General features: G+C 31.7%; 5 protein-coding genes across 5 annotated transcripts; all 5 read right to left on the reverse strand.

Annotated features, from left to right (window-relative positions):
• Positions 1-4440: 4440 nt before the first annotated feature.
• On the reverse strand, positions 4441-11344 carry LOC148285168 (alpha-amylase 1-like). The gene is made up of 9 exons (XM_088229373.1): positions 11168-11344; positions 9345-9496; positions 9021-9192; positions 8317-8432; positions 7867-8056; positions 7536-7721; positions 6081-6215; positions 5303-5503; positions 4441-4714 (listed from the first exon to the last, which is right to left on the reverse strand). The coding sequence occupies exons 1-9, from the start codon at positions 11342-11344 to the stop codon at positions 4547-4549; spliced, it is 1497 nt and encodes a 498-aa protein (XP_088085499.1). The 3' UTR covers positions 4441-4546.
• A 4444-nt stretch (positions 11345-15788) lies between these two features.
• LOC148285169 (alpha-amylase 2-like) lies at positions 15789-22509 on the reverse strand. The gene is made up of 12 exons (XM_088229382.1): positions 22471-22509; positions 21371-21563; positions 19857-20008; positions 19605-19776; positions 18286-18294; positions 17822-17937; positions 17550-17739; positions 17284-17472; positions 17076-17210; positions 16798-16998; positions 16553-16708; positions 15789-15831 (listed from the first exon to the last, which is right to left on the reverse strand). Exons 2-12 carry the CDS (start codon positions 21548-21550, stop codon positions 15820-15822), a joined length of 1512 nt encoding a protein of 503 aa, XP_088085508.1. The 5' UTR covers positions 21551-21563; positions 22471-22509; the 3' UTR covers positions 15789-15819.
• Positions 22510-31384: 8875 nt separating this feature from the next.
• LOC148285170 (alpha-amylase 2-like) lies at positions 31385-36466 on the reverse strand. Its single transcript, XM_088229390.1, has 10 exons — positions 36269-36466; positions 34782-34933; positions 34430-34601; positions 34236-34351; positions 33959-34148; positions 33694-33882; positions 33464-33598; positions 33174-33374; positions 32678-32833; positions 31385-31701 (listed from the first exon to the last, which is right to left on the reverse strand). The coding sequence occupies exons 1-10, from the start codon at positions 36446-36448 to the stop codon at positions 31567-31569; spliced, it is 1626 nt and encodes a 541-aa protein (XP_088085516.1). The 5' UTR covers positions 36449-36466; the 3' UTR covers positions 31385-31566.
• Positions 36467-43527: 7061 nt separating this feature from the next.
• Positions 43528-47856, reverse strand: LOC148285171 (alpha-amylase A-like). Its single transcript, XM_088229401.1, has 10 exons — positions 47665-47856; positions 47126-47277; positions 46874-47045; positions 46676-46791; positions 46416-46605; positions 45863-46054; positions 45627-45758; positions 45339-45542; positions 45101-45256; positions 43528-43874 (listed from the first exon to the last, which is right to left on the reverse strand). Exons 1-10 carry the CDS (start codon positions 47854-47856, stop codon positions 43596-43598), a joined length of 1785 nt encoding a protein of 594 aa, XP_088085527.1. The 3' UTR covers positions 43528-43595.
• A 9617-nt stretch (positions 47857-57473) lies between these two features.
• Positions 57474-116776, reverse strand: gprs (speckle type BTB/POZ protein). Its single transcript, XM_088229412.1, is given in 8 exon segments — positions 57474-60315; positions 61011-61193; positions 62480-62611; positions 65321-65478; positions 79245-79362; positions 92948-92986; positions 94481-94616; positions 116583-116776. Coding segments are annotated over 8 exon segments (2256 nt in total). The 5' UTR covers positions 116774-116776; the 3' UTR covers positions 57474-59016.
• Positions 116777-121723: the final 4947 nt, after the last annotated feature.

Genomic DNA, 121723 nt, shown 5'->3' on the forward strand with positions numbered 1-121723 from the left:
TCACACGACTTCGAATTTTTTGGGATAGATTTTCCGGCTTTTCGTAGATCTCTTCGCGACTAAACAGTGTGGGGTGAAGTTGGATTGGCCTGGTTTAGCTCAAAGTTTTTGATCTTTCGTTTTTTTTAAATATATTGTATACTTTTATTGTTTTGCCCTTGTTTGTCTTTGCTAAATAGTTTTGTGTTCTTTTTGTTCAGTTTCTTGCATTAATGTTTCTTCCAGTAACTGTTGTAATTGGTTTAGGCCGTTTATATATAATAAATAAATAAATATTAATATTGATAACTCCCAAAAATGTTGAATCCAGCCAATGTCTACCAAAATTTGGAAAAGGAAATTAAGTTGGGGTAGAGTGTGGTTCGAATCGTAACCAAAGATTCAACCTAAAGTGTTCCATTTTTTTATTGTATGTTTAGTTTTTTTATGCAAATAAAGGTTTTTTGAAAAAAAAAAAAAATAAGCAGTGACAACGGCGACGGGTTGAAATTAAACTCAACGTGGTTCCTACGGGAAGGTGGAAACAATAAATGAGGTTATTAAAAGCAAACTAAGAAATCTTCACCAAAAACGGAAAATTAGTCATGGATGCTGAAATAATCTCTACATAAAAACCTACCTACCTAAATAATAGCGTAATTCAAAACCGTCTCTAAATTTTTGCAAAAACAGATTATAATTAAATAACTTGACACCGCAAACTTAGCATTCTCGATTGAGTTCGTGAAACATAATTAGAAAAGTTTTCCGCAAATATCTCAGTAACTCCACCAATGGAGATTTCCAAGTTTGCTTCTAATACCCTCATTTAAAAGAAAGCATTGTGTTTTTACGAAACAAATTGATTATTGAATTATAAAAAGTAAACTGGTACAGAAAAAACGAACATTTTTTTTTTTTTCAATATATTTTTTACAACAAAACACACAGTTTATCCTGAAGATGGTAGTCATAACCATTTAAAATAATTAGTTGCTTATAAATAAATTGAAAAATCCTGAAACATAAACATACCTAACCTTATTAACAGTCTAGCTGATTCGTCCCAGCTCCTAAATAAAATTCAAATTAACTGTCCATCACGTGCCCTACGAAATCACCCAATCTTTAGAATACCTAGTGTCAATACGAACTATTGCCAGAATTCGTTTTTACACAGATCGTGTTCCACTTTTAACAGCTTTTTTAACCATATAGATATCTATCATACAGGATTACAATTATTTAAAAATAGTGTATTGAAAACTTTTGAATAAAACTCCGGTTGGTCCCTTTTTCTCTTATATCACTCAAATTACATACATTAATATTATTATTATAAATCAAATTTCTCTTTAGAAATTTTGTATTACTACTAAAATCGCTTTAATGAAATTTTATCGACTTCTCTTGGTTTAAAATCTTCTCCTTATATTGCCTTTTCAAATTTTAAAGATTACTTGCTATACTTGTTATTCCTTCTTTATTTTTTCTTTTTTCTCTGCTGCCATTGGCATGTTTTATACCTTTAAACTACTTTTAATTACTTATATTATATATGTTAATAAAATCAATATATTGCTGCTCTTACTATAATGTGTCATTAATTTTGAAGATGTTTTTAAATTGACCTAAATTTAAATTTACTGTCTTATATTTCACTTAAAGATTCTTCTCATCGTTTTTTTGAATCCCTTAAAATAAATATGTGATTATGTTTTTCCTTTTTTAAAAAAATGTTATTACTATTTTATTTTATTTTTACATCTGAGCATGTTTTTCATTCTTTATTTCCATTCTTAATTTTTAATTACTCTTACAAATTTTCTTCATTTTTAATATTATTTCCATTTGTAAATACTCACTACAAACTACAAACCTTAAAATATATTTTTTTACTTAAATTTTAATTTTTAAACAACTTTCATTTATATTTTCTTTTTCCTTCTCTTTTTTATACTTTCATAATTAACCTTACATATGATTGCTTTTTAATATGGAAACTTCACTGGTCCATTAGAATTAAGTCTAATTGTGTAAAGTATTAAACTTTGTAACTGTACTGTATGTGTCCTGAATAAAAGAAAAAAAAAAAGAAAAAAAAAATACCTATGAGAAAAAAATTAAATTAAAGAGATAATTCAAGAATGAAACATAAAATATTTCTTCAGACGTGATTTAAACAATGTTGATGTAGAATAAGGTATTTTTTTATTTATTTTTCAAAATATTTTTTTTCATTGAAGAATGAGAAAAAGATGAAGAAAAATGTTGATATCTACGCATTTACAAGGCTTACGATCTGTCATTGGCTGGTTTGACTGATCTATTAGCACGCTAGATAACATTTTACTTCATACTAGATAACAATTCTGCCTTAAGTTAGCGTTTTTCACATCATCATAATTTTTAGAAGTTGTACAAGTACATAATTTCTTGTCAAAGCAGGTGTCATTTACATTTTTTGACATTCTCATAGGCGGCATCTGTTGTTCTTGCGTAGTTTTTTTATATAAATAAGATACACTTTACACGATGTATTGTCAGTAAGGAGAAAGTAGAGTTTTTGATGGAGTCACCAATATCATTTATAAATAGTTTAGCAAGTTGAATCTTTGAGGAATTCCAGAATTTATGTCGGATTTAAATATCGTGATCTACCTTATCAAAAGCCTTTTTAAAGTTAGTAAATACAATATTTAGACGTAAAAAAATCCAACAAATTCTGAGTATGATTTGAAATATTGAAGAGATTTGCTGCAGGAGATCTAGTTGGTCTAAATCCGTGTTGGTAATCCGATATGGTATTATTGACTAAATTATAGACAAAGAAGTGTATAATCATCTCGAAAAAGTTTGCTGGAACTAATAATAGACCTACGGGTCTTCAATTTTCAATAGCTGATTTGCTGCCTTTTTTGTGAATTGGAGTGACTTTTGTCCGTTTTTTTTTTTCTGTAAAAGGTTTAATGTGTTGTAAAGGTTTTGAAAAAAATCGAAATTTGTTTTTTAGTATGTAAGATACAATAAGATAATAAAAAAAATTGGCTTAAGTCTTCGAAAAGCCCAAAACAAATCATTTTCCATTATTTAAGAAATGAATACAGGCAAAAAAATGCTTGGTTCCAAAGACTTGATTGAGTGAAGGTATGTTGGTACTAAAAACGGATTGAAAAAAATCAGCAAAACCCGTAGAAATTTCTAAAAACCCATGGTTTACCGATTTTTTTTCCGAATCATGTAATTCAATTTGTCGCAATCACTTTGTTTATCGGACATAAATTTCCAAAAAACGTTTAGGATTATTCGTTATATTTATTTCAGCTTCATGGGTGAATCGTTTATTTGCTAATTTAGAGGATTAAATCTTTGTTTCTCTTCTCAAACAGCTCAACTTTTCATAAGCGGATTTTGAATTAGTTTTGTTCCAGTAACAGTTATATTTGTATTAAATACGAATACGATGGATGATTTCAGCAGGAAACCATTTCGGGATTTTTTTAGTGAGTAATGGTCGAATATTGTTTTTTAAAACAAGCATAAAAATCTCTATAATTGAAAATAAAAAGAATGTACGACAAGATTAACGTCAAGATCATCGAGATTCGATATTTTCAGACTTAAGGCAGACGCAAAGTTAGGTTTTGGATTTTCGTCAAAAATCCAACCCAAGTTGGTGTCAGCAGGCAAAACAGCTGGGGCATCCTGAATTTCAGAATAATACTCGGATGACAGTGAAAGAGTAGGATGATGTTGAAACCCTTCAAGTACGAGCATGACTACAATGGTCACAGTGGACACTTTGGTGAAATACTATCTTCTCTTCTCTCATTTTATGTAAATATGGTTGCGTTTTATATTTCAGCTCCAAAATGTACGTTTTTTAGTTTATGGGATGCCATCACGCTAACGGAATAAACAGTGTGTAGAATTCATTAACCAATGGGGATTTTTTTAGTAAAAAAATAGTTAATGAAATACAAATATCCTAGACCTTAAAGACAGGTATAAGAAGAGTATAAAAAAATAAATAAATTAAAGCGTTGCCTATTAGGTGAGAAAATTCAGCCGAATGAAACTTACCTACGACAATAAAGATTTCAGCCCTTTTAGTTTACAAACGTCAATAGATGGAAGAATTGAGGAAAAAATCACGTTCAAACATGGGTTAAATGGTAAGATGCTTCGTTGATAAAAAACAGTATTTAAATTTATTTCAACATAGAGTGAAAACATTTTTGAGAAGGAAATATGGAAGTCTAGGCATTTACAGGGCTTTAATTAAATTTAAATATGAACAACTGCCTAGGGAGGAAATCCAGCCAGTCTGCAAGCATTTGGACATAATCAATCATTGTTAAAACAGTATTAATCATCTATTTGTTTTTTTAGTAGCTACCTAGTTATATTGATTTACAAAACGTTTAATTATTTTAAATTAAAATAAAGAAAAACTAAATATGGTTGACGGAATTTTTCGTTTATTGAAATACCTCTTTTAAGATTGAAATATTTAAAAATCCTTGTTTGTTAACAATGTTTTTAGTCTAATTATTTATTAAGCTCTTCAAAGAGCAACTCCAGTGTGGATAGCCAGGATGCCTTGTTCTCCATCAGCCTTGATGTCAATTTTTCCAATTCCATTTTTGTCAACAGTAACTGATTTTCCTGTGCACGTTGTTCCACTTTTTACTCCGGAAATTACGTCACAGTACGTGCCAGCAGGAAGACAGGTCTAAAATATAAATAATTACTTCAATGCAGGTACAAAATGTAAATAAATGATTATTGCTCTAACATTTGAGTAAACACAAAAATACTTGTTTAAAATGTACATTAATACTTGTTTTTATTATTTTTTTCTATGAAAATTGCTTTATTATTTACCTTGATTTATTTACAAGGTTTATATTTCAAAAGTGGATTTTTCTGCAATTAAATTTCTTTAAATTTATCTAAACTGTTGGGATCAGGAGGGATATACTAATGTGGGCCAATCAGGAACTTCTCAGAATTTGCTTATGTGGAGAAGAAACCACTTAAAACTCTTCAGGAGAAGCCGGCCTGTTGGCAGCAGTCAACAGGCCTTCCGTTCCACTAGAGGAGTGTTCGGAAAATTAATATTTTAATGCTGATCTAAAACGTTAATACAAACGCATGCATGAGGAATACTTATGATAAAAGTATTAATGTACACAATTATTGGTTTAATTTTACTTTTTCGTTTATTGACGAGCAAGTGCTTTCGCCCGAGTAAGCATCTTTTAGTCTGGTTAATCGTGTAAGATATTTTTAATTCGAGTACTGTATTTCTTAAACGTACCTGGAGGCTTTTGTCGAGGTCCTCGGCGTCAAAGTTAAATGCAACGAATCCCTTGTTTCCTCTGCAGAAAGCAAACTGCCCTCGACCATTATCCCACCAGGCACCGGTATTTTCATTGCGAACATTGTTCCGGAACTTGATCATACCAGCAATAGCGAGCCATCTGTGCTCACAAACCCAGCCGTTTCCACAGGATCCATCCTATTTGTAAAAGAAAAGAATCGTTATAAGTTGTTATTACCTTTTAAAAGTTTATTAATTAGCTATGGGACAACACCTAATTGCAACAAACGGAATTTAAAAAAACGTAAACAAACCAATTACTCAATAAGTATTAATATGAAACCAGAGACATAATATGAGAATTAGACATTTATATCGAAGCCTCAAAGTGGATTTTAAAATATCAAATTAAAGAAAATAAAAATAAAATATCGGTTTTCTTCATTAAAACTTTAAAAAGGTGGTTTTAAACTGCAATATTTCACCGTCCCTGGCACCCAAAGTTCAAAACTGATCACTTTATTTTCTATGTATAAAAAAATATACATATACGTTGTAATTGTAGAACCCGTGCATTATTTTTTACACCACTGGGTACCATACACCACTGGGTACAGTTGCACCACCAGGTGCAAATGGAAAAACGATGATAATTGAAAAAAATATCAACAGTGATAATTTAATCCAGATTATTTGAATCAATGATCATTTTTAGGTTAATAAATATTCAACAATCGATGATGCTCAATTGTACGTATCATATAAAGTTTCTTACTTCGTTGATCGTGGGAGAGAGGATGTTGAAATCCTTATCAGCTGGTGGTCCGACATCAGAATCAGTGAAAGCATAAGAGCTCATAATTCTAGTAGTAAGTCCGTAAGCATTGGCGAGTAAGAATCCAACAGCGGCCTGAAATGATCGAATAAAACATGTAAAATATCAGAAAAGTAAGACATTTTTGCTAAAGGAGTGTGGAGTACCTAGGATTATTGGGACTTCTGACTTCGATTGGATTTTAAGGTTACTTTATACTCAGAGCCTTTGCCCATAATTGAACACCCATATCAAATGAAAATGTCACAAAAGCGACAAAACATGTCACTCGTTATTCCAAACATACAGATTTAAGTATAACTCGTCTTTTATTTCTCTTCATATAGAAAAACCAAAGTTCTTAAGTGACGTTTAGCAGCTTTACAGAAGAGCTAATTAAAGTTACATTGTTTAATAAAAAAAACTCGTATGTGTGCATTATTTTGGAATGCTTTCTACGTAATTGAAATGAAAATTGAAAGTTTGAGATTTTTTATTGATCAAAAAAATAAAAACTTGGCTAAATGTTATAAAAGAATTTCCACCCTTTTGCCTTAAATAACTAAAAAGAAAGTGTTTTTTTTTCATCAAAGAATTTTCAGTAGCAAACAAGAATTTTTCAAACGAATTTTTTTCAAAATATATTTCTCGTTCACAACAACTTCATTTAGGCATGAAAGACGCATTTAAATGTTTTGCTGACGTATAAGTTGATTTCGATATACTTTTTTAAAAAAATCGACTTCTTCATTTCGATAAATAATCACTTGAGAATTAAGTATGCAAAAATTTAAACTTTCAAAAGGTAATATTAAGCATTACTTTGTGGTCAAACTTTTTACTGTAAAACTACTTCCCGATTTTTCTATGTCTACTAATTTCATGACGTACCCGTCTCTTCGTTTTGAAAAATAATGTCAAATTATATATATTTCAACACTCTTGAAGTGATTACTCACGAAAACGGCAACGTTTTTCTCTGTGCAACTTCTTCTATGGTGAAGGTGAATAGTCGAATAAGCGTGTTAACGGAATTATTTGAGTCCTGACAAAGAGACGGATGCGTCTTAAAACCGGTAGACATAAACACTTTTGTTCAATTTTTAATCTTTCCATTTTTACGACTTTATTTTAGAAATAAACCCAAAATATACAGCTACATAGATAAAACAGCTACAATGGATAATATCTAAATGAAATTAATGTTTGAAGGAGGTGGTTTATGAATTAAACCAGAGGTTTAGGGTTTGTTTCTGAAATAAAGCCATAAAATGGAAACTATAAAAATTTGACAAAAGTGTCTTTTGATAATCATTGGTTAAATTATTTACTTACAGAATAAATACTGTTTTAACAAATAAAATATATTTCAATCACCTTAATCTAAAAAATTATTGTTACAGCATTTTTGCTTACCGTGTAAATTTTGGGTTCTTTGTATGTTATGATGTATTCCCCAGTAGCTCCGTGTCCCCTCTGGTTGTCGTGGTTTTCAACAAAAACCAGACTTGACTGTCCTTGAACAAGACCAGATGAAACTCCAAAGTTCTTCAAGGAAGTCAACATTTTAGAGCGGAAAGCTTTGCCGATTTGGACTCCAGCCTGAAAAATAAGACCAAAATTAAAATTCCTACCTAAACCATAATATTTAAAAAATGTATTAATCTATAGATGAATGTATGAACAATGTATTTTCTACAGAATGCGATATGATACAAATTCTGAATAACCAATTAAGCGATGTTACCCTAAATTCTGTAACGGCTCCAATTTTTATGTACTCCTCCCTTTTGACTGCATCGCCTCCGAGATCAATTACTTCCTGGAAAATATACGGTCTTCTTCCTGCAGCAAATCCATGATCCATGTTTAAATCGTGTAGTTCTTTGTAGATTTCACTAAGATCCTTGGGCCACATATTCTTGGCAGCGTCAATTCTAAATAAATGTTTGTTTATTAAAATCAAAATCAATCAATTTACTCTTTGATGGGATATTGCGCCAGACCTAATTATTTACCACAAAAACTTTTTGAAGAAAGAGAAGAATCTTATTTCTTTTTTTTTAAATTGTTACAAACAGAGCAAGAAAAGAGACAGGTTATTTTAAAACAATAATTTTTTGAAATAGAATCGACAAAACAAAATAATTATATAAGTTTCCGTTTAATTAAAAATGAGTTAAATGAGAAATTTTACCTAAAGCCTGCAACACCATAGTCGATGAGTTTGTTCATGAATGCGATAATTTTAGATCTGGTGTTTGAATTTGCCTGATTCAAGTCCTTTAGCCCAAACAGCTCACAGTTGCGAACCTGAAGAATTATGAATAATATTTAGTTCTAATAATTAATTTACCAGTTTTATGATAATTTTATAAATTTTCACAATTTTACTGGTTTTCATAGAAAACGAAATTGACAAAAATAAACGAAAACAAAACGAATGAGTTTATTTTATAATGAATGTTTGAGTTTACTGTTTACCATATTGATGTGCCATATATTTGTTTTTTTAAAGTATTTTTTGTGTTTTCGATCCTATATTTGAGGTGATATACTCATGTACATGTCAACTTATTGTTCGTCCCATCACAACACATGACTTTTAGCCCATGGAGTTGGGACTTATGTCTCAAATAATGTGAAATAAACTACATGTATTTTAATAAATAAATTGTGTCCCAACTAAACACAACGCTAGTCTCATAAAGTTGCAGATAAGTTACTTTTTTATACTGTCATTTAAATAAAAATTATTTTAAAATTCAACTTTAAGTTCACTATTTTTCACCTAATTTGTGAAATTAATTTTGTTGTTATGGTTCAATTTGGAGATATTAAAAAAAATGTATCTCTAAACTTAGTTTAACAGCATCGTTATTAAAATATTTCAATTCTTACCTCAACCGGATTGCTTTCATCAACCAGAAGACAGTTGGGGGTATTAAAATCAGATTTGGTATAAGGAACTCCCGGATAATCTCCATTAGCGTAGTCGGAATCAGACCCAGCAGAACCTAAATGTTCTTTCCTTGAACTAGTCATGTGGTTGATAACCATATCAGGGTAGATTATGTGGAAAGATTGTTCAATCAGTATCACCAATAAGCCGAACGACGAATTTGATATTCAGCTGCATAAAGTTTGATCTTTTCGACTGTAGATCAGGTTGGAAATATTGTAGAAGTTTAAATCATTCAAAATAAACAGTATTTTAATATTTACCCAACATTGACTTTGTTACATCGCTTAACCATATCAGCGAATTCCTTTTCTGTTCCCGATCTGGTCACCAATTTGTATGACACCGGTTGGTACCTTTCCCACCAGGGCCTATTTTTGCTAGATATAACCAGATTTTCATTTGGAGGAGATATCTACAATTAAAATAAAACCATTGGTAAATAATAATTAAGAACTTAATAAAAAGTTGAAATTCCATTCCATATCAAGCATTGTAAAATAACTTTCAGTTAGGTCCAAAGAAAAATGTGAAAAATATCAACACCATTTATTTGAAATAACTGTTTGTTACTTCTGTAAATTAAATTTTGGACTCCATTTTATTGAATTATTTGGTTTGTTTAAAAAAAACATCTAGTTTTTTAATGACATTGATTTTAAAAACGAATTATTGATGGATTTTACGTTTATTCCGTAGAACTTCGTATTTATAAATATAAAATTCAAGCTCTGATTTGAGTTAACTGAACACTTAATAATAATTTTTAAAATATAAAAACGAAAATATTGTAACAATTTTTTTGCCTTGTTAGGACATTTTCAAACGAATGTGAATATAAAATGAATAGAATGTCTTTATATAGTTATATAATTCAAAGCAAGTACCTTAAATAAGTTAAAATAATATTATTAAGTTTTCCATTTACAATAATTATAATTGTGGGAAAAACCAATAGTTAAGGGCAAGGCTTAGTGTTTAACAGGTAATGGGGGATTTAGGTACTTATATTTGTCAACAGGTAATTTATGAAGGTCCATGAAGAAGTATAGAAATTGAAAAAATAATATTTTCAGGCGTTGCCTAGTATGTAGGTGAAATAATTCAATTAGATGAATCTCACCCGCATAAATAAAGGTTTCAGCTCTTTTACTTCACAAACATCAACAGATGAAAGAATTGAAGGAATATGGATGTTCAAATATAGGCAGAATGGTGAATGTTACACAGTGTGTAAAGTGGCCACTTAAACCAGCCATTGACAGGTCATAAGCCCTGTAGATGCCTAGACTTCCATATTACCTTCTCTCAAATGTTCTTCATCTCTGTTGTAATATTTTAATTTTAACTTATATTTGTCTTTCTAAAAAATTAAAAATAAAGTATATACATATGTATTGAGAGATAACGAACCTCTATAGTTTTGTATTTTTAGATAATTGTGGCGGAAATTATGCTGATTATTATAATACGTTAGTGTTCTTTTTAATTTAAATACATGATTGAAATATTATGAAAAATTTATGTGAACCAAAATATATTTTTTAAACAATATTTTCATTTTTAAAAATATCTACGAAAAATAACTGCAGTTTAAAAACAATTTATCTATCAATAACACATCATGCAAATGTGTACACAAAGAAAAAATGTGAAAATTAAAACTATGTTTTAAAACGTTTAATAGCGGTGAAGATCGGTTGGTTTGTTCATTTATTATTTTAAAATTAGGGTTGTTTAGATATTTTTTACTTTCCAATTGTTCAAGTATATTCAGTTTACGCTCTTTGCTTTTAAAATGTAATAGAATTGGTTTATTTGATGCATGAATTTTATGATTGTTTTCATTTTTTTTTTGTTTTAGTTCCTACCTTAAATTATTTAATTATATACGGACATTCAATCTATTTAATCAATTATTCAAAAATGCCATAACAAGGCGAAACCATTGTCACAGTTTTTTTGTTTTTAAAAATATTATAAATTGTTCAGTAGATCAAATCCGAATTCGATTTTTATTTTTATAAAATAAATTAATTAAATTAGGAGATCTCAATTACAAAATCAACTGTTCAAACCAACTTACTTGAACTCCACCATATCCCATGGGTCCCAAAAATCTCTCACATTCTAAAGCAATGTCTGACCACTTCCATTCGAAAAGGTGGACAATGCTGCTTCTCGACTCTCTGAAGTTTGGATCCAAGTTTGATAGAGCCGAATTTGCCAATGCTAGCACAAGGAGTAATTGTAAAAACATCATTGAAAATTTCCTTAATTTTGATCTATAAAGAAATTACAAATTATTATAGTGATAAAATGTTGTATTTTTAACAAAACAAAACCCTCACTCATCTCTAAATTTTTTTAAATATTCAAACTTAATACTGCAAGAGCAATTTCACGTCATAATTATTAACGTCAGCATTACTTTTCAGGTTGACTAATATTACGTCATGATAGATAAAACGAAATATACCAGTTAAGGTGTTGCATGGCCCTTAAAATTATCACTGCTGGAGTTACGCAAAAAATTAGACTTAGGATCACTGTTATTTTAAACAAATTTAGTTAGTTAGAGATTTTAAAAATTTATTAACGATTCGTTTAGGTAGAGGATTGTTTATTTCTGAAGGAGTTTTTCAAATAAATTTACCCAAATCAACTTATACAATTTTTTCACTACTGAAAATAACAATATTTTTTGTGTCTGATATGTTTTTTACACGAAAAATCACAATACTCTTATTGTTTATGCCAACAGCATACATGTTATAAAATATTCCGGAACACTGTTTTGACATATGCATAACAAACACATCTTTTGACAAATTCTCAAAGTGACTGACTTGTACACTTGTAGCACTCCATAATTATTAACTTTAGCACTAACCCCCAGATTTAAAATAAATTATCATATAAAAATCAACTTACAGTTCTAAATTTTGTTTCTTTAACTAATTGTCCCTTATAAATTTCTTTTATATAAAAGATTTTTAAAGTTTATCTTAAAATCTAATCTGTATTTAAAAATAAAACTGTCAGGGACAATGATTAATGGCGTTACTAATGGATTTTTAAAGCAAATACCTCACGTCATATTATTATTGTCTTTTGATTGACTTATGGAATAAAATGAATATTAGTAACTTTGTTTTTAATTTATTCAAGTCTTAAACTATTATTAACTGGATTATCCATCTTAAGATTTAAGGGGAAAAAACCCTTTGGACGAACGAAAATAAGTATTTTTTTGAATATATCTTTTAAAGGTGATATAATAAACGCATCATTTACACAATATTTCATTACATCTCTGAAGCAATATTTTATTTTAACATCGGAGTGTAGACCCCTCAGAACATTAAAAGCATCCACCACATACCCGAATCCGTTTTAAAGACTAAATGTCTTTCTTCTCGGATTCACTCATACAAGCAAGCATTTTTTTTTCATTACGAATTGATTATGTTTCATCCTTTACTAACCAAATTCAGTAAGAAAAGTGCGAACAAATATTTAAATTTACAACTTTCAATGTCCTTTTTACTGTCGCTCTAAAACCACCCCTCATCAAGGTAGAAACAGGAAAGTATAAATAAAATAAATAAATAAATCATTCGCCCATTTCAAACCTCTTTATGTCAACAGTGATAGAAAACGTGTGTTACTACTCTCTGGAGCACCAGAACGTCCGCAGGTGACAGTCACAGCCAGTACCCATAGCACAGGCCATAATCCTTAAAATGCTAAGCAGACAGGTGCCGCACTGAGCGACAATCAACAGCTGGAACTTCTGGGATTCACATGCCACCGCCACCGGTGCGCGGCGACTCGAGCTTTCAGCAGAAATGAACACGTTCGGTACACAATAGAGACACCATTTACAAACACGTTTTAAATGACTGCAAAAGAGGTAAATTAAATTATTTTGTGGTGTATTTTAGTGTTAGGTACTTTCATGAAAATTTATACTGTAAGTCCAAGGAATAATCTATTAAAAGTTATTTGTTATAATATATTATAGTTAATATGTAAAATGAAGCATTTAGGTAGTATAGTATGAGGGGTTGCATAACTTATATTAAGCAGGCAGGTAGGACGGGAGGATGCATTTGACGAACTTCGATGAGGCTCACAATTCGTCAAGTCGCCCCTCCCGCGGGGGCGCACAGAGGACAAAAACGCAAGAATTCAGAATTGCGACATGGAATATCAGGGGACGCGAGAATACACTCCCCCTGATTGGAGTAAAGCTGTTGTTATGCCTTTATACAAAGGAAAAAGCTCTAAGGTGGATTGCAGAAACTATAGAGCTATCAGCCTTTTGAGCGCTGTTGGAAAGATATACAACAGAAAACTGATTGAGAGAGTAAGAAAAGAAACTAAATATTGAGTGTGGGATATAAAAAATGAATTTGTGAATAGAAGAGGATATATTGATCAAATATTTGCTGTGCGATATTTCGCATTGGACTGTTGGACTGAAAATTTTATGGCTAAACACCAAAAACTTTTCCGCGCATTTGTCGATCAAAGGCATGGGCGGCTTTACAGCTGTGGCACCTTATTACTCTGAGTGTATTCCTCATCCTCGAACCAGCTGGTCAACCAATATTTAAGATGCTTATTTTCACAGAAACGCCCTCCGTCACTATGCGCGTCGGCTGATTCATATGTTCTCTCTCTCCTTCTATAATAGTAAGACTCGCAATAGGTATTAAGTGTCATGAGTAGTTAATTTCAATGTATTTTAAACAGGAATTTAAAACAGACAGCCTATTTTTACGTTTATTAAGAGATCGATAAGTTAATTATTTGTGTTTGGTTTCCAATATCATTATTATACTTCATAAAAATGATCAGCTATTTTCAAGCCCAAAACAAGGCAAGAAGGCGTCCAAATTACTGACAACATATTACTGAAAAGGCACGAATATCAAATTTCTAAGGAAATAGTATATAACCTCAATTCCCTACTAGCAAGTATGGTGAATACTGGATAATTACTATTTATAAATCGTAGCATCCTTAATCACTTGAGGCAGTCAGTCAGTGAGATATAACGCCCAGCCTCCAAACAGGCTGGGTGTGAAGTTTAGTTCCTTTCTCCAACTTTGATTTAAAATTTAAAAAATGTGTTCAATTGTTATAAACATTGAGTACATTGCTTAAAAATGTGGACCCAGAAGTGTAGAATGAGAAAAAAGATAATTAATTTAAAGCATTGTTTTATGCACGTTATTATATTCGACGCTTTGTTCTAACAAAAATATATTTAAACGCCACCAACTCTTCTGATTTTATAACTGTGCTTCTGTTAAAAATGTTCAAAAATGTGTTTATTTGTGAAGATCAAGTGCTGAAATGTAACCATTTATTTTTAAATAGTCTCTGTTTAATATAGTGCTACCTATTTACGTTCATTTAAAAATACAAATAACATTTTTTTCTTGTGTCACGTAAAACTCATTCAATATTAAAAGTAATACACATGTTTATCTGACATCTTTATCAAAGTAAAAAAAAAAAAAGATATTATAAGCGGGAAACACACGTCTAATAATAATAAACAAAATTGACAAGAAGCGAATAGATTCTTTGGTACCTACACTACGCACACAGATGCGCATCTACTACCTCCCAGGGATCAACCAAATTTGAACCAAATGTTTTTACAGTTATGTACTAGGAAAAGGACAATAGACCATGTAAACTGTTTGCCCAAAACAGGGACCCTTCGAGTTTGAGTTCGAGTATCGTCTATAATCTTGTGAACCTTAATAATAAGTTAAAGAATGCTATCTTTTTTCGGTTTTTTGTCTTTTGTTTTTTGTTTTTTGTGCTGTTACATTTTCACTTCATTGCTATACTTACTCGTTCTTTGCTCGATGTAAAATTATCGTGTTTTTTAATTTTTTTATTGTAAACTTTTTAAAATCATTCTAATGTTGCTAAAATTCCACTCGTCGATGCGCTTTGTAGCTGCAAGACTTTTTGTGATGTAAGCTATCATATTATATAAATCATATAATTTAAATGTTATCAACTATCAAATTTCTAAATTTAGTAAATCGGGTCTAGAATTTCAACCGTCCATGCGCTCAGTAGTTGCAAGACTTGTAATCTAACTTCTTTTTTATGAAATTGTTTTTTATTTCGTTTTTTAAAATATCACTTAAACTCTTAACTTCATTGTCAAATAAAAAAATGTAAGCAGGGGCTAGATTTCTTACTGTCCATGCGCTCTGTAGCTGCAAGACGTGCTATAATCTAGCTCCTAGATATCATAATTGAAGACCAAGAACTAGAATCCCAACCAACCATGTGCTCTGTAGCTGCAAGACGTGCTGGGATATTTATTTATTATACAGCGCCGTTGAGGTGAATTTCACTAAAATGGCGCTATATAAATTATTCCAACATAATTTCATATTAAGTTAAACGTTTACTCATTAACTCCGTTTATACAACATATGATAAAGACACATCAAAAACAACATCGTGTTCTTCCTTCAATTTCTAACTAAAGAAAGAGCTCCTATGCTTTCCACCAGGATAATTATAAAAATACATTATTATAAATAATTATAACTACACTATATATTTTTTATTAAATGTTTATTCAAAAAAGTATGATAGCATAATTAAAAATTAAGCAACCCAAGATAAATAATTTAAGCGTAACATTTTAAAAATTAATCTGATGTTTTTGTTATCATCTTTCAGACAGCAACATTACAGTTTTTCCTGAAAAATAAAATGCAATAATAATTTTTTTTAATAATTAATAAATTACTTAATTAAAAAAACTAAGAGATTCAGAAGAAATGATAACCTATTCTAAAAAAAAGTTTTTTGTTTCATGAATTAAAAAGATACTCAAACCTTTGTACTTGTTTACAAGTATGTTGTGCTCATTATGTTTTCTAAATAAAATCTTAAAGATTCATTGATTTTTAAAAAAATTGTTGTTTGTTTCAAAATCTGTCATTGGATGATTTAAGTGACCACTTAACTAACTGTGTAATTTTTATTGATGCGATTATGAACAAAATTTTGAGTTTTGTGAATTCCAGTGCTTAAATACAAAAATTTGGACAAACTGACAACTGCCAAACTTTGATCCAACAAGAAGTGTACATTTTAAAAATATGTTTAAAGGCGTTGTCTAGCATGCAAATGAATAAATTCAGTCAGATAAATCTGAATAATGATTTCAGCTCTTAAATCAACAAAAAAAAAAACACATGGAAAAATTTAAAGAACACGGATATTCGAAAATAGGCAGAAATATTATACAATATGTAAAGTGGCCACTCAAACTAGCCAATAATATATCATAAGCCATATAAAAGCCTTAACTTCCATATTTATATCATTATGATTTCATTATCTTACTTGTTAAAAAACTAAATTGAGTTGGCTCTACGTTTTTAAATTTGGGTGATACATGTTTTTTACAACTTACTCCAATGTGAATGGCAACCACACCCTCGTCTCCTGTAGCAGAAATATTGATATAAGCCATTCCAGCATCATCAACCTTGACAGACACTCCAGTACAGGAAGAACCTTTTTTCACACCAGTGATGACGTCGCAATATGTGCCAGCTGACAAAGCAGTCTAAAAATAGAACGGAAAATTAAATATCTAGAAGCAAAAGTACCTAGCTAAATTGAACACAGTGGTTTTTAGAAGAGAGAAAGGCTAACCTTGAAACTCTTGGTAAGATCGGTGGAGTCAATATTGAAGGCAAGAAAGCCTTTGGATCCTCTATTGAATGAAATTTGGCTGCCTTCATTATCCCACCAATCAGTTACTGGTTCCCCAAGAACTTCATTACGGAATGCAACCATTCCAGTAATGGCAGTCCACCTGTGTTCACATACCCAGTTTTTATCGCAAGTACCATCCTAAAAGATTAGTTTATCATGAAATCAAATCAATCAGGTGGTATTTAGAAAATATAAAAAAAGATTTGATAACTTACGGAACCAATAATGGGAGAGATTGTGTTTTGATCAGCGTCCATTGGAGGTCCGACTTCAGGATCAGTAAATGCAAAGGAGCTCATGATTCTGGCTGCGTCAGCATAAGCATGACCAAGTAAGAAAGCAATAGCCGCCTAAAACAAAACCATTATGAAAAAATATTTTTACCAGTTATAAATTTATGAGAAAAAGATCATATTTTTTTACCTTGTAACCTTTGGGGTCTTTGTAAGTAAGAATATCAGCACCACCAGCTCCATGACCTCTCTGATTATCGTGATTGTCTACGAAAACAATACTTTCATTAGTTGGTAGAAGTCCCCAACCTTCACCCCAGTTCTTTAACCATTTAAGAGCATTTCTTCCACGGAAACATCTTCCAAGCTCAGCACACACCTTTAAAATATATAAATTGTTAGTTATCACGAATTAATTTTAAAGATAATTCATTTTTATTTTTGGTATTGGCTTACTCTAAATTCTGTGATGGCTCCAAGAGGACTATATTCTTCTCTCTTCACTGATTCTCCTCCAAGATCAATAACTTCCTGGAAAAGATATGGTCTAGATCCTGCTGGGAAGTCATGATCTTTGTTTAGATCATTGAGACTTTCATAGATTACCTTAAGATCTTTTGGCCACATGTGTTTGGCAGCATCGATTCTGGATAAGTCAAATAAATTTAATGTTTTTTTGTTTTATTTTTATACAAAAGAAAAAAAAAGATTTGTTTTTTGTTTCATACCTGAATCCCGCTACACCATAATCAATCATCTTGTTCATGTACTCGATAATTTTATTTTTGGTATTTTCAGCTCCTTGATTCAAGTCCTTCAGTTCAATCAGCTCACAGTTGCGAACCTAAAAAACATATTTTTAAAAATTTGGTTGTGGTCCCGAGGCTAGTGTTGCGGACTCATGAATCATAGGTCCGAGGTACGAACTTTAAAGTAATGTTAGTTGATTCATGTCAATGTCTGTTGGATTCTAGTCTACAATGTTTTGAACGTACTAAAAATATCCATGAAATTGTAACACCAAAAAGTATCTGGATAAAAAATGGGGTGGATTATGACTGTTTTGAGATAGAAATTACTGGTTTCTTTCGCATGTAATAAACTGAGTAAAAAACGTTGTTGAATTAGAAAACGACCCATAATTATTTATGTTTTGTTAATTCCTTTTAAATTAAAAAAAAAAGTTTACTACTTGAAAAATCTGATCATCAAAATAAACACCACAAGGCTCAAATAATAAATACTCTCCCACAGCGAGAATGTGTTGATTTTGAAATGTGTAATTTTTACTTAATTTAACGAACGATCAAAATCATGATTTATGTTTTCGTTTAGTTTTTTTTATATTTTAAAAAAAAAAGTTTAAGCAATGTATCTTTGGAATTTTTAAACATGATTAGTAGAATCCCTTAAGCCCACGGAGAAAGGGATTTTGCAGTTTGTTTTCAGAAAGCTTTCCAAAAATTAATTTGGAACGGCGCAGCGTCATAAAACTGTATCAGATTAGGCCAATACCTGAGACCTTTTCGGGGCATTTGTTTCTTTCAAAACATTGTAATAAATCTTCAGGCTGCTCCGATATAAACCGTATTAATGGGGGTCAGAGGGAAGAAAGAAAGGAAGGAAGGAAGTTAGAAAAGTTTCAGGATCGGGGTAGGTTTGAATGAGTTACGTCATATTTTTAGCATTTTTGTTTCTGGTACAGCCACAAGATTATTGATTTTATTGATTTTTTTGTCTGAAGTTAGAAAACACAAATTGAGAGTATTATTAGAAATAGGAGCCAATTTCAACATATATTATGGAATGTGCTGTAAGGGTAACATAGGAAATAGATTCTCGCTACGTGTGCTGTGTAAAGTATAACCGTTGCTAACAAATTATATTATACTTTGTTAACAAAACAAAAAAGTTTTCCCACAGTTATTTGTAAATTTTATGAACAAATTTAATGTTACTAATTTACTTAATATTTGTATTAAAATATCAAGTTTACGGTAAGTTTAATTGATTAATAGTGTTTCAAATATTATAGTATTAACAATATTTTGAGTTTGTCCAAATTTTTGTAGACAAGGACTGGATTCGACTCCCTGGGGAGCTGTTTATATTAACATATTACAACAGAGATGAAGAACATTTAAGAAGAATGGTGAATGTTACACAGTGTGTAAAGTAACCACTTAAACCAGCCATTGACAGGTCATAAGCCCTGTAGATGCCTAGAATTCTTTATTACCTTCCCTTAAATGTTCTTCATCTCTGTTGTTATATGTTATTATAGTATAATTATTTATAGGTGTAAGTCATATTATTTTAACCATTGACATATCAATACTCCACTCTACTCCAAGATAATTACCATTTTCTGATAATAAACTGCTAAATATGGCCAAAAATTTTTAATATTTGAGTAAATCATAAGAACGCAAATATTTGCTTAGGAAAAAATTATACTAATGTAAAGGATTTATAGTCCGAAAGATAAAATATAAATTAACGGCAACAAACCTGATTGGGATCATTATAATTATTAAGAGTACAGATGGGAAGATTAAAGTCGTTCTTGGTGAAAGGAACGGCTGGGTAATCCCATGTGGCAAAATCAACAGTGGATCCAGCTGTCCCAACATTCTCTGGCCATGTTCCAGTCATGTGGTTAACTACAACATCGGGATAGATCCTGGAAGAAAGGAGACAAAATAAAAATAATATCCCATGATACTGATGGTCAGAGACGAAATAGAGTTTCGTTTTATTTACCTAACTCCAACGGCATTGCAGCGTTTGACCATATCAGCAAACTCCGCTTCATTTCCAGACCTGGTGATTAGCTTGTATGAAATAGGTTGGTACCTTTCCCACCATGGCCTATTTCTGCTGGTAACCATTAAATTTTCGCTTGGAGGAGAGAGCTAAAAACGAAAAACTATATGAAAATACGATAAAATTATATTGCTGTATCGTAAGTTATTAAACATTTTAAATTAATATACTTATTGATATCTGTTTGAAAGAACTGAAAGGCTTAAGAATCGAACCGAAAATGGGTGATTGAACTGTTGCTAACAATCAAGAGTTCCTTTATCCTTCTTCTTTCCTTTCCATCCCCTCTCCTCTCTTCATAGTATAGTGTTAATATTTTTTTTTTAAATATTTTTTTTTTTAATCTTTGCTTTTAATTTTTGTATGAAATTGTAAAATTTCAATATGTCCATGTATTTATAATTTTCTCAAACTAAACGGTTTGGGTCGGTAGGAAGAAATTGCCTTAAGGCAATATGCCCGCCCTTATATGTATATTTATTGTTTATGTATATAAAATGTCAAAAAAAATAAAAAATAAGCGTAACTGCAATTCTTAGTAACAAAAGTCTACGGTGTATGCAAGGGCAGCGATTTGCTGATGAATGTAAATAAATCGAATGTGAGGTTTTTGAAAGAAATGAAAGTATTTCTAAATGTGAAATCACTGTAAATGGGGTTACACGAAACAAGTAGAGGAATTTGTGTATCTGGGAATAATGTTTATTATGGAAGGAATGACTGAGAAAGATATTGAAAGGAGGGTGAGTGCCGGGAACAGAGTGAACGATGCACTTAAAGCAACCCTGGCAAATAAATGTTTGTCGCAAGAGGAAAAATTGCTAGTTCACAATGGAGTCCTGGTCCAGACCCTGATGTATGAGAGCAAAGTATGAACTTGGAAAAACAGGGATGAAGGTAAGCTGAATGCTTTTGAAATACGATCTCTCAATGCAAATATTGATGAATGCAGAAATAGAGTAAGATCGAGAAAGACACAGCATGACCAAATCCAACAAATACTTGAAGATGGCTACGCTGAAAGTCGGAATAATCGGCGGGCGTGCATGAGAAGATTCAAATTCAAATTCAAATTTATTTATTCACAAAGTAACATAACAAATAACAAAGGATTTAAAACGTTAAATTGGAACTTTATATCAAATCAAGAACCTTTGAGCAATGGTTCGACATTATTAAGGTATTATAATCTCTAATGGCAAGAGTATTTGCCTCTTAAACATAGTTTCACTAATGTGAAAGATGTCCAAATATAGAGGAAGCAAGATATGTATGCAAAGATAAAGTGATGTGGCGTTCTATCTTCTCTACCTGCTCTTACAGGGAAACAGCGTGATGGTTTGTTTGTTTATAAAATTAACACAATATACAATAGAATGTAAAGTACTCTCAATCTGATGTCAAAAAGCAATGGGTATTTTTTTCGGGAACAGTTTGGTATTCTGAATTACCTGAACTCCACCATATCCTTTGGGTCCCAACCAGTTCTCGCATTCAGCAGCAATATCCTTCCACTTCCATTCAAAAAGATGGACCATGGTGGTCTTCTTTCCCTTGAAGTTGGGATTGTGGTAGCTCAAAGCTGAACCCACAATTGCCAAAAGTAGAAATAATTGCAAAAACTTGCCCATTGCAATGTTGTATCTGAAAATATTTAAAATAAATGTAATTAGTCTTTCTAAAAAGTTCTGAAGATTGTGACTAGAACTTATGGTGTCAATTTTTTTTATTTTCTATTTGTATGTTTTATTTAAAAGATATTTTTTTTTACAAATGCGTTGATTTGAATATTTTCAAGCACTACCTTCAACTTAATGAACTAAAATGTTTAAAGTAAGGCTTTATACCCCGTTTTTCAGGGCCAGACCGCGAAATTTCAAAAGAACATTCCTCATGGTAAGTTTTAAAAAAAAATCCTTTCCTTTTTTTTCTTCATTTAAAAAAGTCATTTAAAAAAAAACGTACCTTAAAAATTCAGTGTAAATCTCTAATTTTCGGACAAACAGTCCCTCCACAAACCCCTACCTCTCTCCTACCCAGCCGCTTCTCTAGTCCGCGTCTGGAGCGTATCGTTTCGTTGGTCAAATATGTTTTTATCGCAATGTTTTTTGAAAGAATAACTCCATTTCGAGATCATTATTTAAAAAAAAAAGTAAATGACTTTTTGGAAAAATTTTATAAGGTTTTTTTTTAAAGCCTACCGTTAGGAATGTTCTTCTGAAGGTTTGCGGTCTGGCCCTGAAAAACCATGTATGCACTTTTAGAAAAAAAATAATGATACGTCATTAAAAAAAATACCGTTTTCTTGTGATTTAGTCGAACCTAATATATTTATGAAATGCTTGTTCATGAAAATATTGTAAGTGCACATTTAAAATATACGATGCAAAAAAATTTTGAATGAAAAAGATGATTTTATTTTTTTCCTAAAAACAGAAAACTAATAACTATGTTTAGTGTAAGTTGATTTTCGATTTTAAAAATAATATTAAATAAATTGGTTAATACATATATTTAAACCATCGTCTTTGAAAACGATTTATTTACTTACATACTCCAATGCCTATACAACTTCCACTCTTTTCAGTACATATTAATTCACTGTTTCAGCCTTTTTATAGCATTTTAAAATTCATCACAAAAATTAAAGATTAAATTGAGCCTGCCTACTAAGCTTATCTAATCAAATCTGCTGAAATTAATAAAAATCATTTCTCGCTCGGAAACAAATAAATAATTAAAATGTTTTGTTTTTAACATTTCAAAAGATAAGAGTATTTGCCCTCAAATTAAAGTAAAATGATGGAACCATTTAAAAGAAATTAGATTTAATGATTTTGTCCTGATACTCACTTATCGGTAGTTTCTAGTGTGCGGCTCATTCCATTTCTGCTCCGTAGTTGAAGCATATATTGTCCACAAAGAGTCTCCGTGAATCTCTATTGGCTGCCAGCGTCCTTCCGAGTCGAATTTGTCCCGTCCCGTAGTTCTGACATAAAGTGCTGATGAACAGTCAGCAGTCGACGTCCAGTATATTGAGGACCTGATGCCTTGTAAAGTAGGTAAGCGTGGTTAAGACTATGGTATCTATGCAAGTCTACCAATAAACAAAATGACTCGCCTACAGTCTGTAGTAAATGCTGCAGCCAGACTTATTTTCGGAATATCTAAGTTCAGTCATATCACTCCACTACTTTGGAAATTAAACTGGCTATGTTTTCCACAGAGGGTGAAATACAAACTCTGTTGGTTTATGTATAAATCACTGCACAACTCTGCTCCGGAATATCTAAGGGAACCATGAATTCCAGACGAACTAGCTGACAGGCGTCTTACGCTTAGATCAGCTACGTCTAGGGCATGAGAAAAAGTTTTTATACCTCTACGCAAACAGCGTACTAAATTCAGTGAACGCGCATTTGCGGTCGCAGGCCCTATGGGATGGAATGCTCTTCCAGCAAAAGTGCGAGGCTGTGAGAGTGAAGTGATGTTTCGGAAAAAGCTATAAACCCACTTGTTCTCCAAATCATTTGAATAAATCCGTAGCATGTGACAACAAAATAAATAGTTTTATTACAATTACGAATTAAAAAGCTTTAATTCAATTTATTAAAGAGCCCTTGAGGTATTGTATTACGAATATGGCGCTATGTAAGTTATCCAAAATAATAATAATAATAATGAAGGCTCCCAGGTGGCATCCGCAGTATATGGCTCAAACAATCGTATCGCCTCCGCTTAGTGACAATTGTAACCGGAGTTTGCTGCGTCCACTTTCTTATTTTTGTGCGGCTTGGCCATTCAAATCACTTGCGTTTAATGAGATTTTGTGTTATATGCTTTAAATCTTTTACTTCTTCTTCCAAACTGCCCATTTTTACTACCATTTGAATTATCGATTCCATAATTTGAGAGCAGTTTGGAGTTAAACTACCCATATGGTATTTTTGAATTGATTTTTGTTTAATCATTGATAAACGATTTATAGTCTAACATTTGTTTTTTCAAGAAAATAAACATAGATTCTACAAAAATAACTCATGTTAGAAGTTTACATACCTCATACATATTTTTTGATCACGCACTTAAGTGCTTGTTTGATTAATTAAAAATTTTCTTTCAACGAAAGATACATTTTTACCTAACCCCTACGGCATTGCACCGTTCGACCATATCAGCAAATTCCTCTTCGTTTCCTGACCTGGTAATCAGTTTGTATGAGATAGGTTGGTACCTCTCCCACTATTTCTATTTCTGCTATTCACCATCAAGTTCTCACTTGGAGAAGAAAGCTGAAAATATAACGGAATTTTTTTCATTCGCACTGATGAGATACCAGAACTGACTGATTATTTCATCATCATATTTGAACTTATTGGGAATTTAACTCAAAACCCTGCGTGTGTGAGGCACCTTAACCATTACACGACAATAGCCGCCAGTATTCACGATTGTAAATTTGAAAAAAATTAAATACTCGGACAAAATTAAAAAACATAAATTTACCAATTTAATGCTTGTAAAGCCTTTGAATATCTTTGATAGATATACACAATCGGTAAAAACTAACGAGTTGTGATTTTGAAAATATTGGGCGATTGAATAAAGAGGCAGTGATTAATCAAACCAACCACTGACAGAGTTTACACTTACGCGTTTACACGCCAAGACATATTGTTTTTCTAAATTATACATTTTTTTGTCTAGATTTTTAACAAATTTGAATTTCTTGGTTGAATGATTTAGACATCTTATAATGATCGGTTACCTGAACTCCACCATATCCTTTGGGTCCCAACCAGTTTTCGCATTCGGCAGCAATATCTTTCCACTTCCATTCAAAAAGATGAACTATGGTTGTCCTTTTCCCTTTAAAGTTGGGATTGTGGTAGCTCAAAGCTGAACCCACAATTGCGAAAAGTAGAAGTGATTGCAATAACTTGCCCATCGCAAAATTGTATCTGAAAATATTGTGAATAAATCTAATTAGTATTTCTGAAATGTTCTGAAAATTTTTACCAGATCTCATGATGTCAATTAAATATTTTTTTCTATTGGTGTGATTTATTTTTTTAACAAATGTTGAGTTAAACGAAAATATTGTAAGCGAAGCAAAAATGTAATGAATGAAAAACGAGATTGAATTTTTTTCCTATAAAAAAAAAATAAAAGCGCAATTTGAAATTCTACTGATTTTTCTTTAAATTAATCAGCAATTTTTAAAATTAATCAGCAAACTGTTAGTGTTTTATCCACAATACTTAGATTTCTTAAATGTAATTAAAATTTACACTTAACAATTAACTACACCATAGACACAATGTAAATTGATTTTCGACTTTAAAAATAATATTAAATTCAATGATGATTATATTTAAACTATCGTCTTCTGAAATGATTTGTTTACTTACATGCTATACAATGATAACTGATCAAGCTTTTTTTACACATATTAAATCATAGTTTCAGCCTTTTTATAGCATTTTAAAACCCATAAAAAAAAAAAGATTAAATCGGCCCTGCCTACTAAGCCTATCTAATCAAATTTGCTGAAATTAATAAAAAATAATTTCGCGCACGGAAACAAACAACTAAACATAATGTTTCGTTTTTAATATTTCAAAAGATAAGAGTATTTGCCCACTAATTGTAGTAAAATTACGGAAATATTTATAAGAGATTAGATTTAATGATTTTGTCCTGATATTCACGTATCAGTAGTTTCTAGTGTGCGGCTCATCATCATCGTCATTCCATGTGCTCTCCCTAGTTGAAGCAAATGGTGTCCACAAAGAGCCTCCATGCATCTCTTTCAGCTGCCAGCCCCAGTGCGTCCTCTCAAGACAGGTTTGCGTCCCGTAGTTCTGACGTAAACTGCCGACAAACAGTCAACAGTGGACGTCCAGTACGTCGAGAACCTAATGCCTTGTAAAGTAGGCAAGCGTGGATAAGGCTATCAGGAGGCATCGGCAGTATATGGCCCAATATCACTTCCACTTGATGACAGTTGTCACCGAAGTTTGCTGCATCCGTTCTCTTATTAGTGTCCGGTTGAGCCATTTAAATCACGTATGTTTAGTGAGAGTTGTTAAGCTGTCCAAACCTACTCCATATAGCTACATTCCTTCAAAAAATCTCATAGAACCACCGTACTTCCCATTTTTCCTAGCGCAACTCCACGCAACAATAATCACGGGTGTGAGTGCCGGTCAAAAACATCGAATTGCCAGCACCCATGTTAATCACTCCCAACAAACTTCATTGACAACCAAGCCGTAACAAGGTCTATCTAGACCACCAGTTCAAAACGTTTTGTGTGGCATGTAGCTTCTTTTTGTGAAGTCAGCTCTTTGCCTCTTTCACATAGAACCCAGCAAAACAGATACGCAAAAAACTATCGTTGAAAATTGTGAAACCCTTGTTGCAAGAACGAGCTTCGCCCAAGGGCAATATAATGTTATTACACCAAGAACGCTTGTCAGTTGGACGGTTATTTGAAAACCACAAACAGCTTTATATCTTTAAAGACAATATAACCAAACGGATTGCTGCAGAGGACAAAAAAAATGTATATACTCCAGTTAATCCAACATAAAATATATTTAGTATTTCTCCTTGATGCTTTGTGTAATTTTTCTATTGTATCTCCAGACTGGAGAAGGGCTGTTGTTATGCCACTATACAAGAGAAAAGGTTCATATGTGGACTGTGAAAATTAAAGAGCAATCAGCCTTTTGAGCGCTGTTGGCAAAATGCATGGAAGAATACTGATTGAGAGAAAAAGAAAATTAACTAAAGATAAAGTGTGGGATATTCAGAGCGGTTTTATGAATGGAAAAGGATGTTTGGATCTAATATTTGCTTTACGAAACATGGCAGAGAAATTTCTTGCTAAAATCCAAAAGGTCTTCTGTGCATGTTGATCTGCAAAAAGCGTTTGATAGAGTTGACAGAGACAAATTATGGAAGGTGTTATCGAAGTATGGAGTAAGCAAAAATCTGACACGAGTTATGGTTTCTCTGTATAATGACAGCACAGCATGTGTTAGGATTAATGGATCACACACCATGTGGTTTGAAATTCACAAAGGAGTCAAAAAGGGATATGTGATGTCGCCATGGCTGTTCAACGTGCAACAATGCGATCTCTCAGGCAAATGTGTGATAAAACTATGTACGATAGATGCACAAATGTTGGGATTCGTACATTTTGTAAGGCTGAGATAAGCATTATCGACAAAATCAAGAAAGGAGCTCTGCGCGGGTTTGGACATATAAAGCAAATGGACAGCAAAAAAACGGCTAAGAATATTTACAATGCGAATGTTGATAAATGCAGAAATTGAAGAAGACCGAGAAAGACATGGCATAACCAAATCCAACAAATACTCGAAGATGGACATGTCAAAAATCGAAATAATCGGTGCGCGTGCATAAGAAGATGTATGAATGTAGAGATTCTCTCTGCCTACCCCTACGGAGGAACGACGTGATGGTTTTTTGTTGTTTTTATGCTCCATTGCAAAAAATTATGTATGTATCGTATTATCGGCGCAATGATTTTTTAAGGTTCAGTTATTTTAAAATTTCTCTTCCTATGACGTCCCAAGTTCTCTACGATGAGTTCTGCTGATTAGAGAATTGGCTTCCCGTAAACCAGAAATTTATCACGACACTCTATCATTAGTTGATTTTAAAGAACTCGTGACGTCATTCACGATATTTCATTTTTATAATGTTTTTAATTCATTTTCGAAAGACTTCGCAGTGCAAGTAAATGCTTATCATCAAAATTCTCGCAACACTGAACTTTCCTATGAACGTTCTTCAAATTACTCCATTTGGCTAGCGATGCACTTATTTCAAGCTTGATTCCACGAAAAGAAGCATTTCTGGAATTGCTTCTTTCGGAAGGGCCTTCAGCAGCTTCGTGTCAGGAATGGTGTATAAACGTTTTTCTGTTAGAACCATTTTTATTTTTGGGAAGAGTTGCATGGTAGTGAACCTGGAGAGTAAAACAGATGTGAACAAACAGGAACTATTTTTTGGGCCAAACCCTTTCGGATAATAAGCGAGGTTTCGCTACGAAATTTGCACTCGCGCGTCTAATTTGCAAATTATCGGTTAGAACGCTTTTCAAGGATCCATATGAGATATTCATTAATTTTTAAGTTCTTAAAAAGGTAGTCAGATTGCATAAATGATTTTTGTCGCTTAGTGGGTGATTTGCCCGTTTTAGAGGTAAAAGAACGTTCAGACTGTTATTGGTCTTTCACCGACATATTTCCGCATTTAAACCGCTTATACCACTTCTTCACAATCACCCCATTACTGCCATTTTGAAATGAACCATCACTAGTTTGAGCACTTTATGAGCTTCTTTGTCATTTTTTTGTAGCCCAAAATAAATTTTATGCTAACGCATTGTTATTCCCCTCTCTGGAAACTAACTGGCTGGTCACAAGTTGTTCAAACCTAATAATGACAGTTTCAACGGATTAGGCTATAAAGATAGGGTTTCCTAGGACAGCGGTGCCCGTATCCTAACGGCCGTAGTGAACGGTGATGCGGTGGAAAGCCGTCGTAGTGGTGACTAGAGAGTGGTTTTATTTTTAAACGGTGTTATCAACACCATTTTTATAGAATACCACTCTCTAGTCATCGTTACGACGGCTGTCAACCGCGTTAATGTTCACTACGGCCGTTAAAATACGGGCACCGCTGTCCTAGGAAACCCGAGCTTAAGACTTTCTACTTCAAATTAAAGTAGCGTCAGTAGTTGCTGCTATAAAAATCAATTTACTAATCAGGTCTCCTGTAATACTAAAACACTTTCCTTGGTGTGAAGTGTTGGCTACTTGATGAAGCTTTATACTGCGGATACTCATGTATTAATGTAATATCGCACAAAATATAAGACCTACCAACAAAGGTTGCTGTCAAAATTTTATAAAACAAAGAAAAAGTGATAGATCTCTTTTTTCCAAGCCAACAGCCTCCAGCGAATATATGCTGTTCAATTTTAATTCTACTCATAAACCCCCCTTTCTCCTCCCTCAGCCACACATTCTCAACCCCTCACTATGTACATGTTATATATCGGCGAACTAGTAAAACTCATAAACCTACTTTTGTTCAGGGGAGATTAAAATCAGATTTACTTCAGTAGCAAAAGGTGGCGAAGTTTTTCCGAAATACACGTTTTTTTAAATAATGTAGCACCGTACGAATATACAATTTTTACGGACATACAGATTATTTGAAGTTATAAGAAAAAAATCCAAAATATCCATTTCAATATGTATCGGGTTGAGATTCCGTGGCTAGCACACTAGTGTTGCGAACTCACGGATCAGAAGTCCGAGGTTTGAACCCCATCCTACTCCAACTTGATTTTCATTTTCTAGTAGTGAGTTATTTACAACTCGTTGAAAATGGCTCCAAAAGCCGAAATATTTGCGTAAATAATAAAAACGCAAATATTTCCTTTTTTTTAAAAATAAAATATTATTTTTATTTATATTCCTACAGAGATGAGGTAGAATTTTTTTAAATTCAAGATTCAGGATTATGGATATTCGAGCGTTTACAGGGCTTATGACCTGTCATTGGCTGGGTTAAGTGGCCACTTTATGTAGGAACTACAACATTTCCCATTACGCTTATTTAGCGAATATCCACACCAGGTAACATTTTTGGTTTTTGTATATATGCTACGAATCAAGAACCCACCCACAAGCGAGTTGGAAGCGCCATCTCATTTCTGTAGGGATATAAATAAAAATATATACCTACTTCCGTCTTGGGAGAAAATCCAGATTTGTGTACAGGTACAAAATAAAAGGTAATAAAAGGTAAAAGGTAAAAAATGTTAAAATATTATTGACCATTTGTTGACATACGAGTTTTACAAGTTAGGGTGACGATTTATTACGTTAGTTTGTAGTTAACCCGAAAAAAGAAACATGTTGCCAAACCTAGTTGGCTTATAAATTGAAAAAAACAAATTTCTTAAAAGACAAAGCAATTTTTTGAATTGATTAAAATCAATTCTATTAAAGTTTAAGAAAACTGATACTAAAAACAAACAATAAACAGAATGCTTTCAATTTCCGATACGTAATAAATGCATAGTAAGTCGTGAAATTGCATTGAAATGTTCTAACACCATCCCGTTTTGGCTCCTTAGAGAGAATATCTTTAATATTATTTTTTTCAGTCAGAGGTCACGCAGACCCATCTGTCGCACACAAATAATGCAAAAGGTCTAGTTTTTTTAATGATTTTTCCAAATACAAACTTAATCTGCTTATACGGGGCTAATTGCTATCTCAGTAATTTACTCCTCGTAAGTTTAAACTGTAAGAACGCATTGTCAAATAAACCTTAAAATCAAACGGTGTGTGACTTGAATTAAATATTTCAAATGTTTTGTTGACTTTTTTTACTTATTACCCTATCTCGCGCGTGAGCTATCTACCACTGACGCGGTGTTCAGTGAAAATATAATAATGTTTATTGAGGGCAACGTTTTTTAATTACTTAAAATTGATTTAAAGATGATTTTTCAAGATGAATTTTGATAATATTTTTTAATTTTTTTAAATGTTTCATTTCCTTCTATACCTTATTCTTAAAATATGGTATTTATTATTTGGCTAAAATTTTTTAATGACTTTGAGATATTTAAAGATTTGTGAAAATACATTTTTTTTTAATTTGCAATGGTGCATATGGCACTGCATCGGTACTTTAATCGAAACGCAGCTTTATAAATGTTATATTGCAATTAGGCCCGAAGTGATGAATTCCCTATCATGTAATAGTTATTTTGTAATAGTCTAGTAGTTGGCAAATTCATTAGTCAAAAGAGCTGAAGATCAGCATTACGATGACTAAGATTTCTTTTGAGGGTTAAATTTCTTTTCGTTTTAAACTGTTTCCTCTTTAAAGCCAACGAACCTTATTATGCAGTGAAGATCCTTGTATTAACTCTCTGTCCTTAAGTAAATTAGAGATGTAAAAAAGATTTAATATTATGCTTCTCCGCGCATTTAATAACAGTATTTGAAATATCTTTAATGATTAGAAAGGAAACAAAAATCGAAGTTCTTCTATAGAACCCGTAGACTAAATAAATTGATCAAAGAGTGTAACTTGCGCTGTGTGAGCCGCAGATTGCCGACCACTGTGATAGTAGAGACACTAGGTAGTCTCTTAGTTGCAATATTAAAAAAATCATGGATTGTTTTAGAAACATCAATCAACTGATAAAATTTCGATTTTTTCACATTGACATAATTCCATCAAATGAAGGTCTTACGAAAGTTCGAAATTACCTTTAAATGTAAGTGACTGATGCTATTTGCTCTATCCAGAACATGACTACCTGAGGTCAAACCAAAAAAGGAGTGACCCATCTCAGGACGAGGATAGTAAGTGAAATAAAAATGTTTTTAAAAGAGTTTTTTGTGCAAAAAATAGTTTAATTCAAACAAAAAATTACAGGTTTGCTCTTAGAGACAATACAGGTAACAAAATGATCATATTTTTAAAACGAAGGGTTGAGAATCAATTCAAAAAGAGTAGATCAGTCAGTATTTTTAACAGTTATTCAAATATAAAAAACTGCAAAAAAGGGTTCAGATTAAGATCTGTCAAGGCATCCACCCCACTTCTTGCCATCGTAGGTGACTTCCACCTGCATCTTGGCTCCGCAACCGCCAGAAGGTGGAGGAGTTGGTGGAGGGTCAGTAGTACCACCATCACTACCGATCTTGGCCTGCGAGAATAACAAATTTGTAAGTTTTCAAAAATTTTACGTGTTTTGGAAATGTTGTTCTGTTGGCGAATCTTTGTGTCTGAATACTGAATTCGATCCTGGTGAGTTTCCCTATTAAAACTATCTATATCTTGTTCTTCTGGATGAGTTATCAATCTTAAGATAATTATATTTCTGTGACCTCGTATTGGGTAATTGAACACGTCATTTGTAATAAAATTAATCCAAAGTGAAAAAAAAACTTACTTAAAGTCTCGGGAAACACAATTTTACTAAATGGATTGTATTTAAAAAATATATTGTATAAATATGTTTCTTATTTGGCTGTTACCGTGTGTCTTCGATTTATTCCGACGTTTCGGTTACCATTCTACAAACCGTCTTGAGGGTTTATGTACTAGTAATTTATACCGTGTCGCATTCGGCAGTAGGCACATTTCACAATGGTAGCTGAAGCCTTGGAACAAATTCAACACACACGGTATCACCAGAAAAAGAAACATATTGATAACGGTGACCGTGTAAACTTTCGCACCTATTTATTTTTAAATAAGTTAAAAAATGTGATGGCTATCGTAAGTATCGAACAAATATACATTTTAAGAAAATAACTGAATATCCAAAAATTTTAATTAGTTTACTGTGGATGTCATGATAAGCTATAATTTTTAGAGATCAGCGTTTCGGTTATTTCAAAGAAAGAGCAAGAACAATTACCGTTTCACAAATTTGACTGTTTTGTGAAGCGCTTTCTAAATAACAGGTTAAGAGCAGCTGGAGCCTTTAGAAACAGTTTTACATATCTTGACTTGTTTATCGTTTTTCTGTAGGGAGGTGAAGATGGCCACGGTTTTATCAACGTTGATATTTTTTTTGTGAGTCTATTTCAGCTAAGAATAACTATTTTAAAATAAGTATTTCATTTTATTTACCACCCCTTATATAAATACATAAGCAAATTATCAGATATACTTACTCCAGTGTGGATTGCAATAACGGCTTCATCATCAGTAGCTGGAAGATTGATGGCAGCCATTCCAGCAGCATCTACTTCAACGGACTTTCCGGTACATTTGCTACCACTCTTTACACCAGAAATCACATCACAGTATGTACCAGCTGAGAGACCAGTCTAAAAAAGAAGATTTTTTACACATTAAAAACTAGATTACAATTTTTTTTTGTATTTATCTATTACCTACTTTAATAAAGTATTTTTCATTTCTAATTTGCTTATTTATTTGACGTTTGTTTGTCTATAGATGGTTCCATGAAAATTAAGAATTAGAGTAACTGATTCCTGGATAAGGGTTAGAAGAACATAATTGTGTATCTTCATCTTTTAGTTGGCTATAATCATGGAAATATATATTTTGTTTGCAGCATCACCGAATGAGTATTTTGTTCTCTCGGGTTTTTGAGCTAGAATATTTTGCCGCAAATGAGTTTATAATTGTAGATTTCAGGCTTACCTGGAAGCTTTTGCTAAGGTCAGTTGGATCTAGATTGAAAGCCAAGAAAGCCTTGCTACCTCTATTGAAAGAGATTTGACTTGCACCATTGTCCCACCAGTCAGTCACTGGTTCTCCAAAAGCCTCATTACGTAATCCAACAATCCCAGTAATAGCAGTCCATCTGTGTTCACAAACCCAGTTCTTGTCGCAAGTACCATCCTGCAATTGTTAAAATATGTTGAAAAAATATTGCTTCGTCACAAGAAAATAAAATTGTAATTTTTTAAGAATATGGAAAAAATAATTACAGGCCCAATAATTGGAGAAATAATATTTTGGCTGGCATCCATTGGAGGTCCAACCTCAGGATCAGTAAAGGCAAAGGAACTCATAATTCGAGCTGCATCAGCATAAGCATGACCCAGCAAGAAAGCAATAGCTGCCTAAAATAAAATTAAAAAACACGATATAAATTACGAATACTATTTATTGATTTCACCAAGTTCTAATTAAAGTTGAGTTATACTATTTTTGTTACCTTGTAACCTTTAGGATCTTTATAAGTAAGGATATCAGCGCCACCAGCTCCGTGCCCTCTCTGATTGTCATGATTATCAACAAAGACAATACTCTCATTAGTTGGTAGAAGTCCCCAGCCTTCTCCCCAATTTTTCAAATATTTCAGAGCATTTCTACCGCGGAAACACCTTCCAAGCTCAGCACAAACCTTAATAAAATTAGAAATATCAGTAAACCGTAAAGTTATTTAGGTTGCAAAGATACAACAGTTTTCTTTTATTTACCCTAAATTCAGTGATGGCTCCAAGAGGAGAATATTCTTCTCTTTTTACGGACTCTCCTCCCAGATCGATAACTTCCTGGAAGAGGTAGGGCCTGGTACCAGGTTTGAAACCTTGATCTGTATCCAGGTCATGAAGGCTTTCGTAGATGACTTTCAAGTCTTTAGGCCACATATGTTTGGCAGCGTCGATTCTGAAAACACATTTTTATTAATTAAAGTCACAACATCAATCTATTTACATGTTGAAAACGAATATCAATAATTAATTATTTACGAACCTAAATCCAGCTACACCCATATCAACCATTTTGTTCATGTATTCGATTATTTTATTTTTGGTGTTTTCGCCGCTTTGATTCAAGTCCTTCAGTTCAATGAGTTCACAGTTACGAACCTAAAAACAGATTTGGTGGTAAAATAAACAATTTACAGCCTTAAAGATTTTCCTTTCAGTAAATAAACAGCAACAAACCTGATTAGGATCATTATAATTATTAAGAGTACAAATGGGAAGATTGAAGTCGTTCTTGGTGAACGGGACTGCTGGATAGTCCCAGGTCGCAAAATCTGCGGTAGAACTAGCTGTACCAACATTTTCAGGCCAGGTTCCAGTCATATGGTTAACGACAACATCGGGATAGATTCTACAAAAATAAATAACGTTATGAATTTACATATTACATTCTTATTCTTAGAGGTAGAGGTCAGTGCTATGCCAGCAAGGTCTCCGTGAATAGTTCTTGTGTGTTACGTATCTCAAACATGTTTTTTTATCACGCACTTATTGATTAAACATTGTTTTTCAACGTAAGATAAATTTTTACCTGACTCCGACGGCATTGCAACGCTTGACCATATCAGCAAATTCCTCTTCATTTCCTGACCTGGTAATCAGTTTGTATGAGATAGGTTGGTACCTCTCCCACCATGGTCTATTTCTGCTGGTCACCATCAAGTTCTCACTTGGAGGAGAAAGCTGAAAATATATTCGTATTTTATTCATTCGCAGTACTGTATCATGATACAACAGAAATTAATGAATGTTGAATAATCAGATTTGATTTTACCGGGAATCCAATTTGAAACCCTTATTTTTTTAGGCACATTAACCATTACACGATCATAACCATAAGTATTTACGATCATCTTCATTAAATACTCATACATTTAAAAAAATAAAAATATTTTGTCTACTAATTTGATTTTTTTATGATTATAGAAATAAAAGATGAGTGATACTTTAATCCACAAATTTGTAATATCCAGTGACCGGTTTCATCGCTTTCGCGACATCTTTGAGACTGGTATTTTTATTAAAGAGTTCAATGTTTTTATACAAAACAGAGGTAGGGAAATATAATTTAAAATTATATAAAAGTAAATAAAATAAAATAATTTTTATTTTAAGCGTCAATAACAATTTTTTTTCAGTTTAACTAATTATTTGATATAATGCAAATTTAATGAGTTTAAGTATTGTATACATATATATTTATTTTTAGTTTTCTATTCATCGTAAGCACTAAAATACTTAATCGTAAAAATAACGAGAACACTAAAAATAAAAATAATAAATAAACTCGCATTATATAAAAATAGCATTATATCAACTCATTCGTTAACCCGAAAAAAAAATGGTGTATGATCCTTGAGATAAAAACATATTTTTTAAATTTCCTTTTATACAATTTCGAATTCTCTATCTGTACCTCTGTTTTGTAAAAATACATTGAATTCTTTAATAAACATACCAGTCTCGAAAATGTCGTGGAAGTGATGAAACCGGTAACTGGATATTCCAAATTTGTGGACTAAAGTATCACCCGTCTTTTTTTTTTTTTGCACCACTACAGGCCAGGAGGCCCAATTACAGTGGTGAATTACAACACCCAGGCTTGAGAAAAATCACATTTTAATTTTTGTGTTCTCACCGGGAATCGAACCCGGAACCTTCCGTGCGTGAGTCAAGCGTCTTGACCACTACACCTCGGAGGCCGCAAAATTTTCTATAATAAATTACAATGAACTTAAATCAAGAATTTCCACTTACAGACTTAAATGCTTTACTAATTTGATGTTTGTGAGTCCTCGAATATTTTTAAAAGATAGAAGAATTGTGAGTTTGAAAATATTGGGTGATTGAATAAAGTGGCAGTGATCAATCAAACCGACCACTGACAGAGTTTACACTTACGCGTTTATACGCCATGACATATTGTCTTTCTAAATTATACATTTTTCTTTTTTTAGATTTCTGACCAAATTGTAGTTTTTAGTTGAATGATTTAGACTTCTTATAATGATCGATTACCTGAACTCCACCATATCCTTTGGGTCCCAACCAGTTTTCGCATTCGGCGGCAATATCTTTCCACTTCCATTCGAAAAGATGAACCATGGTGGTCCTCTTTCCCACAAAGTTAGGATTGTGGTAGCCCAAGGTTGAGCTCACCACCCCCAAAAGAAGGAAAGATAGTAAAAACGTACCCATAGTTCAAAAATACCTAAAATAATAACACAATTTACCAAGAGCACAAAAAATTGCGATGTCAATGATTTTTAAATACTTTTTGTCTTTTTCGCGGTTGTAGTTTTATTTATTTTTTATTTTCTTTTATTTAGGAAACATACAGTACAGTTACAAAGTTTAATATTTTATACAGTTAGGTTTAACTCTAATGGACCAGTGAAGTTTCCATATTATAAAGCAATTATATGTTAGGTTATTAATGAAAGTATAAAAAGAGAAGGAAAAAAAAACATAAATGGAAGATGTTTAGAAATTAAAATTAAAAATTTAATTTAATTTAAGTAAAAAAAAGATATTTTAAAGTTTGTAGTTTGTAGTGAGTATTTACAAATGGAAATATTATTAAAAATGAAGAAAATTTGTAAGAGTAATTAAAAGTTAAGAATTAAAAAAAAGAATGAAAAACAAGCTCAGATGTAAAAATAAAATAAAATAGTAATAACTTTTAAAAAAAAAGGAAAAACATAAATATACACATACATATTTTAAGGGATTCAAAGTTTCTTTAAGTGAAATATAAGACAATAAATTTAAGTCAATTTAAAAAACATCTTCAAAATTAATGACACGTTATAGTAAGAGCGGCAAACAATTGATTTAATAAACATATATAATATAAGTAATTAAAAGTAGTTTAAAAGTATAAAAACATGTCAATGCAGCAGAGAAAAAAGAAAGAATAAAGAAAGAATAACAGGTATAGCAAGTAATCTTCAAACTTTGGAAAAGCAATATAAGGAGAAGATTTTAAACCAAGAGAAGTCGATAAAATTTCATCTAAGTGATTTTAGCAGTAATACTAATTTCAGAAGAGAAATTTGATTAATAATTTTAATATTAATGTTTGTAATTTGAAGTGATGTAAGAGAAAAAAGGATCAACGAGAGTTTTATTCAAAAGTTTTCAACACACTATTTTTAAATAATTGTAATCCTGTTAGATAGATATCTATATGGTTAAAACAGCTGTTAAAAGTTGAACACGATCTGTGTAAAAACGAATTTTGACAATAGTTCGTATTGACGCTAGGTATTCGAAAGGTTGGGTGATTTCGTAGGGCACGTGATGGACAGTTAATTATAATTTTATTTAGGAGCTGGGACGAATCGGCTAGACTGTTAATAATTTTATAGAGGCAAGTGAGGTATATTGATGTTCTCCTGTTTTCAAGGTTAATCAGTTTGTGAAAACGTGCAGATGAGTCATGATTAGGAAATATAAGAGAGCTTCGGAAATTCCAATGTTTTAAAAATTTGTTTTGTACTTTCTCCACCCTGTCAATATAAGTAATGTATTGTGGATTCCAAATGATAGACGCAAATTCAAGATGGGTTCTCACATAACTATATTAAAGATTTATTATCGTTAGATCATTTTTAAAAGGCAAATTAGATACGCACATAATAAAACCTAACATTTTATATGCTTTTTCAATAATTTTATGTTATTTAGTAACGTTAAACCAATCGTCTAAGCTTATCTCATTCCGGGTGGTTTCACGTACTTTATAGTTTTATTAGAAATTTAAAATGAATTGCGACCACTTCTATACTAAATCTCAAACAATGACTTAAAAGCTTTGAATCCATAGAGTAATCGCTGTTTGCATTTTAGCCTTAAAGTAACTCCATTAAAGGTTCACATTATTTTAAAAGTTATATTTCATTATTTTTTTTAAAGTAATATTAGTTCAAAGGGTGGACACCGCAATGTCATTCGTAACGACGGCAAGTCAGAATGTGTTGTTGCCCCAATTTACTTTGACAGTTTATTTTATCTATGGAAAATTTAAGCTGCTAAAACACGCTGCCAATTCTAGGTAAAAATTGTTTAAAGAAATGAAACATTGTTTAAATGCAATATTAAAAAAAAAAAATAGTTGTAACCGAACAAAGGCATTCTTATACAAACATAAAACACTTAAAGTAATAATAAAAAACCTTATTAATTGAAGAAAAAAAACTTACAGAAACGGCCAATCCTAATGGTTCTTTTAATTGCACAAAAATATTGTGACGACCTTTTATAGCATCACAGATTTGGAAATAAAATAAAACGTTTTCCAAAATTATTCCAAATCTTATCACCTTATCAAAACATTTGACAAGGATAAGCATTGTGATTTTATATAATAACAACAAAAAAATACTTTGTCATTTAATTACGACAAAAGAAAAGATAAAAACAGATGTACGCAGAATATTACATGATTCTTTCAGTACAACCCGCGTTTCTATTATCGAATAATCAGATTAAGATAGTGAGCTTATAGGTGGGTTTAATTCTAAACTACGATGAACAAAAAACAATTCGAATATCTATGAATGATATAAGTTTAAATTCAAAATTTTATGTTTGTTATTATTGATAGAAGGTTTTTTTTTTCTTTTACAAAATTTTTAACTGAAAGATTCTACATCAAGATGAGAAGCATTTAAAAATGTTGTTAATTAAACTATTTTTCTATTAATTTCATCATATTGATCACTTACTAAATCAAAGAAAGCAGAAAACAATTAAAAAATATATTTAATTGTAAAAATGAATTCGTTCATGAAATAATTTCGTTGATTGAATTATTATAAATCGAATGGATGGCGTTTATGTCGATTTCATTTAAAGATAGGTACTATTACAAAACTGAGGGTGATAAAATTAATAAAATGGGTTACATTAATTGTACATGGCGAGCTTTTAAGAATTCAGAATATATTACGGCGGCCTCCGTGGTGTAGTGGTCAAGACGTTTGACTCATGCACGGAAGGTTCCGGGTTCGATTCCCGGTGAGAACACAAAAATTTACAAATGTGATTTTTCTCAAGCCTGGTTGTTCTGTAATGTAATTCACCACTGTAATTGGGCATCCTGACCTGTTGTGGTGCAAAAAAAAATTGAAATGAAATGAAATGACAGTTTTACGTAATCAAGCAACGTCTTGATTCCCATTTTTCTCAGTTACGATTTAGAAAATAAACGTTTAATTTAATAAGACGGAAAATTTAAAAATATAATTTTCATGATTTTGACATAATACATCTATTCATTTATTTATTTATTAACGGACATTGTCCATGTATACAATTTATAAGGTTTAAATATTACAATAAAATAATAGTTTAAAACATTTAAAAAAAAAAGAAGCATTGACAAACATAAGGGAGATCGAGACAAGATCTGGACTATTTATTTAGTTCTCGTTTAAATCGTTGTAAACTTAAACCAAAAAAGTCCAGATTTTATCTTGAGTTAACAATACGACAAAGACGGGTCATTGGAGAATTAAGGCCATAGTTTGTTCTATGCTGATCGATGAACAGTACTTCATTGTTTCTCAATCAACGAGTCGGAATATTGAATTTTACTTGTCCCAGTAATGACGGAACATCGATTATACCAGTTAGCATGCCGAACATATATACGGAGTCAATATTAGTTCTACGTTTTTGTAGACTAGAAATATTTAACATTGACTCTATTTCAGCATAATAATAATTATCTCTCTATAGTCCAAGCATCCACGCTATTTTTCGAAGCAAGCGATGTTGGACTGATTCAATGGGATTTATGCGATCGACATAGAATGTGTTAATACATGTATTATAGCCCATTGATCGATGACACACACACGCGCAACGATTTCAACTGAAATATAGATCAACGACCAATAAAGCAAGTCATTTTTATTATTAATTAAAATACATTATATTCTGCAGGACAAACAGTATTGCATATAAAACGTCCATCTACATAGAAAAAAAAACGTTCAGAAGTACATTCACGCCATGAAGACATGAAGAATAAAGTAACACGGCCTACAAAGCGACCACAGGGCGTGGTAACGCCCAGTAAGCCCAAGCAAGTCAGCCCAATGAGTACCCCATCGCTCTGCCACCGATGATCAACCTTTCCAGTTACAGGATGTTTATTGTTTATTAGTTAAGGTGTTTAAATTTTATTTTTACAACTATCTAAAATGAATACATTACATTACAGAGTTCAATTCATATTTATATTTTTTTTACAATTTTTTGGAATTAACCGTTCCTGAAGATTTTTGCTTAGGCGAATATGATCGTTGGTCAAACTCTCAAAACAACTCAGAACAGGTCAGGAGGCCCAATTGCAGTGGAAAATTACATCACAGATATAACTCAAAGGCTTGTAAAAATCGTATTTAATTTTTGTGTTGTCACCTGGAATCTTCTGTGTGTGAGTCAAGCGTCTTGAGCACTACACCACAGAGGCCGCTAAATTTTATTGATATTTATGTGAAAATCATTGAATGGAGTTTTATTAATAAATATGTACGAAAAACATCAACACCGAAGATTATTTTGGCAAATATTAACAACGAAAAGTAAAAAAAAAATCTTTGTATGTTGATTACGAAGATATAATAAAAATAATGTGGTAATAACAATATTTGGAAATAAAAACTGCTATTTTAAATACTTAATAGCAAAGTTGTTGCGCAAACTCATTACTCAAATGCATTATTTATTATTTAAGAGAAAGATAATAAATAATTGATTACATTTATATTAAAATCTTAAACATCTTGTTAACGTGTTATGGCATCAACGTTGATAAGACTTTAATTTAACTTATATAACTTATAACTAAGGTATCATGATGTACGTGAGAATCATATCTTTTGTTTGTTTGTTGCATTTTTGTACTTAAACATGATAACACTTGAAATTTTACAACTGTGGAAATATTTTGTGAGAATCACACCCTAAAACAATTGTTTTCACTTGCATTTTAAGCTTTTGATTATATTACTCAAAGAATTTATGAAAAAATACAAAAAGTAATGTATTTTAATTTTAACAATGTTTGATTATGTCCAAATGCTTGCAGACTGGCTGGATTTCCTCCCTAGGGAGTTGTTCGCATTTAAAGGAGGAAATCCAGCCAGTCTGCAAGCATTTAGACATAATCAAACATTGTTGAATTACTACCTGGTAAAAGAAGAAGTATAAAAATTGGAAAATTGTTTCCAGGCGTTGCCTAGTAGGTGATTTGGTTCAGCCGGATGAATCTCACCCACGTGATAAAGGTTTCAGCTCTTTTACTTCACAAAAGTCAATAGATGGAAGAGTTGAGGAAATGTGGATGTTCAAACATGGGCAGAATGGTGAATGTTACACAGTGTGTAAAGTGGCCACTTAAACCAGCCGATGACAGGTCATAAGCCCTGTAAATGCCTAGACTTCCATATTCCCTTCTCAAAAACTTTTGCCCTCTCTGTTGAAATAAATTTAAATATTTTAATTTTTTTTATATTTTTTTACTACTCATAAAACGTATAATACAAACAGTACATATGATACTTCCAGGAGTTATTAAAAAAAAACAACTTGGGACCGTACATAAAAAGTAAACATTTTTGTGACAATACATAATATCATACATATCAATTCTTCTTATCGTCTTTGTAACCTTTTTTAAGCTTATAATTTAAGAAGTCATGAGAGTAAATTTCCTGTCAAATGACAAAGGTATTGTAATTTTTATTTTTTTATAGTTTGTCTAGATTAAAAATATTAGTGCCTATACAATATTACTAATAAATACAATTTTTTTATTAATTTAATACATGTATTAACATTAACGTTTCCCATCACGTAGACAAAAAAAAATGTGTACATAATGGGGAGTGATGTCTTAAAATAATTTGTTTTATGTAATTTTAAATATTTTTAGTATGATATATAAATTATAAAAAAATAAATAATAAACGGTGTTTTCAATCAGTGCTACACAAAATATAATTATGAATATACTTTTTAACTTCTTTCTCAAATATGTTGAATTCTTTGCTGGACTTTTTGTAAATATATTTCTCTATAAATATAATGTATAATGATGTGCTGTACTTGTTTTAAATTTTGGAATTAAGATGTTACCAGTTGTTCTAGGTCGCGTTCTTATGTTTTGTGACGTAGAATACTACTATTAATATTAACAAATTACAACAGGGATGACGAATACCTTAAAGAAGGAAATATGAATGTCTAGGCGTTTAAAAATTCTAGTCATTTGCGAAAGCTTTCTTGTGAATAGATAAAAATACATTTTGACTTTTATACTTCTAGCCTGGGCCTCAATTATGATGGTAAGAAAAAGACGTCATAGACGCCTTAACGGTATAGTAAAAAAACAATTATCTCTAGCGATTGCAAAGATATACTACCGACCCACCACCTTTAAGTTTTGGGTAGGTACATCGATGTGAAACAAGGGGAAGCGTACGTCACGGTACACATATCTAGGCTCTAAAATGACATAGTTTTAGTATGGCGTCATAGTTGAAAATAAAGTAGGTAATCCAGAAGTAAGGGTAGTTAGTTCCCGTATCCCGTTCCGAAAGGTTACTGAGTACAACCAACCAATCATTTTATTTATTTACTAAATAAGATTTTTATAACCAGCGTCACGTATTCCAGTTGTGATCTGAATAGCTGATATTTTTCTCAATTGCTGTGTGCCAAATTACACCAATTTACTGCAATTAAAACGCTCTTATTCGAACCATAGTATTTTTTAATTAAATCTGATTAGAAGATTTAGTTGTCTTCAAACAAAAAGAAACGTAATAAAGCAATACGGTAGTTCAGTAGTTATTTGTCTTTGTTAATAGACCATTAAACTAAGCCAAACATAAAAAAAGCGTAAATTTGTATTAAACGGATGCTATGATTTTTTAAAGTTTTGTATTTTTAAAATTGCTTCGCGTTTTCAAGTTCCTTTCCCCTTTTTTCCGAAAAGTTCTGCTGATTCTTCAGTTGACAAACTGAAAACCGGAAATTAATCACATGTGTCTTATCGTTGGTTGATTTGGAAGAACTAGTGGCGTAATGTAAAGTAGTTTGTATTTATTAAAATCATTTTTATGATTTTTTCCAAACGTTTTCAAGAAACTTCGATGTATAATTTAATGCTCTTTTTTTAATATCTAATTCCTCGAAGGGCTGAACCTCCTTATTAGGCACAATGTTAAATAGTATTTTTTTATTTATGAAAACACAAAATGTAACACCACGCAAGTTTTATTTTATTAGTCAAAAAATCTAAATAAGAAAAAATGATTACTACACAATTTTACAATTCATTGAGACATCCATTCCAGTCTTCGCTATTCAAGTTTGCTTTCATCCTCATCCCACTGCAGGTCGCATCAGGTCCAAGGAGACACCCGGTCCAGACTTCTCCATTAAGGGAAGCTACAACTTTCATGCCAGTCTTGCAGTCTGTGTCAGGAGGCGGAGTGATTGTCATGGATGGTTCGGTGGTGGTTGGTGGCAATCCAGTAGGAGGGTTAGTTGCAGGAGAGCCCGTTGGAGTAGGTTGAGTAGGGCCTGCGTCAGCATTTAGATTCGACTATAAGTAAAAAATAACATAAGTTTCAAAAAATAAATTAATCAATGTTTATTTTGGAAGTACTGACTTTGTGGTTATTCATCGAACTTAACTAAAATTTAAATAAGACAACTTTTTATAAATAAATTATTTTATATTTTATTACTGACCGAACTTGAAGCTACACAAGCTTCCTTACCAATGTAAAACATAGTCATTAATATTATTCTGTTTTTTTATTGTAACAATGTCTACTTAATATTTAATCTAAAAGTATGGAATGGTAGGTCAAGTTGTGTTATGTAGCATTTTGTTTTTGTGAAAGTGTGCGGTAAGTGATGAGGTGGTTAAAAATTTGTTAATTTGTGTCATTATTTCTGAAACTAGACAGCGGTGAACTATAAAAAAATTTGTTTAATACATTACAACAGAGATGAAAAATGTTTTGGAGCAGGTAAAAAATAAATCTAGGCATCTACAGGGCTTATGAACTGTCATTAACTGGTTTAAGAGGCCACTTTACACACTCTGTAACATTCACCATTCTGCAAATATTTGAACATCTATATATCTTCAATTCTTTCACCTGTTGACGTTTTTAAAGTTAAATGTTCTTCATCTCTGTTGTAATATGTTAATATTAACAGCTTCCTAGGGAGTTGAATCCAGTATTTGTCTACAAAAATTTGGGCAAACTCAAAATAGTGTTTAATATTGTTTAATTTATTATTTATTCATTGCTTGTTATTATTTATGTTTTTTTTTATTATTTCAAAGCTAATGTTAAAATTTATCCTTTAATTCTTCTAATTTAATTGGTGTGTGTCAGATTTATTATATGTGGAGACTTAATGATTTTTTTAACAATGTGCCTTTATTATTAATTGCGTAGAATGAAGGTTTTATGTTTAATAATTTGATAATTTGGATAATTTTGTGTTTAGAAAAAATATTGTTTATATAAATAGTACGTTTTCATTGCTCACATGAATTAGCTGTATTTATTGGAAACGTTGAATATAAACATTAATTTACAAATATGAGTTTTTGTTTTTAATGAAATATTTTGTCAGTTAAGTTCTCTCTAGATCCATTTTTATAAGCATTTTGTATTATTTTTTTGATGAAGAAGCTTGTGTACTTTCGGAATCGTTTGATAATAAAATGTAAAATAAGTCGTTGAAAATAAAGTTGTTTAATTTCAATGATATTATATTAATTGACGAGGTTGCCTCGGTCAATCTTACCTCACCTCCTACGTGGATGGCAAAAGCGCCAACTGATGGACTGACTTCTATTGAAGCTTTTCCACTTCCATCTACAGTAACTTTTTGTCCGGTGCAATCATTTCCTTTCCGTTCACCGGTAAAAACATCGCAGTAATTACCAGCTGGTAAGCACGTCTGCAAAAAGTTATCAATCAGCGATGGTTTCAAATGATTTAAAATATTAAAAGAAGACCTAAAATATGATTATGCTTCGTACCATCAAGTCTTCTTTTAAAGCAAATGCTTCATTGTTGAAGGCTACGAAGCCCTTGTTTCCTCTGCAGAAAGATATTTGATTATTGTCGTTATCCCACCAGTTGGTGATAGCTGTACCGAGAACTACATTCCTGAATTTGACCATTTGTCTCATGACGGGCCACCTGTGTTCACACACCCACCCGTTTCCACATCCATTACCGTCCTAAAAATCAACCAGATAATAGATTTTTACTGTAAACTAAAATTAGAAAACGTGCACAATATTGTAGTTATCAGATATATTTACAAAATTGATTGAAGGAGAAACGGTGTTCTCACTGGCGTCCATTGGTGGTCCAGCTTCGGAATCGGTAAAGTTGAAAGAACTCATTATTTTAGGTTCTCCAAACGGGTGTGCCAATTTGAAAGCAGTTGCAGCCTAAAACGTAATAATTATATTTTTTAATAATGCATACAATAGATTTTTTATACCAGAAAGACATTCTTTTATGTCTCAAAATAAATCAAGAAGGAAATGTTGACCTTATACTGCCTGGGCATGTGATAGTTCACAATAGCACCACCCCCTGATCCGTGTCCTCTTTGGTTGTCATGATTATCAACAAAGACAATAGAGTCGTCAGAGTTCATGAAATTCCAATCTCCTGCTCCCCAATCTTTGGCACGTTTCAAAATAATATTCCCTCTGAATAAATCACCAATCAACATTGTAAACTGTAAGTAATGATCACATAATGAATAATTTCCAAAAGTTTAAAAAGTTAAATAAATTTCAATTTCGATTTATTTATTTTATAAACGTTTTTGTACATTACAAAAAATTTCAATGCATACATAACACGAAAAAAATATTACTAAAATTGAAATATACAAAGATGGTAAAATAAAAATACCCAGCAATTATAGAAAAAGATTGCTATCCTCTCTGAACTTTTTTACACTAATATGAAAGATTTCGATATCTGAAGAGATTCGGTTGAGTAAAGACATTGCTCTTCCTACTGGTATTACCACTATGTAAACAAACATTTTTGGTAAAAGTCTAAAAATTGCAAATTCTATCGATCTGTGTTACCTTCATTTCGGTGACCTTTCCTAACCCAATATATTCTTCCCTATGCACAGCCTCTCCCCCAAGATCGATTACTTCTTGGAAGATAAAGGGTCTTGTGCCACTTGGGAACCCTTGTGCAGTGTTTAAATTATCAAGATTATCATATATATATTTAAGATCTTCTGGCCAAATGTGTTTAGCTGCATCGATACTGAAAAAAATAAAATAAATTAAACTGTTTCGTTTTTTTAAAAAATAGAAAATATGTAATGAAATATTACCGGAAACCAGCTGTCCCTAAACTTATAAGATTATTCATAAATCTGATGATTTGAGCTCTGACATTTGGTTTTCCTTGGTTCAAGTCCTTGAGTCCACTCAACTGGCAGTTTCGAACCTGTAAAAAAAATCAATGACGGGTGTACTTTTAACATGATTTAACCAATAAGATGATAACTTAGCAAAATTATTCATATTACTTCAGTGGCATTGTGGTATGTTCCAAGGTTACAGATAGGCTGGTTGAAATCATCTAAAGTATATGGTACAGATGGATAACCCCATTCGTCGAAGATGGCTGTTGATCCTCCAGTACCTATATTTTCCGGCCAGGTACCCGTCATATGATTGATGACCGCATCTACATAAATTCTGTGAAAAGGCAATGAAACGTTTTGACTGAGGGAGACAAATTTGAGAAATTAATTGATCAAATGTGATAGGATGCATACCTTACTCCAGCGGCGTTGCAACGTTTGCACATATCTAAAAAGTCATTTTCGTTTCCAGATCTAGTCTCAATTTTGTAAGAAATTGGTTGATACCTTTCCCACCAGGGTCTCTTTTTGCTTGGAATCATCAAGTTCTCATTAGCCGGAGAAGTCTATAATATAAAAATTTAAACTATTTCATAAATGGTATTACCTTGAAGGAATATATCAGTCTTGATATCACAATACAAAATACCAAAGTATATTTTTATTTACTTTTCCTATATATTATGATAAATTACAATTTATGTGACGAAATTTTATTTGGCCTTTTGATTAAAAAAATAAGAAAACATTAGAATCGCAATAGTAAAAAGAATTAAAGGTATATAATAAAATAAAGTATGTAAAATGTGTGATTATTGAGTGCCAGCTGTATACCTCTATTATATGAATTATCCTAACCTCAACTTCTAGATACAATAATTAATAAAGTAATACTCGGCCATGATTCTATGCCAGGGATAAGTAAAATTTTTTTAGAAATTAAAATAAGGTACCTGAATGCCTCCATATCCATTTGGCCCAAGATACGTCTCACATTCATTTGCAATATCTTTCCATTTCCATTCGAACATGTGGACTATAACAGAGTGTCCTGGTTTAAAATGAGGATCATGATAGCTAGATCCACCGAAGGAAACACCAACCAGAGCTGCCAGCAATAATGCCAAAGAAATAAAATACCCCATCCTATAAACAAAAAAAACTTCTTATAAGGTTTTCCATTCCCCTTCCAAACGTATTACCTGATCTCGCTTCATACGCATTCCTCGATTCATCATCAAATTTTTGAAAAAGTTTTGATTTAAAAAAAAAAGAATTCTTCATAGAACAATATTTTGAGTATACTAGCAATATACTCACCTTTATCAACAAAGGCTTCAGCACTTTTTCTTTACAAAACTCAACAGATTGAAGAGATGACGAAATGTGGATTTTTAAACAAAGGCAGAATGGTGTATTTTGTATCGTAGGTGATCATCATCATTTCCTTTCCATAACTAAAGGTGCATTGAACATTGGTATACCACTTGCAGTGTACTTTGATATTTTTTGTTACATGTAGGTAAGATGATCAGTCTTAAGCTTCAGGTACCAGTCCAGAGACCGTGGAATTTTCTAGTGCAAAAACACCCCTTTCAATAAATATTGAATGTCAACCATGACGGTAATTGAACCCGAGACCTCTTGCATGGGAGGTAAACAAGGCTGAGTGGGTAAAGTTACCTGTCCAGCCTTAGGTCACCAAACTTGTACTCCCAATTTACCTTCACAAAAATGTTTTTCTAATCTGTTACAATATATTTCAATATTATTTATACTTATGCTTTAATAATTTAACCCCTTTTTATGTGTACAAGCACTATCTTCTCAAAAATACATCAGTTTTGAAACCTGGTAGAACAAATTTTGAACAATTTACACTCGTTTGTATGTATATTGATAGTTGATTTAAAAATAATATGCCCACTAATTTAACTCGCTTATATCATATTCCCATAATCATAATCTCAAATAATGTATTTCTACTGTTTTAAATTAACAATACTTTAAAAATTCACGTTGTAATATTTTATCAAACTTTTTGCCTATTCAAATGAATAATTTCAATGTTGCAATTTAATCGATGTCTTTTTGACATCCGACCAGACAGATTGTTTATTTATTTATTTTTTAACAATATACATAACAGGTAAAACAGTGTATTAAAAAAATAAAGGAAACTTACATGGCAATGAAATACATATTAATAGTAAAAATAGTAAACGAAAAAATCCCACAAAGGCATGGCCTGTTCGTGGGTATACAAGAAAATGTTAATGAATTTTCGCTCCTATAATAAATAGACCGTATAATATTTTTGTGTAACATAAGAAAGAGAATATAAAATAGTCTGTAAAATATTATATCGTATTTTTTTATAGTAATTAAAAAGGGAAATAAAAAATATAAAAACACATAAAATTTAACTTTTGACAATTGTTACCCTTGTTCTTTAAAATTAAAAAATAACTTTCTCTCACTCCCGTGACGAAGGAAACGGTTTTTTTAAGATGTTTTATATATACATTTAATATTACTTTTGACATTTATCCTATACAAACTTACAATTACAAATAAAGTTTTTGATGTTTGGCCTGATCCACTTTTCATAAAAAAATCTGCACATTTGAATAAAAAATGCAGCCATTTTTTAAAGATTTCTTCTTAATTTTGTCGTTTGTTTTTACTTAAAAGAGTATGTGAAATATATACAATTAAAAAAATAATAATTTACTTACCTTCTTAGGCTTAAACAGCTGATTTGCTTACAGATAACTAGCACAAGACACTATGTTATATTCTATATAACAAAACACTACCGTTTTATATTTTAGATTATAATATATTTTTAATCTTATCATATTTTTCTTTTATTTGATTATTTAAATTGGTTGGGGAAGGGGTAAGTTTGTAATAATTATTTATATAGTTGGATAATTTATAAAGCGTCGTTTTTGTGAAAATCACCTCAAGGGCGCTGTACAATTAATAAATATCCCAGTACGTCTTGCAGCTACAGAGCGCATGGACGGTTGGGATTCTAGTTCCTCGTTTTCAATTAAGATCAATCAAAAATTATAATAGATAGGAGCTAGATTACAGGACGTCTTGCAGCTACAGAGCGCATAGACAGTTAGAAATTTAGCCCCCATTTACACATTTTAAAAATTGACAAATAAATTTAGTGTATTACAAAATAATAATAATATGAATAGTAAAAAGGAGTAAGATACCAACACGCCTTGCTGCTACTAAGCGCATAGACGATTGGAATTCTAGACCCCGTTTACAAAATTAAGGTATTTTAAAGTTGATATACTGAACTGCATAAATGCAGTTTGTCAGCAGGTGCTTATAGTTAAGTTCTAATATGTATATATAATCGTATCCCTTAAATCCTATATACATATAAAATTTCTTATTTCTATTGAAAAATTGAAACATGTACATTAAAAATATAAAAAAAATTGAGAGTTTTCCAAATAAAAAAGAAAAACACAAAAAAAAATCACTATAAAAAAACACGTTCTAAAAGCCAGATTCTCAGCAGACGTCTTTCTCTTGAGCCAGATATTTTCTTTTGATTTTGTACATTTAATGAAAATATTTTAGTTGATGTATTTACTATTATTTAATTCATAATTAACATTAAAAAATGTTTTTTTTTTATCTAACAATGTTTTGAGAATGTCCAAATGTTTATTTAGTGGATTTTTTCCCTAGGAAGACTCAGATTTAACTGGTGTTGAGAAATAGTTAGCCGGATAAATCTCACCCACATAACGAAGGTTTTCAGCTCTTTTATTTTGTCAACAGAAAGAAGAATTTGGAAAAAAGGGGATTTTGAAGCATTAGCAGAATTGTGAATGTTTCACTAAATAGGTTTCTGTTATAAAAAGTGCTCACTTCAAAGCGATTATAAACTCCAATAAATCCCAATACAATCAAAAAATTCTCGCTTAAACATGAATTTTGTATGACTTTTGGAAATCACCTAGACGGTACGCTTAACGATCGTCTGTATGTATCTACCAATCGAATTCAAAGCCGGTTTTTTTCAACATCTCGATACATTCACTTAGAAAGAGTAAAACAGATGGAAAAAATATAATAACTAAATATTTTTTTTAGAGTGGTAGCTTTTAACGCCTAGATACTCATATTTGTTAATATGACAGAATCTTGTGACATTATTTTCACATATAGGCGTTCGTTTTGTGGCAGTTATGTCAGAATGTGACTTTTAACTAAAGACCTGCACATACATGCTTACAGAATTCAATCAATACAACATCTAAAGCCAACAGACCATGCTTAGTGAAGAAAATTCGTCAATTGGATATGGAGCATTGACAAGACGGTGTTGATTTTTCCAAAAAAATCATCTTTGGCGATGAAGTTCATTTTTAACTTGATGGGTACGTCAATAATCAGAACTGTCGAATTTAGGGGACCGAAAACCCTCAAGTGATCCAAAATCCATCCAAAATTTACACAAATACACACACGAGTGTGGTGTAGATATTGAACTGGGAGAACTATTGGCCCGTATTTTTTTGAGAATCCAACCTGCAATGCAGTAATCGTCAATGGTCTTCGTTATTGCATAATTTTAACTAACTTTTGATGCCTGCATTGGATGAAATTTATGTTACTAAAATTTTGTTTCAACAAGATAGTACAACCTGCCACACTGCGGCAAAAACAATGCAGTTATGACAGACTAAATTTCGGGACGAGTTATCTCGCAGCAGGAAGAATTAACTGGCCACAAATATTGTGTGATCTGACACATGTGGACTTTTCTTTTCAGGTTTCGGAAGGAATAAGCGTATGCAAATAATTTGCAGACAATCTCGAAACTCATAATGGAAATTTGACGAGTAATTAACGAAATTTATCCGCAACTATGTCAAAATGTGATTGAAAATTTCGTGAAAAGGATGAACGTTTGCCAGAGTAGCCAAGGCGGGAATTGGTCGGATGTTGTGTTCTACATATAATCTCCGTGTCTACATTTTACATTGAAAAAGAAACACCCTCAAAATTAAACGTTTTCAGGGTGTTGTATTTAAGCAAAATGTTAAATTCAAGTAGCTTTTGAGACAACCTTTATTTGGCGTCAAATATAAAATGATAGTGATTGCTATGATAGCGTTTACTACCCGTGTTTATTTGAAAACAGAAATATTACAGGTGCGTAGATTTTCATGGTTTCACATTTATAAGAAAGTAACCTAAGAACTATGGTCGAAAAGCATGATATGCCTGTAACATTTCATTCTAAGCTGATTGTCAGATGATGGCAAAATAGTAGAGGATACTGGATGCTGGACCACTCGCAATACGAGACGTGGAGGTGATTTCAGGCTTCCTAAGACTGACTAAGACTTAAAATAACCTTTACTACAATAGTTTAAACATGTTTAACGAGTTGCCAGAAAGTCTCAGGGAAGCGGGAAGCATCTCCACTTTTAAAGCGGAATGCTATTTGCATATTTAGGAATGCATATAATTAATTTGAGTATTTTATAGTTTTTTAGATATATTTAATGAAGGTAATTTATGTTTATTTTATGGTGATACTATGTGTGTTGGATTTGTTCAGATGTTTTGGTTACCATTGCAGGAGTCATCTTCAGGGTAAACTATGTGTTTTTATAGAAAAAAGTAAGTTTCTAAGTACGAGAAATTATTTAAGTACTTTAAGTACAACATGGTTCCCACTACCACATACTACAAAAACTAATAAAAATGTGCATATTGACGAATGCGACACGGTACAAATTACTAGTTTACACAACACAATTTACCCTGAAGATGCCTCCTGCAATGGTAGCCGAAACGTCGGAACAAATCCAACACACACGAAATCACCCGAAAAATAAACATATTGATAACCGTGACCGTGAAAACCTTCGCACCTATTTAGGTGTATTAAGTTTAATTGTTAATTTATCATATTGTTACACTAGTAAGTAAATTTTAATTAATCTGAAAATTTACCATCTAAACAAATAATTAAAAGAAATAGTTGCTCTTACTGATCATTGCTTTAGTTACTCTTCGAACCGTAAGTTATGTTAAAGAATGCTAATTTTGTTTAGTTTCTTTAACTTTTTACTTCTTGTGCCAATTTATATTTACAATTACAATTACACACTTACTGAAAATTGAAGTATAGGTATTTACACGGCTTATGACCTGTCACGGGCTGGTTTAAGTGGCCACTTTATACGCCGTGTTAATATTCACCATTTTGCCTTTGTTTTTTTTTAAATGAATAACCTGCTAAGCCTTTATTTTAGAGGCGCAGGTAGGAAAGAGAGGATACGAAAGAAAGCGATAAAAAATACTCTCCAATCCAAAGACCAATTGAGAAAAAATATGTCTTTGATTTCTTTCTTGCAACTGGAATGAATCGAACCCACGACGCTAGTTTCAAAGTTAGTCGTCTAACCAACTGCGCCGCGGCGCCTGCGTTAAAACATCTATATTCCGTCAATACTTCCATATGTTGATCTTTGTGAAATTAAAGAGCTGATACCCTCAATGATGCGGTTGACAATCGGAACGAATTATTTCGCCTACATACTAGGCAAAGTCTGAAAATATTTTTTACTTTTTGGTCGGTCAGAATGTCACCTGTATCAATCAGGGTTTCAGCTTTTAAAACGAATTCCAACAGATATAGGAATCAAAGGAATATAGATGTTCAAATATAGTGCGTTAAGTGGTCACTTAAACCAGTTCATAAGCCCTGTAAATGCCTAGACTCCAGTCCAAATGTTCTTAATCTCTGTTGTTATATATTATTGTGATATTGTTGTTAAATTGTTTCGGAAAATAGTACACTATTATGATCCGAAAACATTACTTCTTGTAAAATATATTCATATTTTTATTTAATAAGTAATAATAATCTACAGTATTCTTCTTTTTATTTCCTCTAACACTACCAAGATCAGTCACCTCACGCATTGAAAATATTCAAAAAAAAAATCGTATAGTTCATGTGTTTCCGGTTGAAACTTGAGTTTAAATCTGACCAGTATATTCATATATGTAAAAAACATCACCTACTGCCTCTGCAAAAACGTCGTGAAATAGCGGATATAATTTATTTACTTAAAATTGCCTCTGGTTCAATTGACTGTCCTGAACTACTTTGCAAACTTTCTATCAATGTTCCTTCAAAAGTTTTAAGAAATAACCCTCTTCTTCACATACCTCTTGTTTCATCTAATTATAGGCAAAGTTCATATTTATGGCGAACTTTTAATAATTTTAATGTAATAAATAAATCATTTAACATAGATTTATTTGAAAATAATCTTAATAACGTGCGGCGTTTGCTTTCGAAATAACTCGTAGTATTTTTTTCTTTTCTTTTAAATTTACATTTAATTACTATTCATTTTATGTTCGAGAATCTTTTTTAACTTACTGTGATGCTACTTGTGAAAACCTGTAATTGGCTTATTTGTTATTTGTTTTGTTATATAAATATGATACCATTATAGCTGTTGGTAATCCAAATAAATAAAAAAAAAACACAACCATGTCCTGCGTCAGCTTCATTCCATCCCAAGACATTGCAGCCTCTCGAAGTTACTTTGAATACAGTGTGTGGACAGTGATCGACGGTTTTCCCAGACGCCTGCGGTCCGAGGACTGGTCTAAACTACTTTAGAAAAATCCTCATAAAATGTATAAAAAAACACATGTTTTAAGTATAAGAAATATTTATTTTGACAATCAACACTTATAGAAGGTAGAAACTCTCCATTTTACCAAAAAAATATTTTCAGAATACAAATTTTACTTGCAAAGATATTTAATTAGACAAACATTACTTTATTTTCGAAATTAAAAAATACACAGCCGGGCAGCTCAAGTTAAAATAAATTAAAAAAATTATTTTATTACAGCATTTTTTTATTATTTAAAATATAGATTTATAAAATAAATTATTTAAATACTGACTTATATAAATTAAGCAACGAGACGTTTTAAAAAATTGCAAAAAAAATGTGGATGAAAAAATAAGTGACTAAATATGTTTTAATGTTTTTCATGAAAAATGTAATTGATACGAGTTAACAAGAGCTATTTGATGCAAATTATAAATTTATAAATATAATGCACTAATTATAAAAGTTTGAAAAACATAATTTTAAATGCGATATTTTCAAAATTAAGATTTTATTTTATAATTTTAAATGCCATTTAAATAGATAAAAAAAATTACTTAAGTTTGAAAATATATTTCTCAAAATTTAATTTCACTCAACCATGTTGGTTAAATGCGTTTAATTTGTTGAATTTCAGACTGCCATCTGAAGTGTAATAATGACCACCTTATCTCCAAGTAATAAGGTATAAAGTGGTAAAAGAACGAAAAAAATATATGAAATTATTTTTATGTTACTTATTAAATTGAAAGTAAAGTAAATTAAAAAATCCTACATCATTTTCAGTCAAAAAATATGCATTCTTCACTTTACAAAATTTTGGCATTCGACAATAAGTATTAATTGGATTAATTTGTTACATTTAACATCAATGTTTCAAACATTTAATCATTAAAATTTCAAGGTTGAAATCACAATTTAATTTGTAATTAATGATAAACGATTTTTTTTTGTTAAAACATCGAAAAATTTATGTGTTTGGAAAATATTGATACCGAATATAAAATATTTGATAAATTAGAACACAGAGATTTTTAATGTCATTGTACGTATAAACTTACAATTAAGGCTATACGAAAAAAATATTTAAGCAAAAATATTGAAGATTTAAGCGTTTAATTTATAAACGCATTACGTTAAAAGCGTAAAGATCTAAAAGAATATTATTTATGTTCTATTACTCTGTCACCGCTCCCAGGTTGAAGGAAAAACACGTGTTTTTGTATTAATTTTATTATTACTAGGGCTGTTCTCTTTTTTTGCGAATCTCGTCGAATAGGATTTCAGAATAAATTGTTAGCCGTTTCATTAAATTTTAATGTTTATTTGAAACAAAAATGAAGCTCTGGAAATAACTAGACTTCCATACGATATTCCAATAAAACATGAAATTTCCGTCAATTTTGATGTTTCGTTTGGTATGGGTTTCAAAATCAATTTTGTAATTTTGTTATCTTACCCTAATGATTAAATCATTTGATGTCATAATCTGATTCCTTAGTCGAAATCTTTGACGGCACTCATCATTTTATTTTTTTCGCTAAAGCTTGTGTTTCATTGTATCGGTTTTTTTATCCCAACATATTCAATAAATGTCACTCAAATTTGAATCTTTCATATTTAAAAACAATATAATTTCTACATAATAAGTATTGACGTCATATAAATATTCTTCTTATAACATTTATATATCACAACATGTATAAAACACGTAGTTAACAAACCAATATTCTGCTTGAACCTTCATGTATTAGATTGTCTTCAAAACCGAAAATCCATTAAAAATATAAATATTAAGAAACCTTTCCACGCAGAATATACATTTGGTTCATACGTTGTAGGAAAACGCGAACAAATTCAAGGGATTATACATTATAATACCACATCCAGTTAAAACGACATTCAATATTAATTTAACTAAGTAATAGAGTTTGCATAAGAGAAACGCATAAACATTTTTATCGAACACGTGAAATTAGAATAAATTTTATTAAAAAACCGAGGTCTGATAAAAAGTAAAAAAATTATACGATTTTGAAAAAAAATAAAAAAAAATTTTTTGGCGCTCCTCAAATCAGTTTTTTTTACCTAAATATTTTGTGTTTATACAGCGTGTCCGCCGGCAGATTTGACACTTCAAATTGAACTATCTTTGGTTAAAGTAGAGGCAGCGGAGGGATAGGAGATCATTCGACGAGGAAGTGTTTTATTAATCATTATTCCTTTCAGTCAGAATCTTTTTGAGGAGGGCGTTCGCGAAACAAGAATTCTGCCAATGTGGCAAGGCGACGTTTGTGTTCTCAGTTTGATATCCGAAGATTAAGTGATGGCCGTTGAACCAGTTGATATGGACGCGGATGCAGAAGTTTTAAAGGATAGGCTCAGGGAATGAACCTTGACCGAGATCTTCAACTTGTGAATTGAGTCTGGAAAACGTAAACCGTGTGAGAAATAAAATTTTGCGAATTCTTCACTGATTAGACCATAAAGTTACATCATTAACTGGTATTAAAAAGACTTCGGTATACAGAATTTTGAAAAAAATTTTTAAATTCCATCCCTACAAGCTACAAATCATCGAATTGAATTGAATGAAAATGAGCTCGCGCGATCTTCAAGAAATCCATTAAAAGTCACATAATAGCCCAAAGACCGCTGTTTGGTGCGCCGTGTTTGGTCGACGTGTAATTAAGCCATTTTTCGAATTTTTTTGTTTAAATCAGTGACTTTAGAACAATATTGCGCGATGGTGGATAACCTTTGCTTTGGTACAAACTGGCTCCCAAGATTATCAGGTCTCACCCCGTAATAAAACTATCTTAAATATCACGTGTACAGTAATTTGCCTTCAAGAATAAGTGCCCTGCAGAAAAATATCCGACGTGAGATTGCAGCTGTCTGTCCAGATCTCTGCAAGTGACTTTTTGCCAATATGACGTCTCGATTGCAAGAGTGTTTAAAACAAAACGGAGAACATCTGCTTACTGTTATTTTCAAAACGTAAATTTGACGCATTGTTTCTGATTAAGAATAAATTACATTTGATGTATAATTATTAGTACATGAGATTTTTGTTTTTTTTATTGAGTGTCAAATCTGCCAGCGGACCTTGTTTTATGTGTACTAATGTACCAAAGTTTTTTTCTAAATTTCAAAAGGCGTTATCTGCTTTTTGAAAAGTAATTATATATATTATATATACCAGTATATCAAACTTTTAACGATATTTTTTATCAAAAATACCTTAGAAAATTATTGTTTTTATCTACGTTTATTACCTTATTTCGTAGGGAAGTTTTTAAAGAACGGCGTTTTAAAATGAGAAAATTGTGTAATTTTCTTACTTTTTATCAAACTACAGCCATAAAAACTCGCATTCGTAGATTTCACATCTACGATACCACGAAAATTTTTTATTAAAAATATGAAAACATTAATATTTTAAAAATTCAAAGTTATTTCATAGGTATTAAACACCTTAATCACCGACGCTGGACAATAAATCGATCATCATCGACATTAAATTTTTACTATAAGGACCCGCCTTAAAAATTCAAAACACCTATTAATTTAACACTTATATTAAACATGAATAATTATTAAATCACACCAACATTACAACAATGGCATTGATTAAGGATTGTCAAGGGATTAAAAGCTTGAGTACAAAAGCACAATTAGAATTTGTTCCCAAGGAATATTTAATAAAAATATATTGTTTGATACCATACTGAAAAATAGAAAATGGAAATGCGGAGTTAGTAGTATCAGTAGAATTATTTAAAAAATGCATTACCAGGGATCAGCAGCCAGGCCTTTTAAAGATCTAAGTTTGGAGGGAGAGAACTGAGTTACGGGGACCCGTAACAACAGATCTAAACTCGCAGTGACGTCAGGAGCTTATAAAGCACCCACCATCACTGTTCACAATATGAATAAATTTCCAAGAACAATTTTGCAGTCTTATTTGCAAGAAAATAAATACGATTTGTAATTGGGTACAATATTAAAAAAGCTTTGCCCGAAAATTCAGAAGCCATTTTAGGCGTTTTAATTACGAACAATATTATTTAGTATGAATGTCCAAATATTTGTAGGTAAATTCTGGATTTTTGCTGAGCTTATGACCTGTCATCGGGTGGGTTGAGTGATAACAATACACAAAGTGTTACATTTACTGGTCTGCCTGAAGGAAGATGACTTTCATGTTCACGTGTGTCATTTTTTGGTTTTTGGTTTTTGGTTTATGGTTCGATTTAGTAGATGTAATATTCCTATGCGTTATGAGGGAATGGAAAAACTTAACCCAGCCTATGACGTAAGTTTTATAAATGTATTGGTTTTCGTATGCTCTGTTGAATAAATAAATTATTGATTTAGGTATTTGCTATTGGGAAAAACAGAGCTGAAAATAACCAGTAAAATGGTTCACGAATATTATTTTACGTAAACGGAAGATTGATTACTTAAAATTATCATAAGTTTAACTTGATATTAATCGTTCAACGATGGCCAAGAACGCTAGTGGTAATCCAATAAATGGATCTAGATATGATACTGATTATCACTTTTCTCTGAAAATTTTGAAATTAGATTCTACCTATTCGGTTTCTAGTCGAATAAAGTATCGAGTGAGGCATTAGGTGTACTTTCGACTTTCTTTAATACAATTTTAAATGTGAACGTGTGTTTAGGCGAAACAGACGCGGGCCGTTGAGAGTCAGAGCGTCTCGGTTTAATATACGGAAATGTCGTTTCAATCTCAGTCGAAGTTGCCGGAAAACTTGTCTCGATTTCGGAAGTAGACGGAAAACTCGTTTCAATATTCCTTCTAAAAAACGGAAAGCTGTTTTCAATTTCCGAAAGCGCTTTTTTGACAAACGGGAAACTTAAATCGAACGGGAATGTCGTTTCAACTTCGGATGTGGACTTTCGGACCGGAAAACTGGGTTCGGGTTTTTTCGGGTGGCATTTATCGAATATGGGACCCGTACCGGAGGAAACAGTTTCGGATATCTGTCGAGTGAATACGGCGTGGCGAGCGGAGTCGGATTTAGAACGCGGGGCATCGTGTAAAGTTGTCTGTTTTCTCAGGGGAAACGATTCCAAGGGAGATTTGGAAAAGAAAGTGGGAGATTTGCGAGTCTCGGCAAATTTTTTACTAGCGGCTCTTTTTATGGAAGAGAACAACCCCAGTTTTTCAGCTAACGGTTTGACCGGTGCCTTTTCAGGTTCTGGCGGTTTTGAAGGGAATTCCTTTTTCGGTGAGACTCTTCCGCTATCGGGCTTCGAAGACATAGGTGTTTTGTCAAGTGTGGATGTGGTCGGCGAGTGCGGTCTATCCAAACGAGAGAACGATCTGGGGGATGTTTTTTCGTTTTCCGATCCTCTCCTAGATCTGTCGGAAGGACTCGGAGTAGCTCGTGTCAGCAGTTCTGTTTTGGTTATCGGCGCTCTCGGCGAAGCGGACCGTTCGTTATCGGAACCTCTCCTGGACCTGTCGGTCGGGCTAGGCGTTTTCTTGCCGAGGCTATCGGCTTTGGAGAGCAGGGCTGACAGCCTGGGCGAGGACCGCTCTCCGTCGGACTCCCGTCGGGATCGGTCGTTGTCCGAACTGCGCCGGGAGCGGTCGGAGTCGGAGCGCGGGCGGGCGGAGTCGGCGCGGGTGAGGCAGATGTCGGGGCGGGCGGGGCGGGGCGGGCGGGGCTTGTGGGCGGGGCGGGGGGCGCGCCCCGCGGGTTAGTTGGGCGGGGGGCGGCCCTCGGAGGAGGGCAGGTCGGAGGAGCCGGATGAGGACAGCGTGGTGTTGGAGCCGTAGGGGTCCAGAGAAGACTGGACGGACATGGAGCGGCCGGCGCGCCTCACACGGTGGGGTGACAGCTTCCCGGGGTCGACACTTGCTGGGTCTGCCTGCAACCAGGGCCGATATGAAGATACATAGCAATATTTTCGAACGACCATAAGAAATATGGTTGTTCAATTCCAAAAAAAAATCTGCCATTAAAATTAATAACAGTAAAAACAGTTCCATTCGCAATAGTCTTTATCACTCTGTACACATTAACACCTAATACGAGTATTGGATGTTAAAGGAATTAAGAAGTGTTGAGAGTTTAAACTGCATTTAGTTATTTATTCAATATAGTTTATAAAAAAATGGTTTACAAATTCCATTTTAATAAATTATCAGTTTCAGATTGTAATCTTATTTTTCCAAGGGATTTATTTGTAAAACAAAAAAGAACTAGCAATGAGGTCAAACTTAATAGAATGGCCTAATATAATTTGATTAACTTATTGATATAGTGTGTAGTATACATGAAAACATATAACAGGTAGTAAAACATTTTATAAGATAATGTTTTATAAAAGAACATTTAGATATAAACATTTCGAATGACGATAAAATATTTGTTTTGGCTAACTATGGATGTAGTTGGAAGTATATGTTTTTACTGATAAATACAAGACTTTGCTTCTGTGGAAATCGACTTAATTTACTATCATATTTTAGAGTTTTTCACAAAATAATTATTGAATAATGTGATTTGAACAAGTTTAATAATTAAAGGTTATATTACAGATAATTCTGTATCCATACACACCTGATAAGCCAGAGCATTCATGATGATGCTGTAGGGAACGAGACCTAGTGGGTGCACCTCTCTCATCAGTACGTTAGCGGGGATCTTATGGAACTGGATGTACTCCAGGAAGTTACCAATGACTTCCTTCAGGGTCGTGTTCTGGTTGGTATCACAATACTTCTTTCCCCACATCAGGGCAGCCTGAAAATGAAATAATAAAAAGAAAACAAACCAGAATGCCCGACTCACAAGTTAATCAAATAATATATTTGGCCCCAATCACCAAAGTGCCAGAATTTCTGAAAAGATTGAGGAATTTCGAAAGGAAATCGAATAAGCTGCAGACAATAAATTATACAGGTGATATTAATTTTTCTCTATCATTTCATGTCAGGAATTGAATCCAAGATCTCTTGCATGGCAGGCAAATGCGCTAATCATTTGACCGCGAGGCGTCAATATCTCGATGGATAGTCGTGAATATTTTCTAGGGAAATCATACTACGTGATTAACTTGGCGAACTGTCAGTATTTTTTTCTGGTGATAAAATTAACAAGTAGGTATTTTCTTACACACGTGTTCAAGGTGTATTTTTCCATGATTTGTTTGGTATAAAAGGAATCATCTCCCATCCACCATCAAAGATGTTACTACATTATCTCTGTTTAAATCACGTCTGAAGAAACATCTCCTTTCTCTTCCTTAATCTCTCCTCCTTTCCTTTTTCATCTTTTCTCTTTTTTCCTTTTCCCATTTAGTAATAGTATCAATTTAAGGTAATTTATAAACAAATACGTTTATTTCTATTTTTATATATCTTTAGCTTTTTATTTTATTTTTCTATTGAATATGTTCTGTGACTTGAATTATAAAAATAAAACTTTTATTTTATTGGTTGGTTGGAAGAAATTGCCATTTGGCAATAAGCCCGCCAATGTACAAATAACATTATGTACAAAAAGTTAAATAAAAAAATAAATGTACCTTTTTTTTTTAAGCTAACTTTACTTCTAAAACTGTACTATATTTTATTTCTTTATATTGTATTTTTTGAAATTTATGCTGTTTATTCACTCATCTTTTTATTTTTATTTTTATACTGACTATACTTCTAAACAATGTTCCTCACTTTTATTTCTTCATATTGTACTTTTAAAAATTTATGTTCATGTACTCATCTTCTTTTTTTATACCAACTTTACTTCAAAACACTGTTCTATCTTTTATTGTTTTATATTTTATTTTTAAAATTTTACGTTGTTCATATACTCATATATAACTTCTTTATATGTAAAAGCCTCATGGGCGTGAAAAACTAATAAAACAAATAAAAAATAAAATAAATAAAAATTAATATCCAAAGTGTATTTAATATCTAATTTTGCAGAGATTTGACTGCTTTGCTTTTAAGTATTACCATTAATTGTTAATAATTTTAAACAATATTAAAATAATAGCAACTCTGTTGGGAATCGAAACGACTTACTTGAAATTTTGTGAACTCATCAGCCCTTAATTCCTCTCTTGCAAGAATAAGTCTAACAACGTGTTGAGGAAGAAGGGTAAAGGATCCCAAATTCAGAACTTCATTTCCGTGTTCATCCACGAATTCCAAGACCTGTAAAAAAACAAAGACATTCCTCAAAATAACAATGTAGAGTTTGCAGAGAGGAACGTAATGTTCATTCAATTCCATATTGACATACAAATCTCCGACTTCTGACATGCCCATTTTAAAGAATTTGTTGAAGTCGATCATGCCACATTGTTTTCTGACAAACCTTTTTTCTACATCGTTTTGATTGTTCGTTTAGTTCATAGTTTTTTGTTATATGTAGTTCATTTGTTATATATGTACAAACTATTGTACGAGTAGAACATCTTACTGTATTTTACCATTCATTTCTGCAGAGATCTTGATATCAGGCTCGTTCTGTCCATATATACTGTGGATGCGGCGCATCCCTTGAAAATTTGAAAACAATATGTGTTTTTCCAATTTTCAAGTATAAAAACTTATACAAAAGAAAAACTTAATAAATTATCCTCTCCAGCTTACATCAACCATCCTTCACTTTCTTACTCTAGGGTCAGTACCGGAATATATATCGGCTCTAAGCTACTATGGACGCACCAATATGACCACATTAAATCCAAGATCACATCAGTCGCAGATATACTATGTAGATTTAGAGAAACTCTTCCCATCTCACTACTACGTGCAGCGTAATGTGCAATGGTTCACTCACATTTAGTGTATTTTTCATGCATATGGGGGTTTGCAACTAAAAAGCTTATATCTGAAATCCAGATTATCTAAAATAAGGCAAATAGAAATATATAAATATATTCTAATAGAAATGCACATAAAATACATTTACAACTGACCGGCATATTTTTTTTTTTATTTTTTTTTTTATACGCCTCCACTCGTTTGCGAGTGATTTTGGCTCTTAGAAAACTAGAATAAGAAATTTAAAGAATATACGCTTCAGTGAACGACAAAAAAAAACCATACCCACGAAAAAATATAATATAATGTGAGGTAGTTAAAATCAGTATGAAAGAGTTATGTAACAATAAAATAGTATTACCGTCTAAATTAAACGTAAACATAACGTGAAATTTTGGGCCAAAAGTAAAGAGGGACATTCAATTAGACTTATTATTTAAATTTTGCAAATAATATTTAACAAATTTAAATATTTTTATTATTTGTCCTTAAGAATTTAGTCAGAAGTAAAAACCAGCATATTATCTTTTGGCATTAAACCTAATTACGAAATTGCATATACACAGATTTAAATCATAAGTAATGTAGCTCACACAAATGTTCACTACACTTACAACCGTGATGTTCACAGTTACAACACAAGACAAAGACACAATCTACATCCACCTGATACTGATGTTCACAGTTACAACACAAGACAAAGACACAATCTACATCCACCTGATACTCGCAATACAAAATTTGGTGTAAAGCCTCTGCTGTACTTGGCTTGTAGGGAATATAACAGGCTTCTTGAGGGTATTCGAGGCTCTAATAATGTGGCCAACAGCCCAAAGCTGCATTACCTCAAGCAGTATGTGGAAAGTGTTAATAATTAACATATGAGTGTATTTGTATTTTGATCTTTATTTTGCTTGTTATAATATTTCTGTGTTTAAAATAATTGTGTGTTCTGTCGCGAATGTATATTACAATAAATATAAATATCTTAAGGCCCAAAATGAGTTATTGTTACTCATGGGTAAAATGTTTGTAGCCAGGCCGGATTTCCTTCCTAAGGAGTTATTTAGATCTAAATTTGTCGCAATAGAAAGGGAAAACATTTTTAAACATGTAAATTTTGCTTAAAATATCATGTAGAAATTAAATATATTAACAATTCAAATACGTTTTTTTTAAATAAAAAAATTATCAACATATTACAACAGAGATGAAGAACATTTAAGAGAGGGTAATATAGAGGTCTAGGCATCTACAGGGCTTATTCGTCGATGCATTTTGTAGCTGCAAGACTTTTTGTGATGTTAGCTATCATATTATTTTTATCATTTTATGTAAATATTATCAACTATCAAATATCTAAATTTAGAAAATGGGGTCTAAAATTTCAACCGTCCATGCGCTCTGTAGCTGCAAGACTTGTTGTAATCTAACATCCATTTTTATAAATTTGCTTTTTATTTCGTTTTTTAAAATCTCACTTAAACTCTAAACTTCATTGTCAAATAAAATATTTAAAAATAAAAATGTAAATAGGGGCTAGATTTCTTACTGTCCATGCGCTCTGTAGCTGCAAGACGTGCTGGGATATTTATTTACTGTACAGCGCCCTTGAGGTGGTTTTCACAAAAATGGCGCTATATAAATTATCCAAACATTATTATTATTATTTTTATGGGAAAGACATGTTATGTATTTTGATATATATATATATATATATATATATATATATATATATATATATATGTTTTAAACTCTTCATTTGTGAATTGGAAACGTCTTTTGACGCTAAAGCTAGGGTTTCCTAGGACAGCGGTGCCCGTATCTTAATGGCCGTAGTGAACGGTGATGCGGGGGACAGCCGTCGTAACGTCGACTAGAGAGTGGTTTCCTAAGGAAACGGTGTTAAATGGTGTTGATAACACCGTTTTCTTAGGAAACTACACTTTAGTCATTGTTACGACGGCTGTCCACCGCATCACCGTTCACTACGGCCGTTAAAATACGGGCACCGCTGTCCTAGGAAACCCTAGCTTAAGCGAACGAACCATTTTCGCTTTTTAGAGGACCGTTTTTGTTGAAAAAATAGTTTACCTTTTGCACCAGCGATTTTGTGCACTTATATTGAATGTATCTCTCTGCTGAAGCAAGCAGTGCGCAGACGGTGTCCACGTTGATACAGCACTGTACGAAACCTGCGCATGCGCGACGCAACTCATCCAACCCGTAGTAGTCAGCCGCATTCATCACACCTGAAATTAGGAGTAAATCATATCATTTTTTTTTAAATCAGAATGAAAGATTATCAATATTTTTTCATTTTGTTCTTTATTACTAGTTAACATTATTTTTGTATTTTCTTTAATACAATGCAGCTTTATTTTCTTATTTTCCTCCATTCATCCTGTACTACTTCAAGTCACTTTTCCTATTTTCCCTTCCAACTACCTCTATGTTTTTTTAAAAATGAAACCCAATTAACAGGCTTATGAATGCGCTAATAAATTTGTATTATGATACATAAAACATTACATTAACTTAAACTAAACAATCTTAGAATCTATTTAAATATAAAACAGGTATAATCATGGCATGATTTAGGCAGACTTGGCAAGTGTGTCATTTCAAGTTAGGAGTGATAACATTGCTTGCTCTTTGAATACTTTCCTTCGCTGTAGGATCACATCGACAGTACTGTTTAGTGATATTTTGTTAAACATTCTAAAGATTCTAGGTAGAGAGGAAAAGAGTCGGACGTCTATCATAAAATTTTCCTCAGCAAATACGGCACTGGTACGCAATTTTTTTTTCCACTTTATGTCACAACTTGATAAGTACAAAAGTATTTTACCATTTGATACTTGAGTAAGTAATATATAAATATAATAACGTATATACAAACACGGAAAAAACATTTTCAATATCAAATATGAAAGAAAGGTAATGTCTCAGTTTTCGCTCATTTGTCGTTGTTCTACAATCCCGATAAAATGTTTGTATTCTTTGAAGAAAAAAATTGATTAAAAAACTATGTAGCGTCAGATTGGCGACAAAATTAAGATTTCGGGCTATGTATAGCGTGTGAGCTCGCCAATATATGACAGTAAAAAATTTATTGTCTTTGAATTTCCTAGAGTTTTAACCATCGAAAAAAAAAGAAGATTACAAATCAAATCAACAGACAATGGAAATTTGATGTGTATTATTTTAATAGATTGTTTATAACAGAAAAATACATAGAGAAATATGCATTTTTATTTTTTGTATTAAAAACAGTCTAGTAAATTCGAATAAATAAAAATACGCTTTATATTAACAATATTAATTAAAATGCAAAAATAACATTGAATACTTGAAAAATAAATATTCTTGAGTGTTACAAACATAATTCAAAAAACGGATAGCGATTAAAAGTAAAAACTAGCTTGAGTTTAATTCTTATAGCGATAAATACATAAACATTATAAAACAGGAATAATTCAAATACAAAAATAATATTGTAACTAGGCGGCTACCTACACGGTTAAATTTCGAAACACCACGCAATTTCTTATCTCGGCTACGCTATGTAAAATAAACAAAAATATTTAAATTAATAATTTCATCACGTCATGAAGTCGCCCCTGGGTAGCGCCTGCTAACGTCAATCACCAAAAACATCCTCGTTTTAATTACAATATTTCGGCTACGCCATGAATCTCTTTTTTAAATAATTTCTCACGTCACAAAGTCGCCCCTGGGTAGCGCCTGCTAACGTCAATCAACAAAAACATCCTCGTTTTTATGACAGTATTTCGGCTACGCCATGAATTTTTTATAAAAAATGTCAAAACGTCACAAAGCTACTCTCTGAGTGTCGCTACTGACATCATTTACAAAAACATAATTATTTGTGCTTTTTTCAGGTACGCAACATTTTTTTTTAAATACACCTACCTAACCGATAAAATACTATTAGTAATCAAACCAAGGTGTGCTTTAAAGTTCCGTACGGCCAAATAATATTTTTTATCATTAGAATATTATTGACATGTAGTTCAAGCATTGCTGCATTCACGTTGCTTTACTTTTGAGAGCTCAACTGCTATGTTTTTCTATGGTTATGTTTACTGTCATCTGTCAAGTATTGGCGAGCTCACAGGCTATACTTACGCCAAGATTTCCTACAAATTATGATATATTAATTAAGACTACGTGACATAACATCGTTATTTATAGTATATTCCGTAATTAAAGGTAGTAAACAATATGCTGAGGATCTGGAAGTTGGAAGTCCATTGTCACTTGTATTAAATTCTGTCTCAATTCCTGACTCCAGAATGAGGTCTCTTTCAGAATTCTTCGTGATGCGTACATTTAGGATATGTGCCAAACTTTTTCATGTAAATACGCTTAATTAGCTTTATTTGATCAATATGTTTTATATGATAGAGGCTCTACATTCCACTAGCTCCATTATATTTCGTTTTTTTTTTTTGTTCAATGTACATATAATTAAAGATCTGACCTATTTTAAAAATCTAACTTTTCCATTTTTATGCACCTTTTAATGATCATTTTCTTACACAATGTGTTAGCTTGTTCATTGTATAAAACCAATATCTTATAATATGTACAAAAAAACTTTTTTATGATTTTTCGTTTGCCTACTACATATTATTTTAAGTATTTATTTCTACACACTATGTATTTTTGTATCGTAAAAGGCACTGCCGTGCAAATTAATAAATAAATAAACATATAATTATATAAATATAACAACTTTGTTTTTAAGCACAATTTTTTTTTTTTTTTTTCATTTTCCATAGATCGGTTTCAAAGAAAACAAGCTTTTTTGTCAAGGTTTACGTAACTTCGTTAATTGGTTACCTTGTAAATTACTAACCTTGACAAAGAAACTTGTTTGCTTTTAAACCGGTCGACGGAAAAAAAAAATAATTAAAAAAAAATCGTGTTTAAAAACAAAGTTGTTTTATATATTTTATTGTAATGAATAACAACGAAATTATTGCTTCAAATATAAAATGTATAAATATACATGTTTTTAAAAAAATGAGAGGAGAAAATAAATTTACTTGATCTTTATTCCTGATAATCTATCACTTAAAAATAACGTGATAATATTAATAAATAATGATTCAATTGTAATTAGTCATTTTCTGGTGCTTAAGAACTTAGTTCTTTAAGAAAAAAACAAACCAACCAATATGTATCAAAAATTATACAAAGGAGTATTGAATAATTATTGCGGAATCGGTAAATAATCATTGGATTAAATTTCTTTTGAACAGATCACTCAATTTTTTATCAATCATGATGTAACCTCGTAATTTTAGTACCAGTCAAAATGAACTTTTAAAGGCCCATATCATCATCATGACAAACTAAAGAGTTTCCAGAATAAAAAGAGTGCAATTCTTGTAGGGATATAATAATGTATATAAATATGAGTAGGCTTTTGTTTAATCTGTTGTTCGCCAAAAAGCTTTCGAGAGGGGTTGAGTTAGTCCAATCACTTCGATTTTACTGAGTATAGGTTTTGTTGGACTGTTAGAATCAGAAGGTTCCTTGTTTTTTAACCTACGGATCCTGCATTTCAGGAGAGAATCTAAATAAGAAACCTTACCTTTCCGAAATATATATTGCACTACGTTATCAAAAAAGCTTAAAGTGCACTACATTGATAAACCAAATGCAGTGCATCTGAATAATTTAATACACAAAGGCAAAACAACCAGTCGCCAGGTCCACCAATACGCCCCGGGTCCAAATCAAATGACACTGTAACTATTCATCTGATCATCCACCCGGACGAAGAAATAGTAGTGATGGGGACTTGGATGAGTTCTCACCGTTTCCCGACACATGGTGTTATCAAAGCTTTTCAACATTCAAGTAATACTACAGCCAACTTCATCGTGAAGCTCAACATTAGACAATGACAGTATATAATATTCCACTGAAGTGTAAAAAAAAAGCATTTTTTTTCATAGAATTGTCGAATTTCGAAAAAAGAGTATTTGCGGGGATTTCACTGCATTACTTTATTTAAAAATCTGCAGTAAAATATAGAATTGTGAAGATTTTTGGCGACCATGTTCTGTCCGAAATAATATGCAGATGCAGATATTGGATTGGACATTTCGAAAGAAATGGTTTTGATAATATTGATGTTTTTTGTTGATATTTCTTGATAAAACTCCACAGTTAATGATTACAATAAAATTATAAATAAACTGATCAATGAAACTTCTTTTGACCACCGAGCGCTTTTGCCTAAGTAGGCATCTTCAAGTGATGATCTTCAAGATCTTTTGAGGTTGAAGATAAAGAACGCTCTGACGCATCGAAAAAGTTCGTGGACACAGATTTAGAAGCATTACTCGATAACAAACCAAGGTAGACGCAAAATTGATTGCGGAATTATTAAGAGTTGACCACGAACATTATGAATGATTCAAAAACCAGGAAATTGGGTGCCGAATGAATTGAAGTTGAGAGACGTCGAAAGAAAGACAGCGATAACTCATTCAAGTCCCTAATATTATGTACGGAAACGTTAACACAATGCATATTTATTTTATGTTTTGTTTATGTTATACGCAACTAATATGGGGAGCAGGGTATCAAAATGACATAAACAGACTACAAAGACAACAAAATAAAATATTAAAGTTAGTATTTGACCTTCCCTATTTAACTGCAACTAGAGAACTTTGTAAACAAACTAAGCAAGTAAATATAACTGAACTCTTTCAACTAGAATCATTAAAATTTATTCATAAATTAGCCACTTATGTAATTGTAGACGAAGAACTAAAACTTGTAAAAAATTGTAGTCAACATGGACATAATACAAGAATATCAGACAAATACCATATACAACTTTCTAAAACAAGACAAGGACAATCAAGAGTATATATATATCAAGAGTATATCAAGCGTATATAATCAGAGTTTAAATAAAAAATGTATGTATTATTTTATGTAAAATTAATGTAATAATCCGTAACGGTTTATAAATAAATTTTCAAATAAAAAAATAAAAAAAATTAGAGAAAAACAAAGTTTTTTTATTTTTATTTTTTTTTTATTTTCTTTTATTCAGGAAACATACAGTACAGTTACAAAGTTTAATATTTTACACAATTGGACTTAATTCTAATGGACCAGTGAAGTTTCCATATTAAAAAGCAATTAAATCTAATGTTAATTATGAAAGTATAAAAAAGAGAAGGAAAAAGAAAACATAAATGAAAGTTGTTTAAAAATTTAAATTTAAGTGAAAAAAAAATATATTTTAAGGTTTGTAGTTTGTAGTGAGTATTTACAAATGGAAATAATATTAAAAATGAAAAAAACTTGTAAGAGTAATTAAGAATTAAGAATGGAAATAAAGAATGAAAAACATACTCAGATGTAAAAATAAAATAAAATAGTAATAACATTTTTTTTTAAAAAAGGAAAAACATAAACACATATTTATTTTAAGGGATTCAAAGAAACGATGAGAAGAATCTTTAAGTGAAATATAAGACAGTAAATTTAAATTTAGGTCAATTTAAAAAACATCTTCAAAATTAATGACACATTATAGTAAGAGCAGCAATATATTGATTTTATTAACATATATAATATAAGTAATTAAAAGTAGTTTAAAAGTATAACAAGTAAAAAACATGCCAATGGCAGCAGAGAAAAAAGAAAAAATAAAGAAGGAATAACAAGTATGGCAAGTAATCATTTAAAATTTGAAAAAGCAATATAAGGAGAAGATTTTAAACCAAGAGAAGTCGATAAAATTTCATTGAAGCGATTTTAGAAGTAATACAATTTTTAGTCTTTATAACCTGTTTTTGGTTAGTTAGCCCAATAATAACACAGACTTTCATATTCTTTTATCTAAAAAATTTCAATATAATCCAAAAAATGATGTTTTCAAGCGTTTTCTAATAGTTTAAATGATTCAGTAGAATACCACAAATACCCGTAAAGCTTAACAAATTACAACAGGGATGAAGAACATGTAAGATAAGGAAATATGGAAGACTATGCATTTACAGGGCTTATGAACTGTCATTGGCGGGTTTAAGTAGCCACTTCAGACACTGTGTACCATTTACAATTTTTTCCTATGTTAAAAAATCCATATTTCTTCAATTTTTCCATCTGTTGATTTTAATGAAGTTTAAGAGCTAAAACATTTTTCGTCGTGAAGATGATAATGACAAGACAAAGATAATGACTCCGTTAGGGATGAAATTCAGTCTTTTGTCTACAAACATTTTGACAAATTTAAAATACTAAACCCATCAGCTTTTTTACGTGGCAAGAATCAACATATTTAAAAATGTATATATATGGATTTAAAAACGTAACATGGAAAGAACGTAAACGTTTAGTCGTAAATATTAGGTATACGGTGTGCTTAGGCGATTTCCACAAAAATGGCGCTTCATAAGTTTTATCCAACTATATGTTTACATAAAACGATTACCTGAACTAGCCGTCGATATGTTATTAGTCAGGCAACAAAAACCGATGAACCAGATATTCAGTCTGTTTGTAGGATAAACTCATATAAAGGTCTATTTATGTTTATTTTTGCTGAATTAGTGTGCCGTGCCAATTATGCGTGCCTATGTAAAATTTCCAAACCTAAAATGATATTTTATTTATTACTTTTCTTCTATACTTTACTGTTTTACTATAAATCTCATATTCATTTTTTTACATAACATTAATTTTATTGAGTTTAACCATAACAACTAACCATGTTTTCTTTCTATGATATAACTTTTTTTAAACATAAATTTTGTACAAATTGGCTACGGCCGTTAGTTATAATAATAAATAAAGAAATATCTTCTTTATTATCTTTTCAACGAGGTTCCCCATCTTTGTTGATAATCAATAAATTATCTTTTAATTTCGTCAATATTAAACGTAATATTTTGTATTTGTGTGATAAATTAATAATCTTCGAATCGAATTCGTATTTAATATTATTTGTCTTAAATTTTTTTATCAATCACGATATAACCGCGTGATTCTGATGCCAAACAAACTGACCTGATGAAGGCCGTTATAGATATTCTAACAGAAACAGAGAGTTTTGAGAAGATCGACAGTAAATGCTCTCACTCCGTACTTTAAGTGGTAAGAAAATAAAATCTATCCTTATTTTAAAACCGTCTCTCTTGAAACAGTTTAAAAATTGAACTGATCAACTTTTAACTAGAGAAGGAGAGGAGGGGGGAGGGAAGTGGCCACGGATTTTGCCATCAGGTGCTGATTAGTAGGAGTTAACAAAAACCGTACAGTAGCGAAAAAACTAATTTCAATTAGTTTCGTAAATGGTTGGAAATATTTGAAGAAAGGAAAGGAACACGGAAATGGACCTACCTTTGATACGATGATCTTCAATTTTGGGCACTGGGTGATAAAATTCAACGTGAATTATGTAACGATTTATGATAACTTTTACAAATGTGTTGTATAATCTCTTGTTATGTCGTCGCTTCGTCGTTCGTTTAAATCCAACAGACCAAAACACAAATCTGCAGAAATAGAGTTTTTTCTACAAAAAAGGCATAAATAATGACCACGACTCAAGACACAATGCGTTAAAAAACCTCTTTTCCAGTAAAAAAAAATATTTTAACACAAAATAATTTTCATTTGAATTTTATTAATAATGATTTTCTGAGAAATTCTGTACACTCAACTCAATTTAGTTAAAAATGGTATGCTGGACAAAAACGAACGAAAGCGACGATGTCTCAAAATTGATATTTGTTTTGTTCCAAATCCAAATCTTGATGTAAGGTAGGTACCATAAGGATTGATCAAGGGAAGGATAGGGAAGAAAAATAATATCGATTAATGCAGTTATATACTAAACAGTAGGTATTTTTTCAGTTTTTATATATAAAGGCCGGTATGATTGGAGAAAATAAATGGTAAAAATGAAAATTTCGTAGATATAATTGAATCATTTTATTGCATATTATTTCCTTAGTTCATATTTCTGCATAACTTGCCATAGCTACGACACAAGCCGTCACGTCGGTGTTACTATTTTTTTTCATTTTAATTATACGCAAAAAAAAATTACTTTAAAAATCTGAAAACTATAAGTACAAATACAAATACTTAATTTTATATTTGTTTATCGAATAGCATTACATTTATGAATAAACACATATGTTCTGTTTTTAATAGTTACAGTATAATTAAAACAGCTGATCGCGAAGAAAATCCATTAGAGAGAGGGCTTATAATCAGTCATTGCCAGGTTTGCCAGCCAATGATAGATCACAAGCCATAAGCCACAAACCCTGTTAATGCCTAGATTCCATATTCCTTTCACAAAAATATTTTACCTCTCGGTTGCCATAAATTTCGATATTGAGAACTCCCTGGGGAGTAAAACAACATCGTTTTTTAACAAGTTATTTTTTATTTTTTCTACCTACCGGTTTTAAAGCTACACAAGCTTCTTTATCAAGGTATACTTAACTAATGAATTCAATTCAATTTTATGTTATCAGTGTGCTGTGTATGGAACTAATAAAACCAAGACTTTTTGTTTTGTAAGAATGGTAATGTGAGATGAATACGCTCAAAACAAGACAGGAGAGTGTATTGTTTATTTGGTTCATGTTGTGAATTGCAAATCTAAGATTTCTAAGTAGTCTAATTTTAATATTTTATTTTCATGCGGTGCTATTATTTAAATTATAATTATTTTCTATCAGATGGTTTGCAAATTCAGATTTTTTATTATTCAGGCACCTTAAGTGTTTTTTTACTCTTAGATAAAAGTTTCTTTTAGTTTTTCCACTTTATTTTATCCATAATTCAATAAAACACCATTGTAGAGTTTCAACAATTTTTTAAAATAAACCTTTCTTAATAAAATCAATATTAAGATCTTATTATTGTGACTACTTTATTGATTTTAAAGCTGTACCCCTATAAATATTAAAATAATGTAATGCTTTCCCAATATATCCATGATGTTCCTAAAAATGTACTAAGTATACCCTTATTGATTTTTCAATTACTTTAATTATCTTGGTGTAAATAGAAATCCTTAATTCCTGCTAAATACCCCCCCCCCCCTCATAAACTATAAGCACCATTATGCACCTATATTATTAAACAAAAAATATTGTAAATATGTCAGTAAATTCAGTAAATATTTAAGTTGATAATGTGACAAAAACAAGACAAAACGCGTCACACTCAACACTCTTGTATTGAACAATAAAATAAAAATTTCATCCAATAAAAATAATTTATTTTGGATAAATTTTTAATTCTACCAATAAATTGCATGCACAATAAATATGGAAGATATTGCTTTAAATTAGTCTGCCAAAGTACTCATTCTTTGAAAGTCGCATCGCGCGTCGTCTCAAAAAATTGTTAATGTCATAAATCTGATTAAAAATATTCAATTAAATTCGTTGGATATACATCAAATTAAGATAAGATAAATGAATCATTATCACGCAGAAAACTCATGCAAAATTGATTTTATGTGGGGAAAACTAGATTTTTTTTGTAAACATGAATTACCGTTGAGATTATTTAGATTAAACATGATAATTACTATTATACTGATTAATGTCATTTATCTTTTTTTTATGATAATTTGTTAATACCAACTTAAATGTAGGTTTATATTATTAACTCGTAATATTCGAAGACTTTCATCGATCAATATGTGATCAAAAATGATGTTTAGTAATTATTGGATTAAATATATGTATTTGACTTGCACACGCGAACATATCATGCCATTAAAATAATTAATTACCTTACGTAGCGAAAATAATGAACGCCTTTTTTTAAGATCGAAATTTGTTGCAACGGAGAAGGTATATGAAGTATATGAAAAAGTATATGAAATTTATGCACCTTTTCGCGGGATGACGTCGGTTTTTGTTAACACTTATGTGGCTGTGGTGTAATACGTGTCATCATACAAGACTTGATATCTCTCTTTTTTTATTTAATTATGATGTGATATTTTTCGTAATCTTCAAACTGACATTAATCCGTTAGATTTGGAAGGCAAATTTATGTTAATATGCTCGATTATAATACAAAAAATATTTATCCTTACTATCCAAAGAATAATTATTCGAATGAAAGTGTTATCAATACCACAATATATCTGTTTTATTGTATGAGAAAGAACACGAAAATAGAATTGATTACAAGGAAAACAGAGACACTGTTCTGTGGCCAGTGTTTGTGTGAAAGAGACAAAAATAAAAATAATATGTTTTTCAATCAGTCGGTTATTGGCAGCAAGCGATAATGCGCGATAGTAATATGACCGGCGGATTTATGAATTTTAATTTAATTTGCCATAAGAGGCGTAAATTATGCTATAATTTTAATAAGTTATGGAAAAGGATTTATTTAACAGATGTCTGTATGCTTTTTATTCAATCGTCTGAACCTCAAAATATTGTGTCATTTTGTTTTTTGTTTTCATTTTGCTTAAGACGACATGATGTCACATCACCGCGTGTGAAGGAATTTTAGGGCACAGCCTTTTAAGAGTTAAAAACAAACATTAATATAGGTAGATCGAGTGTTATTAGAAAGCGTCTGGATTCAATAACAATGATTTATTATCGAAATATGTTTTTGTATATTATATTGTTTATTAGTTTAAGTATAAGAAATTGTTTTAATTTGTATTTTGCACAAGTATTTTAATAAATAAATTGCATTGCAAAACAGTACTAAATTTTACAGGTTCAATTTCTGAGAAGTTCGACATAAGAAGTTAAAAAGAAAAAGTGGTTTGGAAGTTGGTTTTACAGTGATATTATATTTTACTGTCCCCAACTGGCGCCTTTAGAGTCAGAATAATAACTGACTCTTACTGTCATATAAAATATGATCTAAATACGCTCAATTTTATATTTTATATATTTTGTATTATTTTACTTTTTTCCACCGCAACAGGCCAGGGGACCCTATTACAGTGGTAAATTACAACGCCCAACACCCAGACTTGAGAAAAATCACATTAAATTTTTGTGGTCTCACCGGGAACCAAACCCGGAAACTTCTGAGTCTTATACATTACACTACGGAGGCTGCCACAGATTTTTTTTTAAACAGTGTCCTATGTACTATTGACTACGGATCGGGAATGGCAATGATGATGACTCGTTAAAAGGAAGGGGAAAATAAATTGAAGGACGAGAGAAGTGTGAAGATAAAACATGGGAAATGTTTTTTTCAAAGGTAATTTAAATGGGTACCCTGTGAAAACATCATTTACAGTGGTTGGGAAATGATTTCACTGTTGAACAGTAAATAAATGAAAAAAAAATAATTAAAATAATCACAAAACGGCTTCATTTTTATATTCAATTACCAATCCTGTAATAATTTGAAAGGCTTATAACAATAAACACACCCTTTTATTTGATAAGCGAATGAATTCGGGCCCGAATTAGATAAGAGACTTTTTATTAATTTTACGAAAAAAGGTAAAACAAGATAAATGAGTACGAGGGCTCGTACATGATTTTATCTTTAAGTGGGTTTGTATTTAAATAAAATAAAGTTCTTCGTATAATTTAGCTATCTGGAATTTCACAAATAAAATATAATTAACATATAAATAAAATGTGAGTTTTGAATTTATATTATTTAAATGAAAAAGGGAGTATCTAAAAAAATTACACAAATAAAATAATTACTCCAATCAAACGCCAGTCTGTTATTTGTTAACTTCGTATTTTACTACTGAAGAATAGATAGTATTACAAAAAAATGTCGAAAATTTCGAAAGTCGTTAAAATTTTCTTGTGATATGTGTTGGCCCATTTTACTTATGTACCCGTGCTGGTGTAAAATGTCCAATGTTTACATAGATACATACTGATTTTGAGCGAGTCAATACATGAACTGATGTAGTACGGATTTAAAGCAATCCCCTGCAGAAAGTACACTAATCCCATATGTAGAAATCTGAATATAGTGACGTTTGAATGCATAATACTTTTGTTTTTTTAATTAAAAAAATATGTATTTATAAAAATTTTTTGAACCACAACAGGCCAAGAGGCCTAATTACAGTGCAGAACACCCAGGCTTGAGAAAAATCGCAATTTGATTTTTGTGTTCTTACCGGGAATCAAACCCAGGACCTTTTTTTAAAAAAATATTTACGTTCTTATGATTTACCCAAATATTTAATTTTGAGGGCCATTTTCAACGAGTTGTAAATAACTCACTATTTGAAAATGGGAATCAAGTTAGGGTAGAGTGGGATTCGAACCACGGACCTTTGGACCGTGAGTCCGAGACACTAGCCACGGGACCACAACCCGATTGAACCTTCCGTGCGTGACTCAAGTGTCTAGGCTGCAGTCTGGTAAAACGAACTCAAAATTAGGAAAGCATACGGTTTTGTCATTTTAAAACGAATATATTATTTTAATCGAGCAATGATAAAAAAACATAAATTAGTTAAGAAAATATTTTTTAAAGGTATTTCTGTTAAAAAATTTACTTAAAAGTTTTGTGTTACTAAAATATAATTACTTTTATACCGGAAGATTACGCCATTTCAAATTTAGACTAAACTTAGGTATCTGGGATCTCAATAAAGACTAAGTTTTGAATTAAAATGGGATGCAATAATTTAAAGATAATAAATTGAATATGAAAGCGGTCGAAACCAAATTTAAATTTTTTGATTTCGAAAAGAAATACAAGCATATTAAATCACATACATTTTCGTGACATTTTCCTTTATTTCTACTTAAAATTATATCTTCGGTAATACTTAAAAAAATAAAATGACTGAAATACTTTAGTTGAAGCTCTTTTAATTAGAATTGTATTCTCTTTTTGAAAAATAAAAAACATATAATTCTGGTTGTAATATTCAATTTAAAACAATATCTCATTGACTTTTTTATGACCTTCAGACCAGCCCTTACCGAAATAGATTATTATCATTCAACTGTACATTAACTATCAGTACTTCTAATCTATACACATTTTAAACTTTTTTTTTAAACACAAGGGTGGGTAACGAAAAATATTGCAAAAACAAAACATTTTCAATTTTGAGGAGAGCCAGAAGATTTCGGTTTAATACCTTAAATAATAAAAAAATATGAGTATAAATTTCAGCTCAATATATTTTTTTGCTTTAGTAGTATTGTACCGGTATATTAGAGCGTGAAAAAAAACCAAATAAAATATGAAAAAAGGATACAAAAAACATTTGAACTGAAATTGAAATATTGTACACATACGAGTACATAGATTTAAAATAAAGTTGACTGGAATCAGTTTCTCCCAAACAAATAAAAAATCGGTATTTCTTTACGAACGTGATATAATATGTACATAATATATTCCAAGGAAAAGAAAATACATTGCCAAGTTTATGTAGTCTCTGAATCGGTGAGTGAATATAATAAAAGGGAAATATCACGGTTTTATTGTAAAAAAAAATAATTAATAAGCGTATATGAAATATTGTGCAGCAAAAAAAAAAATTTTTGGCTTATTTTGATTAGTAACAAAAAAATACGATATTTTAATTTTGAATTCAGGCGAAAACGGTCCTTTGCATTCTTTAAGCTTCTAATACATCACGATTCAAGTATTTTGAACCTTGTTTGTGACCGTTTAAATTTAAATAGAACGTCGTCACGAATTTCGAAGTCACAATTATGAAGGCCAAACGTGTCGCGTTTTCTTAGGGACATATTTTTTGATAATTTATTTTTTTAAGTTTTGTATGAAAACATCTCTCCAAAATATCCATCGTGATTTCAAAAATATAATTAATTTTTATAAATCTATTTCATATGCTTTTTTCGGTATTTTTAGGACATATGCGATATTTCTCTATTAGTAGATTTGTTAATGTACGCATTAAAATTTATGCGATTCGTTATGCCGAGGACGTCCAAGCAGCCATGACAAATTTCATTCAAAATTTATTATTTAAACTTACCTAGAAGTGTTCTCGGCTGAAGCGTGACGCAGCCGGTGTGAATATACTCGATGAGTTGCCTGAATACGTCTGGCTCAAATTCTTCAATGATGAGGGTCTGATGCTGTTGAGATGAAGGCTAAACAAAAATGAAAAAACTTATTCATTATTTTAATAAACCCTTTGAATTTAAAACCTTTTTCTCATGGTGGTGTTTTAAAACACATACAAAATGAAAAAAATATTACAGTTTTTAGATTTTATATCGTATTTTTATAGTAAAAATAAAATGTGAATAAAATATAATACATGTATATATATATATGATATAGATCTTAAAATAAATAATGTTTTTAAAAAGGCTTTAGGTGTGCCTGTTATGTACATACATACATACTTCTATTTTTAATTTTTGTATTCCTATTTTGTATTTTTTTTCAAATCTTATAACTACGATATCGTGTACCTACTAATTTTTTTTTTTTTAATTTCCTAAATATTTAATATTTTTTAAATATATTTTCTTGCTCTTTACTGTTAAGTTAGTAGTAATGATTATTATAAAAAATAGTGTAATCATATATTTTAAGGTGAAAGATGTTCACTGACAGGCCATAAAAATTGGCTTGGTAAGTCCTGTAATAATAATTATAAAAAAAAATTTAAAAAAAATTAATTAAATAAATTTGAAAAATCTCAATTAAATTCCTGAATGGCTAATTCCAATTATTTTTTCTTATAAGTTTAAAAAAAATAATAAACAAGATTACAATATCTGTAATAAGTTTAAAGTAAATTTAAAGAATTTTTTTGAACAAGTGTACAAACTGCAATAATTTTCAATTAGTTTGAATGTATTTTTATTTTCTGTTATTGTTTATATATCCTATGTTTTTTATTTTTTTCTCATGTATTGTATATACAAAATATGTTAACTCTAATAAATAAATAACTTTAATAGTGTAAGTCACTCTCCAAGCACAAGAGTTAGTCTCTTTTTTGGGAGAGTTACAGTTATAACATTTACTAGCTGTATAAAAGTAGATCTGTATAATTTTTTTTAAAAACATGTACCATTTATGAAATGTAAAAATAAAAAAAAAACTATAATAAAACTGTTTTAATTATATGGACTGTATTTTTTTTAGAATTGGTACAGTGAAAATATGTTATATCATTATGTAATGCAATTTACGTTTAGAGTAATCTTATACTTATGATACATTCAAAGAACCAGAAATGTTTTTGAAAAATATGGTGACCTGACTTATAATTATTTTTATCAAGTTCATAATTTTAATATTAAAATTTCTTAAATCTCAAATTATATTTTAAAAAAAAGTCATTTTAGTAAAATATATTTCCGGCATGCGTTCTTAATTTAAACCTTCATTGTGCAATACTTGTAAAACTACAAACCAGTCCGCCCATTAGTACCTAAATACAAGTTTTCATAAAACTTTAAGAGTGAACTTAAAGTATTTAACATTTTACCGTTTTTTTTATAAAATTTGTAGAAGTTTAACATACGAAAAAAATGGGTAAAGACATTTGCAGTGGGATAATTATTAGAAACATTCAGATGAGTGCACGAATTTCCAAATTATTAAATAATTCACAGTATGTAATTTCAGTAAGTACATAAATCAATAAAATTCATAACATTGATAACATCAAAAGCGTACCGAACAAACTAACATATATTATATAACATAATATCGTATCTACAATAATAATATTAAATCAATACAAGAGACAAGACACTCGTCCAATAAGTGTGAATTTTGTGATAAAATGTTTTAATCTGAATTAAATCGGTCAAATTACTTTGTTTCTTAAAAGAAACAAAAGATAATTCAAATACATGCAATACTGATACGAGAAAAAGGAAAAAGATAACATTTAAACGCCGAAAATATCATATTAAAACAATCATCGCTTATTTTGGAAAAACTTTTGACAATTATTTATATGTAAAAAATGAAATTTTCTGAATGAAACTGGGCGCTTTCAAGGTTTTTGTATGGTCCTAGTTCCCAGAATAAACAACTTATTTAAAAAACCGCTTTGAACACGCCAACGGTAAATATCTAATGTGTAAAAATATTACTGTTCTAGTTTCATAATCCAGGAAGAAAACACAGGAATAAGTTCGTATGAAAAAAAAAAACAGACCGCGTTTCCTATTAAGAACAAAATTATTTTTTTACCATAGCAACTCTACAAAATCATAAATATCCTGATCCAATAAGTTTTCTTCCTTTTTCAAAACAGTTGTCAGTCGTTTGTTCTGTGAGTAAGTCACGCGTCGGCGTCGGCGTCGGCGTCGGTCTGAACTGTAAAACTCTGATAGGTTCATATTATGATCGTATCATCCTCTTAGTACATAGTTTCGGAAGCAGTGAGAAGTGTTAAATTCGAGTACAATGTAAATTACCAGTAATATACTTCTTTTAGCTACTAACACGATACTGCACCGGTATCCGTGAAATCGGGAAGTAAATTGAAATGCAAATAATAAAAACCAAAATAAGGATTTGTCCAGTGATACAATATTTTCTATACAGTCCACACCATCTTTTAAATTATCTTGTTATCAGTTTCAAGAACTTTTAAAATGATGAGACATTGTAAGAGTTCATTTTAAAAATGAAATAATCATCGGAATGAAAAAACATAATACTTATTTATTTAATCTGATTTTTAATTTGAGGCCGTCATCGCAAAAGTGGCCTAAAACTTGTTAAACAAGAATAACTGAAACAGGGATTGACCGGATTTACAGGAAATTTTAGCACGTTTTAAATTATTTGTAGAAGGTTAGTCAGGAAATAAAAATTGAGGGTTAGACCACTTTTGCGCTGACGACCTCATTTGTCTTTTTCACCAAAATGAGTTAAAATATTATTACACTCAACGCTAATGTAGATACTCTACATTATTTTTATATAATTTACATATTGTGAAATAAAAATACTCGAATATATCGTGCTTATTTTATTTTATTCAAATTACATCAATATTAAATTCTTCTATGTGTGAATATTAAAATATGCTTTGTTAAGTTCATCAAACGTTTTCGTTTTGATTAAATTCCTGGCGCGTGATAAATGCTTTTGGAATAAAACTTATTGCGATCCTTCTTTTTTTTAAAAATACATAATGTAATAATGAAATGAAAATCTCCTTGCCATACTTCAGGTAAGATTTTTTCAAAAAATAGTATACCAACCCAAAATACACAATTTTAAGAAATCGCAATTTGAAAGTTTGGAGAATTAGAAAAATGTATTTTTTTGTTTTAGAAGATTAATGTATACAAAACAATTTTTTAAAATCTTTTGTAATAATTCCATAAACCACTTTTTTTCTTTCAGATATATTTTCATAAATCTGAAAGATTTTTTTATGTGGCGAGATGCCCAGAATTTGTTTAAGTGACTTTAGCTTATGTATTGTGTATTTAAAAATATGTTTTTCAAATAAAACATTGTTTACATGTTTATTTTTTTATATTCATCTTCAGAAATATTAGAAATATCTAACATTGAAGAAAACTATCATACTTAAAAAAATATGAAAGTTTGCCTTAAGTGGCGAAAAATTCTATCTGCTTTTAGTGATTTATGCTTGTTGAAATTTTATTGAAAATTGTGTAGCTCTTTTTCACTCACAACAAATAACTTAGAATTAACTTTTTTTCAAGTAACCTCGTTGACTTTTGCTTCAAAAAGAACGTAATTTTACGCTTTGAGTGGCATATTCAACTCAAAAGTGGACTTTTTTAGGGTATATAACTTTTTTCTGAACGGCGATGATATATCTTAAGTATTGTTATTACTAGACGTTAAATAAAACTTCATCAAATATCTTAAGTAATTGCATACATTTATCAAATAATACTCACATAAATGCATCACTAACACACATCATGCAACGTGCTTATCTTAAAAGATTAACGGAGATTATACGTTGAGGTAAATGAATGATAGAATAATTCTGATATTACAAGTAAAAACATCCCCAAAAATGACTAAAGTGCAAACATAAAATTGGTTCTAAAAGTCGTTAGGGATATTGCGATACTCTTCAGTGACGATAAATTTAGAAACGGGAACAAATCGATTGAAATTGACAATATCAAAGGAAAATGCTCACACTCTAGCTAAACGAATATATTTGGTTTCTGAGAGATGACGCGGAATTTTTTAATTTTGTTACATAATTCTGTTTGATAATAAATACTTGTTAATGTTTATTTTTGAGAACAAAAAAAGGCACCGTGGCACAATTGGTAAGACGCTCAACTGCCAAACTGGCGTCGCGGATTTGATTTCCGTCAATTGTAAGAAAAATATCCAAGAAATATTTTTTTTGGTTGGTCTGTACGTTGTGGTGTATTTTTCATAATTTGTTTACATATCCTCAATGTTTCACCTGCTGACGTGCCTCTAAAATAAAAGCTTTAGGAGTTATTCCTTCAAATAAAATATTTGCACCCGTTGAAGCCAAATACTATCATGTTAATTTACCTTGGTACTAAATTGATTGCATTTAACATTTATACTATTGTGTTGCTAAGCAAAGCTCTGAATTAAAAATCTCGGAAACAACTCGTTTGATCGTGTGCAAATTATTGCATTATCAATATACAGGATTCCAAATGAAAATTTTTTCTCCAAATTTTTAGTGAAACCGAGTTTAATTGTACGCGATACAATAAGAGCAACATGCTAATAAAAAACAATATGCATGGTAGAAAGCCATTAAAATTTTTGATAATTAAAAAAAATCAAAGGAAAAACTCCAACGCAACTAATCTGGATTGGAATTGGATTTCATCACGGAAAATCAGCAAAAGTTGACACAAAACTGATAAATGATACGAAAATTTAACTCATAGTCACAATTTTAATCAGGAAAAAATTTAATAAAAAATCGTTAATTCGAAATGTCGCTTTACATAATTAAATACACGCAAAACGGCCAACGCAGTGGTGAACTTTATGGGCTGAACTGAATAAGCTTTGTAAAATAACCCAGAAATTTTTAATGAGACTGGTTGTGCTTTCGAGGGAATATCGCTAACTCAAAAACCTGAGATACGTCAGAGGTTTGAAATAAGCAACTAATCTTTAGTTTTTCTAACACATTTATTTATTTTTTAAGAAATATATTAATAAGATAAATAATTATGCAAACATTTATTTATAATGATTTAAAAAAAAAAAATACGATGTCGATTTTAAACGTATTTGCTATCTTATTAATTCTCTCTTCCTTTTCTTATTCTTAAAGGTAGGTGTCAGTACTCCTGACGTCACTGCGGCCTGTGAAAATCTTTTGTGACGGGTCCCACGTGTACAGTTTTCACCCCCCATGGTCTTTGAAGGGCCTAGCTATTGTGTGGAAGGCAAGAGTTCTTATTTTGCTTAATCTCCCCTTCCAAGCCCAGATCCGTAAAGTATCGGGCTATTAGGTAGGGGCGAGTTTTTTTTTTATACATCTTTAGGTTCAACCAGGATCCCCGAAAATGCGGCTTCTTTTATGATGTAAAATATCAAATTCAAATATAATGTGTGTAAGTGTTTCTTCATCTGCACTGCAGAACCCACATCTAGAAGTTTCGGAATGGTTCATTCTAGCAAAGTGTTTTTTCAATCTGCAGTGTCCTTTAAATAATCTAGTTAAAACCCTCACTTGATTGCGACTGAGCTTTATTAGGTTAAAATCAAACCTTTGCAAGTACTGTTTTGTCTCTACCTAATTATAAAAGTTTTCGTAGTGTCAATTGCTTTTGCGAGTACTTATACCTGCTCAATTTTTTTCACTACTAAGATATTGTACTGAAATAAATAAATATAAGATGTATTTATTCGAAATGAAAATATATGATGTTAAGAATATGGTACTGTGCAAATATTGCATACGTACTACAGAATATCCTTCAGTTGATTTTCTAATTTACTATTTGTATTTGCAATTCTACATTTTGTATGTATCGTAATAAAAGTGTAAATATGTGTAAGCTTTCATGTTTGCAATTTAACCATACGCGATAGAGGAATGGGATTATTTTATATTCAAGGAAGATTGTAAACTAGGAAGACTTTAGTATCCGATTATGACAAGGCTTAACATGATATAAATTTTTGACAATCGGAAATTTTGAAAAGGCCATGTAAAATTTAAGGATTTTATATTGTTTTATCGAGCAAAACAAAAGGGTCATCCATTTTATCGATTATGTGTATTGTAACAAAGGAAATAAGAGCTTTTGGAAAAGAATTTGAATTAAAAGAAAAATAATTGATGAGAGGAAAATAAAAAGGTACTTGAGAATTTAATTAGAATAATTATGAGAGGAAAATTTGATAATTGTGTAAACTTTAGATAAAAAAATAAATACAAAAACAAAACGGAAAATGAGGCAATTTTATCTGGAACATGATTACATTATGATATGTAGTTTATTCTGAATGAAATTTTTTGAAAAGCGTAATGTAGTAATAGAGTGAAGATTTTGTAAAGTAACGAGATAATTCTATAAGACCATGTTATTAGATAGTGATGAGTTTATAAGTAGGCAAATGAGGTTATTAGACATTGATAGAGGTATGCAACATGAGGTTATTAGATAGTGTCTGAGGTTATTTACCAGTGATATGAGTTTATAAGTAGGATATGAGGTTATTGGATAGTGATATTAAGTTACAAGTAAGCAATATGAGGTGATTAGATAGTGATATGGGTTTATGCAGACAATAAAAGGTTATTAGACAGTAGAGTGGGCCGATGAGATAAGAAGTTTTTTAATTGTTTAGACATCAACGTGGAAGGGGTCTAAAAAGTTGCATTTTGAATCAAATTGAACAGACAATTTTTTTTTTAAATCCCTACTACTTTTGGCCCTTAACCGAGATTTGAAGTTTATAACTGTCTGAATGTTTTGTTAATTATCTGTTTTGATAAACAAAAAAAATTGTAGGTAAAAGTATAACTTAGGTAAAAATAATCACTTTATAAATTCGAACACGTTTTAAAACTACCAAAATGCAAAAAGTTTACCCTCCGCGAAACTGATTCCGTTGAGCGCCTGGCTAATGTTGACGACAACAATGGGTTATTAAAGCAATGATACCCATTTATAACAAAACAAAGTTTAACTCACGCCCGTTGATGCTTATTTAATAGGGTTTAATGCACATTATAAAATTAAGCTAGACTGATTTTCTTACTTGAATACAAAATGACAGCCGGTTTAGCGCAAACAAATGAATTTTTCGAATACTTCAAACCCTGGTTGAGGGCCAAAAGTCGTAAGAAATGTATTTTTTGATTTTTTTGCATTCCAAATAATCCAAAGGGTACCTTTTAAGACCCCTTTTATTTCAACATTAAGAAAATAAAATATCGGCCTACCCTTTTAGACAGTGCCATGAATTCAAAGAAAGGCAGTTTGAGTTTAAATAGTAGTGTGGCGGGTCGACAACGACGGCACGAGCCGAACATTGCCGAACGCCGACGTAGAGCGTACGAACGGGCCAAACCGGCTTCGAGAATACTACCGGATTCCGACCTCACCGCACGCGTCTTCGAGGCACAAAATTACCGCCAATTTAGATTTACCAACTTCATTTTATTTTGCCTAATATAGTTATTAGAATCCTTCTTTCAATGTGTTAGCTTCAGTAGTTTAGTTTCGTGAATAAATCTTTGTGTAAAACGTAAGTACCCTGTTTTACTTGCTCTCATTCTGTGCACCCACATAACTTTGTACATCACAAAATTAGGCCACCAACTAGGTGCCTACATAAAAGTGGTATACCCCGACGTTTGAACACGAAAACACAACATTAAACAATCAATCACGGTGACCCCATTCAAATTCCATAAAAATTGCGCAAAATTTCAGACAGAAATATCTTCGCTTGACAAAATTGTACAACAATTACTTTTTTTCGGTCGGTACATGAAAAATTTAAAATTTCATTTTTAATTTGATTGCACTTTTAATTTATTTGTAATTAATCAAGGTTAATCTATTTCAAGGTTAACTTATTGTAAGGTTAATTAATTTAGTATAATAGAATTATATTATAATAATTATAATATATAATAGAATTAGATTTTTCAAAGACCGAGCGAATCGAGTGAATTTTTCTGTCGGTAACAATCTTCAATGTAAATGTAACTAATAATAACTAATTCTTAACAATATTACTCGGCCGGGATTAATTCAAACAGGTGATTCATAATTTAACTAAAATTATTATAAACAAACATAATATAATACGTTCGAGCGACTCGCTCACCAAAAATCGCACGCCGAGTAATACATTCCTACAACACATATAAATTTTATTTTTTTTATTTTTCTTGAGTCGAACACACAAACAATTCACACGAACATTTACATAGGGTGCCAGATTGAGTAGAGGTACTTACAGGGTACCAGAACATAATTATTTTTGACAAATATTATATGGCGAGACAAGCGTGACGTAGGCATCCGAAAGTTTTCTCCTTGTGAACGCACTGCGGGAGTAAGTTTTTTTTTTACCAGCGAAATCTATCGGAAATATTTTTCAGCTGGCGCAGTCGTTCACAATACTTGCAATTTGTAAAATTTTATTTTTGTAAACAACTTGAAACTATCAAACAAACAGATATTCGGGCGGCTAAGCCGACGAATGTTTAACTTAGTACGTGGACATTAGTATCCATACTTTTTTTCTATATACATTATATCGTGTGACTGTACTATATATGTTTATATTTTTAACCTAGGCTATGCATGTTATTATGTGTTACAGATTTGAAGTTTTACCATAAACATTTTTAAACTTGATATATTGTACAACGGACAATCAAAAGGAATATTAATATTGAGGGGACCACTCAGGCTTGGAGAATACAAATACCTAATAGTTGGAAAATGTGTTCCGCCGTATGGTAAAATAATTATTTAAATTTTCTGTTTTTAATTTTCTTTTCTATAACTTGCACAGTACATACATAACAAATAGTGACTCTGACATTTAAAAAATAAATATTTTTGTTTGAAATTTAAATTTAAATTTAAATTTAAATCTAATAATTTAAACTTAACTTTTTAATACAACTACACTTCATTATTGAATACTTTTATTTCAATATTTTAACTTATACTGTAATCATTATTACATACATTTTTCTGAATTTTTTTTAAAAACGAATATTTTTAAACTGTAAACAATGGCTAACAAGGACAACACTGACTTGACAAATATCAACACAGCAAACAACATGTTCCACACGGATAGGATTAGCGTTAAACTACCACAGCTATGGGTGAACAACATCGAACTTTGGTTTAAACAGATAGAAGCACAATTCGAGTTGGCAAACATAGTTTCAGAAGACGCACGTTATAGTCACTTAGTGTCAAAACTTGAACAAACGCACATAGAACAAGTTTCAGATATTTTACTCATGGAACCGAACCGAGCAAAATATACGAGGCTGAAGGAAGCTATAATCCAACGCATGGGCTGTCCACAGGACAGAAGGAGAGAAAAACTGTTTTCTTCCTTACAGCTTGGGGATCGAAACCCATCCAGCCTACTTAGAGAGATGCGGACGCTAGCAATAGGTTTACAAATAGACGAAACGACGTTGCAATACTTGTGGATACAACAACTGCCCAAGACGATCCAAGCGCATTTAGCCATAAGCGAAGATGACTGGGATAGGCAAGCGACGATAGCAGATCGCCTAATACAGGTGTACACACAGGATAATGTAGCGGTAGTAGGTACCAACAATAAAAATAACATTTGTAGTTTAGAACAGTCCGTACAAGCTCTAACCCATAAGGTAGAGAGTTTATTTCACACAATCAACAAACAGCATAGTCACAACAACAATAACAATAGATTCAAACACACAACAAGTAACAGCAGTAACAATTTCAATAACAACAAATACAACAACAATTTCAACAAAACAAGCTATAGGGCCAACGGAAATAACAAGAAAACTATTCTTTGTTACTTCCACACAAAATTTGGCGATCAAGCTAAGAAATGCGTCACACCATGTGAATTTAAACCGCATCTAGCTTCAAAAAACTAGATGGTCGAATCATAGCGGAGGCGGCTGATTCAACCAACACAACACGTCTCTTTGTTAAAGATCGTGATACCGGTGTGTCATACCTCGTTGACTCCGGATCGGAAATATCATTAATTCCTAGATCTTTACACAAACGCCATGGAGAAAAGTCTAAGCTAATTCTCTATGCAGCGAACGGGACTACGATCCAGAATTTCGGAGTTACCACGGTAACACTGAATCTGGGATGTAAACAAATGTTTACATGGAAGTTTATAATAGCGGATACGACACGCCCTATTATAGGAGCAGATTTTCTCCACAACTTCCACCTGTTAGTAGATGTTAGGAACAAACGGTTAGTAGACAATACAAACGGCAAGATAGTCAGAGCATTTGACATCTCCACAAACAACAACATAACATGTTCCATATCATTAACAGACAAAACCAACATTTACCACTCACTCATATTGAAGTATCCACAACTAGTAGATATCAATAAACCATACGCAGGGCTGGATAAACACAACACAATCCACCATATAGATACCCGTGGCAAACCCGTTATGTGTAAGACTCGTCGGCTGTCCCCAGAACTACTGAGGCAGGCGAAGCAAGAGTTCGATCACATGGTGGCTCAAGGTATTTGTAGACCCTCCAAGAGTGAGTGGGCCTCTCCATTGCATATGGTGAAGAAGAGCGATGGTACTTATCGCCCTTGTGGCGATTACCGTAGCTTAAACGCACAGACGGTACCTGATCGTTATTCCTTGCCACATATCCACGATATATGCAATGACTTATTTAACTGTAAAATTTTTTCCAAAATTGACTTACAACGAGCATATCACCAAATTCCAATTAATGAAACTGACATTAAAAAGACAGCTATAACCACACCATTCGGGTTATTTGAATTTGTAAGAATGCCATTCGGACTATCATGCGCTGCACAAACATTCCAACGTCACATCAACGAAGTCACAAGAGGTCTAGAAGGAGTACACGCATATATCGACGATATATTGATCGCTTCACCAGACGAAGAAACACATGTGGAACACTTAAAAGCTTTGTTCCAGCGACTTCAAGATCATGGAATGGTGGTAAACCCATCTAAATGCGAGTTTGCCAAGAAAACACTGTTATTTCTTGGTTATGAAATTTCGGCTGAAGGCATCGGACCCTCGCCAACAAAAGTGGAAGCCATCACGAACCTCAACAAGCCAGAAACCATTAAGCAGTTGAGAAGATTCTTGGCCATGGGAAACTTCTACCGAAGATTCATACCACGAGCAGCACACAAATTGATACGACTACACGATTACCTCAAGGGAGCAAAAAAGAATGACAACAGAAAAGTAGAGTGGAACGAAGTCACTACACACGATTTCGAAGAGGTCAAGAACTCGCTGATCAACGCCACTAAGCTTAGCTACCCAGAGGAAAGCAGCAAGATGTCAGTGTGGACAGACGCCTCAGATTACGCAATCGGAGGCGTGCTACAACAAACCACAGACGGCATCAACTACAAACCGATAAGTTTCTTCTCAAAAAAGTTGAACAAGGCTCAGTGTTCATATAGTACGTACGACAGGGAACTACTAGCCATTTTTGAGACTGTAAGGTACTTTCAACATTATCTGGAGGGCAGAGAATTCTGTATATACACGGACCATAAACCACTACAATTCGTGTTTAGAAGGAAAAGTCACGACAAAGAAAGCCCCAGACAACTCAGATATCTAGACTACATCTCACAGTTCAGCACGGACATCAAATACATAAAAGGAGAAGACAACGTCGTCGCCGATACCTTATCAAGAATCGACATGATCGAACAAGAGGCAAACATATCGTTCGAAAAGATCCATAAAGAACAAAGGCAGGACAACGAACTACTCGCACTCTTGGACGACAAGAACACTGCTCTGAACCTGATCAAAACCAACATGCAGGGACAAGAAATCGTCTTCGATCTCAACAAAGGCAACATGCGACCGTACATCCCAAAAACGCTACAGAGATCTTTCTTCAACCAAGTGCATAACCTCAACCATGCAGGAGCCGACGCCACGACCAAGACCATCAGTCAAAGAGGCGTCTGGAAAAATATGAAAGCAGACTGCGCAGCTTGGACGAAGGCCTGCATACCCTGTCAGAAGAGCAAAGTCAACAAACACACGAGGACACCGATCATCAAGATCGACATGCCGAGACAGAAATTCTGCGTGGTCCATGTCGACCTCATCGGACCTTTTCCACCATCAGAGGGACTGAGGTACTGCCTCACATGTATCGACCGATACACTCGATGGGCGGAAGTAATCCCTATCGCAGATATCCAGACCCACACAATCATCAGAGCCATCTGGGACAACTGGATTGCGAGATACGGCGTACCGGAGAAAATTATAACTGATCAGGGTAGGCAATTCATGTCTACGGACTTTAACTTGTTTTGTTCCAGATCAGGCATAGCACACTCCAACACGACGCCTTACCATCCACAAAGTAATGGCATGATCGAGCGATTTCATAGAACGCTGAAGACGGCCATTAAAGCTCACCACCCTGTTCCGTGGACAAAATCGATCAGCACCATACTACTCGGACTGAGGGCCACACTGCGCACGAATGCAGAGCACTCAGTAGCAGAGATGCTGTATGGGTGCAAACTAAAGTTACCAGCAGACATCCTGGAGCAGACGAACGACTACATTGACCCGGACTCCTACACTAGGCAACTGGTAAATTTCATGCAAAACGTCAAACCAAGGCCAGTCGAGCACCACAATAAAGGTAACGTTTTCATCCACCCGGAACTAAAGAGAGCCACACACTTGTTTCTGAGGGACGACAGAGTGTACAAACCCCTGATGCCGAACTACAAGGGGCCCTACAAGGTCATCACCAGGGCGGAAAAGACGGTAACACTGGACGTGGATGGCGAACATAAAAAGGTTTCGCTGGACAGGTGCAAGCCGGCGTTCCAGACAGCGGAAGAACGAGCCAGTCCAGCAGAAACGGAAACACCAACAGAACAACCGGCATACACAACGCGTAGCGGCAGGAGGGTGATACAGCGTCAGTTTTGAAAAACAGATTTCAAAACTTGGAAGGGGGCTGTGTGGCGGGTCGACAACGACGGCACGAGCCGAACATTGCCGAACGCCGACGTAGAGCGTACGAACGGGCCAAACCGGCTTCGAGAATACTACCGGATTCCGACCTCACCGCACGCGTCTTCGAGGCACAAAATTACCGCCAATTTAGATTTACCAACTTCATTTTATTTTGCCTAATATAGTTATTAGAATCCTTCTTTCAATGTGTTAGCTTCAGTAGTTTAGTTTCGTGAATAAATCTTTGTGTAAAACGTAAGTACCCTGTTTTACTTGCTCTCATTCTGTGCACCCACATAACTTTGTACATCACAAAATTAGGCCACCAACTAGGTGCCTACATAAAAGTGGTATACTAAAGTAGTATTAGTTTTAAAAAAGCAATATGAGGTAATAAGACAGTGAAATGAGTTTATAGGTAGGCAAAATGAGGTTATTAAACAGTGACATGAGTTTATAATAGGACATGAGATTAGATTGCGAGTCGGGGCGAGTTATTACCTCTTGGATAGGAGCCAACTGTTGCGCGTACACAGAACGCTGCCAGGCATACACATAATAAATAATACACATGTTACATCGCGCAAAGGGTTGACATCTGCTAAACGAACATATAACGCTCCCTTGAACAATCATTTACATACATCTACACAAAGATTTAATTGTTTATACTCGCAGATAATATTTTTTGAAAGTCGAGGGAACGTCGTTTTGAAAGGGTTATTTTTTTGGTAAAAAAATACTTCGAGGCATCGCACAGGGATGTAAAATTTTGAAAAATGGAGAAAATAATGTATTTGGTTAATTTAAAAAACAAAAAAAATATGTGCGAGCGTCGAAATTTTTTTTTCTTATAAATAATTACATTGTTTTGGATAAGAGGATACACGATAAGCCTTTCAAAGCTGGAAGGGGTTGTGAGTAAGTTAATTTTCGAGCAAGAGATGAAAATATATACATTTATATGGTAATATAGCAGAGTTAACATAGCTAACACAGAGTTTAGGGATGAATGTATGGAAAACTTATAAACTATTTTATTAGTTTCGTTCAAATATATTAATTTACGTTATTATGTTAGCGAAATAAATAAATTGAATAAAATTATTTCTAAATGTATCATAATTCACAATGATTTATATAAAACAGAAACATTGCTTAAATAGGGTGTTCTTTATACCTTCTCACATCCGAAACCACGATGATCAGTATGGGCAAGAAGACATATTAGCTTATCTAAAAAAATATTTAGAACAAAGGAAATTTAAAAAAAAATATATAAAAAACAAATAGTTGCTTATTTCTGCAGGGTAGAAGTGAGAGGAGAGCGTCACAGCATCAGACTCCCCTCTTCCCCTCCTCGTTTCTCCCCTGCAGAAGTAAGGAACCCTTTCCTTTTTTTGATATTACATTTTTTTAAAATTTATTTGTTCTAAAAAAATATTTTAACCAGCCAATATGTCTTCTTACTCACGGGGTTTAATGAACATCCAGTATTTATGTACAATATTTTGAGTTTGTCCAAAATTTGGTAGACGAGGACTGAATTCAACCCTCTAGGGAGCTTTTATAAAATGCAACAGAGATGGTGAAGATTTGAGAGAAGTAAATATGGATGTCTAGGTTACTGTGTGTAAAATGACTACTTAAACCTGCAAATGATAACTCAAAGTCCTGTTGATGTCTAGACTTTAATATTATTTTCTCTAAAATGTTCTCCATCTCTGTTGTAAAATATAAACCTATAGTTTGTTTGATGTATGTTTCTGTAAATATGTATATATTATGTTATGTAATGTTTTGTGAATGGCATATTTTTCTAATTCATAAATTATTGTAATCAGTAAAGATTACGAATAAAAATTAACAATAAGACCCACGTTTTAGGCAATCATGCTTTCTTCTTTATTTTGATGCCACCATTTAAAAAAGAATTCAGTTATTTTTCCATCAAAATTATTTTTAAAAAATTTCCATACAAATGACTACAGAATATGTGTGAAAAAAAGCAACATTGTAAGCAGTCAACTTTACCTGATTAGCAGCGTTTTGGAGATTCAGTAGAGGCTCGGAGGACCTTTTCAGGAAGAGTCTTAGTTTGTTTTCCCTCGGTGCTGGTTCCTTCTTTCTTTGAGGACTAGGAGCCTGGTACAGCATTTTGTGGAAAACTCTACAAAAACAATTTTACTTCTATGTCATGATATAAATACGTTCAATTTATTTTCATTTTGTTAATAAAAAAGGCGTAAAAGAATAAATCAGTTTGACCAATTAGCGCTTTCACCCTCTTATGGGCATCTTCACCAGTCTGAAGATGCCCATTAGAGCGTGAAAGCGCTAATTGGGCAAACAAATAAGTGGAAGTCTATCAAGTATTTTTAAACTAATAACTTATATGTAAATATAAGTTTTTACATTATTACAACGGAATTCCATCAAGAATTGACCTTTAATAATTTGAATTTAAAAAAAGAATAAATATGTAACTATCATTCAATTGAACGTTTATAATAAGCATAATATTGATTTTTTGTTAATATTTATTAAGCATTTGTTTTTTGTCTATGTTCAGACGAATAAAAACTCTTAGAGTATATACATATATAGAGGGATAACAAAACACTTTACCAATCCAATGCATGTTGCCGGTTATAGCGGACTCATTTTTTACAATATGTTCTAAATGAGAGAAAGGGAGACAAAAAAAATCTGTGGGTACGGTCCTCATTTTTTGTTTTGTAGTCGATTTTAGAATTTTACGATGCTCATTTTTAAGTACGCTGCCAGTATTGTTTCGAACTGTCAAACGCTCTGTCGGTATTTTGATGATTGTTAAACGTATTTAGTGCTAATTACATCAACATTCATTATGCCGACTTGTGCCATGAAAGGATGTTCAAATAGAACTGGAAAAGGGAGAAAACGCTTCAGTTTTCAGAGGTATTTATAAAATATTATACATTTTCAAATTAATACGTTTTTTGGTAGTTTTAAACAAAAATTCACCACTATTTTTGTACTATCATTTGAGCAATTATTATAGCATTTGTTTCTGTGTAATTCAAATACCTTAAACATTGGATTTATGTGATTTAAATATTTTTTTCGAACGTTTCAATCCAAATATGTCTATAAATGTTCAAAACAAGCAAACTCGACGACCTATTACCGAGTCAACCGACATCTAGAAACAATTCTTTCTCTTTTTATATCACTGAAAGAATATGAAACTGTCGTTTATTGAATGTAACTAAAAGAGATGACAATACATCTGCGCCAATTTTAAATGGTATTTTTATGACCACTTTTTGGGCGGCTCTTATAATTAAGAATGCCAGGGCTGTGCATTACCTTAAAATATTACGTATTTACTTAAATGTTATTTATTAGTGTAATCATTTAATCATTAAATTTATAAGCATAATATAGTAATTTTAGGTTCATTTTTTTGGATTCCCGATAGATGAAATAAGGCAAAATAGATGGATCCATAAGACAAGGCGGAACAATTGTCCCCTGAAAATAACAATTGGGTGTGTTCCAACCACTTTCTATCCATTCATTTGGACAAAAACAAATTATTTGGTACGTGTAATAAATGGTGCCGTACAATGTTTTCAAAAACCTAACTCGCTATGGGTAAATATACATTTATTTCATATTTATATACCATAAAGTCGGAAAAATCAGTGTACGTGCATGAGAAGATGTATAAATGTAGAGGAAGCGAGATCTACATGCAAAGACAGAGTGATATGATGTTCTATCCTCTCTGCCTACCTTTTCAGTGAAACGGCGTGATTTGTCCAAATCACCAAATTGGAAGTGGTATCTTCACTCTTTACAAAGATACAAGTTTATATAAAAATAATAATAGAGATTACTGTTTTCAGCTTTCAAATCAAACAACGAATTCAGAAAATATTTTGGAATTGGAGACCCCGTTTAACCAGTTTTTAAAGATGTAAGTTACAACCTGCCGTCAGAGTAAGCCAATATTTAACAAATTGGTTAATTTTCAAAATCAATAAATTTACTTTAATGCAGTTTTGCTTGTTTATTATATGTAAATGCATATTTGTTTATAAAATTCATTAATGTACCCAACAATGTCATTTATAATGTTTATTATTGCTTACTTTAATGCATTGAAAATATTTTCAGTAAACTAGTTACTAAATTAAAATAAACGTTTTTATTGTACTTCCTACTCCCTACCAATCTCTGTAAAAAATCGCCTAAGTCGTGCATTTGTGACAACCCTGTTTTATAAACATCTGGAAACGAAAAACGTCTTCACTAAACAAACGACCAAGCCCCCTTTTCAAAAATTCTTACAAACTTTGGAATAGTACGGACTCTAAGATATATATACTCTTAGTAAAAACTACAGTTATGTATGTGAAACAGAACTGAAACAGGTGTGTTTTAACTCCATGACTACTTTTAGATGAAAATCCTGAAAAAAGAAATCGACTAGACAAAATTCCATCTTGTAATATAGATTTTTGAGACCCCGGCTAACACGATTGTGCGGATCGACAAAAAATATAAAATCTCAAAAACGCTTTAAAATTTCGCCATATGCCGGCCGACATTCACCGTGCAGATCCACAGCAAAACTTCAAAAAGTCTAAAGTCATTAGTTTAAAAAATATATCGCTAGGGGCATCAGTGACAGCTGTCAATATATCACGCCACGTTGAAGGTCGAACTCTGTCACGTTAGTATTATAAAAAAAAATTAAACATTCATTATTCATGTAATGTGCGATAAAATAAGTGTAGTTTACATATGCATTAACGTGGTAAAGTAGTTTTTTTAAGTAATTTGTTTGTAATTGTGATAGTTATTAACGATAGCATTTACACCAGCACAAACGTGAGGGCTGGGACGTACCTCTGATATTACAATATTTATAATGTAATGATATATTTTGATGTTTTGTACGTGCATTTGTAGTTTTTTATGAATTCTGTTTATTAAATGATTTTAATGCCTTTTTTTTCATCTGAGAAGAGATGAATTCGGAAAGAGGCTAACTTTACAAAATTGGAGCATCCTGCAAATAATCTTCCTGAAACGAACTTGCAGGTACGTTCTCCGTTGGAGTATTTTAATAATTATTCCTAAAGGCCGTGGACTTCTCCAGCCGAGACTATTTATTGACAAAAGGAGTTCCACTGGATACGTCAGTACCTAAGTTAAAAAAACTTTTTGGAATCCATGTTATCAAGGAATGCATTCCATACCAAAATTTCATATGTTCTGGCAAAATTCATATGTACTGGAAAAAAGTACAGATTAGGATCAAAGGCATCAACAATGTCAAAAAATATATTTTTCATACTCCATTCCTCTCTCTCCACTTTGTTCATACAATGATTCCTCCGTCTACAGGCTTAAAAAACTTTGTAGTAACAACGTCAAGTGTGCTTATGATAGACTTTGAATTCTACCAAGGTCCTTCCATTCCGCTCTCTTAAAGAATGAAAATAAAAAAACCCTTAGATTTATTGGCTTTCCGTTTGGAAGTCGAAGAAGCCCAATAAAAACCCCGAAACGAAAACGCAGGACTCAAGAGATGAGTGAAGATAATGAGAATGATGAGAATATCGCATTCAATCATGAAAAAAAATATACACCTGAAAATCTGCTTATTCCAGATCTAAGGTATGATTCCTTTTATCACTTGGCAGTTTTTCACAATAAAATAATTTCCCAAATACTTTTGTTTTGAAAACTGTAAAAAACAGAACTTAAATAAAACGCTAAAAAGTTCAAAACGTTACTTTGCCTTACACGTAATAAGCACAGCTTGAAAATGATAAAAAAACAATAAAAAAAAAAAACTTTCTCTTATGTGTTTTTCTTACTTCTTTGCTTTAAAATAAAATGTTTGATATTTTTCACTAAACAGTTGGTTTTATTAAAATTATTTTAATTATTTATATTATATATTATTTATTAAAATTATTTACGTATGATTACTTTTATTTATATGAACATAGTCTTGACCAGAATGGGTGGATTTTCTCGGAAACTGGATTTTCCGAATTAAAAAAAAAATGCATTTCATAAATAATGTTGTAAAATAACACTTCATTTCATAGAAAATGTCCGTTTGAAGATTAAAAAAAACATCAGTGAAAAAAAAGAGACATATATTATTGTCTTGAATCATATGTAGACTAGAGTGACATCACAGCTTACACGAATTAACAAATGTCTTAAAAGATTACGCCAGTTTAATTATTATTTTTTAAAGAATTAGAAATTTTTACTGACGCGACGCCGACTAATTCAATAATAGATATATTTTTAGGCGAATAAAGCATTAATATTAATTAAAGAGGAAAGAGTTTTACTTACTTATTTAAGGATTAGATTAATTAAAGCGATACAAAATTCAAAACATTTAACGAAACAAAAACAACTTTGAAAAGTTGAAATATTTCAATATTTTGGTAAATTATTAAATGCCAGAGTAATTGAGAGATTCCCATTTAGTGGAAATATGTTTCAAGTTAAGCGAGATTCAATGATAATACGGTTTAATTAACGATTTAGATATTCAAATTTAGGCTTATTTCTTTGAAATTCGTTTTGAAAACTTTATGAATGAGCTATTTAAAATGATTTGAGCATCTACGCTTGAAGATACAGTACGTACACAAAATAAACCAACATAGTCGCCCAGTTTATTAGTTTTAATTTGAGTTAAGTTTGCAGATTGAACTATTTTTTGTTTACAGTTAGATTAAATAACAATTATTATTTTTAATTAGGGTTCTTCCATATTATTTAAATTTGTTTTAAGTGAGGAAATATATATCTATTTCAGCAAAAAACGTGTTATAATTATTTAAAGTTCTGGGCAAAGATGCATTCTTATTATTATTGGTGCTTGAAATATAAACATGAAATAATTGTTGCAGCCGAGAAAACGGTATCATTGATGATTCTTCTAGATTGTAAGGTATCGATTTTGTGATGAACTGCAGCTTCTTTATAGTTATTAAAATGTAAATATTGACGATAGTTTAGGTGATTCAATTTTTTTTTTTTTCTTTCAATTCTTAAAACATATTTGGAATATTGAGGAGACCAAACAGTGGAACAATTATTATTTCATTGTCGACTGTTTTTTTCTAAAAATAAATAAATGTTACTTTTGTTCAGTTTCTCGTACATATTTTATTTCTTCATATAACTGTTGTAATTGAGTTAGGCCGTATATTTAAAAAATAAATAAATATTCCCGAATGAAATGTAATCAAACTTTCCTAAAAATATTAAATTGTATATATCATATTTAAAAACAAATACAAAATGGATAATGATGTAAACCGTGCCAATTTATATTTAGATATCCTAAAGTATCCTATCTCTATATGCGAAAATCAGTCTACCTTTTCAAGTACCTACCTAACTTATATAAATTCTCCACATGCAACTTTGTAAATGTATTTTTGCTGAACCCACACTACCAACCGTGTTCAGTGAGGTTGTGGAGGCTAGTTCTACCGTACATCGGGTAATATAGATTAACGAACGTGTAATTACATTATACAGCTGCCCTCTGAATACAGTAGAAGCCTTCTAGATAGACGTGGCGTGAGTTCAAACTCCCCCTAGCAACAGGGTGACTTGAGTCGTTAAGTTGCAAAACCTGCTCAGGCTAAATAAAAAAATGACAAGTCGAAAATTTTAGAATTTTTAAAAAATGTATAAAACAAGACAATTGTGAGTCACATTTCTTTTGTTAACTTGAAGATTAAGCTTACTAATAATATGATTAGTCTGACATGGTGAATGAGCGATAGTAATATGATAGATCGCCGTCGGAACCAGGAATGCTAAATTTGCCATTGTTTTTGTCTGCATACTGTTTAATACGCACTAACATTATACGCACATTATACGTAAGTAAATCAACTGAATTCGTACTAACCTTATGTCAAATTTCTTATTACCACATTTGTTCTAAAAAAATACATTATTTATGTAAAATCAACGAGTTAACTATAAATTCTTTTACAAAAGTCCGCGACCTTGGTGATGTATTTAATATTAACTTACATTTAACAAACATATAAATAATACTGTAAAAAAATATTACAAAATGTTAGAGATATAATAATAATATGATAAACTTATAATATAAGAAATCAAACACTGATTTGAGTCTACTGAACACTTTATTTTATTTTTACAAATTATAATTGGGACAGGAATTATATTATTTAAAAATAAGAATATTGCATAGAAATACATTTATGTTTTTATAAATTTCCTCATAATATTTCAATCATGTTTTAAAATTAAAACGAACAGCAACCTATTATAATATTATTGATATTTTTTCGACAGCAATTATCTAAATTTACAAAATTATAAAGCTTCAATAATTATCTCACAATACATACGTGTATGTCAATAAATACTTACTTTGTTATATTTTTCCCGAAATTAAAATATAAATACCTAAATTCCCCATTACCTACTAAACACTTAGCCTCACCCTTAACCATTGGTTTTTCCCTCAATTATGATTAATGTACATGCTATAGTTCATAAGATTATTTTTATTTTCTACTTAAGTACCTTGAATTATTTAACTACATAAGGACATTCAATCCATATAATCATCACATTCATTTGAAAATGCCCGAACAAGGCGAAACAATGGTCACGAAGTTTTTATTTTTATATTTGTAAAAATAAAATTAAGTGTTCAGTAGACTGAAATCAATGTTTGATTACTTATATTATAAGTTTAAATATGGAGTTCTACAAAATAAACACCAAATCAATCAATAATGATATGATAGACAGCCATCGGAACCAGGAATGCTAAATTCGCCATTGTTTTTGTTTGCATACTGTTAAATACGCACTAACATTATACGCACATTATACGTAAGTAAATCAACTGAATTCGTACTAACCTTATGTCATTACACATGTTTAAAGTGACGTTACAAACGAACATTATACTTTGAATCCGCGTACGTATATTGTCTTCTCCCTCTAACGCACGATTCACAGGTATGTAACGTAGACTATAACGCTTAAATCTCGGTTTTAGCAGATATGGTATTTTTCACACAAATTCAGTGTAAAAGATCATGAAAAACAATATGCACAATGACGATTGCACATGCTTAGACAAGATGATAAAATTGTCCGCTAAAGCCAATCTCGCTTGATCTTTTGGCGCTTGTATTGAATATAATGTTGTACGAATATAATGATGCGATGAATTCTTGTTTATTTGAATCATCATCATTCCTTTTGCGCACCTAATGGTGCAAAGGGCACTGCATTGGTACAACGATCGCAGCGTACCTTGAAATTTTTGTTACATGAAGGTAAGATGATCAGTCTAAGGCTTCGGGTACCAGTCCAGGGACTAGGAAATATTCTAGTGTGAAAACGCTATTGAAAAAATATTTCATATGCCGGGAATCGAACCCGAGACCTCTTGCATGGTAAGTGGCCGACAAATTGTTTCTTTGTATTACATATTTAAACTATTGATTAGTAATTTAATTACACAAATTTTTACATGACAGTGCACTGCAACAACTTATACACTTACTAAGGGACCGCCTCTGATCTATGCTGTTTGAGTAATATTTGAATATTTTATTGTAAAATTTATTTATTTATTTATTTGACAGACTTATGCAGTCCATTCTAACAATGGTAAATACAATTTCTAATAATAAATACAGGCACTAATAAAATAAAATACAACTAAATAAAATTAAAGCTAGGACAAAAAAATAAAAATTACTACCTCAAGACAAGATCCGGTCTATCTTAGTGAATTTTTAAAACTATAAAGACTTACACCAAAAAAGTCCAGATCTTGTCTAGAGTTTACAATACGACACAATCGGGACATTGGTGCATGCAAGCCATAGTTTGCGCAGTGTTGATCGAGGTACCGCACATTATTATTTCGCAACCGGCGGATCGGAACATTGAATGCCACCTGTTCCAGTAACGATGGTACATCAATTGAGCCATTCAGCAAATTAAACATAAATATGGAGTCAATGTTATTTCTATGTTTTTTTAGACTTGAGATTTTAAACATTGACTCCATTTCTCCGTAAGTGTAGTCTCCCCTCTCGAGGCCAATCATCCATGCTACTTTTCTTAGCAAACGATGTTGCACCAATTCGATATGATTTATCCGGCCTACATAGAAGGGAGACCAGATCACGGATGCATATTCTAAAAGAGGACAAACAAGTAAGCAATATAATGTTTTAACCATGAACATATTAGTAAAGTTACTAGATTTCCTGCTAACAAAACCCAAAAGTTTTAGTGACTTGCTAATCATTGTATCAATATGTTCATTTAAGGTAAGTTTACAGTCCATGATAACTCTGATGTCCTTAATAGACTTGACTACATCTAAATTAATATTTTCTATTTTGTAATCAAAGGAGAAAGGTTTTTTTATTCTATAAAAAGAAATTAAAAAAAATAAAAAAAATTCTAGGTAGCTGGCTTTGCACCACATATTACAGAATCAATATCTGACTGAAGCAGCAGACAAACATTTGTATTTTGAATATTTTAATAAAATAAACCTTCTGTATTTTAATGGTGTTCCTGTAATATTGCGCAATCCTATAATGACCATAATGCCGTTCAGTTCGTCTACCACATGACCAATGTTTGTTCTTTTTCACCGCTAGGGGCACTGCAGGCGCGATAGCTAGTACCACGTGATCCGTAGTATAAGCGTTAACAGGAAAACGCTGGTAATAATACCTAAGGGTATACGAAATAAACTGGAATAATTTTGTGGTGACAGAATTTTTGTAGCACTGCTTTTGTTGTTCTATCAGTAGGATTGTGTAGATCTATCTTTTTTTAGTAAGCATGCTAAGCGTCACTGGAGAAAGTTTATTTTGTCTGATGAGAATTCTTTGCGTTTTGTACGATAGATGATTATCGTGAACAGCGTGCAGCCGAAAAGTTGTGCTTCGTGCTCTGCAAAACTGCTACAGAAAATTTTAAAATGCTAACGTATTGTAAAACAATCATGTTGAAAAATAAAATATACCTATTCCGAACAAATAAAGGAACATTTATTTTCATATTCCAAGTGAAAGCCATAGGTTTTGTAACTCAACGATTCATTTTCACTATGCAAATTTGTACATAAAAGCTTGGGATGTTAAAATTGTCAGCTAATAAAATAAATAATAATACATGTTTTGTTTATGTGATTAAAATATGTTTGGACCGACTACTAATTTTAAAATTATTACAGAATAAGTTGACTGTACAGAGGAAATATGTTTAATAACCATACATGTACTTTTAACATATTATAACTGAGATGAATGACATTTTAGAGAAGTGAATATAGAAATCTTGACATCTACGGGACTTATGACCTTGAAGATTTGAAGGAATATATATGTATAAGTTTAGGCAGAATGGTGAATGTTACACAGTGTGTAAAGTGGCCACTTAAACCACCCAATGACAGATCATAAGCCTTGTGGATGTCTATGTCCTTCAACTCTCAAGAGGGTTGAATCATGTCCTTGTAAACAAAAATTTGAACAATGTATAGGGTAGAGAGTACCATCTATTATATCGAGACTAAAAAATCATAAGTCAAAAATATTTTTTTCTGTAGATCTTGTTCATTTTACTATAAACATGTAGGTTTTATAAATGTCACACTGTCAGAACTGATATTAACTCTTAAAAGACTGTGGCGAATAATTCCTTTGCGCGCGGTTATGTAGCATTGTTTTACCACAAGCAGAAGACAAAATATTCTAACGCTCAGAGATTGGAAATAAAAAACATATATATAAATACTTCCTTTTTCATAATTTATAAAAATAACCATGCAATCTTGCCCTGTTATAGAAGAATAAATAGAAAATCATAATTACGCCATTCATCTTACGTGCGTGCGGGCATCTTCCATCTCTGTCAATAACCGACTGAATCTCTTTTCTCACTAACACCGACCACAGAACAGCTTCTCTTTCTTTTTTGTTACGAGTTCTGTCGTCGTGCTCTCTCTCATACATATTTATTGCTGTAATGGCGTCATGTTCATTATTCGCGTAGCAAGGATAAATATTTTTTCATTAAAATCTGGCATAGTTTATACGAATTTCACACTCTTAATCCGATGTGAAAATGTCCATTTGAAGATCACTAAAAATATCATTTCATCGCTTAAAAAATAAGAAAGAAATATCAAGCCTTGAATCGTATGTAAACTAGTGTGATATCTTAGTAACACAAGAGTAAGTAATATAAAATTAATATGGGCTTGACAGATAATATTATAATAAAAGTAAATATTTGTTTGTTATTTAAGCCTTCCTTCTCTTACTGGTTACGCCACATATACTCTATGTGTACACACATATATACATGGCACATTTACTAATGTGAGGCACTCGCTCTATATATATTTTTGGATAATTTACATAGCGCCGTTTTTGTGAAAATCACCTCAAGGGCGCCGTACAATAAATAAATATCTCACCACGTCTTGTAGCTACAAAGCGCATGGACGGTTACGATTCTTGTTCTTCGTCTCCAATTATGATATACAGGAGCTAGATTACAGCACGTCTTGCAGCTACAGAGCGCATGGACAATAAGAAATCTAGCCCCTATTTACATTTTTTTATTTTTTTATTTGTCAATAAAGTTAAGAGATTTAGTAATATTTAAAAAAAATATATAAAACAAACAAATTTATAAAAATAGAAGTTAGATAACAACAAGTCTTGCAGCTACTGAGCGCATGGACGGTTGGAATTCTAGACCTCATTAACTAAATTTGTAAATTTGATAGTTGATAACATTTACCTATTGAAGCTAGATTACTAATCGTCTGGCAGCTACAAAGTGCATGGACGAGTGAAATTCTGGCAACTTAAAATTATCAATAAATTTACAAAAACAAACATTGAGCATAATAGTAAATTTGTAAGGTGTTTGTGCTAAAAAGTAAACAATAAAAAACTAAACAGATAAAGCACTTCAACACTATGGATGACATAACAGATAAAAATATCCGAAGGGTAGCCCTCGTAGATGTTCGGTAGTCACTAGTCACTGTTGCAGTATCGCACATGTGCAAACACATGTTTTTGCTAAATTCCTAGAAGATGGTTCGGTCCAAGTGTAGTTGCCGAAGGGCTACCTACTGGGCTCTGGTTAATATGTTGCAATGCCTACCGTGGGTACCAATATTGTCCCGGCCCCCATAATAACAACTGACTTTATGTAATTTTTAAATTATTTTCTTTTATTTTTATTTGTCATTTCGAATATTTATTTATAAAAATATCGTATTCCATTATTTATACTTATGTAAAACATTTCTGCTCAACACTGGTTTTTACCTAAATTGTTGAATTGCACCCTTTTCCACTAAGGTATAATTAAATAGAGATGATGCTTCATATGATGATAGGTTAAAATTGAATTCTAAAAATGAGCGTTGTTGCGCCATGTTTCATCAACACTGCAGTGCAAAACGCGCAGTAGAGTAAAAAAGGCTAATATTCAATGCCAGTTTACCGTGAACTCAACGCTATACTTATTTACCGTATTTGTTTAATTTATTTTTTTATTTTTTTATTTGTTTTTATTATTTATTTTATTTGTTACTAGTTTAAAGTTTTCTCAATCGTTACATTTGTTTAATATTCTATTTATTGTATTATTTTGTTTCTTTTTTATGATATTTTGTAAACTTGCCGAACACAACAGTCAGAATTTTTTTTGGTAAGTTCAACCTAAAGCGTTCCATTTTTTAAATGTGTGTTTTGTTTTTTTTTTTATGCTAATAAAGGTTTTTATAAGAAAAATCATATTTATATATATACCCCCTATAGGAATTTTTATGGACATAGTAGTTTTAAGAACATAGTTATAATAATAAAATGATTATGAAGGAAAGTAGAAAGACACAATAATATATAGTAGACTTCGTTGGAATGGAAGCGGGAGAGTGGTGTTTATAATTGAATTTGATTCAGTGATCGTATGAGAGAAGACAATTTGTTCCTAATTCACCCACATTAATATATCCCTCCTGATCTCAAAAGTTAAGATAAATTTAAAGAAGTTTATAACAAGGTAAATAATAAAGCAAATAACAATAAAAAAAATATTTTTAAAAATCACATAAGGAGATAAAGCAAAACACCAACCCTTAATATGAATATACAGGTGTTCTTTAAACCCTGTCACATCCGAAACCACGATGATCAGTATGGGCAAGAAGACATATGGGCATATTTAAAAAAAAATTTAGAACGTAGAAAATTTGTAAAAATAAAATATTAAAAAGAACAATTGGTTGCTTACTTCTGCAGGGGAGAAGCGAGGGAGGCACGGCCGCGTGGTTAACGGTGTGTCAAACTCCCCCCTCCCCCCTGCTCGTTTCTTTTGCACAAGTTAGCAACCATTTGTTTTTTTTAATATTTTATTTTTTTAAATTTTATTCGTTCTAAAAATTAATTTTAATGTGCCAATATGTCTTCTTGCTCATACCGATCATCGTGGTTTTGGATGTGACAGGGTTTACAGAACACCCTGTATAAATAGCTCAAAAAAGTCCAAAAAACGTTTGCTCAACCGACTAATAGCAGGCAAGCCAATGTTCCGGCAGGACTAAAATAAAAATTTAGGTTCCGTATGTTTGAGGCCGCAAATTTCGGAAAGTAATCAATGGATTGTCTCAAAATGTTTACAAAACATACAATTTTAGCAGAAGAGCAGTTTTTTTATGCTTTTTATTCGGAAGTTTCAACGAAAACAGAACATTCTACGCGTATTAAATTAACTCATAATCTGTCAGAGTTAATAAGTACTGAATGACAATTCTACACGGTGCTTCCATTTTATAAATTTTAGCCAAAGTTAGTTTTACTAAATGTTATTAAATATTTGTATACCACCGACTTTTTTCGAATTTTTCGACTTTTCTATGTCTATTGGTTTCGAGACGTACCCATCTCTTCGTCAGGACACCAATCAAACCAACATGCAAAACTCACTATACACCTTCACCATAGTTGTTGCACAAAAATATAAGTTACTTTCTTTCCTCATATTCCACAGCATAAACACTGCAACGCTATTAAAAATATTCAATAAAGCAATGTGTTTTCTCGGTAAATGCATAGTTGCTAGACTATTTTTATTTACTTCCCTAATAATTTATATCAGACAAAGCCTCGGTAAAGCGTGGCCGGGTTCAGCTAGTTTAAAAATAAATTAAGACTTATTCTTTCTGGCTGCGATACGCTCCCACTAGCTATTTAATGATGCTCGAGCTAACGCACACCTGAACACGTACTCCCACACAAATACACATAAACACACCTCTACACATACTCTCAAACAAATACACACAAACTTGCCCTTTTGATGTACCACAATTTTATGTGCATGATTTTTATTTAGAAACTTTGCTGGTCTGTCTTTAAACCGTATTTTTTTAATGTTATTATATCATTGTCGACTGTTTGTTTCTGCTAAATAAATAAATGTTACTTTCGTTCAGTTTTTTGTTGACAAACCAAGACCGGTATGTTTTTCCACCAAATACAGTATAAGTTCCGGAACCTCAGTTAAATGGAACACAAGAAGGGTGCTCAGTGCCGCATCTAGTATATACATTTAAAATATCAATGCCTCACCGGATAAAAAGTATTTTTAATAAATAAATAAAGTTTAAAAATAACATCCCTTTTTGTCGGTATAGAGATCTGGCGACCGATAAATAATTATTGTAAAATAAAAGAGAGCACACGCACCTTGTACGAAAATATTAAAATAAGTAATCAGTAAAAAAGGTCAACACATATTGATAGAAGATTTAAATAACTTTGAACCTTTCGAGATCGAGTTTTAAAAAATGGACCCTTTGAATACTTTTCGCCATTGATTGTGGAGAACAAGGACTCAGTAGATAATGATTAACAATAAGCTATTCGTTTTACGCTATTGACTTATTCGATGAAACAATTTGTTACAAAAAACAACGATAACTCTCATTCAATTCTTCGATACGGATTTCTGCAAACCACTTAACATAAGTGGTTCTAGTCAATTTTATTTCCTGTGAACAAATAATGCTTGAATGTGTTCAATTTCCAAAAGTGTTTTCTGTATTAAAATATACTTGTCTTTAAGAGAAAACACGTTTCTCAACAATATTTTTAGTATGTTCAAATTTTTAAAGACAAGTACTAAATTTTAACCATCGTAACGCATGTCAAAATTAATATATGGCCTCTACAAAATAATATTTTTCCGGCTATGTTTGAAACCCAATACTTTTGGACCAATTCAAAATATTGTTGATCAAGAAACCGGTCCAAAAAAAATATTCACAGGTATTTCTTAGTAGGAGAAAAAATTGCTTTAATCTTTTTTATATTAATAAAAGTTTTGGAACATCGCTCCAAAGAAACCAATAATAAAAATGATTACAATAATAATAGTTTTTTTTACAAAATTAAAACATATTTAGATTCTACATCTTTTATGGAAATAGATATCCATGGCTTCAGTGTAGTCTGCCGAACTAGAAACAACCAGTTTTAAGGCAGACTTTTAAAAATAGAAGAAATTTGAAAATTTCAACGTATGTAGAATGCTGAGTATCACGCAAAGTTAACTTGTTTAATTAAACCAGTAAACGACTTGTAATAATATAATCTTTGGATATGCCTTAAATTTTATATTTATTTCTCATAAATGTATTCTTCGTAAAAAAAATTATCGATTCATATCAAACATATAATCACATCACATAATCAAATGTATTTGGTAAGATAATATAAAAGTGTAGGCATTTACAAGTCTCATGGCATGTCATTGTCTGGTTTAAATTATCATTTTACGTGCTGTGTAATATTCACAATTTTGACTTTATTTAAACATCACAGTTCCTAAAATATTGATCAGATACAAACAGATCATAAGCCCCGTAAATGCCCAGACTTCAATAAAACCTTTTAGATTTTTTCCCGTTTCAGTTGCAACAAACGAGGTGGCCTCCGTGGTTCAAAGGCTAAGTCACTTGACGGAAGATTCTGGGTTCGATTCCCGGTGAGAACATGAAAAAAATAATGCGATTTTTCATGAACCTGGGTATTTTGTGATGTAATTCGTCACTGTGATCCAAAAATAAACAATTTATATAACTCCATAGAGGGTGGAATCTAGCCTAGTCAACTAACATTAAACGTACTCAAAATGTCGATGAATATTTTCAATTTGAAATGGCGTGTAGACGATATAATAATTGAAACGCAATGAACGTTTTTTTCCCGGTTAAAACAATAAAAAAACCACTTAAAAATGAAATCTGCCCTGAGCAGTCGTTTCGAATTTCGCTTCCAAAGGGGTTTGGGAGGTTTCATTTATAGGCTTCCACTTTGTTTCCATATTGATGACGTGTGGTGTCCATAGATAAGAGTTTTCATGTGGCGGGTCGCTATTTGCTCAATGGTCCTGAAAATGCTTTCAGCGATAGTATCAAAAGGAAACGGAAACACGAGTATTTTGGGCTAGGAGGCCTTTGCTTTGAAGGAAATAGTTTGAAATTTCATAAATACCACCCCGTGGTTGCATGCGAAGAATTCACAAACAAGAACTTTTAATGAGCGTTGACGATATAAAATGTAACCTTAATTTTACGTGTAAAGTAAATAAATACGAGTATTTTTACAGTTATTCTTTGAGTAAGCGAAAATTCCATGTTGCGTTCTTTGGCGAAAATTTTCGTTTATGTTTTAGAGGCTAATAAATGATACTTAGTTAAACTGGCAACAAAACATTTTATTTAATAAAATATGAAAATTTACATTAACGTAGAAAAAAAAAAACACATTGTGTCTTTTACCAAAATTGTATAATATTTACGTAAAGTCTTTAACGCACAGTTGAAAATAGCCATATACGCCTGTTTATAAGCAACCATTTCTACGTTGGAGTAAAAAGTATAAAACACAGTTCCAAAATGAGTAGGCGTCAAATTGTTTCGCTCGGCTAAATAATGTGTTAAATGAGATAATCGAATTTTTGTTTTTGGTAATTTATCTTTTTTTTTGTCCACCCTCATTATACAAGGATGTCCACCGGCAGATTTGATACTTTAAATAAATTAGAAATTCCAAGATTAGAGTATTAAATGTCGTTTATTTATTTTCATCATCAAAAATTTATTTAAAAAAAAAGGTAAAAAAATCTATCTAACGGTGTAATATCTTATACCAAACACGACGAAAGGAACTTTCTGTCTCTCACCACACCTTCACTTATTTATTTACATTCATAAGATTAGTGTACATTTTTTGAGACAATAAGTCCCAACTCCATGGGATTAAAAGTCCTGTGTTGAGATGGGACGAGCAATTATATAACTCAGACACATGAGTATATCACCACAAATATAGTATTAGAAATATATAAAAAATAATTTTAAAAAAATATTTTAAATTGACATTTAACTCAAGCATTTGGAAAATCATCAAAGAGTTTCCCACTCAAATCCTTCCCACTTAGGAAAATCCAGTCCTTAACTCCTTTCTTGAAAATATTTTTTGTCCGTGAGAGCTTAATACGTTCTTCGAAAATATTGAACACTCTCGGTGCGATAAATGAGAGATGTTTCTCGGCAAAAGTCAACGGGTTTTGGGTTTGACATAATTCATGCTCTGGGAAAACCTCGTGAGGACATTCTCTGAGACCTCTCTTTATGATGCGGATTTATGTTTTGAAAATATTTTGAGCGAGCTGCCCGTTTTTTGCAAACTCTCTTGAAAATCGAGACCTTATATTATGAAAAACTCGCTCGCATAGATTTGTATTGCTATCTCACGTCAGATGTTTTCCTGTAAGGCACTTATTGTTGAAGGCAAATTGCTGTAGATACGAGACATGAGCTAGTTTCATAATAAAAAAACACACGGTACAAGATCAGTTGATTTTTGGAGCCATTCTAGTTATCAAAACTACTTTTTAATTTGATGAAAATTAAAGTTCTTACTTTGGCCATTGATGATCTAGCAAAAATGGATAATGTTATTGCTACCTTTATGTTAATGCTCCTCCGTAATGAAACAGTTATCCACTATCGCGCAATATGGTTCTGAGTTAAATATTTCACGAAGTTGTTTTTGATCGACTTTTCACTGGTAGTTCTTGTTCAAGTAGCTCATATTCTGTTTATCAACGTACTTTTTAACGAGAAAATGCGCCTCGTCACTAAAAAAAAATTACTACTACTAAGAGACTACACTAAAGAGATTTTTCACATTAAAAAAGCCTTAAACATTATTTCTTTTTTAATTATAACTCTTTTTGAATCGTATGCAACTTCCGTTATTCGATGAGTGACCGCATTCTTGAACCACCATTACGAATGCAGTCGATTGAAAACCAATCGACTTTATCTCGAGTGCTCCAAAATACTCGACATTGACAATCGAATGCGACATCGTAATTTCAGCTGTCAAATTACCTTCTTGTAAAAAGCTCGGCATTTATGTTTTAATGGCGAGTGTATATTTTTGTTGTACTTAAGTGAAAATTTACAAGAATGATCAGTAATATAATTATGACGTATCAACAAATGTGCAAAAAATACAACTGCATTTATTTTCAATCCATTATCAAATAAAGTTTCACTAGAAACATGATTTAAAAATTATTTTATCGCTTGTTGTATTTGAGATATACTAGTATATTATACAATATGTTTTGAAAATCCATTTAATGCATATAAAATATTTCTAATAACATGTAGATGTTAGTTATGTCAAAGGCAAAAAATAATTATAAATGTTGCAGTGTCTCAGTAAAATATTTTCCAGTATTTTTTCGTAATGTTCCAGACACAAAATATTCAACGAAGAAGTCTGACAAGAAACAATAAAAGTTAACGTGTGACATGAGAGCTATAGGCCATAGATAAATACGTATTTATTAGTGTTGCCACTTTCTCATTCGTCTTTGTTATTAAATTGTCGGAGGGTTTTCAAGAATAGCATTATGACAAAGCAATCGAGATGCCCAGTCGACTATCGACACCGATAAAAATATAATTACTGTTTGTCGGATATTTATATATTAAATCAATATATGGTTTGTCTGCCTCGTGGTTTAAGCGCGTTCTAAAGATCGATTCCCTTCGTAGATGACATGACTTTTATTTGAAATGACATATTTACACTTGTACATTTCATAGTCCCTACTTGCACCTGAAGCGTCAAACTGGTCATCTAACCATCGCGTATCAAAAATGATCAAGATACGCTGCGATTGGTGTACCATTGTAGTGCACTATCAGGGGCGAACCGTCCATATAATCGATTATTCGCAGCTAACCATTATATTTCACTACCAATAATAATGTTTTCCAGTAGTTTTAATTATAGGAGAATAAATAAAATAATCTTTATTTATTACAAATTAACGTCACTGTTTATATCTTCCTCAAAAAATAAATATAAGCTGCTAAATGCGCACCCAGCGCATTGCCCGGTTCCGATTATTGCAGCTTATTTTTCAATACAAAATGTATACTGTATTTTAACATTCAAAAACCCAGTGCGTATATTTTCCTTGCTAAGTTCACTTGCAGATTACAGATATTATTTCAAGCTTCTCTATTTGGAGAGTAGCATTTCGAGCGTTATTTCCTGAAGACCATTTTTGTTTGATAGTATTCTGTTGACATATGACGCCAGTTTTTTAGTCCGCGCGTTTTAGCTAGTGGCGCCTCGCTCGGTGTCGTCAATTTATTGCATTATTCATTCTCAGTTTAGAAGGAAACGAAGCTGACGGCTCGGCGCGGCGCAGCGCAGCGCGGCGGTCACAACGGTCACGTGACATTTTTGTTGCAATATTATTGCGAATATTTCTAATGAATGTTATTGTTACGTTATGTTATGTAATGTAATATGTAAAGTTAAAATTATGTATTTTGGCATAAATAAATTAATTTCATTCTAATATTATTGTTTTTTTTTAATTTTTCAGAAAAAAAAAAAATATTTCGTAATAGATTATTTTTTTGTGTACATAATGGGAGTGACGTCTAACAATAAAATGTTTACTTTCTTTTATATTAGTACCTAAATATTTGCAGTATAAAATGTAAATTACAAACAAATATACGGTGTTTTTAAGCAATGCCAAACAAAAAGGAATTATGAATATACTTATTTTATTATCCTTATTTTTTAACATATTTTATTTTTTTTAAACTTTTGCATACATGTACTGTCTTAAAATAATGGAGAAAATACCTACATATTACGCAAAGTTATTAATTGTTGTTTGTTTGTTGGGTTATTGGTTAAAATTATTTTGATAAAAAATAAGTAGGTATTGCGTCTTCTGTTGCCAGCAGGTGAAACTGGAGCTGAAGAGATGAAGTTGTTTTTACACAAAACCATAGAAAAAGAATCTGTGTACCTGCATATACTTTTTTTTATACTCCTCCACTCATTTGCGAGATTACTTATATGTATGTATGTACATGCAGGTACAAATTATGAAAAAAAATAAAGCTTACCTATAAAAAAGTCACCGTTCGCCACTGTGCCCTATGTACCGTTGGGTGCGAAAAATCATGGAGACAACACCACTATTCTGGCTTCCTCGACAATTTAAAACTAAAGATTTTAACGGCAAGATACTTTATTAATTTATTAAAATTAAAATAATTATGCCAAGTCCGCAAATAAAAAGAGTAAAACAGATTTAAATACGCTTTTATTCTGACTCCATAATCAGTTGGCTTCTAAAAATTAATAAAAAACGGTTATATTATCCTTGATTTTTATTCGCTTTTAAAAAGATTGAACTCCGCTTGAACGGACTGAAATTAAAGTTTTCTTAAACAAGGTTTTAATTCATATTACTTTTTCAAATGAAATTTGATCTCGAATCATATTGCGAAGATGATTTTTTTAATCTCAGAGGTTCAACGTTATTAAACGTTGACTGGGGCATTTTGAATGTAAAATAATTGAGGTTTTTCGGAGAAAAAAACATAAAAGAGTATCAAAAACACAATATCATAAGATCTCTCCTTCCTACTTTACCTTTTCCTCTACTTATTATTTAAAGTAGGGATGTAACATTTTATTTCAATATACTGTTTTACATATTTCTAAAAAGCAAATTTCTACATGCAAACAACTATAATAATAAAAAGTAGTTTGTTACACCGTTTTGCTAATAAAAGTCGATATTTTATGGAGGAATATTGTTTTCGTAATACGTGAACGTGCTTTTACCCACTTTGAAGGGATTATTTTCGATTTAGAAAACCTAGATTTAAATATCATTATAGAAAGAATTATGGTATTTGAGAACTTGTCATAGACTTGTCGAGAAACAGATTAAATTTGCGCCGTAGATTGTTTATTTATTATGATTTATTTCTCTACGGAATCTTGTTTATTAAATCGATTTGATAAACAAAGTATTTAGTGTCTTTATTGTTATTTAAACGTGGGCAGTTAATAAATATGTCAGCCTCGTAGTGTAATGGACAGCACGTTTACTAACCATGCAAGAGGTCTCGGGTTCGATTCCTGACGTGGTTGAAATGAAATATTTATTTTACAGGGTGTTTTTACACTAGAATATTTCATAGTTCCTGGGCTGGTACCTGAAACGTAAGACTGATCACCTTATCTTTATCAAGATACCCTGCAATTGATGTATCAATGCACTGCCCTATGCGCTAATAGAACTCGACCCGTACTCGACTTTTTGCCAGGACACTAATTACACTAGTATTCAAATCCCACAACGCCCAATACCACATGTTAAACCAACGTGCTATTTGGACAAACAATTTTATAAGCTTACACCAACGTTCATCGATAATGAAATTATGTTAAGAAATGATAAAAAAATTGAATTGTTCTCAGCATTGATTTTTTAACTATAATCAGTGCACAGTGGTATTAGCTAATATTACTATAGCTTTTATTATTCAGCGTCCAAGTGGATGACATATACAGTTATGCATATAAAATAAAAGTAGAATCCCGGACGGTCGTAGTAAAGTGATTAGTGACGTTTCCGACAAATCAAATCTGCACAGAGAAATATTTCAATAGACGCCGTCAAAACTCTTGTTAATGCTTTTATGGTTTCGCGTCAATATAACTGAAATTTAATATTGACAAATCTCCCAAAATACTAAACTGATCAATTTCAATCAATATTTGATGCGGCAGCAACGCTTATTTCGGGAGTAAAAAAATATTCTAACATCTTCGAAATTTGCGCTGGTTAAAAAACCCAGAGAGGATAAAATATAAGCTTTGCGGGACAATATTCAAATTCCTTCAGGAAATGTCTGCATACAGACCTCGCTTCCTCTACATTCATACATCTTTTTATGCACGCACGCCGATTATTCGTACTTTTGACATATCCATCTTCAAGTATTTGATGGACTTGATCGTGCCATGTCTTTCTCGGTCTTCCTCGTTTTCTGCATCCATTAACATTCGCATCGTAGATCCTTTTAGCCGTTTTTTCGTTGTCCATTCGCTCTACATGTCCAAACTAACGCAGCACTCCTTTCTTGATTCTGTCGATAATGCACATCTCAGCCTTACACAGTTCACGGATCTCGACATTTGTGCACCTATCATACATCGTTTTACCATACAGGTTTATTACTGGTCTGCATAATACGGTTACCTTTTCCTTGCCATCAACATGGACTTGACGCGCACACCGGTTTGCGCCTGTCGCACAGTTTTAGGATTCTGACCAGGAACTTTATGTCCTCAGCCACACAACTCTTGTTGTAGGGTTTATGCACACGATTTTACCTTCTGTTGGTATTAGGAGAATTAGGATTTTGTGAAAGACCAAAGATGTTATGACGAAAAGGAATTGCACGTGAGTTTGGTAGGTCATGTTTAAATCTGTGTTAGGGTTTTGCAAGTAATGTCTTAATAATTTGATGAACTTATGTGCTTTGGAATGCGCATTATTTTTCATACGTTGTTTGAGCAGGTGTTGTATGGGACGAATTCTTTGGCATGTTTTTTAATATGTTTACCTGCTCCTGGCCGCCAGCACGGCCTTCACGGCGCACACCGGCTCGCGCGTGTCTCCAACCAGGAAGGTGACGTCACACAGCTCCGGCATGCTTGCCAAGAACTTCATGTCCTCAGCCAGGCCACTCTTGTTCTCGAAGGTGCTGAGGTCTGGCTCCGCGTCGGCCATGCTGCACGCCAGCGCCTCTGGCATTGACGACTGGAAAATGTTAATCTCATTAATACGTTTTATTGTATTGAATTGTATTTTATTTATATGTAAATTAACAATCAATTTCCCAAACTGGTGTTAGACTTGATTGATTCTTTACATGTTTTTTGCTTCGATAAAACTTCCTGGCAATTCATTGAACGCTCTTCAGTCTTTATAAAAAAAGGTTGATTTAAGTTCCAGTCAGTTTTACCTTAAAAAAGCTAAAATCATCTCCACTTCTCGTTTGATGCTTGTGAAATTTGTTGCATTTTATATATAGTTTGTTTTTCGATTAGTTAATGAACTTAAGCGTTTTAAATAAAATTATTTTATTTCAACAAACTATTTTTATATGACACCTTTAACATTGTATTTGACCATACCCATACATATTTTTAACGACATTTAAGTTATTAATGTCAATATTTAAGTTGTGTCTATGTTTCTGTTTTTGTTTTTGTTTTAATTTGTTCTGTAATTTAATTGCTTTCAAACAACTACCATTTTGATAAAAGTACCTACATTAAAACAATTTCTTATTTTTCTTAAGCTTCAGTCAGAAGCTAGTTGAGTATCTTTTTGATTGTCGTCATTAAACGTTCTTTTTCAATATTTCATGTCAATTTCGTCTGAAATTAAATCTGGGATATCATGCATACCTACCGCTTACCACTGTAATACGAAGCGTAGAAATGTTTGTTTCAATTAGTTTAAAACTACTAATTTACTAAAATTTGGTAAGGTATCTTAAATAAAACACTTTTATTGGATTAAGTTCTATTTTTATTTTTTTAAATACATGTGAAGCGTTTCGTTTTATAAGAACATTTTCAAACTCAAATATTTACAAAGTTTCCTTATATTCTAATAGGTGCATAAAAGTGCAAATAGTTTATGAGGATTTTTATGTAGACCAAGAAGTATTAAAGTAAAAATTCTCAATATTTGTGTAATAATACCATAAGCTATTAACTCTAATATGCATCTTTATCGTCAAATGGAAATTATTGTTTGTTTACAAGGAAACTTTTTAAATATTAAAGTTAGTTTGATAATGTCCTAACAAAACAAAACGCGTCACATAAATTAAAAAAATATATAAGTAGAATTAAATCCAATAAAAGTGTTTTATTTTTAATACCTAACCAAATTTCAACACGGAATTCTACCAATTATCTGCATACACAATAAATAAACTAATTTGTATTTTTAAATTATCATTTGAAAATCAAAAGATGTCATGGCGTAAGTATTATGCTGGTAAATAGCTCGAATAAGTTTTCTCATTTCGAATAAAATATAACATCGCAGTGTGAGCTGTTGTTAAATCTTCTTGAGCTTCAAGGGAAATTTCCAAAGCAGGCTTTCATATATTAAAATATGTACATAAAATGCAATTTTATCGGAGAAATTCGAAATTCAATTCTAAATGGCAGCTCTGGATGGAAAGGCAAAAAGTGAAGTATTTGGTTCTTAACGATGAAATTGCCCGTTTCGTATAGAAAAATAAAACTTTATCATTATGATAATTATAATGTATTTATTTTTCAAAATATGGTCCTACATTATCCATGCATTTTTTTCATTTGAATGGTAGTTGATTGATGCCCATACCATAAGCGTCCCTTGGGTTGGAGTCAAAAAATGTTCGAACATATGCCGAATGCTTAATGTCACAGATTGTAGACCCTAGACCTTGTTATCCTGAATAATAAATTAATGTCGATCTTAAAATAAATAACTTAATAAAAAATATTTAATGTATTATGAAATTGATTATTACTGTGTATTTCAAGTCATTAAAGAAACTGACGTTACATCTACATAGTCTACTCTGATTTAGAATTCTCTAGGGCTTCCTGCAAATGAGGTTTTACTCAATTTTAGACAAACTCAATTTCCGGAAGAGTGTCGCAGGAAGTAACCGTCTACAGCTGGCGTCATTTCCAGCTTCAATTCAATTTAACAAAAATAAAATATACAGGAAAGTAAATTGGAAGCTCGCGAAAGAATAAAAATGTGGGTTAAAAAGCTTTCTAAATTTAAATACAAAATCAGTTGAGTAAAACTGATAATTGTTCGAAAATAAGTCAAAATTACCCGATTAAAAGCAGAAAATTAAAACCATTTTCTGTCATGAATCATGAGGTCCCGGCTTGATTCCCTCCAAAATATTATAATCATGTATTTTCAGGCTCATTTATAAAAAAATCTCACGAAATATGATAACGATGATTATTGTGCATAATTTATTAAATCCCAAAAAAAAAGATCAAATATAGATGTTTCAATAAATATAGCATGGCAAACGTATAAAACAAATGTTTTGACGACATTTATGAAAATTATTAGATTTGTAATAATAGAGATAATATTAAACCTAGATATAAATATAAAAATTTCAATTTCCGTGTTCTCTTAGCATAAAAAATTCTATTCTTTAGTAGAGATATCGTCGAATCTGTGAAGTATTTATATGTTTTGATGCTATTACTTTGCGTAAATTTATATTTTACAATATTTTTTTAATAAGAAAAAATATCGCGTTAACCGTTTAAATAAAACATTAAGATTAACTTAATGGCTTAGAAAAGTACATATATTAATATCTTTATCTTTCACAAATATGAAAGAATACTGATTTGGTAAAAAATTGTAGTATATTTTTATTATTTATTTATTAGAAGATGTTTAGTTGATTAAAATAATGGTATATAAATTTATTTTTGTATTAATTTATATTAAATATAATTTTACGATGTTGAGGATATAGCAAGCTCCCACATACACATGTAGGCATAAAAAGTTTCTTGTTCTAGGGAGATTGCTTTGACTCGGAAAATTATTAAAATTATTAATTAAATTAAAAAAACATATACAATAGTTTCTTAAGCAAATAGAAATTATCACTAAAAATTGAATAAATAAAAAAATAAAACTTTACCTCGAATTTAAAAAACAGTTCTATATACTTGTTGAAAATGAAGTTTAACACTTTACAATATTTGAGTTTGTCCAAATGTTCGTAGACAAAAGAATGGATTTCACCCCCTTGGAAGTCATTAAGATTAAAAAAATTGGTAAAGATTAAAAAAAAAAAAAAAAAATCAGGGATGGAGAATATCTTAAGTAAGGGAACGTGGAAGTCTAGGCATTTACAGCGTTTATGACCTGTCATTGGCTAGTTTAAGTGGCCACTTTACACACTGTGTAACATTCACCATTTTGCCTATGTTTAAACATCCACATTTATTCAATTCTTTCATTTGTTGATTTTAGTGAAGTTAAAGAGCCGAAACCTTTATTGTTGTGAAGAGATTCATCTGAATGAATTATTTCACATACTAGGCAACGCCTGAAAACGGTTTTTTAATTTTTAAACATCTTCTTGGACCAGTTGTTATGAAACCAACAAATATTGTAATGAAACCACTGGTCCAACAAGAAATTTAAAAACAAGAAAACTGTTTTCAGGCGTTGCTTAGTATGTGAAATAATACAGTCAGATGAACCTCTTCACAACAATAAAGGTTTCAGCTCTTTAACTTCACTAAAATCAACAAATAAAAGAATTGAAGAAAAATGGATGTTCAAACATTAGCAAAATGGTGAATGTTACACAGTGTGTAAAGTGGCCACTTGAACTAGTCAATGACAGGTCATAAGCCCTGTCAATGCCTAGCCTTCCATATTCCCTTATTTAATGTCCATCCCCGTGATAATTTGTTAATCTTAAACGATTTAATTTTTGATGGGGAAGTCCTAATATTGTCTGCTTCTTTGTTCCAAGCTGGTACAGTCTTAAAGGTAAACTTCGGTAGAAAGCTTGTTAAACAACGACCGCTTTTTAGAAATTTTGTACTCTAGAGTCTACCAGTTTTCTGACTAAAATCAACCTTGTTTATATGTTGATGACTGAGCAGAGTTTTTTCCATCGTCGTACTTCATAATCAACCTTAAGTGGTATAGTTGCTTCGTTGGAAGAATTCTAACAATTCTTAAATATAATTTTGTCATCTTTTTTGCTAATTTTTTTGATTTTGTCATTTAAAATAATTATCTCAAGGACTAATTTATGAAGATCGTAAATTATGTGAGTTCCTCCCCAAGACAAAATGATTGTTTACTATTATATAATCGATTCTGCAAGAACTAAATAGACTATCTTATGCAATCGAAAATGTGAGATTTTATTTAGCTGATGAAGTTTTATCATACTTCTTCTTCTTCTTTCAGTGCCTTGTCAGGTCCCCCCGACGTTGGCGATCACTACAGCGAAAGCATTTCGGTGCTGCGATACTTTTATATTCCGCAGCCAGGACAACTGGTTATTGGATATGCTCGAGATAGTGAATTTTTTAATTTTTGAAAATAAAATAAATGAAAAATAGAAAAAAAAAATTATACACGTTAAAAATGGAATGCAGAATAGTAATTTAATAAAACATGGCAAATTGTAATTGATAATTTGTAGTAATTTTTTAATTTAACTCGGTTATTAATTGTTATTAATAATACAATAAATAATAACAGTAACACATCTACATATATGGGAGAATATGTAATTGAAAAAACATAATAATAAAGTTAAAATATATATTTATACAAATAATTAAGCTGCACTTTAAGGTTTATTCAAAGATGATATACATATGATGATAAACATATTCCTGAGAAAAGGTGAGTGGTTTCCCGTTGCCTTCTCTGGTAGATTTTTCTGTCGGGGTTACCTTCCCTTAGCTGAACGGTTCTAATTTGGAGGCGCCAGAAACTCGTCTTTCATCCTCTCGTTATCTGCTGTAATCATTCCGTTATGAGTGTGATCCTATTGTTCAGGGTTCGCGACGTGAACGCTTACAAGTTCTAGTCAGGAGTGTTGCCGGAGGAATGCAACTAGGCGTTCGCAGCATTTGAAAGTATCACACCCTCCAGAAAGATGTGACTCACAGA

This window comes from Micrasema longulum, unplaced genomic scaffold, assembly GCF_059751315.1.
Source record: "Micrasema longulum isolate JH-2025_06_02 unplaced genomic scaffold, ASM5975131v1 h1tg000051l, whole genome shotgun sequence".
Lineage (NCBI taxonomy): Eukaryota > Metazoa > Arthropoda > Insecta > Trichoptera > Brachycentridae > Micrasema > Micrasema longulum.

Excerpts from the sequence above, each read along its gene's own strand:
- LOC148285168 (XM_088229373.1), bottom strand. The coding sequence starts at position 11,344 with ATGATGTTTTTACAATTACTCCTTGTGCTAGCATTGGCAAATTCGGCT. Across the intron at positions 9,497-11,167 it reads TGGGATATGGTGGAGTTCAA|ATATCTCCTCCAAATGAAAA; the intron begins GTAAGTTGGTTT and ends TTTTAATTGTAG. Across the intron at positions 9,193-9,344 it reads TGTAACAAAGTCAATGTTGG|AATCTACCCTGATATGGTTA; the intron begins GTAAATATTAAA and ends ATCTTTCCACAT.
- LOC148285169 (XM_088229382.1), bottom strand. The coding sequence starts at position 21,550 with ATGGGCAAGTTTTTGCAATTATTTCTACTTTTGGCAATTGTGGGTTCA. Across the intron at positions 17,211-17,283 it reads AAGACCCCAAAGGTTACAAG|GCGGCTATTGCTTTCTTACT; the intron begins GTAAAAAAATAT and ends GTTTTGTTTTAG. Across the intron at positions 16,709-16,797 it reads ATCTTACCAAGAGTTTCAAG|ACTGCTTTGTCAGCTGGCAC; the intron begins GTTAGCCTTTCT and ends TTCTATTTTTAG.
- LOC148285170 (XM_088229390.1), bottom strand. The coding sequence starts at position 36,448 with ATGGGTACGTTTTTACTATCTTTCCTTCTTTTGGGGGTGGTGAGCTCA. Across the intron at positions 34,149-34,235 it reads ATGGGTGTAGCTGGATTTAG|AATCGACGCTGCCAAACATA; the intron begins GTTCGTAAATAA and ends ATGTGTTTTCAG. Across the intron at positions 33,599-33,693 it reads AAGATCCTAAAGGTTACAAG|GCAGCTATTGCTTTCTTGCT; the intron begins GTAACAAAAATA and ends ATTTTATTTTAG.
- LOC148285171 (XM_088229401.1), bottom strand. The coding sequence starts at position 47,856 with ATGGGGTATTTTATTTCTTTGGCATTATTGCTGGCAGCTCTGGTTGGT. Across the intron at positions 46,792-46,873 it reads CATACCACAATGCCACTGAA|GTTCGAAACTGCCAGTTGAG; the intron begins GTAATATGAATA and ends TTTTTTTTACAG. Across the intron at positions 45,257-45,338 it reads CTTTAAAAGAAGACTTGATG|ACGTGCTTACCAGCTGGTAA; the intron begins GTACGAAGCATA and ends AACTTTTTGCAG.